The sequence below is a fragment of the Phoca vitulina genome, unplaced genomic scaffold (genome assembly GCF_004348235.1).
Source record: "Phoca vitulina isolate PV1807 unplaced genomic scaffold, GSC_HSeal_1.0 scaffold32, whole genome shotgun sequence".
Lineage (NCBI taxonomy): Eukaryota > Metazoa > Chordata > Mammalia > Carnivora > Phocidae > Phoca > Phoca vitulina.
Window position 1 is genome coordinate 5521665 of NW_022589735.1, and position 120380 is coordinate 5642044.

Here is a 120380-nt window from a genome sequence, read left to right on the forward strand (position 1 = left end):
TGCAGGTCCAGAAGCAGGTAATGATAGCACATTCTATGGGCTAAAAAGCACTAAAAGTGCATCACACAACACACAGGGACACAGAGGCTAAACTTACTGCTTGAGGTTTTCCCTCCCTCCAAAAATATTCAAGATATCATTTGCTATTGACCCACATAGCCTTGGGCTTCAGCTTTTAAGTTGGGAGGCAGAAAAGAAGGCAGAAACTAGTCTTCCCACTGCTGGTGACTGAAATGGTGATATCCCCAAATCACTGCAGGATGGGAACCCTAAAACACCACTATGAGCCCTAGTTTTGGGGAAGGGGCTAGAAAATGCAACTAAAAACCCATAGAGGGGCGCCTGGGTGGCTCAGTTGGTTAAGTGTCTGCCTTCAGCTCAGGTCATGATCCCAGGGTCCTGGAATCGAGTCCCGCATCAGGCACCCTGCTCAGCGGGGAGCTTGCTTCTCCCTCTCACTCTGCCTGCATCTCCCCCTGCTTGTGCTTGCTCTCTGTCAAATAAATAAATAAAATCTTTAAAAAAAATAAAAAATAAAAAAATAAATGGTGGGCACCTGTGTGACTCAGTTGGTTGGGCGACTGCCTTCTGCTCAGGTCATGGTCCTGGAGTCCCGGTATTGAGTCCCCCGTCGGGCTCCCTGCTTGGCCGGGGGAGTCTGCTTCTCCCTCTGACCCTCTCCCCCCCCCCATGCTCTCTCTCAAATAAATAAATAAAATCTTTAAAATAATGGCTGAGAATTTTCCATAATTCAAGATACACGAGGATTTTGAGATTAAAATGTGCTCTGAAAAACAAGCAAGATAAACTATAAACTCAGAGTAGCCAAACTATAGAATATTAAGGATTTTATTTTATTTTATTTTATTTTTTTTTAAAGATTTTATTTATTTATTTGAGAGAGAGAGAGAGCACATGAGAGGGGGAGGGCCAGAGGGAGAAGCAGACTCCCCGCTGAGCAGGGAGCCCGATGCGGGACTCGATCCTGGGACTCCAGGATCATGACCTGAGCCGAAGGCAGTCGCTTAACCAACTGAGCCACCCAGGTGCCCGAATATTAAGGATTTTTAAAAAAATCTTTTTTTTTTTAAGATTTTTATGTATTTGACAGAGAGACAGCAGGAGAGGGAATACAAGCAGGGGGAGTGGGCGAGGGAGAAGCAGGCTCCCCACTGAGCAGGGAGGCCGATGGGGGCTGATCAGGACCTGAACCGAAGGCAGATGCTTAACGACTGAACCACCCAGGCGCCCTGGATAAACAAAAATCTTGAAATAACAGATAACCTTCAAAGTAACATTTAGATTGACAGTAGGCATCCTATCAATAACCAAAGGGTCCAGAAGACAATGGAGTACTATCTTAAACACGTCGAGAATTAAAAAAAAAAAAAACTTTCAATCTAGAATTTTAAATCCTGCAATCCTTGAGGAGTGAGCATCAAGAATTCGGTTTATGGGGCGCCTGGGTGGCTCAGTTGGTTAAACGACTGCCTTCGGCTCAGGTCATGATCCTGGAGTCCCTGGATTGAGTCCCGCATCGGGCTTCCTGCTCGGCAGGGAGTCTGCTTCTCCCTCGGACCCTCCCCCCTCTCATGTGCTCTCTCTCATTCTCTCTGTCTCAAATTAATAAATAAAATCTTAAAAAAAAAAAAAAAAATTCGGTTTATGACCTCCCAGACACCAGCTTAGATGCAAAGCACTTTCAGCCAAAGCCTTCCATTGACTTAACTTGGGTGTACAACATGGCACAATTCAGTGACTGGCAGGTTATCCATACCCCTTTAAATAACAGGTCACTATATGTAAGCTCTTTCAATAACTTTATTGAATAGCCAAATTGATAAGTTAGCACAGTTCAAGCGATTATTTGCATGGGTTACAAATGACTTTTTTTTTACAGGAATAAAACAGTGAAAATTACAAACTGTAAAAAGGAAGACAAATCTTGTCTCTAATATTTAAGAGAAGCAAGATTTAACACAGCACATTGAAGATCAATACATATTTGAATTTGAAACAAGAATTTAATGTTACAATATTATACACTACTTTACAAAATTAAAATTTCTATGTAAGGATTATATTTGAAGTAGTTAACAAAATCTTGAAATCACATTTGATGGTCCCCTAGATAATAGCTGTTATGCATCTTTGATTAGAAGAAATAAATCCTTTGTTCTAATTATCGTAAAAGTCTGTTAGACTCAATACATTACATTAAATTAAAACAATGAAGTATATGCAAACTAAAATGGTACACAGCTTGAGTGAATATTAATGTCAGACGTACAGAAATGTTATTTTAAAAATCCTAGAAATTAGAAAAATAGAGTACTTTTTATGGTAGAATTGCCATGCTCAGATTTAAATACCAAGATTGCCCTTGTCTGTTACTTTAGTAGTTGTAGATCTGTAGAAAATTCGAGGATCGTTCATAATTTACAACTACAATAAAAAAAATATGGCATAGTGTAAATATTAGTTGCTTTACATCAAAAAGTAATACAAGATGAGATAGGTAGTGCCCTACTAAAAAAAAAAAAAAAAAAACCTAAAAACACATTCAGTATTGCAAAAAATAATTGCTTAATATCAGTATCTCCAAAAGGTTCATTCATTCTCTCATTACCCAGAGAACAAATATTATGAATCTTAGCTAAAATTATGTTTTTTTATGACCTATTATAAAATTATTCTGGATTGCACGTTACACACTATCTAAAATAATTTTTAAAGTGAAATTTTAAAAGTAAATTTGTGAAATACACTAACAAAGCATGTGGCAATAACAAGAGTCATACCCACTTAGAGTTCTGAAGTGAGGCACAAGGAAGATCACTGTCCCTAGAAGCACAAATTTTTCCCTCTGAAAGGTTCTTCTTTACTATTAAGAAAGGACCTACAAATATCAACATTTACAATTCACATTAAGAAGAGTATTTCAGTTATTTTAAGAAACATCAGTGCACAAGGATGACTGTTTCTTTAAAAGAGGGGAAAATATAAATTTATTTTAATTTGCTACAACTTGAAAATTGCTTCCTAATAATAATGAAGCAACTTTCAAGAAAATGTCCAGTTCAATGTACCACTCGCATACTGAAGATAAACCTTAATACTGCTTAAGGGAGATGATATTCCTATAAAACCCAAACAATTAGTGTGATCCAGCAGGCAAGCAGTAGTGTATACTCTAATGGGACCTGATTCTTCCCTATCCCCAAACAACTCAGTTAAAGTCAGCTCATACTGATGTAAACCTGAAAGTTACTATTTCATTGGTGATCGTATGAGACCAAGATTGTAAACACATTTTTCTAACCCATTAAAACAAAGAAACAAAAATCTTTTCATCAAGTATTACACATGAACAACTTTTACGTTAAGAAGTTCATACAAGACAAGGTGAATCTGTGAAAAATGGGCCAAACTCTTTTAAAGATATCCTATCTCAGCACTTAAAATATACAAATGTATAATTTACCTATTTGTAAACAAAATCCACTCAATGGTTTTGACTATAATATTTCTCTGGCTCAATCAAAAAAGCAGTCTCTTGAGCATGTTCAGAAATCACATTTCTACCATAACTTCAATATATTGGATTTGTGTAATCTTAATATCCACCAAATCAAACAGCAGCATTCATGCTTTAATAAGTTTAATATCCAAGAATAAATATCTTATGAGCGGCTTCCAATTATTAAATTCCTTAGAAAAATGTTACTGACGCATTTGAGACAGAATTTTAAAAACCTTTAATTTCTTTAATTTATCAATTCACCAATATAACACTTTTATTATACATCACAGAGCAGAAATGAACCAAAGCCCACTTCAAGGATCAAGATAACCAAAGTTTCTCATCTCCCTATTATCATTGCCAGTCCCAATGTATTTATGAAGACAGCTGATTCTTTTCACTGCAGAATATGATACTGGGTCCAACCAAGTCTGCAGTCAAATCAGAAAACCACTTAATTAGTTTTCACTTCAAATCAAAGTGACTTTGTTCTTCAAGTATAGAGAATACTGACAGATTTTAAAGCTCAACTGTATTATTCATATTCTTCTCAAACTAGTCTAGAGTTAGTTTACTCTAGTTTTAGTTAACATGATGATCCTTTTTCTTCCTTAAAAAAAAAAAAAACAGGTGTGGGGGATGGGTTCTAGCCTTTCTACATACTATTTACTTCTGAAATTTTTTGGATTTTAAAAAGATCATTTATCAATGGATTTGTAACATCCCTGCGACACTTAGTCTTGTGAGGTTGTAGATGTAGCAGCCAAAATTTCAGGAAAAAATGAGAAATAATACATTTGAAACACAGAAGTCTTTATTTTACAAAATGTATTTTGCCTCTGCAATATTGTCTCATCCTATTTCAATCCATAACAACTCAAACATTATTGGCAGCAAAGGAAAAAAGTATCCAATCAAATGTACGTAGATATATTTTGATTTGAAAAATACAGTATTTCAGAGTAGCATGTTTGATTCTCTGCTGTGGTCCTTTATTTGCAATAGTTTGTTGAAATCACAGTGAGAACATACAATCATCACATTAGTCCACAAACTTAATAGAAAAGGAAAGTATTACACATTCTCAGGTGTACTGCATTATCATGACTTTAAGTCAAATATCTTCATTTGTTCACTTGTTGTTGTATATGCAAGAGGAATTCATAATATGATAATGCAGATTCTGTTCTGTCTTCTACCATGTTTTGAAGGAAGTTTGCTTTCATTGGACTCTCATCCCTGAGGAATAAGAGACAAAAATATATACATTAGATAAAATATAATAGTAAAATAAAGTGGATTTGTTATGAGGCTTTTAACATACTCTTTACTAGTAATTGCATATAAAGCATAATTGAGTAATATTTATTGAAACTTTGTTTTTTTTTTTTTTCTGAAGGGTTTGGTTAAGCAATAGTCACATATGACTCAAAATAGGTCCTTGTAAAGCTAAACAAATTATTTCATTATTAGCATATGAAAAATTCAACTTACCTTATTACATAAAGTATGGGGAAAAATGGTCTCTGCTCTCTAAGCCAAGAGATGAATGCTATTATTCTGGCAGATTCTGGTGTATCAAGTTCTGGAAGGTCTGTCTATTGAACAAAAACCATCAATATCCAACTTACTTGAATCACATATCTAAGGCATCATTTACAGTGCTTCTCAAACTTTATCATGTATATGAATCACCTAGAGATCTTAACTGACTGAGCCACCCAGGCTCCCCTACCTAATTCTAACTTTAAAATCGAAAATTATCCAAACAAATGCTATAGAGCTAAACAAATGCTTTCTCGTGGATCATTTCAGTTACTCCTCCATAAGCAAGAACAATCTTAATTTACAAATGAGGCAGTTAGTGACTTGTCCATGGTTACAGAACTGGTGACAGAGTTCATTATTACTTTCTTCAATAATATATATTAATCCAACTGACACCGATCACAAGTCATTTGCTTATGTGGCAATTAGATCAGTTCTTACTCCAAAGCAGCAGTTAAAAGGACCCTGCCATAGGGACACCTTGGGTGGCTCAGTCGTTAAGCATCTGCCTTCAGTTCAGGTTGTGATCCTGGGGTCCTGGGATCAAGTCCCACATTGGGCTCCCTGCTCAGCGGGGAGTCTGCTTCTCCCTCTCTGCCTGCCATTCCCCCTGCTTTGTGCTCTCTCTCTGACAAATAAATAAAAATAAAATCTTAAAAAAAAAAAAAAAAAGGACCCTGCCATACATAGACCAATGAAATGGTCCTGTAAGTCTACCACAATCACAATCATGTTAAGACAGTCTTACCATAATCTGTGGAATTAATGCATAGTTTTGAACTCCTAGAACTTGGCTGAGAAAATTTTGTCCACAATTTTTTCCAACCCAAAGCATCAGTACCTGGGGACAGGAAGAAAATCATTTTGAGACATGTGTAACAGTGAGCTGCTGACTCACCTTTACCACTGAGTATGTTTTAAAAGATAAAATTGGTAAGTATGTTTAGTAAGATTATACAATCTTCAACTGAACTAATAATAATTACTTTTTACCATGATGAGACATTTATGCTTATCATGAAAAGAGGCTATGGAGGGAGAAGGTGGCTCATAATAAAATACATAGATTAAATAGCATATAACCTGTTCAGGAAAAGAGATATTAAAGGGAATGAAGGTATAATAGTATGCAGAGGTAACGACCCAGATCAGCCAGACTACTCACAGAGCCTGCATCCATGAGGAAAGCTCCATCCCTGCTCAGCTTCTCCACGGAAAGCTGAAGAATAGGTGGCTGAGGTATGGTGCGATCGTTGATGTTGAGTGCTCCCTGAGGAATTAAGCAAAAAAAATTAAACTTTTAGACTTTACTTGAGAGAGAGAGAGAGGAGGGGCAGAGGGAAAGGGACAGAGAATCTCAAGCAGACTCCCTCCCCACTGAGGGTGGAGCACAACGTGGGGCTCGATCCCATGACCTGATCGAAATCAAGAGTCAGACACTTAACCGACTGAGCCAGCCAGGTGCCCCCAAAGTTACAGCTTTTTGATGCAAGTAAGAATAAAATACCCCAATAATTAGACAGCAACAGCTGACAAGATGGGTTCCCTCATGTCAAGGGAGAAAAACTAAACTTTTTATCAGACCAAATGCCCATGGGGAACAAAACCAGGTAACACAGCCTGAGGTGGCAAGCCCACACAAAATTCAGCAAAATTTGCAGACCCCTGCCACACATCTTATCAGGCTCTGCAGCTACTGCCAAATCCTGAAGCTGCTATGAGAAATACTGAATTGTATCCAGTTTGTCACTCTGCTCCTAAAGTTGCAGTTTGGGACCTCAGGCTGAACAACCCCTAATGACACAGAACTTGCAATTTTTGCCTATTCAACCCTGAGCTGAAACCTTCCCCTTCAGAGCAGACTTCTGGTTTGCAAACTCTACAGCACTAAAGCTTTCCTTTGCCTCTGACCAAATCTTTGCATTCCAAGAATTTTTGTTGACATGGTAATATGTAGTCACAATTAAAAAAAAATTTTTTTAATGTTACCTTTGAGACTTTGAAACTTAGGTATATCACAGTTATTCATATTTAAATATAAAGAAGATGAAATATTTATCTCTTACCTAGACAAACCCATTGTGAATCCCAATAAAGCCAAATTAACTTCTGATCTTAACTATTATTTAAAAAATACAATAAATGGGGGGCGCCTGGGTGGCTCAGTCGTTAAGCGTCTGCCTTCAGCTCAGGTCATGATCCCAGGGTCCTGGGATCGAGCCCCACATTGGGCTCCCTGCTCAGAGGGAAGCCTGCTTCTCCCTCTCTCACTCCCCCTGCTTGTGTTCCCTCTCTCGCTGTGTCTCTCTGTCAAATAAATAAAAATCTGTTAAAAAAAAAAATCTTAAAAAAAAAAAAATAAATGCAACCAATACCCATGTATCCTGAACAAATAAATGACTTCAATGAGAACCAAATGAAGTCTGGAATTTATTTAATAATAATGGCTGATTGTATGGCTTAGGTTATGTGTACATGTGAGGGAGGAATAAAAGCCCAATGCAAATGAGATTTTAATAGTTCTATTCAGTTTGACATTAATTTATTAAGGCCAGAAATGTAAATTTCTCATTTATAATGGACAATAATACTGTTCTCTGAAAACACACACACACCTTTGAATATTCATAACTATTAATTTTTGACCAAAAAAATTTGGAATACTTTAACTTAGGTGCTTGATTAAACCTTACCTAAAGGAGGAAGTAAATAAAATACTGCTCTACCAAGCGGTATGCCCCCTCCAGCATGAGGCTTTAGCTTTAAGAGGGAGTATTAATCACATTACCTTAAGACCTCTCACCTTAGGGCATGTGGGGAGCAGCACAAAGAACATGCACTGACTCAATATAGCCATTCAGAAATTTCCCCTAGAGGTGTTCTAATGTGAAAGAAAAAAAGAATCTTGTCTTTCTCTGCTGGGAAAGAAGAGCCATCAGTGGCTCTGTTTCCTACTCTCCTAGAGAAGATCCATATGAAAGAATGAGGACATAAAGGGGCAAATAATGTTACAACTTAAATATTTTTTTCTTTGGGGCGCCTGGGTAGCTCAGTTGTTATGCGTCTGCTTCCGGCTCAGGTCATGATCCCAGGGTCCTGGGATGGAGTCCTGCATCCAGCCCCCTGCTCAGTGGGGAGCCTGCTTCTCCCTCTGCCCACCCCCTCATCCCCATGTGTGCTCTCTCTCTCTCTGTAAAATGAATAAATAAATCTTAAAAACAACAACAAAACTTTCCTCATTCTACAATGAACCAGTATAATTAGGTTTATAAATCTCCAAGAAATAGCCACTGAAAAAGTAATCAATCTTACCTCATCTGAAAGATTGTCAACTCTATACAAACTGGGATGAGTTGTGAGCATAAGGTAAACCAAGGGCTGATTTTTCACTTGACACATGGCAAAAATGCGTTCATCTAGACGTGCATTTGTCCCAGTCTGAAACGATTTCTGTAACAAAACACCACGCCCCATAAAAAGGGGGGGGGTACTTAATAAATATAAACAAAGCTTTGCAAATATCAGATGTTAAAAGAATATCTTCAGACAGAATTAGCAAATTTCTTGTTAATTATTTTTTAATTAATTCTGTTAAGTATCTTTTAAGAAGTCACACATCTATTAAATTATGGCTATATTGCCACCTGAAAGAAGCTAATTACCTGACCATGGCAAAGTCATTAGGTCTCTCTGGTGTTTCCTAATCAGTGAAATAGATCTAAACATTCTATCTGCCATAGAGGGATAATGATATAAAAATCTAAATAATACCATGAGAAGGATAAAGTTACACCACAGATGATAAAATGAAAACACAAACGAAGGACTAAAGATCTGTGTTTCATAAATGCTAGGTGATGACTAATGGTTAACTATCCTTGTTTCTCCCATAGTTAGAGAAATTGAACACCACAATAAAGCTTAAAAATCAACCAGAAAAATTAATACAAATGAGGATAGTTACCTAGCAGAATAAAAGTAGTAAATAATAAGTTTTACTGGTGTTTAAGTACTGAGTTTTAACTGGTATATTAGCTTATGGAGAATATTAAAAGTTTTGGGGTAGGATTTTAAGCATTCCTGGGGCTCCTGGCTGGCTCAGTTGGTAGGGCATGCAACTCTTGATCTTGAGGTTGTGAGTTCCAGCCCCACACTGGGTGTAGAGATTACTTACAAAAATCTTAAAAAAGTTGTAAACATCCCTACTGATGGAAAGTAGTAGAAACAGGCAGAGAGCTAGCAGCAATGAGATTATAAATAAAGATTACAAAAGGCTCTTAAGATTTTTTTTTTTAAATAATCTCTACATCCAACGTGGGTGGGGCTTGAACTCATAACCCGGAGATCAAGAGTTGCATGCTCTATTGAAGGAGCCAGCCTGAGGCCCGAAGGCTCTTAAAATTTCTTTTTAAGTAAGCTCTGCGCTCAACATGGGGCTCAAACCCATGACCCCAAGATAAAGAGTCACATGCTCTACCAACTAAGCCAGCCAGGTGCCCCACTCTTTTAAATTAGTATGTTAATAGTCACTAAGAAAGAAGAAAGAATATTATGGGAAATGGAAGAAGGAAAGTTTATTTAATCATTCAGTAACTATTTACTGAGAGCCCATTATGTACTAAGAATTGTTCTAGGTGCTGGGACAAAATGGTAACTCTTCAAAAAAGATAAAAATCCTTGCCCTAATGGACAAAAAATCCTAGTAAGGGAAAAGTAAATAATAAACAAGCAAAATATTGATATGTCAGTGTTAAATACTATGGAGAAAAATAAGGGAGGGAAGAGAAGTAAAGAATGTAGGTTAGGGTGGCTAGGGAACATTGCACACTAAATGAGGAGATCAGGCCTCAGCGAAAGGACAGCATTTAAGGAAAGACCTAAAGAGGGAAAAGCTCAGATTTTTAAGTTAAAATTTAACTATTTATATAATTTATCTGCATTTAACATTATATTCAGAAGTGGAAATACACAATTTGAGTTAAAGAAACTAGAAGTTGATCCAAAAGCCATCCTATTAGTATGAGTGGGTTGCTCTTCTCTCCTAGAAGAGATGACATACACCAGACAGTCAATCCTGGAGTTCAGAAAAATATACAAATTGACAAGATCAGAGTAGTTTTCATCAATTTTGGAATCTGGGATGCTCTCCCAGGTGATTTATTGACATGAGCTTTTTAATAAAATTTAATAAATTTATAAATTTAATAAAATTTATAATATATATTTAAAATTAATAAACTTTATACCCTAAGTATACAAGCTTGGACATTTTATTTTGGATACTAGAAAAATAAGCCTCCTCTACCTGCCAGTGGTAGGGGCAAAGGGCAGGCAGGAGAGACAAACAAGTAATAAATATCAAATAAAAAGCTCTAAAAGACCATAGATGGAAAGGCAACTGCCAGAGAGAGAACATTTGAGCTCAAATACAGGAATAGGAAAGTACAATGCAGGTCATGGAAATAGGTGCACAGGTATGAGAGGGCATATCTAAGATTAACTAGTAGTATGTGGCTGAAATACTGGGGAGAGCAGGAAAAAGCCAAAAGAGTTTCATGTGTGACTTCTTGCATGAGCAATAAAATATACAGCTCTTGTTCTGGAAAACTGGAAAACCGATCATCACTGACATCTCTGATAATGTCAGTGAATACTTGGTGAACATCTCTTTTACAAATAAGGCACGTGCTTTAAATCAGTATCTTGTAACTTTATTGGGTTACAAATTCGTTCAAGGTTCAAGTAAGAGTCAAAGTCACTGTCCTCAGAAAACTTAAATGGCTTTAAGTAATACATACAAGTGTTTATTGGTTCACAGGATAAAAATTTGGGCTACTGACATTTTCACTATTTTAGTTTCTGGTTTTGATTCTCTTACCTGTTTAAGGAGAGCCAACACAAAGAGTGGGAAAAGCCGCAAAGAAAAAGGAACCATGAGTCCAGGCTGTTGGTTACTTAGGACTGAAGAACGATAAGCTGAAAGAGAGTCTATGACAGCATTCACCAGGGCATCCCGAGCATCACTCAGACTGGCAGTCACTGACCTGTCAACAGCTAACAGAGATGGAGGTGGGGACAAACAAGAGAAAAGAGAGAAGTTTAGCTACCCCACTGTTAAAGATACAAGAGATGTAATTTTTTTTCTAGTATACAAATTCTCTCTCCAATTTGTTACACACAGAAGGAGCCAAGTAAAGCAGTTAAAAGCACATAGTTTGAAGAATCAAACCAAATCAAACCATTCTCCTGAAATGGGTCTCTATTTCTTAGTCATATGACAATATGGCAAGGAATCTAACCTTCATGAGCTTGTTTCCTTATCTGTAAAATGGGAAAACTCTATCTTGTTGGATCTAAGGTGTTATTAATTATAATCCACCATCTTATGTTATACACCATAGGGAAAGAAAAAACTCTATAACTAAACACACATGCTTTCTTCACAGAGAATTTTATATTTATTGGAAGAGCTCTAGGGCGCCTGGGTGGCTCAGTAGTTGAGCATCTGCCTTCGTCTCAGGTCATGATCCCAGGGTCCTGCTCAGTGGAGAGCCTGCTTCTCCCTCTCCCATTCCCCCCTGCTTGTGTTCCCTCTCTCGCTCGCTCTCTCTGTCAAATAAATAAATAAAATCTTTAAAAGAAAAAAAAGAAAGAGCTCTTGGAGAGCTACTTAGATGATTCTTATCACCTGTCATGCCACTGTTTATGTGCATTTCTGCACACTCAAAAAAAATTTAAACACTAAAAGCGCTATTATTGTTTTGAAGACTTCTCAAACTAGAACTAAATTCAACTCATGTGGTCTCAAAAATACAATCCATAAAGTGATGATATTAACTGCTATAACCAAATTTGTACATAGCCAAGAAAGAAGACCACTGTTACCTGGTCAACAGCAATTCTTTTTTTTTTTTTTTTTTTAAGTAGGCCCCACGCCCAGCGTGGAGTCCAACACGGGGCTTGAACTCATGACCCTGTGATCAAGACCTGTGCTGAGACCAAGAGATGGATGCTTAACAGACTGACCCCCACCCAGGTGCCCCAACAGTAACTCTTAAGACTTCAATTGAAGACTTCTTGATTTAAGATTTTTTTTTTTTTTAGATTTTATTTATTTATTTGACAGAGACACAGCAAGAGAAGCAACACAAGCAGGAGGAGTGGGAGAGGGAGAAGCAGGCTTCCCGCAGAGCTGGGAGCCCGATGCAGGGCTCAATCCCAGGACATGACCTGAGCCGAAGGCAGACACTTAATGACTGAGCCATCCAGGCGCCCCTTGATTTAAGATTTTGATAAAATGTGAAAAAATGTGCATACTGGAATAAATCAAATTTAGTAACAAAATTAGTATTTGTGAGGCAAATTGTGAAAAATTTTTTAAATCTACAAATAATGCCTGAAATATAGTTCTTGTTGATGATAATAAAGATAAGAATAATCGTATGATTACTAAATGTGTTAGTTCAACAAAATATAAAGGTAGTGACCCTCAAATTCGTAGGTCACAATCTTTAACTTTCAACAGCATATGAGACTAAAATAGCGTTGGATTCTTTATCAGGCTTCCTTAAAGAAAAAAATTTCCCAATAGGAAATGCAAGAAAATGAGTAATTATTCCTAATATAGACAGATCTGAGTGTGAAGCAAATGGACGCAATGGCATCTTTCCTGAAGGAGAAAAAAAGCAAGAACCAAAATGATGTTAAGCTCTATGTATTTGAAAAAGGACCAAAAAAACTTCAAGGAGGCAACTATATCTGATATGGAAGTAAAGAAGTGAAGGTATCAGTAAATTTTCTCCTAGCTCATGTGATCTGGCCAAGGCTGCAAACTTATCTGTGAGAGTAAACTGGTTTTTAATCCTGAATTCCAAGACTCCCAAGTCTAAAGATCTTTACAGTTCAAAGTCTCTTGTAATCCAAGTTACAGAGCTCATTAAAAAGCCATTAACCAGTAGTATTGAACATTAAGTAAAATATGGTATTTAAGTCCATCATAGGCAGATTATGAGAAAGAAAGCAGTTTAGTAGCTGCCGAAAACCAGTGAGGGAAGGAGAGAGTAGTGGGCAGTAACGACTGATGGGCATGAGGTTCTTTTAGGGGTGATAAAAGTTCTAAAATCAGATTGAGATGATGGCCACACAATTCTGTAAATATACTATAAATAGTAGGGTTGTATACTTAAAATGGGTTATGCGAAGTAGTACATAAATTATACCCCAATAAAGCTCTTAAAAATTTTTTTTAAAAATCAGGTAAACTGCAACAGAGCCTTTCATTCAAGTAGTTACTTAGGAGGCATACAGAAGATTTAAAACACTGAAACCTTTAAAGCTACTTATTTAAAGGAAAATAAAACTATGTGGATTTTTCTAATGTTTCTAATGTTATTATTTGTGAAATATTTACAATAGCTGATAACGATCCTTACCCATATTGGCCAATAACCCTGAAATTGCTTGAACATCAGCTCCAAGAAAGACTTCATTCAGAGTTGAAACTACAGGCAAACACAAAGTATGAACACGAATTCTTCTTTCACCTTTGGGGAAAACACATAAATGATAGTAAGGCACAACTATATTAAAAAATTTATATTAAAGTCTCTTAGAAAAATCTTTTTTTTTTAAGATTTTATTTATTTATTTGACGGAGAGAGAGACAGCGAGAGAGGGAACACAAGCAGGGGGAGTGGGAGAGGGAGAAGCAGACTCTCCGCCAATCAGGGAGCCTGATGCGGGGCTCGATCCCAGGACCCTAGGATCATGACCTGAGCCGTAGGCAGATGCTTAACGACTGAGCCACCCAGGTGCCCCAAAATCACTTCTTTTCAATTTAGAACCAAAAAGGGTTATTCAGTATGAAGAAATAATATCAAAACTTTAATGAATAAAACTCCTAAGTTTATCTCTTTTATTTTTCTTTTTAATGATTTTATTTATTTATTAGAGAGAGAGAGATCACGAGCAGGGGGGAAGGGTAGAGGAAGAAGCAGACTCCTCACTTAGCAAAGGAGCCCGATGTAGGACTCGATCCCAGGACCCCAGGATCATGACCTGAGCCAAAGGCAGACGCTTAACCGACTGAGCCACCCAGGCGCCCTCTTATTTTTTTATTACAAAATTCTATTTGTAGGGGCGCCTGGGTGGCTCAGTCGATTAAGCGTCTGCCTTCGGCTCAGGTCATGATCCCGGGGTCCTGGGATCGAGCTCCGAGTTGGGCTCCCTGCTCGGCAGGATGCCTGCTTCTCCCTCTCCCACTACCCCTGCTTGTGTTCCTTCTCTCGATGTGTGTCTCTCTGTCAAATAAATAAATAAAATCTTTAAAAAAAAAATCTTTTTGGGGGCGCCTGGGTGGCTCAGATGGTTAAGCATCTGCCTTCAGCTCAGGTCATGATCCCAGGGTCCTGGGATCGAGCCCCATATCAGGCTCCTGGCTTGGCGGGGAGCCTGCTTCTCCCTCTCCCTCTGCCTCTCCCTCTGCTCATGCTCTCTCTCTCTCTCTCTGTGTCTCAAATGAATGAATAAAACTTAAAAAAAAAAAAAATCTTTTTGTTTGGGGCATCTGAGTGGCTCAGTCGGTTAAGCATCTGCCCTGGGATCATGAGGCTCTGGGTCATGATCCTGGGGTCCTGGGATCAAGCCCGGTTCAGGCTTCCTGCTCAGCGGGGAGTGTGCTTCTCCATCTCCCTCTGCCCCCTCCCCCCACTTGTGCTCCCTCGTGTGCTCTCTCTCTCTCTCTCTCTCAGATAAATAAAATTTTTAAAAAAATTCTTTTTGTTCAAGTTAGTACTGAAAAGGGATCATAATCAAATAATAGTAACATGCTAGCTTAAAAATCTCTTTTTTGGGGGCGCCTGGGTGGCTCAGTCGTTAAGCATCTGCCTTTGCCTCGGGTCATGATCCCAGGGTCCTGGGATTGAGCCCCGCATCAGGCTCCCTGCTCAGCGGGGAGTCTGCTTCTCCCTCTCCCACTCCCCCTCTCCCACTCCCCCTGCTTGTGTTCCCTCTCTCTCTGTATCTCTCTCTGTCAAATAAATAATCTTAAAAAAAAAAACTCTTTTCTGAACCTTTTGGTTACTTTATCTTTTTTGCTAATACAAATTTTGAATTAATATACATACATTATGACAACACTACTTCCACATGTGTTCTAGAGTCTGTTTTGACATTTAAAGTCCAAAGAAATTTTATATTTTCCTCTTTAATCACAGAAAAAACTTTTTAAAGAAATCAATTAATACAATATTTTCTCTTTAGTAATTACCCACAATAACAAAAATTAATATAGAAACAAAAATGAAAACTTTTTGATAACCATCAAATATCAAATATTATATCAACTTTTTAAGAAGTCTTTTTTTTTTTTTTAAAGATTTTATTTATTCATTTGAGACACAGAGATACAGAGAGAGAGAGAGCATGAGCAGGGAGAGAGGCAGAGGGAGAAGCAGGCTCCCCGCTGAGCCAGGAGCCCGACGTGGGGCTCTATCCCAGGACCCTGGGATCATGACCTGAGCCGAAGGCAGACGTTTAACCATCTGAGCCACCCAGGCGCCCCTCAACTTTTTAAAAATTTCTAACCAGCAAGACCTTGAATACCAATGAAAAAGAACAAGTAAAGAAAACCTACAGATGGGGCGCCTGGGTGGCTCAGATGGTTAAGCGTCTGCCTTCGGCTCAGGTCATGATCTCAGGGTCCTGGGATCGAGTCCCACATCGGGCTCCCTGCTCCTTGGGAGCCTGCTTCTCCCTCTGCCTCTCTCTCTCTCTCATGAATAAATAAATAAAATCTTTAAAAAAAAAAAAAAAAAGACCTACAGATGATATTCATACTACAACCTGTACTGATACATAAAGACTGATGAAAATGTACATATGAGGAGCTCATACAAATTACTTTTATTTATTTATTTTTAAAGATTTTTATTTATTTATTTAGTTGACAGAGAGAGAGAGACAGCAAGAGAGGGAACACAAGCAGGGGGAGTGGGAGAGGGAGAAGCAGGCTTCCTGCCAAGCAGGGAGCCCGATGCGGGGCTCGATCCCAGGACCCTGGGATCATGACCTGAGCCGAAGGCAGTCGCTTAACCATCTGAGCCACCCAGGCGCCCCTACAAATTACTTTTAAAAAGAAATAGTATCTGCAAAAAAGGGTAACACTCTTTAGACTTTCTATTCTAGACAACAACAGAGAGCTAAAAGAAAACAGATACAATGATTAGCCTATCGGCAACAACTAAACACACAGAGAGACAGAGAGAGATGCAGGCAGACACACACAGACACACACACACACAATCAGAGGCTGAAATGGAAAGGGCACTTGATGGGACCATGAACTGGTGAAATCTTTCTGAAAAGCAATCTGACAATACTAAGATTTTTCTAAACAGCCTGATACTAAGTAGACTCTCAGTAAATATCTGTTAAAAACAATGGCTAAGAAAAATAAATACAACACATCTTGGCTTTACCAGGAATAGCAACAAAGCTCTTAAGATGAGAAATACTCTTTTGGTGTAATAGAAATGAGTATCTCCACAAGAGAGGGCATTCATTATAAGACAAAGAATACATGACCAAATCAAAAAACTTACCTTTGCCACAACACACTGTATTTATAGTTACCAGTACTGGATTGTAAACTTAAAAATCTGTTAAAAGTGTAATCTCATGTATGTGTCTTCGCCACAATAAAAACAAACAAACAAACAAACAAACCCAACTTACCTTTGCTGGATGTATACAAGAGTGCAGACTGAAAGGAAACCAACTGAGTGTCCGTAAGACTCTCCTCCACAGACATCTGTACTGCATACCCAGCATCTGGGTTTACATTAGGCAAAGATAGTAAGTCTGTTGACCTAACAAAGAAGTTCCCATGGAAAGTATGAATGGAAAGACCTAGAAGAGAAAAATTATCAAAATGATTTACATACACCAATATACACACATTTACATTTTATCCTTGTCACTTATCAGACTGACAGTAAATTTAAAAGTTTAGATGTGGGGCACCTGGTTGGCTCAGTTGGTTAAGGGTCTGCCTTCAGCTGAGGTGATGATCTCAGAGTCCTGAGATCAAGCCCCGTGTTGGGTTCCCTGTTCAGCGGGAAGTCTGCTTCTCCCTTTCCCTCTGTGCGTGTTCTCCCTCTCGCTCTTGCTCTCTCTCAAATAAAATCTTAAAAAAAAAAAGTTTAGATGTGAGGGGCACCTGGGTGGCTCAGTCGGTTAAGTATCTCACTCTTTTTTTTTTAAAGATCTTATTTATTTGAGAGAGAGAGACACAGCGAGAGAAAGAACACAAGCAGGAGGAGTGGGAGAGGGAGAAGCAGGCTTCCCATGGAGCGGGAAGCCCGATGCGGAGCTCGATCCCAGAACCCTGGGATCATGACCCGAGCCGAAGGCAGACGCTTAACAAGGCGCCCAAGTATCCGACTCTTAATCTCAGCTCAGCTCTTGATCTTAGAGTTCTGAGTTCAAGCCCCTCACTGGGCCCCATGCTGGGTGTGTAGACTACTTAAAAAAAAAAGTTTAGATGTGACATTGTGATTTATAGTAAGAAATATGTACTTGATCTTCACTCATTTCTAGCACAGAACTCCTAAACTCTTAGGATGATCTAAGTAATGAAATTCACAAAGGTGTCTTCTACTGTTGATGGAGTGACTTTTGGTAAGCACCTATGTAACCAAAGGATGGGGGCTGATTACCAGAAGACTGAACCATGTAATTAGAAGGTTGGAAATTGCCCCACATTGGGCTCCCTGCTTGGTGGGAAGCCTGCTTCTTCCTCTCCCACTCCCCCTGCTTGTGTTCCCTCTCTCGCTGTGTCTCTCTCTGTCAAATAAATAAATAAAATATTTAAAAAAAAAAAAAAAAAAGGTTGGAAATTACAGTCCAACCTGTCCCCCACCAACATCCTTCGGGGAGGGGAGAGGAACTGGAGGTTGAGCCCATCATCAATGGCCGATAACTAAATCCGCCATGACTATATAAAGAAGCCTTCATAAAAACCCAATAGGATGGGGTACTTTGGAAAGCTTCCAGACTGGTGAACACATGGAGATTTGGGGAGAGTGGAGCGCTCAGAGAGAACATGGAAGCTGCAGAAGCTCCATGCCCTTTCCCTTTCTCTATACCTTGCTCTATACATCTCTTCCATCTGACTATTCCTGAGTTATATCCTTTTATAATAAACCAGTAATCTAGAAAGTAAAATGATTCTCTGAGTTCTGTAAGCTGCTCTGGCAAATTACTTGAACCCAAAGAGGGGGTAGTAGGAACCTCCAATCTACAGCCAGCCAATCAGAGCACAAAAAGAAACAGAAGCAGAAAGCTACTGTGGTAACTACTTGGTTATGAGTGACACTACTACCTGAGTTGTTTGGAGATGTGGCAATGTTATAGAAGTGTTTGATACCTTACATAAGATATTACAAAGGCGTTGTCAGTTGTTTTACTCAACCATTTTTTCTTTTTATTACAGTGACAGATAATACAGAACTTCATTTGGCACATGGTTTGCCCAAAAGATTTCAACATCTATCTAGTGGACAGGTCCATGGTTCCTTATCATTTGATATCTTTTTTTTGGCTATTTCATATAATCTTTCCACTTCAAAAAATGATTGCTTCACACCTCTTAAAGAACATTATTTAATTAATTTATTTATTTTTAAAGATTTTACTTATTTGTCAGAGAGAGAGAGAGAGAGCACAAACAAGGGGAACAGCAGGCAGAGGGAGAAGCTTAGCAGGGAGCCTGATGTGGGGTCATGGGGTCATGGGGTCATGACCTGAGCCAAAGGCAGATGCTTAACTGACTGAGCCACCCAGGTGTCCCAGAAAAACATTATTTTAAAATCTGAATAAAAGATTAGAACCAGGTTGATAATGTGAAGGCATAAAATATCAAGAATTATTTCCCGTTTTCCTAAGAAAGTATCATTTAGCAGCTACAGGCATTTATCCTGCAAAACAAAATGGATTAAAGCATTCTGGAACTGTCAGACTATTTTCAAAGCAACACTGAGGCAAGCTGTTAGTAGCAGGGCAGACTGAGAAGAGCACAAATTAAAAGACCTGCTACTTCTAGAAATGAATGGTGGGGATGGTTGTACAACAATGAGAATATACTTAATGCTATTCAACTGTATACTTAAAAATGGTTAAAGTGGTAAATTTTATGTTAAGTATATTTTACCACAATAAAAAAATAACTGTTTAAAAAAAAGACCTTTCGTTACTACTGTCAATAAATGGAATAAAAATCCATGCTTATTTGGATGTGGGGGTGGAGGGAGATACTTTTTTTTTAAATGAGAGATAATTCAAATACCATAAAAATCACATATACAGTGTACTATGCAGTGGCTTTCAGTACATTCAAAATAGTCCCTATTTTCTTTTATAATGTTTCTTCTCTATTCTTTTTTTTTTTTTTAAGTAGGCTCCACACCCAACGTGGGACGTGAACTCCAGACCCTGAGATCAAGAGTTGCATGCTCCAGCAACTGAGCCAGCAAGATACCTCTCCTTCCCTATTCTTAATTTCATATTCCATCAGTGTAAGTAAAATCTTAGAAGAGCGAACCTTATGAAGTAAGACTAGCTGAAAATGTATATTTACTGGTATCAAAAGCAACACATCTATGTAAGTGTGAAAAGAAAAGTGCCCCCCACCTTTCGTGCACCGAATCCTCATGACTGCCTCAAAGCCAATCTTTCGAGTGAGGTATCTCTGTAGTTCCTTCTGTAATTTCTGTACTTGTACTGGATTCTGCTGATGGTGGTAAGAAGGATAGTAATACACACTACCTGCTGAATACCGAGAAATACAACCTGGAAGAAAACACCCACTTTTTAAAATTCTGTAATTAACTATTACTGCATGAAAAAAACTACTGGTGTTTGAATCAATCTTGCCTTAGCCTCCCAAAGTATTATCAAAAAAGAGTATCTCATCCCTTCAAATAGTAGTATAAAAATGTCTCTATTATAAATATTTAGAAATATATAAATAGGCGTTTAGAAGACGAAAAGATTTATAATAGACTCATTAATTCTCCCAGAGGAATAAAAATTCCTTCATTTTGTCCTCTATTTAGAATATCATCATATAAATACCATTTTCACATTCACTTGAGAAAAATAACCATGAGTAAGAACTCACCCAGAGAAGCCAAGTCAGAATACTGTCCACTGAGAAGGAATAAGTCCACGGCTACCTGCTGACCAGAACAATCCAAGGCTAATTTCTTGTAAAAGTCAGTGGATGGTGTCAAGTGAATTTCCTATTAATAATAAATTACATGAAGAAACAAATTTTTAATTATTAAATTATCATAAAATTTTAAAACCTATCTATATATACCAAGATGTTAACAATTATCCTTGGGCATTCTAAAAATCCTTTCTTTTTGGTTCTTCGTTTTCTCGGTAAAAAAACATATACTGCTTAAGAATTTTCTATTTTCTACTTTTAAAAAGAAATACATCTATTATGCTAATTTCAATAATCTATTAAATGCTTAGAATGCTGGAAACTGTTTTAAACAATTCATGTGTACTATCTATGTGGTCCTTTGAACTATGATAAGAAGCAGGTACTATAATTATTTTCACTTTATAAGTAAACATAAGGAAACAGGAGGGCAAAGAAATTAACTAACTCTTTAAGCTTGTACATCTAAAAAGCAGGAGAGGGATGCCTGGGTGGCTCAGTCGTTAAGCATCTGCCTTTGGCTAAGGTCATGATCCCAAGGTCCTGGGATCGAACCCCACATCGGGCTCCCTGATCAGCAAGGAGCCTGTTTCTCCTGTCTGCCGCATCCCCTGCTTGTGCTCTCTCTCTCTGACAAATAAATAAAATCTTAAAAAAATAAAATAAAACAAAATAAAAAGCAGAATTTAGACAGACTGACCCCAGGACTGACACCATCATCGTTATAGTATACAGCAACTCTCATCATCTCTTGAAAAATACACATCTCAAACCAAGTTTATATACACAAAGTGCTCAAAAGCAATCCATGACACTCAATACGACAGACTACTTTTTAGTGGTCATCCACATTCTACTTTGTTCCTAAAAGGCATATTCTTTAAACTGCAAGACTTTCTCATCAAAGGCAGGCAGGCTGCACTGCTAGCAGCCTGCTGAAGATCCAAAAATAAGGGTAAGAGTGAATCAGGTGGTAAGTGTAACAAAACAGAAATTTCGGCATAAAAGAGAAATGCTTTGTCTATTTCCTTATACTCCCTCCTCTCCAGAACTGAAAAATAAATGAAAAACAGATTTTGTGGTCAAAGGGACAGAGCAGAGCACCAGCATATATGGTAACATACATTTGATGACTTTCTAACCTTAGCAGATGACCTTTGGTTGGGCTCCTCTCGTGGCCTCAGGGCTCCCACTCCAAGAGTAGGAAGTTGTGTTTGAAAGACGGACATTCGACCACCAGTTGGGGACATCAGCTTAAAGGCAGCCTGAAGTGCAGGACCCAAGGCACTCTGGGTTTCCAGGGTCTTGGTGAACATTTGTGGCAATGTTTTCAGTAAATCTTGAACGAGCTTATAAAATAAAGCAAGAAAACTCAAAGATGTTAACAATTAAAAACTTCTTCCACAAAAAGTCAGTAACTAATACAGTAGACAAGACACTGAGTCATGATGATGGTCAGAGAATCTACACACAGTAAACAATGAAGTCGGTCAAATGACAAGAAAGCCATTTTAAGTCAACATTATAAACTGGCAAGCAAGACAAATCAAAATTGGGGCCTTACAGTTCTTGCACATGCAGTAGTCCAGCAAGACTATAAGTCCAAAATGTATCCAAAAGAACCATCACAGTTTAGATTTGATTTCTTTTATAATGCCATCAAACATGGCCTTCTCAATCACCTCTACACACTTTATTCTTTTCAGTTCCAAAGTGATTTAACTCTTCCCTATTGAAAAGTCTAAGATAGCCAGTAAATTTTCCAACTAGTAATACTACTACAAAAGAAAAACAAAATGAAAAACAACTACCTATTCAGGTTAGGTTGTACAAATAAAGAGAGTTAAAGGGAAAAAAAGTACTTCACACTATGGTGAAGTCACTGTTGCCAACAGCTGAGACCATAGACTTGCTAGTTAAAATGTTACCCCTACGGCATATATGCATGTACAGGGTAGACAACATCCCCCCTTCAGACACATTCTGTTCACCTCTCACTGTATTATGTCATGGCAATTTCCAGGCAGGTAATAAGTTTCTTCTGAACTGACCCCAATGACACTCTGTGAATCAGAAAAGCAAAGGGCACTGAAAGCAGCCTAGCTAAAGTGCTTCTAAGTAGTGACCAGAAGCTTATCTGAGCAACCCTCCCAATTTCCCAAATGGTGGCAAGGCAGGTTTCCTTCAGGTTTTCCTTTATGAAATAGGCTTATCGTCTACCCTATTACAAGTATCTTGCTACATTAGACTTAAAAGCCATCAGTTCAAGGGTAAACTCAAGATCTATTCATCTGATGAATTTTAACTAACAGCAAATATAAAATGTTACACATCTTAGAAATGCCTGAGAAAGAAACAAAACTTTACTTAAAGTTCATTTTGAAAATACGTTCCTTCAATATTTCAAAAAAATGTGTCAGATAAGAAAATATAACTTACCTCTTTACTTTCATTTAAATTTACTAATAAGTTCTCTGGCATAGGTATAAAAACATCTGAAAAAATAAATAAGTATTTCTTTTAAACAAAATTAATTGTTAAAGATGTTCTAAACACTTAACACTGATATAATTAACCACCCCCAGGGATGCCTGGGTGGCTCAGTCGGTTAAGCGTCTGCCTTCGGCTCAGGTCACAATCCCAGAATCCTGGGATCAAGTCCAGCATCAGGCTCCTTGCTCAGCAGGGAGCCTGCTTCTCCCTCTGCCTGCCTCTCCCCTGGCTTGTGCTCTCTCTCTCTCTGACAAATAAATAAAATCTTAAAAAAAAAATTAACCACCACCATAATTTAAAGAAAAGCGACCTCCTCTATTATATATAGCACTGTCTACGTATGTTCAAAAGCCACCAAAGAAGCACTGATTTAGGTATTTATTGCAACTTATCTATTACCATGTAAAAGGTAAACAGCCTCCTAATTAGAAAATATTGATCTGTAAACACTCAGTACAGCTTTGCACAAGTGCTCTGCTTCTTAAGTTTAAGACAACAGTTTAGAATCCTACTTACTTTACATTCTTGCTTAGCCCTCGAAACCAGTGGTCTTGGCATTAAAAAAAAAAATGTTGACTAAGATGACACACAAGACTGCTATGTCTTTACAAAAAAGTAATATAGCCCAACAACAGCTCTGTCATTCAAAAAGCACATACTGTCTCATAAAGCAGGTCCCCACTAGAGCCTATACTTATGGGACTACAAAATCAAGTAAATCAGAAGGGTATGCTAACTGACCACTTCAGATGAGCTCCTCAGGATTCAAATTTATTCTTACTTAGGAATTAAATTCTCTTCCTTTAAAAGGAAGCAAACTGTGGGTGGTGGTAAAGGATTACAAGAAGTCTTACTTTCTACATTATGGTACTGTTTTTTTTTTTTTAAAGGCTTATTATAATATTTGTAAAAAATTATACCAAAAGGGGCACCTGGGTGGCTCAGTCAGTTAAGTGACTGCCTACAGCTCTGGTCATGATCCCAGGGTCCTGGGATCGAGCCCTGCATCCAGCTCCCTGCTCCCTCTACCTGCTGCTTCCCCTGCTTGTACTCTTTCTCTCTGTCAAATAAATAAGTAAAATCTTAAAAAAAAAAAAACAAACAAAAAAAACCCCAAAACTTATTTGTAACATTAAATGTTTACTTTAGCTGTCACATAAAAATTCTTTAATCGGGGCACCTGGGTGGCTCAGTTGGTCAAGCGTCTACCTTCAGCTCCGGTCATGATCTCTGCAGAGGTCCTGGGACTGAGCCCCATATGGGGCTTCCTGCTCAGCAGGGAGTATGCTTCTCTCTCTCTCTCTCCCCTCTCCCTTTCCTCTTCCCCACCTCTCTCTCTCTCTCTCTCAAATAAATAATAGCTTTTAAAAAAATTCTACAGTTGACTAGATTTTCTCTTTTTTCTTTAAAATTAAAAAACGTGTTGGGGCTCCTGGGTGACACAGTTGGTTAGGCGTCTGATTCTTGGTTTCTGCTCAGGTCGTGATCTCAAGCCCCATGTTGGGCTCCACACTTAGCATGGAGGCTGCCTAAGACTCTCTCTCCCTCTGCCCCTCCCCCTCATGTGCTCTCTAGCTCTCTCTCAAACAAATAAATCTTTTAAAAATTAAATTAAAAAAACATTTTTTTAAGATTTTATTTATTTATTTGAGAGAGAAAGCATGAGTGAGAGGGGCAGAGGGAGAGGGAGAAACAGACTCCCCACTGATCAGGGAGCCCGATGCAGGGCTCGATCCCAGGACCCCGGGATCATGACCTGAGCTGAAGGCAGACAGACGTTCAACTGACTAAGCCACTCAGGTGCCCCTTAAAAAATGTTTAATAGGGCGCCCGGGTGGCTCAGGCCTCTCACTGTATTATGTCATGGCAAAATGAAACCCCACATTAATTAACAGTCATTCTTCATGTCCCTGCCAACTCTCAGAGCTCTAGGAAGCCACCAGTCTGTCTCTGGATTTGCCTTATCCTGGACATTTCATATTTTTAAAAATATTTTATTTATTTATTTGAGAGAGAGCGAGCTAATGATAGGGGTGAGGGGTGAGGGGCAGAGGGAAAGGGAGAGGCAGAGAATCCCAAGCAGACTCTATGCCCAACATGATCCTAGGAGAAACCAACAGTCCAATGCCTAACCGACTCTTGATTTTGGCTCAGAATATGGTCCCAGGGTCATGATCTCAGGGTTGTGAGATCAAGCCCTACGTCATACTCCACACTCAGTGGGCAGTCTGCTTGGAATTCTCTCTCCCTCTGCTCCTCCCCCCAACGCCCCATCCCCCACACCGCATGTATGCGCACACACACTTTCTCTCTCTCTAAAATAAATAAGCTCTTAAAATAAAAATAGTCACAGTATGAAGTACTTTGTCACTGGCTTCTGATACTCTGCATAATGTTTTCAAGGTTCACTCATGTTGCAGCACCTATCAGTATTTTATTCTTTTTTGTTGACAAATAATATTTCATTGTATGGATATACTTTTTGTTTATCCATTCATCAGATAATAGGCATTAAGGTTGTTTCCACTTTTTGGCTGTGTTGCTATGAACATCCATGTGCATATTTTCTTACTTTTCTTGAATATATACATATTGAGTAGAATTGCTAGGTCATATGGTTTAACTCTATGTTTAACTTTTGGAGCAAGTGGCAGACTGTTTTCCATAGTGGCTGCAACATTTTCCATTCCAACTAGCTTTTTTTTTTTTTTTTTAAAGGCTGACTATATTTTCTGCTTAGGATCATCCTCAAGATGGGCACAGCAGACTTCTATTCTCTAACTAGGGTAGAGGAATTCTTTTTTTTTTTTAAAGATCTTATTTATTCATTCGAGACACAGAGATACAGAGAAAGAAAGCACGAGCAGGGGGAGTGGCAGCGTATGAGGGTTCCAATTTCTCCACTTCCTTGCAAATACTTTACTTGTTACTGTCTTTTTTTTTAACCTCCGCTATGTGACATCCAGCAAGGGACACTCCATCTATCAGCTTATGTATAAAACTGAGAGGCTGGACCTTATCAGTGAATTCACAATTTGGCCCATCTTCAGAATCACCTGTTCAGTGATTTTATTTCATGCAAAATAAGTATCTGGGTGAATAGGTTGGGGAATGAATGAATAACCTGGCTGGTTTGTTGTGAGATTTAAAACAACCAAGACAAAAGGGGACTCTCCTCAACTACTGCCCTTTAAAGGTGTATAGTGAATCCTCACTATTTGTGGATTCTATATTTGCAAATTTGCCTACTCACTAAAAAAAATTTTTTTAAAGACTTTATTTATTTATTTGACAGAGAGACAGAGAGAAAGAGCACAAGCAGAGAGAGCAGGGGAGAGAGAAGCAGGCTCCCCTTTGAGCATAGAGCCTGACGTGGGACTCAATGCCAGCACCCTGGGATCATGACCTGAGCTGAAGGCAGACGCCTAACCAAGTGAGCCACCCAGGCACCCCTACTCACTAAAATTTATTTGTAACCCCAAAACCAATACTCATGCTGCTTCTATGGACATTCACAGACATGCTCAGAGCACCAAAACAATTTGAATTTTGAATCTGAGATTTTCTATTAGTCTCATTGTGGTTTTCATTTGTATTTCCCTGATAACTTCTGATATAGAGCACATTTTCAAGTGCTTATCAGCCAACTGTTTATAGAAAATATTGAATACCGTGAACTGAATAGAGACACATCTATTCAAATCATTTACCCACTTTTTAAATTGTCTTTTTCTTGTTTAGTTGTAGAAGTTCTTTATATAATCTAGATATAAATTCATACTCTTTTTTTTTTTAAAGATTTTATTTATTTATTTGAGAGAATGAGATAGAGAGAGCATGAGAGGGGGGAGGGTCAGAGGGAGAAGCAGACTCCCCGCTGAGCAGGGAGCCCGATGCGGGACTCGATCCCGGGACTCCAGGATCATGACCTGAGCCGAAGGCAGTTGCTTAACCAACTGAGCCACCCAGGCGCCCTCCTACACTTTTTTTAAAAGATTTTTATTTATTGGGGCACCTGTGTGACTTAGTTGGTTAAGTGTCTGCTTTCGGCTCAGGTTATGATCTCAGAGACCGGGGATCGAGCCCCACACTGGGCTCCCCACTCAGTGGGGAGTCTGCTTCTCCCTCTGCCCCTAACCCTGCTTGTGCTCTCTCTCTCTCTTCTGTCTCTCTCTCAAATAAATAAGGATTTTATTTATTTACTTGACAAAGAGAGAAAAATAGAAAGAGAGAGAGAGTGCACGTGCACAAGCAGGAAAAGCAATAGGCAGAGGGAGAGGGAGAAGCAGGCTCCCCACTGAGCAAGGAGCCCAATGCAGGCCTTGATCCCAGGACCCTGGGATCATGACCTGAGCCAAAGGCAGCTCAACTGACTGACCCACCCAGGTGTGATGCCCCTAGATATAAATTCATGATCAGATATATGATTTGCAAATATTTTCTCTCATTCTGTGGGTTGTCTTTTTACATTCTTGATGGTGAAGCACAAAAGTTTTTAATTTAAGTTTTTTATGCAGCTATTTTTTATTTTGCTGTTTGTGCTTTCGGTGTTATATCTAAGAAATTACAACCTAATCCAAGGTCACAAAGATTTACTGCTGCTTTCTTCTAACAGTTTTAATCTCACACTCCAGTCTATGATCCATTTTGAGTTAATTTTTCTTAACTGTGGTAAAGTATACATAATACAGAAAATTTATCACCTTAACCATTTTTCAGTTTGTTTGTTTTTAAGTAAGCTCTATGCCCAGTATGGGGCCTGAGCCCCACAGGCCTCCCCTCTTTATTTTTTTTTAAAGATTTTTCAAAAAAAATTTTTATGAGAGAGAGAGAGCAAGCAAACATGGGCGGGGAGAGGCAGAGGGAGAAGCAGGCTCCCTGACGTAGGGCTTGATCCCAGGACCCTGGGATCATGACCTGAGCCAAAGACAGACACTCAACTGAATGAGCCAGCAAGGTGCCCCTCCCTCCTTTTTAATATGCTTTACGGTAAGGAGGGTCCAACTTCATTCTTTCGCATGTTTACTTTTCCCAGAACGATTTGTTAAAAAGACTGTCTTCTCCCCATTGAACAGTCTTTGTAAAAAAGACTGTTCAGCATAGGGACTTGTGGTGGCTCAGTCGGTTAAGCGCCCAACTCTTGATTTCAGCTCAGGTCATGATCTCAGGGTCGTGGGCTCGAGCCCCATGTTGGGCCCCACACTGGGCGTGGAGACTGCTTGGGATTCTCTCTCTCTCCCTCTGCCCCCTCCCCCGGACTTGTGCCCGCATGCTCCCTCTCTTCCTCTCTCAATAAAAAAAAAAAAATTCAAGGGCACCTGGATGGCTCAGTCGGTTAAAGAACCAACCCTTTGACTCGGGTCATGATCCTGAGGTCCTGGGATCAAGCCCCATGCTGGGCTCTCTGCTCAGTGGGGAGCCTGCTTCTCCCTCTCCCTCCTGCTCTGCCTACTTGTGCTCTCTCTCTCTGTCAAATAAATAAATAAAATCTTCTTTTCTTTTTTTTTTTTAAAGATTTTATTTATTCATTTGAGAGAGAGAATGAAAGAGAGAGAACACAAGAGCGGGGAGGGTCAGAGGGAGAAGCAGACTCCCCGCTGAGCAGGGAGCCCGATGCGAGACTCAATCCTGGAACTCCAGGATCATGACCTGAGCTGAAGGCAGTTGCTCAACCAACTGAGCCACCCAGGCACCCAATAAATAAAATCTTAAAAAAAAAAAAATCAGTTCAGCATATATGTGAGGGTTTATTCCTGGGCCCTCTATTCTATTCCATTTCTCTTATATGTCTCTCCTCAAGTACTTTTTGAATAAATGAATGAGAAGGGAGGGGTGCCTGGGTGCCTCAGTCATTGGGCGTCTGCCTTTGGCTCAGGTCATGATCCCAGGGCCCTGGGATCGAGCCCTGCATCAGGCTCCCTGCTTGGCGGGAGGCCTGCTTCTCCCTCTCCCACTCCTCCTGCTTGCCTGCTTGTGTTCCCTCTCTCACTGGGTCTCTCTGTCAAATGAATAAATGTAATCTTTAAAAAAAAAAAAGAAAGAAAGAAGGGAAAAAGAAACCTACATTTAATCTGAGTTTGAACATTAACTTGTTTTTCTTGCCTCAGAATTCACTTTACCTCTATTACTGTTGTCTCTTCTGTAAAATGAGGGATTGGACTAAAGGACTCTTATAATTCCAATAAGTTTATGATTTTATACTCAAGGTCTTTTTCCTCAATATAGTACAGTCATATCATACACACCAAACATACATACATAATGTCAAATATTCATGATATATTTATAAAACTGAAAACTCCTAAGGCGTTTCAATAATTTTAAGTATATACTATATACCTTCAATATCTGAAACGATTAGCATCTGAGGTTGAGCGAGACCTTCTTGAAGACTGTAGAAGTGGATTGTACTATCAAATGTAATGAAGCCAATTTTTGTCCTAGTGTTGCCAGGAAGCCTACAAACAAATTCAGAAGAGTATTGCATCAAGTTTTTCCATATTCATACATATATAAAAATATCTGTGAAGAGTTAAAATACAAAGAACTACTTTTGTGTTATGGAAATTGTCCCGAAATAAATGCTTAATCCACCCAATGTTTAATTAGCATGAAAACAGACTCGACTCAAAGTGAAAACATTATGCATAACCCAAACAATCAACAAAACCCTGCAATAATACAGCAATCCAAAACTCACTACACCTATATAAAGTTATATAAATCACATAGGAAATGGTATATAAAAAAATATTGAGAGTATATACAAACCTTTTCATGTTCTTATAGTGAACTTTGTAGATGATTTTAACAAAAATAGTTCAAAAAATTACCATTTAGCAATTCTAAAATATAATATATATGTGTATGTATATATGTGTGTATGTATATACACATATGCATATACATATATACGCACACATTATATATTTTTAAGTTGGGCATGGAGCCCAATATAGGGCTTGAACTTAATTAAGATCCTGAGATCAACACCTGAGCTGAGATCAGGAGTTGGACATTTAACCAACTGAGCCACCCATGAGCCCCTAAAATATAATATAAATTAATATACTGCACATCTTTTAAAAAGTTTACCCAAATCTCTTCTTACATTGTTCATCTTAAGAGCAGCAAAAGTATTTGTCTTAAATATGTGGACCCTCAGTTTCTTAGACAAGCTAGTTTTCATTCTTGTTGCTCATTAAAAATACAAATGCTGGCAAGAACAAGGAGGCTCCTTTCGCCCAGGTGAGGGACTTAGTCCATTTCTGATAAGATCTGGTCCTTCACATTCTTCCATACCACACAAGAACACTGTATTTCATTACAGTGAAAAGTCATACTAGCTTTTATAGGTTACACTAAGTATCTAAGAAACCATTTTAAAGTACAGATATTTTGGGACGCATGGGTGGCTCAGTCAGTTAAACGTCTGCCTTTGGCTCAGATCACGATCCCAGGATCCTGGGATCGAGTCTCGCTCGCATCGGGCTCCTTGCTCAGCCTGCCGCTCCCCCTGCTTGTATTCTCTCTCTGACAAATAAATTTTTTAAAAATCTTAAAAAAAAAAAAAGTACAGATATTTTAAGAGACTTAATAGATATGACAACTAAATGTAACATGTATACACTGTTTGGACTCTTATTTCAACAAACCTACAATAAAGGCATTTCTGACACAACCAAAACCAAAAACTGAACCAGGTATTAAATCATATTATGGATTTAATGCTAATTTTGTTTGCTGTGATACTTGTATCTTAAGGTTAAAAATAATTGCAATTGGGCACCTGGGTGACTCAGTTGGTGAAGCGACTGCCTTCGGCTCAGGTCATGATCCTGGAGTCCCAGGATCGAGTCCCACATCTGGCTCCCTGCTCAGCAGGGAGTGTGCTTCTCCCTCTGAACCCTCCCCCATCTTGTGCTCTCTCTCTCTCATTCTCCTTCTCTCTCAAATAAATAAAATCTTTAAAAATAATAATAATAATTGCCATTATTTATAGGTAAGAAGATATGCTGACAGAGATTTGAGTGAAAATACTCAAGGGGGAAAAAAGTGTTGTGTATGGGAGGATTAGATAAATTTATGATCCTCAGAGAGAGTGAGGCCTGAAATTAACAAATGAGTTTAAATGGACATTTAGAACATAATTATATATAGCATTTTTTTGAATTTGGAACTATTCATTTTGCAAACACTGCTAGTTTCAAATTTAAGCTGAATTAAGATACTTACAAATCCAGATTGTCCAACAAACTCTGGCAAACTGAATTCAAGTATCCAGTTTCAACTGCATTATGAGATACATCAAATACAAAGAGGTACACTGGAGGTTGAGGTGGTCGTAACTGAAGAAAAGAAAGATCTCATTAAAGACATTTAACAGGATTAAATCTAAACTTACCATCTGTCCAATCCACCTACAACAAAACCATAAATATTATTTACAGATTAAATGGAGACACTAATAAACAATAATGGATTAAGAAAATAATATAGAGGGACGCCTGAGTGGCTCAGTCAGTTGGGGGTCTGCCTTCGGCTCAGGTCATGATCTCAGGGGCCTGGGATCGAGTTCCGCATCGGGCTCCCTGCTCAGTGGGAAGTCTGCTTCTCCCTCTCTCCCTCCCCGTGCTCATGTTCTCTCTCACTCTCTCAAATAATAAAATCTTAAAAAAAAAAAAAAATAAATATATATATATATATAGAAATAACAGGAGTTTTAAAAATAGGCAAACCATATTATATCGTTTTCAGATGCAAAGTTAAAAAAAGAAAAATGAAGGGTGCCTGGGTGGCTCAGTTGGTTAAGCGACTGCCTTCGGCTCAGGTCATGATCCTGGAGTCCCTGGATCGAGTCCCACATCGGGCTCCCTGCTCGGCAGGGAGCCTGCTTCTCCCTCTGACCCTCCCCCCTCTCATGTGCTCTCTCTCTCTCTCTCATTCTCTCTGTCTCAAATAAATAAATAAAATCTTTAAAAAAAAAAAAAAAAGAAAAATGAAGATGTGATTGCCCTAAGTCAGAAGAGTTTTTCTCTAGGACAAGGAGAGAAAATGTAGTCAGAAGGCTTCTGGGAGTATTGGCAATGTTCAATTTCCGACCTGCACGGTGCTAACACGGGTGTTTATAATTACTTGGTGACCTACACATGTTTTATAGACTTTTCCATATGTACACTATATTTCACAATTTAGGGAAATTACAATTGTGAAAGTGACAAATCAAGTTAGCCTGAGCTGGTTCCTTAACCAACACATTTTAGTCAAGATCCATAAAAATGTACAACTATATTTTAAAATTCCAAACTCAAAGATTTGTTCTCAATTCAATAAAAAGCATCAAATAACCACAATGAGAACTGCGCATGTAGTATACTAACTTTTTTTTTTTTTGGAGTGTACTAACTTTTATATTTTTTTGCACAGATCACTTGCCAGATTCATAGCATATGTCACCTAAGAGATAAGCGGAGAAGGAGCAAAACAGCTTGCAATATAGGTAAGGTAAGTTTACAAATTTAAAGGAAGTCAGTTTTGCAAATCCTGGGAGATAAAAAACACCCCAGGAGGCCAATACAAAAGAAGAGATGCTTCTTCTGATTTTTTGGCTTTAATTCAACAAAGAGACACTAGGGAAAACTATTACCAACCATTTAAGTGTCACAAAACTGTCTTCTACATTGCACTTTTCTGTGGTGAAAAGAAAATGAACTCTCATAATTTCTATTTCCCATTGCCCAGAGATTACCCCACAAAAACATAACAAGGTAAAATAAAATATAAAAAGTTAGATGTTAAGTCTTATCTTCATATTCCCTTTATTTAGAGGCAATTATGGCATGGTGAAAGAGTAACCAAATCAAAAGGCATGGATTTTTATGCAAGGTCTCCCATTTACTTAAAGGATATTTGGCAAGTCACCTAACTCTTTTCACATCTGTAAAACAGGATTAACAGCATTCACCTAGCTTAATTCAGACAGTTGTTTGTAATGATCAAAAATATGTAAGTGCTTTGTAAAATGTAAAGTGCTAATGAAACATTAGGCATAATTATTATTTTAAAAATGCAAGACCTCAGATTCTCATATAAGTGTGTAATAGTACTTGCAAGAGAATGTTTATCACGGCATTATTAGAAAAAAATTGGAAGTGACTTAAAAGTAAGTATGATCCTGGTATTATAGTACAAATTTCTCAATTGATGCACAAGAAATATAGGTGAAATTTTACATATATTTTTACTTTTCAAATTTACCCTTATATACTAATTAACTATATTTATAATGAACAAGTATAACTTATAAAATTTAAAAACATAAAATTTTGTTAAAGGATGCTACAATGTTTTATTTAAAGCCCAGTGTTTAATAAATATGCTACATAAAAAATGAAAGCTTACCATGTATTCTGAAGGAGCCATAAACTCAATAGTAGCATTCTGAACTTCAGGTCTTCTGTGAGGTTCTCCATAAACTCTAGTCAAAGGGTTGTACATGAATTCCTCAGGAACTATAAGTCAACAACATGCAATGATAAAACTGAAAGGATTAAGTGTGATATATCTTGCATTTAGCAGTTTTCTTATTTTGAGGATTTATAGATAAGCCAATATAGACTAAATATTAAAAGATAAATATACTTTGTTTTTGAGTTCAAGTTTCCCCCACACTCAATGGCACTAAGTATGTCCTGCTTTTACAGCCACAATCACAGTGATTTTTCTCTTCCTACCTTCTAATATACTCTTTGTCTTAATTCTTGCTAAAATTGCTTTCCTAAAACAGCTTGAAAGGATGATAAAAATTCATTAAATACCAATTATTATCTTAAATGTGACACTAAATTTTGTCTTAAATTTCATAATGGTACACAAATATTAACATTTGACACAAAATGTATAGACTCTGGCTGACCCTACAAAGCTATGGTAAAAATACTTTACAAGCTAAAGACTAACAGTTCCGTGACTTCCATTAATTAATGATGCCTTTATGGAACATCAGTTACCTACCACTTATAATATACTAGTGCTCAAAGAATATTTTCTAAATTAGCATTGCACCTGTCTTCCCATTAACTGTTTAGAAATTCAAATTCCTACATATGTTAAAGAGTAAGCCATAGTTCATGAAATGGTCTGGGCTGCATACTAAAGTGACTTCTACCTTTATTTATAAATTTATTTCACGTACTGAAGCACATATACATAAGATTTTAAAGGCATACCAAACACTATACATACATTTTCTAAATTATTAGAGAGTAAAAATTATGTTCTTACTCTATGCTCACTTTACTCCTAAAAAAACATAAGAATGGTTTTTAAAAAGGTCTTAAATTCCCCATTTCCCAATGCTTAATGAAATTTCCTTTCAAACAGGAGACCCAGTTTTCGTTTTTCTTAATTTTAATTTTTTTTTTTTTTTTAAGTAAGCTCTACGCCCAACATGGGGCTTGAACTCACTACCCCAAAAACAAGAGTCACATGCTCCGACTGAGCTAGCCAGGTATCCCGGAGACCTAAATTTCAATATGGATATCAGCATACCCTTTTTCTTCTCTAATCCTAATAAAGTGTTATTGGTTAGATGATATTCCTTATAAGGTTTGTTTGTTTTAAAGATTTTATTTATTTGACAGAGAGAGACACAGCAAGAGAGGGAACACAAGCAGGGGGAGTGGGGGAGGGAGAAGCAGGCTTCCTGTGGAGCAGGGAGCCCAATGCAGGGCTTGATCCCAGGACCCTGGGATCATGACCTGATCCAAAGGCAGACACCTAACGACTGAGCCACCAAGGCACCCCCCCCTTTTTTTTTAAAGATTTTATTTAGGTTAGATGATATTCCTTAAACATAGACTGTAAGCAACTTCTGAAAGAGATCTCCTCTTCCTCAATTACTGAAAAAACTACATTCAACTAACTTTCTAGCACTGCCCACCACCCTTCATACAGCAGTGAATGTATCTAATGGCAGCTATTCTGTGGACTTATTTTCTTTCACCCTAGAGAAAAGGCATGGGACAATTTCTAAATAAAAATATTTCTTAAATTATAGGCTTAAATAATACCATGAAATATGCCATTTATTATATACCCAATATAATAAATGTAAAAAAGTGGTATCAGAATAATACATTTTCTGTTCAAAAAGTATATACACACACACACACACACACACACATACATATATATGTATGTAAGTATAAATGTGTAGAAAAAGTTAACAGAAGTTATCTTTGAGTAGAAGGATTACAGGTAAGTAAGACAGGGTATTGGGTTTTGTTTTGTTTTTTTCTTTAAACTTCATATTATCTGCTTTCCCTACAACATAAACTGAAATTTGTAAATGTTTAAAAAAAAAAAAAACATACCATCATTGACTCGGTAACATAAGTTACACTTCCATCTCCTTTGATCCAGAAAGCTGACAAAAGGGTTGATGTATGTCCTGCATGAGCGGCATCTCACAATTGTACTGGAGGTAACCACAGGCAATTGCTAAAAAAACAGAACTAATTTTTTAAAGGCAATGATCATCACATCTAAAGGCCAAATACTAATCCATACCTTTCAAGTAACTTCTGGGATACTATAGTTTTGGAGAAAAAAACCAAGGGTTAAAAAAGGTGTCCAAACTGTCACACAAAAATACTACATAGCTAAAATGTATTGATTTTAAAAACTACTACTTTTCTCCATGAACATTCTCATTAAATCCTGCCTCTTAAAAAGTATTTATTTTCTCATTAAACATTTATATTACAAAACCAACATGGTAAATATCCAATGTATTTTTGAGATGGATGGTAAATGGCCAATGAAATGACCAAGTAAATTAGGAATTTTCTTCATGTTACATTAAGAGGCTTACTAAATTCTCATGAAAAGTCATAAAGTAAGGTAAAGGTATATTATATTTAAGTATTCAATTAAACTCTGCAATTATGCATCTATTTAAAGTTTATCCTACATACTAGAAGTTCTAAAGTCTTAATATAAATTTGTTTTGGGATAGTCACTTCACTTATGTACTGATCCTCCCAAGAGTATGTCAAGGTCCCAGAGCCTTATGACAAAAGTGGAAGGGCTTCTTTGTTTTTCCCCGGAGGGAAACAGCAGAGGGAACAGCTTCTGAAAGCAACAAATTTACTCCAAGAATGGCAGAACTGGGAGACTGGGTATTTTAAATGGGCAAATAATTTACAACTTTTAAAATAGCATGGTTCATTTATTTATTTCCTTTCAGTATCTCTTGAATTTTTCAAAAATAGGCTTATTTTACCTCATTTTGAAGTGTTTGGTAATAAAAATGATGGCTGAATTACAAATAAAGGAACCTGTCAATGGTCAAATTCCTAAAGATAGCTCAGATAAATTCCACATGTGATTCTTGCACTAATGTAGAAAATTCCTCATCACCAAGATAATTTTCTATTAGACATTTACTTTCATTAGTGAAACATACCACTAGGTCTTTGAAAGGATGAAGCAGTAGTCCCAAAGGAAGTTTGGCTTTATTCAGTAAGGCCTGAGTCTGAGGAATGCTAGTCAGCGTGCATCGAAATAACCTATACCAAAGTAAAAACCATGTATCATAAAAAAAGAATTATGTGTCAATTGTTGCTATAATTATTTTTGGGCAAAAAAAAAAAAAAAAAGATTTGGAAGGTACACATTTTAACAGTGGATCAAATTACAAAGAAACTTTTCAATAGGCCCTCTCAAATTTTATCCCATTAAATATTTAAGTCCTATTCAGAAAGAGAGGCTGGATAGTTACAACCCAGTATTATATAATTAAAATAGTCTCTTCTTGGCTTGGCTTGTGCATAAGCAGCCCAGACTAACAAATGACTTATTTTTCTTTTTTTTTTTTTTTTAAAGATTTTATTTATTTATTTGACAGAAAGACACAGCAAGAGAGGGAACACAAGCAGGGGTAGTGGGAGAGGGAGAAGGAGGCTTCCCGCTGAGCAGGGAGCCCGATGTGGGGTTTGATTCCAGGACCCTGGGACATGACCTGAGCTGAAGGCAGACGCTTAATGACTGAGCCACCCAGGCGCCCCTTATTTTTCTTTATATAAATTTAGATTACAATGGAATTAAAAGGTGATGACACAAATGTACAAATGCAAGCTTAAGTTTATTAATGAAAAGATCAGTTTTGTTGAAGGTTCTAAAAAGACCATTTAAAAATAACAAAATTCAATTTATCAGAAAGTTATCACCACATACATTTAAATTAATGATCCATTTTAAGGGACAAAAGAGTATTACGTTTGTTATGAAAAATAATTTAAAATGAGAGCAAATAAAGGATTATGTAGAATCAAATCCCCATATGTTGGACTTTAAAAAAAATAATGTATTCACCACAGTGATATTGAGTGTCATAGTCCCATTAGAGCTGATAAGAGCAGTCATCAGCCTAGAAGTTACAACCCTATTTCTTGAGTTAGAATATTTCAAATATCAAGTAAGCAATTAACAAAGATCTTTTTCCTGCATGCAAAACTATTTTCATAAATTAATGTTTGTACTGCTTGTTCATAATAGCATGGTTCCCAAAAAAATACAAAACTTCTAGAATAAAATGTCATAGTGAATAAGAAATGCTATTTGAAGCCTTACTCTGGGTTACAATTGAGTTTCTGGATATCTTCATGCAAATTTGGAACAGGAGGCTGCAAAGATGTTGCTGGAAGCATATTTCTTTCTTGAAGAAGATTGATAACTCTTAGCCCCTCTGGATGTAGACTTAATCCACTCATGCTTGCAGTTAAATGATTAGCACCTAAGGGAGTCTAGAGATACATAATTTCAAAGTAAGTAGCCTTTATGTTTTCAGTTGAAAACAGAAGTATATATGGACTTGGTTACTTAATTTTTCTCTAAATAACAAAACTAATCTAGATTTCCTGGTCAATTTTTTTTGGTTCTGGGGATATGTAATAAAACAAGTCTTATGAAATATCCATTATTTTAATTGGTTAAAAGTATTCATTACAGCTTCCTAAAACTTTTATGTCTACACAGTTTAAATCAAAAGATGGAAAATTGGTTAAAAAAAAAAAGTTTACCTGAGTAAAGCCCTGTGGCCCACTTGAGTAATTCAAGGAAGAGGGTGGCATTCCAGTTGTACTAGGTGGTGCTGTGTTCTGATAACCAGGTGGTAAGGAAGGATATGAATACCCAACACTTCGGCTCATAGTGGGATTCTTGTTAGCATGCTGTGGTGTTGCTAGAAACAAGGTAACTTTTAAGTTCTATTTTATATTCCGGAATACTTTAAATAAACATATACATCCATTGAATTATAACGCTAAAATCCCTTGGGTAATTTAATACTTTCATTTATCAAATTTGCAACATAAGACAAACACTACTAACAAAGTAATAGCAATGATTAAAATCTAGTTAACGTAGACTATAACCAAAAACACATAAAAATAAGCTTGTATGAACAAAAATAAGCTTGGTATGGTTAATTTACTTTTGTATCATTTACTAAACTTTATATTCAGACTAAAATTCTAATTCAAAACGTCAATGAAAGCATATTAATGTTCAACTCGTTAAATATACTTAAATAGATTTAATTCATAAAAATACTCTATAAGCCAGAACATAATAATAAAGCCCATGATCCCAATTAAAGGAAAAAAAAAAAAAACTAACAAAAATCTAAACGTATGGAGATAAAAAATGCTACCATGAGTTATTGCTGTGTGACATGATTATGAAGTTTTCTTCACTGTTTCCTATAATGAACACATACTAAAACAAAACAAAAACACACACACACACAAAAACAAAAAACAACTTTCATAGCATCTCACCCAAGAAGCCACCGCCTTCAATTTCATCATAACTATTGTGAACCACATTAGATCCATTATTGGTATTTGATGTAATACCTAAAAAGGAAGTTTATTACAATATAAACTAGAACAATTATTACAATTTCTGAAAGATTTGAGCACTAATGTCTAAAATTTAAGATAACTTTCCAAATACTTTAACCCACAGCCCAGGAAAAATGTCAAATGTTGAAATAAAAATTTCAAATAATGCATGTTTTTAAATATACAAAATATATAAAAGTTTTAAATAATTTTACAAACTTCTAAAACAGATGGTCCTTTGTGCAGTTTATAAAATTACATACTATCTGAAAGATTTCAGCAGTTGAGAGCAGCATTAAAAACCTCTAAAGAACAGTACACATTGAAAAAAAAGTCATCAAAATCAGTACTATTTAAAGAGAAAATAAATTATGAGGATAAAAACACTTTTTTTTTTTTTCAAAACAAGGAAAAGAGTGGAATCTAGAATTAATCTGAAGGTGATATAAGTTAATAGAATGATTGCTTTATTCTAGGGAACAACTACTAAAAATAAAAATCTTAACTTGCTTTCCCACCAATTTAAAGATTTAAAGATAAATGCCAGGAACATCTGCTTACGAAGAATTAAAATCTATTTCTAGGTACCTCTACTATTTATGAGATCTAAGTCAGGTATAGAAGAAACTAAAATTAGTGAATAGCATCAACCTCTAGCTTCTAAGTACCAAGGTGCTAACTTTAATAGTCATTTTAACACCAAATAGATAAGTTTAATAGTTGATAAAATCAGTTAATTTCTTTCCAGTTCTCAAGACCACCATGACTTTAACCATGAGTTGATACAGAAAACCTTAATAAAACTGCTTTTATTTTTTTTTTAAGATTTTATTTACTTATTTGACAGAGAGAGACACAGTGAGAAAGTAAACAAAAACATTGGGCATATTTTTAGTTGGTTAAAAATGCAAGTATTGGGCGCCTGGGTGGCTCAGTCGTTAAGCGTCTGCCTTCGGCTCCCGTCATGATCCCAGGGTCCTGGGATTGAGCCCCACGTCTGGCTCCCTGCTCAGCGGGAAGCCTGCTTCTCTCTCTCCCACTTACCCTGCTTGTGTTCTCTCTCTGGCTGTCTCTCTCTGTCAAATAAATAAATAAAATATCTAAAAAAATAAAAAATAAAATAAAAATTAAAAAAATAAAAATGCAAGTATTTATTGTAGCTTGATTTTCAAAGTTATAATGTGGCAAACAGAGGGACATTATCATTTTGTTACTCATTGTTAACACCATTCTTTTCAAAATATTCACAGGTCGCTCTTTTCCCTACTTATATAATATTAAAAAAAGGAAATGATAGAAGAAAAAACAAAAATAATATTGATTGTATTCAGTAGTAGGATATGGACAGCAGTTTTTCCCTCCTCTGTTTTCCTATTTCCACATTTTGCTGCATTTGCTGCATAACCCAGCATTAGGTTATTGCTAAAATCAATTTCCTACTTGACAAAATATAGTGTTGAAACTAATAAACTTATATTTTAAAGTTGTATCTGAAGACAATGCTTTAAAACATTTTATTGTTTAGCAGTGCCTGGGTGGCTCAGTCGTTAAGCGTCTGCCTTCGGCTCAGGTCATGATCCCAGGGTCCTAGGATCGAGCCCCGCATCGGGCTCCCCACTCAGCAGGAAGCCTGCTTCTCCCTTTCCCACTCCCCATGCTGCGTTCCCTCTCTCGCTCTCTCTCTGTCAAATAAATAAAATCTTAAAAAAAAAAAAATGTTGTTTATATACAACTTCAAAATGCTTGCATATTTTACTTTTTATTTAGGTTGATAAATATTTGTTAATATTTACAATAATAGCAGAAAACAAAATACTGCTTCCATGGAAAAGAGCCAAGGTATTAAAAGGACAGTTCTAACACAGAACAAAAGGACAGTTCTAAAGCAGAAATTCTCCTCTCACCTTCCTCTGCCAAAAGGCACCTAACTTTAGAGCCATGATTGTTAAAATCTGCCCAGCAACAAAAAAAGATAACAGCAGTAGTTCCCCAATGCTAGGCCCAATACAGGGTATTAGAATTCTAAGGAGCTTTTTTTTAAACTCTGTATTCCTGAAGGCCTTCCTTAACTGAAACAACTGAATTTCTGGAAAAAATATTATCTGAATGCAAAGAATTCAAGTAATATTCATCCTTCCACCCCAAGTCAAAACTTTAGATTTGACTTGGTTTTGCCTTGCTTACCTTCTTGGTTGACAGCTGAATTAAACGAGGGCTGGGGCACAGCTCTATGTGATGATTTCTGAGGCGTGAGTGCCCTCACTGGAGGTGGTCCTCCAGTTGGAGGGGGCCCAATAGGAGCTCCTGGTTGGAAAGTGGTAGGCAGAGGTGGGTTCACTAAGGGGGGTGCAGAACCTATAGAAACATCAGTTTTTCACAAATCACTTAAGAACTAAGAAAAAGGACAAAACAGTCTTTTACCAAATATGAGTAACTTCCAAATTTACATTTTAATTAAAATCACTAACAAATTACCAGAAATATGTTACCTGCTCAGGTTTATGACTTTTTAATTTATATGCATGCTTTAAACATTTACAATCTCTTTTACATGCTTCTTATTTGTCAATTATTAAAGCAGCATCAAATCACTTATAGGGTAGATACAATGCCCTGTTTATTGATTAATTTTTATTAACTGGTCACAGAGGTTCAACAAGGCCACGTCAAATATTCCAATAGAAATTAACATGAATAAAATGTTATTAATGTCCTATTAATGTAGTCCATTCAATTAACATTAATTAGGTTGACAGCTTTCTAAAGTTACAAACTAGGGGCTCCTGGGTGGCTCAGTCAGTTGAAGTGACCGACTCCTGATTTCGGCTTGGGTCATAATCTCAGGGTCTTGGAATCGAGCCCCACGTGGGGGTCTACGATGAGCTTTGGAGCCTGCTTAAGGTTCTCTCCCTCTTCCTCTGTCCCTCTCCCCTGCTCACAATTATTAATCTCACAAAAATTAATCAAAAAAAAAGGAAGGAAGGAAGGAAGGAAGAAGGAAAAGAACACTCCCTAGGCTTAAAAATCAGGAAATGATACAAAGTTAATGTATATACTTTATAAAACACTGATATCTGAGAAGTTTAACACTACTCATCAAACTAAACTAAGAATGACACGGTATTTATACTTGTATCTACCAGTATCTCGCTGCCTTGATTTCACCAGTTTTCTATCAGGACAGTAAGTGCTGATGAGTGTAAAAACATTATCAGTTACTTTTGGGGAAATTCCTCTCTGTGATATCAAAAGTTCCAAAACCCACACCACCTGCTCATTCAAGTCAACAACGTTGTTCCCACCTTCTCATTTGTCAAAGAGGAGGAACAAAGTCTACAAAGTAGATAAAATACTACTGATAAGAATGTGATTTAATTTTTCATTCCAGGACTTTTCTTAATCTTCTGAATTTTTAAGTGAAATAGATAATAAATGGATTTTATTTATATTCTACCTGTATTTGTAAAACCTTGTGATTTTTAAAAGTAAGGGGATAAAGATACCCAGATATGAAAATTTTCAATGTTTCTTCAATACTGTTCAATTTTCCAGGGTCAAAATGAAAAATGATCGTTATTACTGAACCTTATAGTTCCCAACAAGACAAATCAGTGCCCTATTGACAACTGAAGACAATAATCAGATTACTGCCATATAACTCCCTTATCAAGGAAGCACTGACACATATCCATGGCAATACAGACAAGTCAAAAGAACAAAAGGACAAGGTACACTACCAACTCAGCATGAGCAAGAATGTATGATACATCTGGCCACAAAGGTGTAACAACCTAATGTTTAACAAAATACAAGTGAGCTTATAGAGATTTTTCACAGGTTTAAGAAAAAAAAATTTGAAACCACAACATGCTACATTTCATAGACATTTTTTCAAGCTGAGTAATTTTTTTTCTTTTTTAAGTAGGCTACAAACCCAGTGTGAAGCCTAAAAGAGCTTGAACTCATGATCGTGAGATCAAGACCTAAGCTCAGACCAAGAGTCAGACACTTAACCAACTGAGTCACCCAGGCACCCCTCAAGTTGCATAATTCTTATTTGTAACATTAATAGCTAGAGTTTTAGAACCTGCCCTCCAGATCCCTAAAGCTAATGTAAGGATGTTAAAAGACTGATTAGGAAAAAAAAGTCAGATCGGGAGCCTGGGTGGCTCAGTCGGTTAAGAGTCTGCCTTCGGCTCAGGTCCTGATCCCAGGGTCCTGGGATCGAGCCCCCTTGGATCAGTGGGGAGTCTGCTTTTCCCTCTGACGCCCTCCCCCACCACTCATGCTTTCATGCTCTCTCTCTGAAATAAACAAAATCTTAAAAAAAAAAAAAAAAAGGAAAAAAGTAAGAGAAATTTAATATGTGGACTCGAGACTTAGTATAACATAGATACAGTTTTGAGATCAGATAATCAGGCAATAACTACCAATGAAGTGTTAAAAAATGAGGAATTTGGGGTGCCTGGGTGGCTCAGTCGTTAAGCGTCTGCCTTCGGCTCAGGTCATGATCCCAGGGTCCTGGGATCGAGCCCCACATCAGGCTCCTTGTTCAGCGGGGAGCCTGCTTCTCACTCTCCCTCTGCCTGATGCTCCCCCTGCTTATGCTCTCTCTTTCTCTCAAATAATAAATAAATAAATAAATAAATAATGAGGAATTTTTTTTTTTTTTTTTTTTTTAAGATTTTATTTATTTATTTGAGACAGAGAGAGAGCACAAGAGGGGGGAGCGAGAGAGGGAGAAGCAGACTCCCTGCTGAGCAGGGAGCCCGATGCGGGACTCGATCCCGGGACTCCAGGATCATGACCTGAGCCGAAGGCAGTTGCTTAACCAACTGAGCCACCCAGGCGCCCTAATGAGGAATTTTTTTAGAAGTATCTAAGAAAAAAGCAGGGTACTCATATATTTATTTAAGGTTCATTTTCTTAGTTTATGTATCTTTCTTCCCCCTTCTTTTATATAAGAAACCTCCTAAGTTTTGTCACTCACTTATGTCTCTTTCACCACATCTCTGGTGTAGCCCTCTACCTGAGGGCTTGTGACAGCCAAAAACATTTCAGATTATTGATGATGTGCTTTTTAATGAGAAGCTACACCTACTCTTAAACAGTTTTTAAATAGTAGCTTTTCCCAAACTATTTTCTTGTGGCTTTGGGCAAAGTAGTCAAGCCTCATTTCTTATCTGTAAAAGAAACTGTTGTGAAGATTAAATAAGATACCACATATAAAAGTTTGGCAAAGTGCTGGAAAATAAAAACATTCAGTAAATGTTACCTATAATTATCAATAATGAGATGAAAATTCATTAATTTCAAGTGATTGATGCTCACCATGGTGCAGAATAAGAATAAAAGTAACCAGATGGATTTCAGTTTGAACAACTGCAGATCAGAAGATTTCTACAAAGAAACCAGTTTTCTAGAAGCAACTATAACCTTTATAGGCCAAAATGCAAGATGTATTCACTGGAGCCAATCACTGATCAGAGGCTAAGAAAAATAGTTTCAGCAGTTGAAATATATGTAGTATACAGGAATACAGATACAAGGTAATTATTGATACTACTATTTCATTTGAAAGTTTTTACTAGTTCATTTCCTTGAGGATGTTGGCACAACAGAATCAACATGCAGATCTCAATACAGAATTTTAAATGCTTTTCAAAGTAACACTATTAATTTTGTTAAGTGTACAAGACACTAATTTTAAGAGCTAAATAGGAACAGTGAAATGGTTCAATGAACTTACTTGTGAACCAGATACAACCAAACTTTGATATACAAACTGATGTACAAAATCCACACAATCCCAATCAAAATCCCAGGTGCCTTCTTTGCAAAAACTGACAAGCTAATCCTAAAATTCTTATGGAAATGCCAAGGGACCCAGAACAGCCACAACAAACTTGAAAAAGAAAAACAAAGTTGAAGGGGCACCTGGGTGACTTAGTACTGTTAAGCATCTGATTTCAGCTCAGGTCATGATCTCGGGGTCCTGGGATGAGCCCTGCAAGGGGCTCCCTGCTCAGAGGGGAGTCTGCTTCTCACTCTCCCACTGCCCCTCCCCCCGCTCGTGTTCTCTGTGTCTCTCTCCCAAATAAATAAAATCTTAAAAAAAAAAAAAAGTTGGAGGACTCATACTTCCCAAATTCAAGGCTTACTACAAACCTACAGTAATCAAGTTGTTTGGTACTGGTATAAAGATAGTTATAGATCAATAGAAAAGAATTCAGAGTCCCGAAATAAACCCTTACATTTATGATCAGTTGATTTTCAATAAGGGTGCCAACACCATTCAATAAAAGAAAGAACAGTCTTTCCATCAAATAGTCCTGGGACAAATGTATACCCACATGCACAAGAATGAAGTTTAACCCCTACCTCACACTATACACAAAAATTAATTCCAAACTGATCAAAGACCTAAATAGGAGAGCTAAAACTATAAAACTCTTACAAGAAAAAATAAATATAAATCTCTGCCCACTGCTTTCTGACTGCGGTTCTGCTAATAACACTCACTCCTCACTACAAAAGTTATTGTCTGCTCTGACCTGCCCCTCCAGGATCCTACAGTTTCTGGGGACCAAAACAGTCTAAGCCGTAACAAAAAGATAACCCAAGCCTCAGATCAAGACCAAAAAAAGAGACCATAGGGATTGAGCTTAAGATGGAACCCAGTTAATAAAAATAATGGCAAGTCCTTAAGGAAGTGGTTCTGCATGCATACCTGATTCCCTGAAATATCATGGGTGACTCAAAGAAACACAGAGGATACCTTCACAGGTAAGAAGCAAACCCATGATTTTAAGTTAACGCAAGGTTAGAGAAGTAATTTATTTAAAGATTAACAATGATTTAGAAAACCAACAGTCCTCCATTTGGTTTTAAGTCTTGAAATATTAATTATAACATCTAAACAGGCAAAATTTTCCCACTTCTACATAGTAAGCACTCCTATTATGAACTCTACCTGATTTTATGAAGTTGTTTTGAAGTGAAGGATCTCCAGAAGAAACATATTGATGACTTGTCAAATTTGTATTCCCAGATACAGCTGGTTGGGATGATACACGAGGACAATGGTTTGTCTGTGATCCTGTGGATGGATAGTTATACTGCCAATTCAAAGGTGGTTGTACATTGGCTCCAGGAAGAAAGCTACCAGAAGGCATTGGTGTAGCAGCTGGGTTCTGAGAAGTAGGTAGTGGCATTCGGGGAACAGGACCACTGTGAAGTGAAGGTGTCACTGGATTAGAAGCCACAGGTGGTCTATAAAGAGTCTGCCCAGGTCCCTGATAAATACTTAACGGAGAAACAGTCTGAGAACCACCATAGTTAGACTGTCCAGAGACTGGATTCAATGTCTTTGCTGGTATTAGATGAGGGTAGGATCCTGGAAGCTGAGAATTATATCCTTCGTTCACTGACACTTGTGAAGACATCAGTGCATTTTGGACAGGACCTTCCAATAAGAGGAGGAAAAATTAGTCTTCCAAACAAAGTAATAAAAATACTTTTAAGAAATACAGTAGAACATATGGTACTCTTACAATTAAACAATAAAAAAAAAATAACTCAATTTAAAAATGAACAAAAGATTCAGACATTCAAATATATTTCCATAGAGATACACAAATGGCCAATAAGCACATGCAAAAACACTCAACATTATTAGTCATTAGAGAAATACAAATCAAAACCACAGTGAGGTGGCACTCACACCAAGTAGGATGACTAAAATGTAAAAGTCAATAAACATTTTAGTGTTAACAAGAATGCGGATGGGGCACCTGGGTGGCTCATTTGGTTGGGCATCTGCCTTCAGCTCAGGTCATGATCCTGGGATCCTGGGATTGAGCCCCATGTCAGGCTCCCGGCTCAGTCGGGAGTCTGCTTCTCCCTCTCCCTCTGCCCCTCCCGCCCCCCCCTTGGGCTCTTTCTCTCGAATAAATAGTTGAAATCTTAAAAAAAAAAAGGAATGTGGAAAAACTGGAACCCTTACACATTGCTAATAGAAGTGTAAAATGGTGCAACTACAATGGAAAACAGTTTGGCAGTTCCTCAAAGTATTAAACATAGTTATCATATAATTCAGTAATTCCACTCTTACCCTGCATAAAAGTCGTGCACAAATGTTCATAATATTATTCGTAATTGCCAAAAATTACAAATAACCGAAATGTCCATCAACTGATGAACAGAGATAAACAAAAGGGTGTATCTATACAATGGGATATTATTTGGTCATAAAAAGGAATGAAATATTGACGACATTTTACAACACAGATAAACCTTGAAAACATTATGCTGAGTGAGAGATGCTGGTCACAAAAGAGCATACACTGTATGATTCATTTATATGAAATATCCAGAACAGCAAAATCTACAGACACAGAGGTAGATCTGTGGTTGCAGGGGCTGGGACGAGGAGAGAATGGGGAGTAACTGCCAATGGGAATAGGGTTTCTTTTGGGGATTATAAAAATATTATAAAATTGATAGTAGTGATGGTTGCAAAACTCTGTGAATACACTAAAAATCACTGAATTGTACATTTTAAAGCTGTTATTAAAAAAAAAAAAAATCCCTAGAACTACCACTTCTACTCAGGAATATACTGTTATTTCTGTTGCTAAAATTAGACAATAAAAGGAAATAGACACTTTTTTAAAAGATTTTATTTATTTGAGAGAGAGCAAGCGCGAGCATAAGCAGGGGGAGAGGGGTAGAGGGAGAAGGAGAAGCAGACTCCCTATTTAGCAGGGAGCCCCATGTGGGGCTCAAGCCAGGACCCAGGACCCTGAGATCATGACCTGAGCCAAAGGCAAATGCTTAACAGACTGAGCCAGGCAGACGACCCAAGATAAATATTTTTTAAAAAGATAGCACTCTGAGGGCGCCTGGGTGGCTCAGTCATTAAGCGTCTGCCTTCGGCTCAGGTCATGATCCCAGGGTCCTGGGATCGAGCCCAGCATCGGGCTCCCTGCTCCGCAGGAAGCCTGCTTCTCCCTCTCCCACTCCCCCTGCTCGTGTTCCCTCTCTCGCTGTCTCTCTCTGTCAAATAAATAAATAAAATCTTTAAAAAAAAAAAAAAGATAGCACTCGGGGGCACCTGGGTGGCTCAGTCAGTAGAGTGTGCAACTATTTTTTTTTTTTAAGATTTTATTTATTTACCTGAGAGAGAGAGAAAGAGAGAGGGAGAACAAGGAAGAGCTGACGGAGAAGGACAGATTCCATGTTGAGCTTGGAGCCGTACTTGGGCCCAATCTCATGACCCTGAGATCATGACCTGAGCAGAAATCAAAGAGTTGGACGCTTAACTGACTAAGCCACCCAGGCGCCCCAGCACCTCTTTAAATATTTATGTATAATGAAGACCCTCATCTTTGAGTTTAATAAATGCATATGGTAAAGTCACTGTCAACTGACATCAGAAATTCCATTTAATGGCCAAAGACCTTCATAAACAAGTTATTCAATTTCCTACTCCTTTTCCTCTCTGCTCAGCTCCAGTCCCACCCACCTGAATGTTTCTTCCACAAGCTTAAATATGCTCCTACCACAGGGTTCTACACTTTCTACTCTGCCAAGAATGCTCTTCCCCCAGATAATCTCACTCAATGTCTTTACTCAGGTCTCTCTTCAAATAATCTCAAAGAAGCACTACCTGATTCACTACCGTAATTCAAATACCACCTCTTTCATTCTCTTCACCTCTGACCCTACTTTATTTTTATTTCTAGTGTTAAAATGACACTACGTGGGACGCCTGGGTGGCTCAGTTGTTAAGCATCTGCCTTCGGCTCAGGTCATGATCTCAGGGTCGTGGGATCAAGTCTTGCATCAGCAAGGAGGCTGCTTCTCCCTCTCCAACTCCCTCTGCCTGTGTTTCCTCTCTCACTGTCTCTCTGTCAAATAAATAAAATCTTTAAAAAAAAATTTTTTTTTAATGACACTACGTTATTTATTTATAGTCTCTCCACCTCACTATAATATACGGTCCATGAAGATAGGGACTTTATTTGGAGAAATGTGAGAATCAACTGTAATAAAGGCTAGTTCCAAATGCTACAGTATTCACCTGATGGGATCCCTTAAAGGTAAAAAAATTATTCCATGATAATGGCACCAAGGGACCCAGGCTCGGTTGTTAAGCGTCTGACTTAACAGGGTAGCCTGTGTAGCTCAGTCAGTTAAGCAGTCCACTCTTGATTTCGGCTCAGGTCATGACCTCAGGGTCATGAGAATGAGCAGGCTCTACACTTGGAGCCTGCTTAAGATTCTCTCTCTCTCCTTCTGCCCCTCCCCTTGCTCGCACTCTAAATAAATTAATAAATAAAATCTAAATAAATAAATAAGCTAAAAAGCAAAGTAGTCCCTTTCCTGAAAACTTTAGTCCTAAAGACATGGAGGTGGGGAGGAGGTGTAAGCATCCACACCGGAGGGAAGCTGGAATAGAATGAGAGGGCAGCACCAGCAATGGGAGAATGGTTACACACAGGAGAACTGATCAAATAAATACATACAGGATGAGTGAGAAGCAAGATCTCTCACTCTCTGAGAAGGGAGTCACAAACATGGAAAGGGGAAAACTAGAATGAACCTAATGATGGTGGGTCTGCACTGGAAGTTAAAACTGAAATTCATGGATTTCAATATATATAGATAGGTAGTTTCCCTAATTCTGTCTGCTGAGACAAGTAGCAGAGATATTCCAATAGCTCTGATCACATCTAGTACAATATCTTGGTTTCTAAATACTTTTCTCTCCACTAAAAGGAATCATGGCTGATCTCTGAGCTTAGAAAGTACAAGATGAGCCTGCAATATCTTATTGTGCCAGATGTCAAAGTGCCCAAGAACGATAATAGAAGAAAACAGAGAAGACAGCTTGAAGGGCACCCAAAGGCCAAATCTGAGATAACATAAATGCAAAATAAATAGTAGTAATAGTGGATTATAATTCACTGAATAAACAGTCCATACCAATATAAATAAATGAATAAATTAAAAGTCTAACAAGGAATGAAATATTTATATAATCTCTATCAGTGATTTTTTTTTTTTTTAAGATTTTATTTATTTATTTGACAGAGAGAGACACAGCAAGAGAGGGAACACAAGCAGGGGGAGTGGGAGAGGGAGAAGCAGGCTTCCTGCGAGCAGGGAGCCCGATGCAGGGCTCGATCCCAGGACCCTGGGACCATGCCTGAGCCGAAGGCAGACGCTTAACGACTGAGCCACCCGGGCGCCCCAGTGATTTTTTTTTTTAAAGTAGGTTCCATGCCCAGCGTGGAGACCAACACAGGGCTCAAACTCACAACCCTGAGATCAAGACCTGAGCTGAGGGATGCCTGGGTGGCTCAGTTAGTTAGGTGTCTGCCTTCGGCTCAGGTCATGATCCCAGGATCCTGGAATTGACTCCCACATCGAGCTCTTTGCTCGGTGCGGAGCCTGCTTCTCCTTCTGCCTCTGCCTGCCGCTCCCCCTGCTGTGCTCTCTCTCTCTCTGATGAACAAATAAATAGAGGTGCCTGGGTGGCTCAGTCATTAAGCATCTGCCTTCGGCTCGGGTCATGATCCCAGGGTCCTGGGATCGAGCCCCGCATCAGGCTCCCGGCTCTGCGGGAAGCCTGCTTCTCCTTCTCCCCCTCCCCCTGCTTGTGTTCCCTCTCTTGCTGTGTCTCTCTCTGTCAAATAAATAAACAAAATCTTTAAAAAAAATAAAAAATAATAAAATAAAAATTAAAAAAAGACCTGAGCTGAGATCAAGAGTCAGATGCCTGGGGCACCTGGGTGGCTGAGTTGGTTAAATGTCTGTCTTCAGCTCAGGTCATGATCCCAGGGTCCTGGGATCGAGCCCTGCATCGGACTCCCTGGTCAGTGGGGAGTCTGCTTGTCCCTCTCCCTACACCTACCCCACTTGTGCTCTCTCTCTCAAATAAATAAATAAAATCTTAAAAAAAAAAGTCAGATGCTTAACTGACTGAGCCACCCAAATGCCTCTAAATAGTCTCAAAGTACATCTCCACATAATACTTACTAATTACAAAATGAAGAAGAGCAACTTCACTATGGAGAAGCTTGACAGACACCACCTTAATCAAGTGATCAAAGTGAACATTATCAATAATGAGAAAAAATGGAATCATGTACCACACGATAGGATGCAATGAGAATACATCATCTCTACTTTAATACTCCTGCTACAGTGCATAATCTGAATCTAATCATGATGAAATAGCAGACAAACCTAAACTGAGTGACATTCTACAAAATAACTGGCTTGTAATTTTCGAAAGCATCTGGGTCATGAAAAGTCAATGAAAGACTGAGGAACTGTTCCAAAGTGAAGAGCACTAATGAGGCACAACAGTTAAATGCTAAATGTGATTCTGGATGGATTCTTTTGCTAGAAAAGGTTTTACTGGGACAACTGGTGAAACTTGAATGGGGTCTGAGGATTAATAACAATGCATTAATGTTAATTTCCTAATTTTGATAGTTGTGTTATGGTTATTTAGGAAAACTTTATTATTTGTAGGAAATATAAACAAACTAAAATATCTGGAAGTGATGGGACATCATGTCAGCAACTTACTCCCAAATGGTTCAGGAAAAAAAGTTTATTGTAATGTCCTTGTCTATGAATTTACTGTTCCAAAATAAAATGTTTAAAGCAACACTAAGTAGTTAGTTATATTGTAGAGATTACAAAAAGCACGCACCTCCTCAATAAATGAGAAAGGCTAGTAAGAACTTAGTGGCTTAGGGTAAAATTTCCAATGACAGCATCTTACCCAGACTCAAAGTGTGGTATATCAAAGAACTTAAAAACAAGTAAAATTTACTTGTTTTTCTGGAAAGCTGTTGTAATAATAACAACACTGATGTCAAAGGTGAATGTGAAAAACCGTAATTTCAAACCTACTAGAATGACTGTATCTAATCAAAGACTGACAATAACAAGGGTTGACAAAGGTGTGGAGAAATTGGGAACTCTATACATTGCTAGTGGGGATGTAAAATGCTGCAGTCACTTTGAAAAAGCTTAGCAGTTTCTAAAAATATTAAACATCGATGGGGTGGCCTGGGTGGCACAGTGGCTTGAGCATCTGACTCTTGGTTTCTGCTCAGGTCATGATCTCAGGATGGTGAGACGGAGTCCTGCGTCTGGCTCCACACTCACCATCGTCGGCTTGGGTTTCTCTCTCCCTCACCCTCTGCCCCTCCACCCACCTCAAGTGCACTCTCTAAGGTAAATACATAAATCTTTAAAAAAAAAAAAAAAAGAAATTGGGGTGCCTGCGTGGCTCAGTCGTTGGGCACCTGTCTTCGGCTCAGGTCATGATCCCAGGGTCCTGGGATCAAGCCCCACATCGGGCTCCCTGCTCCTTGGGAAGCCTGCTTCTCCCTCTGCCACTACCCCTGCTTGTGTTCCCTCTCTCGCTGTGTTCCCTCTCTCTGTCAAATAAATAAATAAAATCTTTAAAAATAATAATAATAATAAATTAAAAATAAAAATAAAATTAAAAAGTGCATTAAAGAGTTTATTTTTTTATTATTATTATTTTTTTATATTTTATTTCTTTATTTGACAGAGATAGAGAACACAAGTAGGCAGAGTGTCAGGCAGAGTGACAGGGAGAAGGAGGCTCCCCGCTGAGGAAGGAGCCTGACACGGGGCTCGATCCCAGCACCTGGGATCATGACCTGAGCTGAAGGCAGCTGCTTAACCAACTGAGCCACCCAGGCACCCCCATTAAAGAGTTTAAATAAAATGATTTCATAAGTACAAAAGTAGAAAATTAATATTTCTAATACATAGTATTTAATTTTTCCTCACATACATCTTTTAAATACAAAGTTTAAAGATCCACGTGAGGGAAAATCTTTTCACTGGGAAATGGAGAAATGACTTGGGGGGGGTCACTTTATATTTAAGCATATATAGTATTTCATCCCACAGGACACCAAAATATCATCTTAACTTCTTTGGGCACAAAACAAAATTCGTCTCCCCCACAGAGTCTGGCACCATTCTGGCTCAAATATTTGATTTGGTTCCTTCTTACTTAACTGCCAAATTAAAAATTAGGGCATTACAGGTCAAAAAATAAAAAACTGCCACAATCATACATATCTTTTCAAAACAAGAAAATAAAACAAACAAAAATACTGGGACCAGAGGAACAGTTAAATAAATCCACTCAGTTCTGGCTCTTACCAAGTGCACTGTCTCCACTGAGAACATTTTGGGTTAATTTCTGGACCTTTCTATTTTCATTTAGGGTTTTTTTTTTTTTTAACTGATTGCTGTCTAAAGACACCAAAAAAAAGCAATCCATTTATAAATGTTTATATGCCAGGGTAATCCAATGGAAAAGTATTTAAAGTATTCAAATTGTGACCTTTAGACCTAGAACCATTTTAAGATAAGACAAAAAAAAAAAAAACTGGCCAGAGGGGAAAGTCCACACTATTCAATGGCACCACCAATGAGAAGTCACCAATGGGAATGCTAAATATACATGGAAAGCAGCTAAACAGGGTGACTATCTGACAACATACACAGGTTTCAAAAGGTTTCACTTTTTCTAAATGTTATCCCCTCGATGTTCATATAACCCATTTATATAGCCATCCTGAATGCTTCTTGAACAACTCATGGGGTAAGGGAGGAGAGAAAAGCATATCTCTGGCTGATCTCCAAAACATCAAATCAGAGAGATATGTCTGGGAAAGTAAGAATACTTTGCTTACGTATGCATGATTTATCAAACACTAATAGATGAATTTCTGAATGTGCATATTCCAAAGGACTCTCAAGATTCTGGTACCCTAAAAAACTTCAGGCCTAGAGCAGCTAAGCAACTTGTCCCAAATAGCACCAGAAGTCAACATAATTCACTCAATCCCTAGTCATTCTCTATATAGTCTACTATTCCACAGTGTATATTCAATCTGAGATATGAAAACTATCTAAAGAAATGTTGTAACTCCTATACAATCACCTTCCTGAGAGTACAAGGTCACTCCATAGGAAGTGTATATGGAAACAGGCATTACATAGTAGTAACTAAGAGCACAGACTAGAACATTCAATCAAATTCTGGCCTTGACTTTTAGGAACTGTCCTTGAGCAAGATATTTAACCTAGTTTCCTCATCTATAAAGCAGGTATAGTAAAAGTACCTAAATTACAGCGTTAATGTGTATGGTAGGCAGAAAAAATACCCCCCAAATATGTCCATATCCTAATCCCTAAGACATGTAAATATATTAGGTTACACGGCAAAAAAGAATTTAAGGTAGCAAATGGAATTTAAGGTTGCTAATCAAGTGACCTTGAGATAGGAAGATTATTTTAGACTATTAGGGTGGGCCCAATGTAATCACAAAGGTGAAAGAGGGAGGAGGCAGGAGGCAGGGTCAGAATGATACTATGTGAAAAAGACTTGACAGGACATTTGTGGCTTTGAAGATGATAGGGGGCATGAGTCAAGGAACAAGGCTAGCCTCCAAAAGCTAGAAAGGCAAAACTTTCTTTGCTGGAGCTTTGCATAAGGAATGCAGCCCCGATGACCTATTTCAGACTTCTGACCTCCCCAACTTTTAAAAATGACAATTTTGTGTTGTTTTAAGCCACCAAACGTGTGGTAATTTGGTACAGCAGCAATAAAAACTAATAAATTTTAAGAATGAGATTTATGGGGGGGCGCCTGGGTGGCTCAGTCGTTAAGTGTCTGCCTTCGGCTCAGGTCATGTTCCCAGGGTCCTAGGATCAATCCCTGCATCAGGCTCCCTGCTCAGCAGGAAGCCTGCTTCTCCATCTCCCACTCCCCCTGCTTGTGTTCCCTCTCCTGCTGTCAAATAAATAAATTAAATCTTAAAAAAAAAAGGGGGAATGAGATTTATATGAAACACTTACAGTGATGTTTCTCACAGTACTCAATAAATATGTTTGCTGTCTTCACCTAAGAAACATGTACTTGTGCAGCATTCACCTAAGTCTATTTATCAGTAAACCAAATAATTTCATCTGAACTAGTCATTTTCTTTCTAGTCTTTCATTTAAAGACTAATCCTGTATTTAGCCTAATTATTCATTTTATTCCAAATGGATAAGAACATTCTATTCATTCCCTCATTGAAAGACACATTTACCAAATATCATCAAAGGAAACAAAGGTGAGTAAGGTCCACTCCAACACTGACTGCCCTCAAGTAGCTCATCACGGTCCAGACTGGAAGACAAAGAACCAGGCAGGACAACAGAGAGTGATGTGACAGTGGCAACTCAGGGCACTATGAGAGCACCAAGAAAGTAACACTTAGGCTAAAGGGAAGGCAGAAAGGTAGCAAAGATGGCTTCCTGAGAAAGGGAAGTTTCAATTAAGATCTTAAGAGATAATCGGAGTTATTCCAGGAAAGGAGTATCAAGACTCTTTCCAGAAAAGGGAGCAACATGTGAAACAGCCTGTGGTTATAAAAAGGCATTGTGAGAAAAGTTCATTATAATAGAACAAAAGTCAAGTGACTGAGCAAATGTCTGAAGTGCAACAAAAGTTCAGAATTATTCACTTAAAGAGTCTGGATTTCAGGGGCACCTGGGTGGCTCTGTCGCTTAAGCATCCAACTCTTGATTCTGCCTTGGGTTGTGATCTCAAGGTCCTGGGATGGAGCCCTGAGTCCAGCTCCACGTTCAGCGCAGAGTCTCCTTGTTCCTCAACTTCTGCTCTTCCCCCTGAATGTGTGCCGGCAACTCTCTTCCTCTCTCATTAAAAAAAAAAAAAAAAAAAGTCTGGATTTCATCCTAAGAACAATGGGAGGCTTGGAAAGGCTACCTGTCAGACATTTTAAATTTGCACATAAAAGAACCTCTTGGGGATTAGAGGAAAGACTAGAGACTGAAAGAAGTCTATAGCTGTAGTTCAAGCAAGAAACCATTGACTAAATAGCAGCAGTGGGAATACAGAGATGTTTGAATCAATAAAAACATTTGTCAAAAATAAAAAAATTAAAACATTTATCAAAAGTTAATTGATAAGCATATTGTGGGTCATGTGGATAAAAACAGACATCTCACAGCCTAGTCTTATTACAAGATTTCAGGCACGCTTGTATTTTTATTTACTGTTTTATCATAGGCTAAATGCAAAAAAGGCCTTCAAGCCAGGTGCAGTCAAGGGAAAGCCAAGCATCATCAAAATGCACAAAATAGGGGCACCTGGGTGATACAGTAGGTTAATCCAATTCTTGGTTTCTGCTCAGGTCATGATCTCAGGGTCCTGGGACTGAGCCCCACATCAGGCTCCACGCTCAGCACAAAGTCTGCTTAAGATTTTCTCTCCCTTTCTCTCTCTCCCCCTCCCCAACACGCACTCTCTCAAATAAATAATATCTTTTTTAAAAATGCACAAAATAAGGGGGCGCCTGGCTGGCTCTGTCAGTAGAGCATATGACTTTTAAAAAAAAAAGATTTTATTTATTTATTTGAAAGAGAAAGAGAGTGAGCGTGCACACACGAGTGGGGGGGGGAGGGGAAGAGGGAGAGGGACAAGCAGACTCCCCGATGAGTAGGGAGCCCAACACGGGGCTCAATCCCAGGACCCTAAGATCATGACCTGAGCTGAAGTCAGACTCTTAACCAACTGAGCATGTGACTCTTGATCTCAGGATCATGAGTTCAAGCCCCATGCTGGGCTTAGAGCTTATTTAAAATGATTTTAATATTTTTTATTCTGAAGTCATTAATAAAGTAGCCCATCAAAATTATAGATTAGAAATTATAGTGGGTCCAGAACACACCACTGTGACATACAAGTTATTTTGAGCACAGGGCATGAGTTCCTGAAATCTCTTACCTACCCAAAAGCAGAGCCTCCCAAAAGAATGCCAAAAAATTCAATTATCATAAATCTCCAGCCCAGGAACAACCAGAAATAACTGACTCCTATCATCTGAGATGAGAAGTCTCCACACCACACCTAAACATACATTGCCACAAACCTTTCAAATCTCCCATCTATTCTATTAAAGGCCCATTTATTTTTCATAAAAATCATTTTGTCTTCCCTAAGTGCCCTTCTCTCTCTCCCCTTCCCCTATTAAGATGGTACCTAAGGGGTGCCTGGCAGTTCAGTCGTTAAGCGTCTGCCTTCGGCTCAGGTCATGATCCCAGGGTCCTGGGATCGAGCCCCACATCGGCTCCCTGCTCAGCAGGGAACCCACTTCTCCCTCTCCCGCTCCCCCTGCTTGTGGTCTCGCTCTCTGTCAAATAAATAAATAAAATCTTAAAAAAAAAAAAAAAAAGATGGTACCCAAGTCCCAAATTCTATCTGTCTCTTTGAGTCACATTTTTTTAAACTCTCATACTACTTAAAAAAAATTATATCTTCTCTCTTACTGATCTGTCTCTTGCCAGTTTAATTCACAGGCCCCCAAACACCAAATCTAACAGTGTAGAAAAAGTTCTTCCCGAACAACTGAAAAGAAGTTTCATCTTTATTTCTTTCAATTTTTTAAAAGATTTTATTTATTTGAGAGAGAGAGAAAGTGAGAGAGAGAGGAAGAATGAGTGGGGATGGGGCAGAGGGAGAGGAAGAAACAGACTCCCACTGAGTGTGGAGCCCGATGCAGGGCTCCATCCCAGGACCCGAGACCACGACCTGAGCCAAAGTCAGACGCTTTACCAACTTACCAACTGAGCCACACAGGTACCCCCCATTTTTTAAGGAGGATCCATGAGCAGCATGGAGCCCAACATGGGGCTCAAACTCACAGCCTTGAGATCAAGACCTGAGCTGAGATCGAGTCAGACGCTCAACCCACTGAGCCACCCAGGCAAACCTTGTCTTTAAAAAAAGAACAATGGGCGCCTGGGTGGCTCAGTTGGTTAAGCGACTGCCTTCGGCTCAGGTCATGATCCTGGAGTCCCTGGATCGAGTCCCGCATCGGGCTCCCTGCTCGGCAGGGAGTCTGCTTCTCCCTCTAACCCTCCCCCCTCTCATGTGCTTGCTCTCTCTCATTCTCTCTCTCTCAAATAAATAAATAAAAAATCTTTAAAAAAAAATAAATAAATAAAAATAAAAATAAAAAAATAAAAAAAGAACAATGACCATGATAATCCCCCAAATGATGTTCCAACATGTTCAAAATTAAAACAATCCAATCATTTTGGCTTCAGCCAAACATAATCCATCACATTATTTAATGTTTTAACTTTGAACTGTACTGCTTTTATAGATGTTTTTATTTTAATCTGTTTTACATTGTACAGAAGCTATAAACAGATGAAGTTTATGCCTAGCTTTGTTTGTATATACGTTTTATAAAAAATAATTTAACATTGGGGTTGCAAAGAAATATAACACCCATACATTACTTAAGTTTAAAAAACTGACTGAAGAAACACAACTGATGGGACTTGATATGGAACTGAATATGTGAATTCATGTGGAAGTGAATAGAGGAAGCAATCAGGGATAACTCCCCAGATTCTGAGTTGAACAACTCAGTGGATAGCAGTGCCATTCACTGGATAGAAGGAGAAGAAAAGAATTGGGGAAGGCAGAAAATAGCAAAGGGAGGAGGGAATGAAGAATTATTTTAAACACACTTTCAGGTGCCACCAAGAAATCCAAGTACAGATGTACAACAGAAAGACATCTATCTGCAGCCAAAGAGATGGGTTTCAGCTTATGATATAACTTTGGGAATCACTGGCATAAGTACAACATTTGATAGTATGGGGATTAATGATACCCAGGGAGTAAGTATAGAGTAAGAAGAAACCCAGCCACAGAAATGATGTGAAAAAATATTTATTGCTTTTTTTTTTTTTGAAGTTTTTTTGTCTGTTTGTTTTTTTAGTACAATCTCTATAGCCAATGTGGGGCTCGAACTCACAAAAGCCCGTGCTCTACTGACCAAGCTCGCTAGGAAACCCTAAAGATTTTATTTTTAAGTAATCTCTACACCCAACATGGGGCTCAAACTCACAACCCTGAGACCAAGAGTCACATGCTGTACTGACAGAGCCAGCTAGGCACCCCTATTGTTATTACCTTTTTTTTTTTTTCTTTAAGAAAGAAAGAAAAAGAAGAGAACCAGGTCAGAACCTGAGAAACACCAACATTTAAGAAAAAGAAGGGACACCTGGGTGGCTCAGTTAAGTGTCTGCCTTCAGCTCAGGTCATGATCCCAGGGTCCGAGGATCGAGTCCCTGCTCAGCGAGAAGCTTGCTCCTCCCTCTGCCTCTGCCCCTCCTCCCTGCTCATGCTCTCTCTCTCTCTGACAAATAAATAAATAAAATAAAATACAATAAAAAAAGAGAGAGAGAGAAGAAAAAAGGCAATCAAAAAAAGGTAGAAATATTGAGAATACTGCTGTTGAGAAATAGCAACCAAACCAGCAGGTCTTAAACCGAAACAAGTAGTGATAAAGGACATCAGATGCTGCTTGAAAAATATGAGAAATGAAAAATATTTTTTGTATTTAATAACTAAAAAGTCATCTGTGGCCTTATTTAGGGCTGTTTTAGGGGATGTGTGGAAATAGAAACCAAATTTAGGGAGAGTAAAGAGGCAAAGAAGCAACCAAGAGATTAAAATAAAAGCAGATGGCGGCACCTGGGTGGTTCAGTAGGTTGACAGTCTGACTTGATTTCAGCTCAGGTCTCAGTCTTGGGATCATGAGATCAAGCCCTGCGACCCGCTCTGCACTCTGCTTCTCCCTCTCCCTCTGCTCCTCCACCCTCTCTTTCTCAAAATAAATAAATAAATAAAATCTTTAAAATAAAAGTAGATGATTGCTACTTAATTACTCAAACAGCAGCTTCAGAATCAAAGAGATATAGGTTCTACCTTTGTAAATTCCTATTCTATAGCACTCAATGGGATCCCAGAATCTCCATTTGTAAAAGTGTCATATACTAGGGGTTCTCATGTACATCAGAAGAAACTTTACCAAGAAACCACTGATGTGTCAAAATGATTGATATATGGTGAAATCTAGCATGCAAAAATTAAAAAATACTTCTGTATACTATCCCAATGAATAAAAAATAAATTTTAATTTTTTTAAAGATTTTATTTATTCATTTGAGAGAGAGACAGAGAGAGCACAAGCAGGGGGAGAGGGTGAGGGAGAAGCAGACTCCCCGCTGAGCTGGGAACCTGATGCCGGGCTTGATCCCAGGACCTGGAGATCATGACCTGAGCTGAAGGCAGACACTTAACCATCTAAGCCACCCAGGTGCCCCCAAAATAAATTTTAATTTTACAAGTTTCTTCAAGAAAGCCTACTGGACAGTCACGAAAGCACAATGCATTAACTACCCCTTTCATGCAAATTTAACACTAAGGGGAAAAGATGTCGCCCAGAATGGTTTCCCCTAAAATTTCAAGCAAGAAAAAGACCTATGATTGCATTCTTAAGTAACTCATTCATCAATCCATTCAGTAAATATATATTGAGCTACTATTTGCCAGGGACAGTTTACATTTTCCATCTATCATACATGAATCCAACTGAATGACCAATTTAAATTAATTCAAGGCTCTCCAGAGTATGGTTCTATTAATTATAGTGCCATACATGGAAGTATAAATAAAAGAGAAAAGTAACCAAATATTCAAAAATATCACATTTGAGACAGCAGTATGTTCCTTAAACTTTGAAAAGTTCCTTCTTAGGGCGCCTGGGTGGCTCAGTTATTGGGTGTCTGCCTTTGGCTCAGGTCATGATCTCAGGGTCCTGGGATCGAGCCCCACATCGGGCTCCCTGCTCAGCGGGAAGCCTGCTTCTCCCTCTCCCACCCCCCCTGCTTGTGTTCCCTCTCTCGCTGTGTCTCTCTCTGTCAAATAAATAAATAAAATCTTTAAAAAAAAAAAAAAAGAAAAAGAAAAGTTCCTTCTTTTTGTGTATGTGTTTTTAAATACAACAGATCTAAAGGATAAATTAACTACTGGGAAAAATTTTTTTTGATTCAGCACCTCACTCCACACATTAAATATATTCTGATCACTAAGAGAGCTGACCAAATGAAACTTTAAGTACAACAAATGGATGCCACTGTATGAGTACAACTTGTGGGTCAGTCACTAAAAAATAACAGCTTTCAGAAAGCAATGCAAAGAGAAAAGCAAATGCAAGGAATCTTGGGGTAGGGGCAATTACAGGATCTGGAAGGTGTTCATGAAATGTGATGTTGAAATAGCAAAGAAATTGACTAAATACTAAAAAAAGTGAGGGTCAGGTCATATATTAATTACAATCCAAAAGAGAATAAGCCAGGAGGCAGTTTTGAAAAATGTAAACTTACTGTAATTATTTGCATCCACCTACACAAAGAAACCAAAGAGAAGGCTCTGATCCTTGATTCAGGGTCTAATTCACGGTGCTAGGTCCTGAGATTCAGAGGTAACAACCAGATAAACTGAGTAACAGTGGTTAAGACTGCCTAGGTTTGAATCTAGGTTCCACAACTTATTAGCTGTGTGACCTTGAACTAGTTCCTTGTCCACTCATCAATTTCCTTATCGGTACTTAACAGCTCTTACTCCACAGTCTTGTGAGGATTAAATGAGATGATGCGTATAATGCAACCTAGCACTGGGCATGGAATATTTAAACAATAAATGTTAGTTCTTGGTTACTATATCTGTCTTTCAGGAACTTCCAGTCTATCAGCAGAGACAAACAAGAAGCTCAACACCCTAAGTTCTCATAGACATACACAAAGAGTTTATGGAAGTCCAAAGTTACTGCCCCTATTGAAAACATTAAAAGACCACAACAACCATTACTATAGACCACATGCCAATTTTATTCATAGTATGCTTTGATCATGACTAGAGACTTCCTATATCAAATACACAATCATAAACATCGTTTACATCATAGTGAAAATAAAAAAGACCTACATTTCTGTCATGCCTACAATAGATCACACAAGTCTAGCTTTTTTTTTTTTTTAAAGATTTCATTTATTTGACAGAGACACAGCGAGAGAGGGAACACAAGCAGGGGGAATGGGAGAGGGAGAAGCAGGCTTCCCGCTGAGCAGGAAGCCCAACATGGGGCTCAATCCCAGGACCCTGGGTTCATGACCTGAGCTGAAGGCAAACATTTAATGACTGAGCCACCCAGGCGCCCCACAAGTCTAGCATTTAAATTGATGACCAAAAAACACCCCCCAATATATTCTATTATTTTAGCTAATATTGTAAAAAAAAAAAAAATACACTGAAAAATTCATCAGAAAAAAAAGGAGTTGGAAATGAGCTTTAATCTTGTATTAAGTGAATACATGTTTAGTGACTTAAATTGCAAAACACCCAATTCTAAAACTTCCATTCCATGAAACTGGTAACTCCTAAAATGTGCCTAACACCATGTGGAAAGTTGGAGAGAGGATGATGTGCAAAAGCAGATATCCTTGCTCTTACAGGATTTACAGTCTAGAGGGCAGAAAGATATTATTTTATAAAATTACATACATTAGGGGCACTTGGGTGGCTCAGCTAACGGTTAAGTGTCTGCCTTCAGCTCAGGTCACAATCCCAGGGTCCTGGGATTAAGCCCCACATCGGTCTCCCTGTTCAGTGAGGAGTCTGCTTCACCCTCTCCCTCTGCCCCTCCACCTGCTCGTGTACTCGCTTGCTCTGTCTCAAATAAATAAAATCTTTAAAAAATAAAAAAATAAATAAAAATTTAAAAATTACATACATTAGGGTGGGAGGATGGGTTAGCCTGGTGATGGGTATTGAGGAGGGCACGTTCTGCATGGAGCACTGGGTGTTATGCACAAACAATGAATCATGGAACACTATATCTAAAACTAATGATGTAATGTATGGGGATTAACATAACAATAAAAAATTAAAAAAAAAATTTACATACATTAAACCAGGGATATCTGGGTCGGAGAGAGGGTGACAAATATCCTTCTGATCTCTATTTGGGAAAAAGTGAACATTACAAAAATATTACCAAAAATAAAATTAGTAAAACTACAGTTTCTAAATGCCTTGGCAAACTGATCCAAATGATCAAGAAACACAACTAATTAAAAGTGGGAGTCATGGGGCGCCTGGATGGCTCAGCTGGTTTAACAGCCGACTTTCGGCTCAGGTCATGATCTCAGGGTCGTGGGATGGAGCCCCATGTTGGGCTCTGCCCTCAGTGTGGAGTCTGCTTGTCCCTCTCCCTCCGCCCCCTGCCAGAGCATGCGCACACACACACTCTCTCTAATAAATAAAATTTTTTTAAAAAGTGGCAGTCATGAGGAGCACCAGCCTAGCTCAGTCAGTAGAGCATGGGACTCTTAATCCTGGGGTTGTGAATTTGAGCCCCACACTGGGTATAGAGATTACTAAAAAAAAAAAATTAAATCTTTAGCAAAAAAAAGTGGGAGTCATGATTTGCCTTTAGCCTTATTACATACTAATGAGATGAAGATATGCCAGTTTATTTTTTTTTAAGATTTTATTTATTTATTTGAGAGAAGAGAGAATGAGAGAGAGCATGAGAGGGGGTTGGGTCAGAGGGAGAAGCAGACTCCCCACTGAGCAGGGAGCCCAATGCGGACTCGATGCGGAACTTGATCCCAGGACTCCAGGATCGTGACCCGAGCCAAAGGCAGTCGCCTAACCAACTGAGCCACCCAGGCGCCCAAGATATGCCAGTTTAAATAGTCTTGCAGTTTCACTGTCAATTTTTGCAAAGAAAATATGTGTACACAAATCTATACAGACTTAGAAAAACCTGCCTAGACAACCTTTAGATTGTAATGCAATATAACAATCTACCACAGAAAAATATGTCTTGGTGTGTCAGAAATTACTAATATAATGACACCATAAAATACCATAGGAAGTTACAGAAAAATGGAAAAGGTAACTATTCAGTCTTTTGATTACCTAAAAAATATCTGAATATTCAACTGAACCGTAGTATGTAATTTAAGAAAGCCACATTGGAAGGTACAGGCTTCCAGTTATGGAATGAGTAAGTCATACAGATGAAAGGTACAGCCTAGGAAATATAGTCAATGGTGTTGTAATAGGGTTGTATGGTGACAGATGGTAGCTACACTTGCAGTAAGAACAGCAAGTAGAGAAGTCCAATCAGTACTGTTGTATACCCGAAATTAATTTAACATTGTGTCAACTACAATTTTAAAAAGCTACATAAACAAGTGCCTGGGTGTCTCAGTCAGTTAAGCATCTAACTCTTGATTTCAGCTCCAGTCATGATCTCAGGGTCACGAGATGGAGCCCCTCGCAGGACTCTGTGCTCACCTGGAAGTCTGCTGGAGATTCTCTCTACCCCTCTTCCTCTGTCCTTCCCCTGGCTCACACTCAGGTGCACTTGTGCAAGCTCACTCACTCACTCTCTCCCTCCCTCCCCAAAATAAATAAATAAATGTTAAAAAAATAAAAACAAAAAGCTACATTAAATCTACAGTATGAGTACGTAAGGAGCAATAACTGCCCTGAAAGAGTTAACCAATAAAATCAGATTTCAGCACTGAACTTTTTTTTTCACCTTCTAGAAAAATACCCTCTCCAATTTTCCACCGCATCCCTACTGTTTTTATTATTAGTGGGATGAACAACAAAGAAACCCAGTACAGGCCATCAGCCATTTTACTGAGACTAATTCTATAAAAGCTTTAGAAATAGGGATTATAAAGACTTTCAAAATTGTATCTTCAAAAGGCTATTTGTAGTCTTAGGATTTCCTTTTCTAAGTGAATCCTCAATTGGCTCTGGGCAACGTGTATACAGGGACTGTTTTCTTTTACATTCCCAAGGACACAATTTAGAAAGTGTGCAACAAATGTCTGTTGGACAGGATCAAATCAACAGAGTGACAAATTTTTTTATACTACATAGCAGTGGCTAACTTCCTTTAGTATTTCAAAATTATCACAACTACACTTATATATAAACTTACAAGCATATTTGCAGGATTTGCCATTTAAAGCTCATGTAAAATTGCAATTTATAGATTATAAGAAAAAGCCATAGCCATATGACTTTTTTTTTTTTCCTAAGGATACAGAAGTTTATTGAATACACTGCAAGAGAGCAGCAGGCAGGACAGGAGGAGAGGCTGTCTGCAACCATATGACATCTTAAGGGTTTTTTTTGCCTTAAAGTGAAAGTCTTATAATCATTTCATCCTCAGTGTAAATGTTACTCAATAGCCTAGAATCAAATAAAGTTTACATAATCTGTTACCACAAATATGAAAAAGAGGGGTGCCTGGGTGACTCAGTCGTTAAGCGTCTGCCTTCAGCTCAGATCATGATCCCAGGGTCCTGGGATCGAGCCCCACATCGGTCTCCCTGCTCCACAGGAAGCCTGCTTCTCCCTCTCCCTCTCCCACTCCCCCTGCTTGTGTTCCCTCTCTCGCTGTGTCTCTCTCTCTCAAATAAATAAATAAAATCTTCACAAAAAAAAAAAAACAAATATGAGAAAGAACAATTCATTCGACTTAACACCATTACTGTGCTGACACTTATTCTTGCTTCTGCCTACATACCTGCCTACTCAGACATTTTTAAAAGTCTTTTAGAGCCTTCTTTGTAAAGAAAACACTCTAAAAACAATGTAAATTAGGTATTTGAGTCACTGGCTAGTTTCCCGAACTTCACAAAAATCTTAGATTACAATGGGCAATTTAAGTATATTAGTTTTATTCTACTAGTTTTGTTTCGATGAGCCAAAGATTTATTGGTAAATCAGTAATCTGGCAAGATATTGGGAAAAATCTTTCTCTAATATAACAATTATAGTAAGTTTAGCAAATCGCAACGTAGGACAATTTAAAGACTCCTAGAAGAGGCATAAAACTCTCACACCAAGTGAGAAAGTGTAGTGCCACATGTACACTCTCGACGGAGGTTCAGAGCTGTATCCAACCACTTTTCCAAGTGAGTAAAGACCTCTGGAAATCAAACAGGAGATCGTCCCCTATTATTTGGTTCTTCAAAGGTGAAAAACTGAACAGGTGGCCTAACTACAATTCGCGTAAGGTTCTGGGAGACACGAGCAGGCCTTAAAGGGGACTGCCAAAAGCACAATCATTCATTTATTTCCACAAATTCAGACTGGGTACGCCCCCACCCCACCCCACCCCACCTCAGGCCCTGTGGAACTGAAATCAATCAGTCCCTGAGCTCTGCTCTCCGGAAGACAGGGTGAAGTAGCAAGGAGGGGGAAAGCACATAAACAGGCACTATGAGTCTTGCATGCGAGTACTGAGGTATGCACCGAATCTGTATCTTTCACCCATGTATACCCAGCGTGTCATATTCAGCAAGCGCTCATTAATTGTTCACTGAACCCATGAATAAATAAATATGAGACACTTAAGACGAGCTCGGAGTTGCGGCTGCATATTCGCGGCGGTCTCCTTGGCCCAGGCGCCCACCACCACCCGCTCATTTGCCCGGCCGGGAGTTCACCCTCTCCTGTCGCCACAGGCAATGGCAATAACCAAAGGTCAGCCTGAGCCCGGCCCAGGCCACGCCAGCCGCCCGCCCCCAGGAGGTACTTACCGTTGGTGTAGAGAGACCCCGAGGCCGAGGAGGCCCCGTTCTGGGCCTGCAGGCCGGCTGGGGCGCCGCCGGAGGCCGGTATCCCCGGCTGGGACATGACGACGGTGCGCGTCGGGGTTGGAAGGGGATGGTCGGGGTCTGCGACAGCGCCAAACGAAGAGCTGAGAGACGACTGCTAGAAGCGGAGGGAAGGAACCACCGACTCAAGACTGAGGCGAGGAGAGAGGGCGGCGCATCATGCCCTAGGCATGGCGCGGCATTCTTCCCAGCCCGCGAGCGGCCACGGCTTGGCTTGGGAGCTGAGGCTTGGAAGTCGGACCGGTGGGGCCGAGAACGCCGGGCTGGACGGCGGCAGCCTAACCAGAGAGAAGAGAGGCCCCGGCCGGAAGTGCCTGTCAGCCGCTGGCCGCGCAGGCGCAATCAGGACACGTGGCACTTCCGGCTCCGGGCTCGCCGCCGCTCCCGCGGTCGCGACGCTCTCTTCTCCCCTCGGGGCGGCCCAGAGGCCACGTGACAGCTCCGGGTGTCCCAGTCCAAAGGACCGTGCTCGACCTCGCCTGCCACGTCACTGAGTCTTACCGTCGGCCGGAAGTGGCGTGTGTCACTGCTACGGAAATCCCCGCCGTAGTGAACGTCATCTCGCGGGCAGGGCCAGAATCTGAGGGCAGGCAGGGCTTCAGTAGCCGCTTTCGAGGGGGTGGGACTGACAGTTCCGCTCCTGGCGTTTGTGAAGATTACCTGAGACGACAGACGTCATCGTCCTCTATTGAGACTATACCTCTGGTAGCCGAACTGATGAATATTCATCGCAGTATTTCATTTCACATTTCATCATATTCCAGGTGTAAACTGTAGGGTTTTTTTTTTTTTAAAGCGGTTATTATGTACGTGTGTTAAAAGTGTAATCATATCGAGGAGGAAGCCTTTGTTTTTTGACTGGACGACTCAGAACTAATTTTAAATTTGAAACTCGCTGATTCATAGCATAGTCACGCGAAAGTTCATTCACATCACGTTGAACAGCAGGTTTAAATGGCAGTTTTAGTTCCTCTTCTAAGAGTTTACAGTCAGGTAAAACATTCAAACTTCCTTTCTGGGCAAGTAGACTTTTTTTTTTCCAAGTAGACTTCTTTTTTTACTTTTGAGGCCAGGGGGAGGTAGAAACCGGAGTGATAGGATAATACAGTTAATTGATGATCTCCTTAACCATTTTAGCTAACTTCATTCTACTTAGGTTTTTCCTGCCCTGAGCTGATGACAAAGTTCTTCTTTAAACTGAAGATTTGTTCTGTTGATTAAAACATCATGCCAAGGGTGCCTGGGTTGCTCAGTCAGTTAAGTGTCTGCCTTTGGCTCAAGTCATGATCCCAAGGTCCTGGGATTGAGCTCCATATCCAACTCCCTGCTCAAGGGGGAGTCTGCTTCTCCCTCTCCCTCTGCCTCTCCTCCCTACTTGTGTTTTCTCTCTCTCTCTGAAGTAAACAAATCTTTTTTAAAAAATGTCATGGGAAAGGTTTTGCAACTGGTGAAGGGTGAAGTAGATCTTAATTCATTTAATATCAAATACCTACTATGAAATACTGTATTTATACTGTATAATGTTATATTACATAATCATTAGAGCAAGAGTTAAACCACTGTGTCAGACCTGAAAAGCAAACAGTAAAAATTCAAATAACTAAGGGTTAAATTTTATCCTAACCCTGTTTTTATCATTTGCCTCAGAACCTTACTGAAAATGTATTTGCCCTTTTGGTGTTAAACAATTAAACTCCTTTGCACAATATACAAGTACGAAGGTTTCTTTAGGATGAAGATGATACTTTTTTTTTTTTGAAGATTTTATTTATTTGACAGAGAGAGACACAGTGGGGAGGGAACACAAGCAGGGGGAGTGGGAGAGGGAGAAGCAGGCTTCCCGCGGAGCAGGGAGCCCGATGTGGGGCCCGATCCCAGGACGCTGGGATCATGACCTGAGCCGAAGGCAAACGCTTAGCAACTGAGCCACCCAGGTGCCCCTGAAAGATGATACTTTTAGTCAAACTGTTTCCCTATAACAAAATCCCAAATCATATATCCCAGGAACACTTAAAAATATAAGCAACACAAGCCTCTAAATGTTTTAAAAGAAAACAGACCTCAGAAAGAAACTAACTTCCTGAGGTCAGACAGAAAATCACTGTCACTCTTCAAAGGGGAAGATGCTTAGACCTGGTCTCAAACTTGCCGTAGTTTAATTTTTTTTCTTTTTTTTTTTAATGCAACTCCTTAATTGGTTTATTGACCTTGGCACAGGAGTTTGATTTGGTTAAATCAAGCTTTCTTTGGACTTTGTTCTGTTGAAGCAATATCTGTGTGTTCAGAGGGAAAAAAAACTAATAGGATTAGCCATTTTAAAACATAAATCATGGGGTGCCTGGGTGGCTCAGATGGTTACGCGTCTGCCTTCGGCTCAGGTCATGATCCTGGGGTCCTGGGATGGAGTCCCGCATCCCTCTGCCTCTCTCTCTGTCTCTTATGAATAAATAAATAAAATCTTAAAAAGAAAAAAACATAAATCATGGTTGGTTAAATCAGGTTAAATAGGGGTGCCTGGGTGGCTCAGATGGTTAAGCGTCTGCCTTCGGCTCAGGTCATGATCCAGATCCCGTGGTCCTGGCTGGGATCGAGCCCCGTGTCCAGCTCCCTGCTCTGCAGGAAGCCTACTTCTCCCTCTTTCGCTCCCCCTGCTTGTGTTCTCTCTCTGGCTGTCTCTCTGTCAAATAAATAAAATCTTTAAAAAGAAAACAAAAACTTTCTTTAAAAAAATAAATAAGGTTAAATAAACATAATATGCTAGTAAGTAAATACTGCTTTTTATAAAATTTGTCCCCTCCCCCCTCCCCCACCCCAGGTGTTGTTATTATTCCACAAAAAACTATGGTTAAGTCTTTTCAGGTGTTTTTTTTAAAATATTGAGGAGAAAAGCAGCATTTGTCATCTGCCCACCCTCAGAGACAATAGGAAATTAAGTTTAAGGAATTGAGGTGAGACAGCATAGTTAAAAACTTAATTGTCTTTTTAAGTGTCATCCACACATTGTCAAATCCTTCTCTGACTTCTTGAAGTGTGACTACCTATCAAGGAAAAATTATTAGTGCTATTACCAGTTGTTAAGGGTATTGATCTTTTTTAGTTAACTACCTGTATCTATCCTACATTTTCTAAACTAATGTCAATAATATATTCTACCTTTTTATCCTTGTTTTCCAGAACAACAGGACCCTTCTGCCACAGATACACCCTTCATATGTGTATGTATCAGATTTTCTGTACATTATTTTCAAAGCCTTCAACCCTACTTAAGATGATAAACAAACAAAAAAACAAATGACACTCCAGAGTCTCAGCAAGGAGACAGCACTATACAAAGAATGGTCCATTAAAGTTGATTATTTATTTTAGACCCAAAGAGGTAGACAGGCATTCCTAATAATATTTGCTGACATGCAGAAGTAGACTCAGGCTCACACACTAGGGCCCCTTTGCCTGCCTGCTCATCACTGTTGAATTGTCAGCTGATAAACTGGAACAATTCTGTTTACTTTTCAGAATGGGGGAATTATTTTAGGTCCTTTAATCATTTAAAAATGTGTTCTAGGGGCGCCTGGGTGGCTCAGTCATTAGGTGTCTGCCTTTGGCTCAGGTCATGATCCCAGGGTCCTGGGATCAAGCCCTGCATCGGGCTCCCTGCTCGGCGGGAAGCCTGCTTCTCCCTCTCCCACTCTCCCTGCCTGTGTTCCCTCTCTCTTTGTGTCTCTCTCTGTCAAATAAATAAAATCTTTAAAAAAAAATAAAAAAATAAAAATAAATAAAAATGTGTTCTATTTCAAACCAAAAAAAAAAAAAAAAAATGGTTTCAATTACAAACAACAGGTTTGTTCTGAAACTCTTGTGACTCCATTTTAAGAACAGTTCCTTAGGCCTCATTTGCCTCTGGCAGGACATCTGTTTGTATCTAAGGTCAGTAGCTCCAAAGCTACATCACAAGAACACTCCTCTCACACCAAGCCAGCAAATACCATGTTTTCTTTGAAAACTTTTCATCTTTATGTAGTTCTTGCCATTCTCACCGCCCACTGGTTAATTTTCATCATCTTGCAGTGGAACTCCTGGGATAGCCTTTCTGGTTTGCCTCTCTCCAATCCATCCTACATGTTGAACTGAGCTCCTAAATACTTATTCTGTCTTTATTTTCCTTTACCCCAACACCTGTAATTGCTCCCTGTGCCTGTTCCATCAAGTTTCTCTGCATGGCTTTTCTCATCTCGCACTGAGTAAAATCCAAAGTCCTACTCAACCTTTGAAGTCCCACATGACCTAGCCCTACTACCTCTCTTCATCTTCCACACTCTCTCACTCACTCCACTGCACACACACTTGCTGTTTCTCTACCTACCTAACCACAAGCCTGCCGTTTACGCTTGCTTACTTCTTATCCCTCAGTGCTCTTCCCCAAGATACGCAGGTGGCTCAATCTCTCACCCCTTCAGCCTTTATTCAGGTTAACTTATTGTTTACCCCTTCTCTGAACACCCCATACAATAGCTTACCCTCCCTGCTCACTCTAACCCTCTTATCTTGCTTATTATTTTTTTTCATAGCACTTCTCATCATTAAGTGCTTAGGGCTATGTTTACCTTTCTTCAGTGGGATAAAATTCTATACATATCCTGCCCATTCTAAGGTATTTTTTTTTATTTCATATGTGTCTCATTGTTTAGACTGTCAGAGAGTAGAGACCAAGGATGTATCCTTTTCACATCTGTATTCTCAGCGCTTGACTTGGGGCCTCACCTTTAACAGGTGTTCGTTAAATGTTTTTGAATGAATGAATTAAAAGTGTCATCTTTTCCCATCTTCTGACTATTTTGCCTCTCATCAATTCACTACTACAAGTTCATATTTCAAGTATAGCTAAGCCACATTACTAGCACTTGTTTCTAAATTATGTCTTTAATTCTTTTAGGTTCTTTTTTTTTTAAGATTTTTTTAGGGGTGCCTGGGTGGCTCAGTCGTTAAGCGTCTGCCTTCGGCTCAGGTCATGATTCCAGGACCCTGGGATCGAGCCCCGCATCGGGCTGCCAGCTCTGCATGGAGTCTGCTTCTCCCTCTTCTGCTCCCCCTGCTTGTGTTCCCTCTCTCGCTGTGTCTCTCTCTGTCAAATAAATAAATAAATAAATCTTTAAAAAAAAAAAGATTTTTAAAAATTTATTTGACAGAGCGAGCACAAGTGGGGGGAGAGGAGGTAGCAGAGGGAGAGGGAGAAGCAGGCTCCCCACTGAGCAGGGAGCTTGATCCCAGGACTCTGGGATCATGACCTGAGCCGAAGGCCGATGCTTAACCAACTGAGCCATCCAGGCGCCCCTAATTCTTTTAGGTTCTTAACTATTATGCTACATTGTATCCCATCTGATATAGACCTAATAGTGTAATTTGTCAGGCCCCATCTGCCTGAAAGTACAAAATCAAATGCCAATTCATTTTCCTTTTCTAACCCCAAATACCTCCCTCTGTCCCTACACCCTCTACAAACACCCTAGCATCACAGTATCAGAGATGCACCTTCTACTCTAAAACCCATCTTTTCATCATATTTTCTGCTGAATGACCTCACCAGTTCCTTCGTTTGTTGATTAATTAATTTATTCAACAAATATCAAATGCCTTCCTTATGCCAGGTACTTGCTAAGCACCAGCAAAAACAGAACAGGACAGACAAGGTCTCTTCCTACTGTGAATTTTACAGTGGAGGAAACAGAAAAGAAAAATGTATATAAATATATATATTTTTAAGTTTAAAATTTGGTCAGTGCTATTGAAGTATTGGTACTGAGACAGAGAATAGCAAGTAAGAGCCTGATTTGGTTAGGATGGTCAGGACAAGAGGTGACATTTAAGTTGTAATCCAAAGGATGAGAAAGCTGCTATACAGAGAGAGAAAATGGGAAGAAGAAGGGCTCTAGCCAAAGGGAACAGCACCTACAAAATGCAGAGGCAGGAATGAGCTTGCTATAGTGAGCAAGGCAGAATGGCAAGAGATAAGATTGGAGAAGTAGAGGAGGCCAGAGCAATAAGTCTTATAAGGCATTGTAAGGAGTTAGGCCTTGGGAAGCAGTTGAAGAGTTGTAAAGAAGGGAGTAATTTGATCCAATTCATGCTTTAAGATGAATGCCTGTTAAAAAAAAATCTGGGGGGCACCTGGATGGCTCAGTTGGTTAAGTGTCTGCCTTCGACTCAGGTCATGATCCCAGGGGCTCCCTGCTCAGTGGGGAGTCTGCTTCTCCCTCCCTCTGCCTCTTCCCTAGCTTGTGTGTGCTCTTGCTCTCTCTCTCTCTCACTCACTCTCTCAAATAAATAAATAAAATCTTTAAAGAAAATAAAAAAATCTGGGGTGCCTGGCTCAGTGGGTGGAGCATGCAACTCTTGATTTTGGGGTGGTGACTTTGAGCCCCACGTTGGGCCTAAAGCTTACTTAAAAAAAAAAAAAAATCCAACAGCTGTGATGATAATTGATTGCAGGGAGAAGAATGGAGTTGTTGCAGTAAACCAGGCCAGCGATGCCAGTAATCTGCAGTGAGGTTGTTATAGTGGAAATAAAAGTAATCCAAGTTAAAATTCTGGACTTTGATATCTCCTTTATTTTTGCTACTAACATGCCATCAATCATGACATCTTATAGGTTCCAATGTTTATAGTTTCTCACACACAACTCCGTATTTCCCTGTTCCCACTGACCCAACCCAGGCCTATGTTACCATTCACCTGCATGACTGGAGCAGCTTCATTTCTGATCTTGATTTTCAGTCAAGCTGTTCCAGTACAACCCACACACTGTGGCCAGAGCAAACTTTCAAAAACTACACTGAACATGTTCCGGTCTACCTGAAACCCTCAAGAGGCTCTATAGTTTAGGAGCCAAGGTCCCCAGCAGTCCAGCCCAAACCTACCCAGTCAAATCATAATACTTGTATGGTGCTTTTCCCATCTCTCTCCCTTTGTGTGTATTATTCTCTCTTATACCATCCCTACTGGATATTAATCCCCATTTTACCTACACAGGAACTCTAAGTGGCTAGTGATATTAGAAGCATAGCCTGTGGGGGTGCCTGTGTGGCTCAGTCGTTAAGCGTCTGCCTTCAGCTCAGGTCATGATCCCAGGGTCCTGGGATCGAGCCCCACATTGGGCTCCCTGCTCTGCGGGGAGCCTGCTTCTCCCTCTCCCACTCCCCCTGCTTATATTCCCTCTCTCGCTGTGTCTCTCTCTGTTAAATAAATAAAATCTTAAAAAAAAAAAAGCATAGTCTGTGGCTAGAGGTTGTGCTCTTATCTGTTATATTTTAGTAAAAATGCATCCATTAAAATTCAGAATTTAGAATACTTAATTACATGGTAAAGCATCTATAACAAATGTTTTGAATTTTAAATGTTTTATAAAACCATGTATAGTATGATTATAATCTAATAAAAGTGGTTTATCTGTAAGGTGAGACTGGGGGTGATTTTTGTTTGCATGAGGTATTTTTCTGGATTTCCCAAACTTTTTACAGTTAATATGTATTACTTTTATAACAACAATCACCAAAAAAAATGGGGGGAAATATGCTATGTAGCCTTTAAGACTCTCCTCAAACACTGGCATCACCGGCCTCTTCACTCCCTCACCACCACCACCACCATTTTGTACATTATTATCCTCTCTTCCCCTACCTTCTTTGAGAGTTAGGTGTGACTTAACACATTTCCCTGCCAAACTGAAAGGTCCTTGAGTAAAGACGCTATGTCTTGCTTATTGTCGCAACCCTCCATTCCTAGCCATTTTACAATTTGTTGCTGAAGCCAGGAGTTTAGACTTTTTAAGGCTGACTAAAATGCCAGCAACATCAGGAAAAAAAAGGCTATCCAGGATAAGAGCTATAATTTTGAGGAGTCCAGTGAAGTAGTCCTTTGACTACTTAAAAGCGATGGTTAAACCTGTTAACCTCAGGGGTGCCTGGGTGGTTCAGTGGGTTGAGCATCAGACTCTTGATTTCAGGGTCATGGGATCAAGCCCCATGTTGGGCTGCACACTGGAGCGTGGTGCCTGCTTGGAATTCTCCCTCTCCTCCCTTTGCCCCTCCCCGCTTGCATGCTCCCTTTGTCTCTCTACAACTTAAAAAAAAAAAATTTTTTTTTAAACCTGTTAACCTTAAAAATAAAACTGTCTGTTATTTTACTAGAAAAAAAAAAAGGTCTATTCTGAAATAGCAGAGAATTGCATTTCCAGACACACAAGCTAGGGCTCGGCAAGTCTAGAGAACAAAGGTGAGGACCACACTTTATAGAGGAATGCCTAAATTGAGAGGCCTTTGTTATAAACAAAACGCCCATTGGAATAAACTGGGAGTTCTAAGTGTAGTGGCTTTTCACTGGCTGAGTTGTGACAGTTTCTCATTGGCTGGGCTGCTGCTGGATAAAGAAATTCTTTCCTCCTGCTATGGTAGTAAAATAGTCTTTTTCCTATGGGGAATGCAAGGTAAGTCTATTCCTGTTGGGGTCTGCAATGAAGGAAGAGTGGTAGGGTATAAGAGCTCCCACTTCTGGCTCCCGACTCCATTTTACTATATATATATATATATGTATTTAAGTAAATTCTATACCCAACATTGGGCTCCAACTCATGATCCCAAGAACAAGAGTCCCATCCTCCACGGACTGAGCCAGCCAGGCACCCCTCCTGACTCCATTTTAAATGAGATTTCCTTTTATTAATTTTAAGAAACCAAACTGGATTCAAGAGTAGGTAAGTGGGAAAGAGAGTAGAGGGGAACCCAGACTGGAAAAACAAGTTCCTCTAACTCAGATCAATGGACTCTAGTGAAATTCTTCAATCCCTTCAGGACAAAACTGTATCTAGGAGGGGTGTCTGGGTGGCTCAGTCGGTTAAGTGTCTGCCTTCCGTTCAGGTCATAATCTGGGATTGAGCCCCACATCAGGCTCCCTGCTTGTGCTGTTGCTCTCTCTCTGTCAAATAATAAAATCTTTTAAAAAGTACATAGGAGGGGCACCTGGGTGGCTCAGTTGGTTAAGCATCAGCCTTTGGCTCAGGTCATGATCCCAGAGTCCTGGGATCGAGTCCCACATTAGGCTCCTTGCTCAGCAGAGAGCCTCCTTCTCCCTCTGCCTGCCGCTCCCCCTGCTTGTGCTCTCTCTGTCTGACAAATAAATACATAAGATATTTTTAAAAATACGTAGGAGTCCTTCATTTATGAATGGATCACTTGCTCATATGTATTGAGCACCTATTATATGCCAAGCACTGAAAATAGGTTCAAGAGAAGAAAAGATAGATATGGTTCCTGACCTCAGGAGGCTTACAGAATGTCTACTGGGGGAGACTCTACACAAATCATCACATATTTACTTGGACAATTATAAGGTAACTTGAATCATAATACGCTAATTGTACAGTTGCTGGGGAAACCCAAGTTTGGGAGGGAGTTTTGTTTATGTTTTGTTTTTTTAAAGATTTTATTTATTTATTTATTTGAGAGAGAGGGAGGGGGGAAGGGGGGTAGAGGGGGAGTGAGAGAATCTCAAGCAGACTCCCCACTAAGCATGGAACTCTACGTGGGGCTGGATCTCAAAACCCTGAGTTTTGTTTTTTTTTTAAGATTTTATTTATTTAACAGAGAGACACAGTGAGAGAGGGAACACAAGCAGGGGGAGTGGGAGAGGGAGAAGCAGGCTTCCCGCGGAGCAGGGAGCCCGATGCCGGGCTCCATCCCAGGACCCTGGGACCATGGCCGGAGCCAAAGGCAGACACCCAACGACTGAGCCACCCAGGCACCCTCAAAACCCTGAGATTTTGACCTGAGCTGAAATCAAGAGTGGGAAGCTTAAAGGACTGAGCCGCCCCGGCACCCCTGGGAGAGAGGTTTTGATGAAAGAGGGCTATCTGTGCTGAGACCTGAGGAGTGTATATGACATAGGGAGGTGGAGAGGAGAGGTTTAGAAAATTTGTACTGGCAGAAGAAATGGCAAATATGAAGGGAAGACACATGGGCTAAGGCATTTTCTGAGGCTGCAGCAGAAAGAGGGAGATCCAGCAGAGCAAGTTATAGGTTTTTCTTCTATTGAATAATCCATTCTTTAACCCCCAAACAGCTCCTCCTTCTGTGTCTGTGACCTAGAAACCTGGCTTGAGAGCAATCTTGAGAGCATCACACTTCCATTCAAGGCACCCAAATATTCTTATTTAAACACATTTAAGGGGAGTGCCTGGGTGGCTCAGTTGGTTAAACATCTGCCTTTGGCCCAGGTCATGATCCCAGGGTCCTGGGATAGAGCCCCACATCAGGCTCTCTGCTTAGCAGGAAGCCTGCTTCTCCCTCTCCCACTCCCCCTGCTTGTGTTCCCTCTCTTGCTGTCTCTCTGTCAAATAAATAAATAATAAAAAATAAAAAATAAAGCTCAAAACCTAGCACCCAACCCATTATCTGGCACATAATTACGTCTTGTAAATTACTTATGAATTCAAGAAACAGGTATACTTTGAAAATATATTTTTTAAAATGCATTTTTAGGGGCGCCTGGGTGGCTCAGTCGTTAAGCGTCTGCCTTCTGCTCAGGTCATGATTCCAGGGTCCTGGGATCGAGCCCCGCTTTGGGCTCCCTGCTCAGCTGGGAGCCTGCTTCTCCCTCTCCCACTCCCCCTGCTTGTGTTCCCTCTCTCGCTGTGTCTCTGTCAAATAAATAAAATCTTTAATAAAATAAAATAAATGCATTTTTAGGGCGCCTAGGTGGCTCAGTTGGTTAAGTGACTGCCTTCGGCTCAGGTCATGATCTTGGAGTCCCAGTATGGAGTCCCGCATTGGGCTCCCTGCTCTGCGGGGAGTCTGCTTCTCCCTCTGGCCCTCCCATGTGCTCTCTCTCTCTCTCTCAAATAAAATCTTCAAAAAAAAAAAATAATAATAAAGTGCATTTTTAAAAACGGATGTCATAGATAATTTTCCCAAGCTACAGACTCGCGTTTCCTTCTCTGCCTAGGCCCTCGGGTCCCTGAAGCCCTTTCCCGCGGATGCGGGAAGACCAGGTTGCTGGAAGGCTGGCTGCAGCCAGCAAGCGCGCTCAGCCTGGGGTTTGGCGGCGGAACCGCGGGGAGGCGGAACTTTGGGCTCGTGGAACTGTGGCCCTGCGGACCGCCAGGAGGGAAGCACCCCTCCACCCCCCACCCAGCCTCCCGGCCCGGAAGGAGCTGACGGGAGCTGGGACATCGGCAGCCATCGCGCTTTCCAGTTCGAACTAGACGGGTGTAGGGCGGTCGCCAGGTGAGGAATTGCGCTCTCTCCATTCGCAGGTGAGTGGCGGTCTCTTCTCCCGGTAGAACCGGCAGGCGGCAGCTGTGGATCCCAGGGAAGGTGCACTTTTCGGGCCTGAGCCCACCGGGGCCCCTGCTTGTGACCAGGCGGGAAGGGGTCCCTGTTTTCCTCTCTGGAGTCAGGCGGCACTAAGAGGAACGGGTTCCTTTCCTGCTCTGCGGTGGTCGCTGTTAGAGTCCTCTGGATAGTACACCTGCTGCTGTCAAACGGTGTCATTTCAGAAAAGAATGAACTGACTGTAAGGCGTAGATAAGCTCTTCCTTCCCCTCAGCCTCAGTTTCCTCACCTGATCAGGTGAAGGCGGCGGGGATCATTGACAGTTCAAGACCCTGTGACGCGGTGTTTTCAGTTCTCCCAATTAGTGTGGCGGCAAAGTGAGCTTCTTTACTAGTAGAAGTTAACGTTTGGCCATAGCCCAAGTCCCAGCTGAGTGGGAGAAAGGATAAACAGGTTGGGGGAAAACTGAAATGATTTATAAATTGTTCCAAGATTTTTGAACAACATAGAAATTTGTTTTGACAACAGCTGAAACTCTGACCTCATTGGCCCGAAGAACCAAACTCATTAGGAACGTAAGGTATTTGGTGCATTGGGCAAAACGAGGTGAGGGAATCCTTTTAACTTGAAAAATTAAACCTAGTATTATTTGCATATTTACCTGTCAAGCTCAGTATTACCACGTGTCTTACTCAGAAGAATATCCTAAGTTCAGTGTTAAAATACCAGCTAAGGGTATGAAAGAAGGGGCGCCTGGGTGGCTCAGTCGGTTAAGCATCGGCCTTTGGCTCAGGTCATGATCCCAGGGTCCTGCTCAGCGGGGAGTCGGCTTTTCCCTCTGCCTCTCCCCCTGGCTTGTGCGCGCTCTCTCTCTTAAATAAATAAATAAAATCTTTAAAAAAAAAAGGTATGAAAGAAAAGGAAATACTTACTAACTGTCTCCTATGTGTGAGGTGCTAGCCATTCGCACAACAATTCATTAAGGAAGGTAATGGTATCATCTCTATTTTACAGATGGGGAATAAGGGGAGACTTATAATTTGTCAGTAATTAGTGTTGCTGACATAGCAAAGCAATGTGTGTATCTAATACTGTTTTGAGGATTTACATTCATTACCAAAATATTTGGAACTTTAAAAACTAATCTTATAGTTCAGTGGCATTTTCTGAGTTTGCAGAAAAGGAATGTTTTGACTTCATTTTAGAAATGTTAGAGAAGCGTTGTTAATAATTACAAAGATGAGCAGTTGAAAAAAGTACATTTTAACCATCCTTTCCTTGCACTTCAAGCAGGAATTGAGACAAAAGATTAGGCTATCAGAAATGAAAATCACTGCCACATCATTTGAAGTTTATAAATCAGAATTCTGTATAATGACTATTTCTCCACCCTCTTCTTTGAGTATACTTGGTTGATACTCATTTAAATGATTTCTCTGCAAAACATTACTAAGCAAACACCTTTAAAATCATGCATTTGAAAAATTTCTCTTGTAAGTGATGAACCACTGAATTCTTCTCCTGAAACCAATATGCACTGTATGTTAACTAGAATTTAAATAAAAATTTGAAAAAAAAGAAAACTTTCTCTTTGTTGTGTGTAGCTTTTAAAACAATTTCAATTAAGAGTATTTTAAGGGGGAGGGGGCGCCTGGGTGGCTCAGTCGTTAAGCATCTGCCTTCAGCTCAGGTCATGATCTCAGGGTCCTGGGATCGAGTCCCCCCATCGGGCTCCCTGCTCAGCCGGGAGTCTGCTTCTCCTTCTCCCCCCGTTTGTGTTCCCTCTCTCGCTGTGTCTCTCTCTGTCAAATAAATAAAATCTTAAAAAAAAAAAAATTTTTTTTTTTTTTTTAAAGATTTTATTTATTTATTTGACAGAGAGATAGAGAGAACACAAGTAGGCAGAGAAGCAGGCAGAGGGAGAGGGAGAAGCAGGCACCCCGCAGAGCAGGGAGCCCGATGCGGGACTCGATCCCAGGACCCTGGGATCATGACCTGAGCCGAAGGCAGCCGCTTAACCAACTGAGCCACCCAGGCGCCCCCCAAAAAAAAAATTTTTAATGGGGCTTCTGGCTTGCTCAGTGGGGGAATGCCACTCTTGATCTTGGGGTCATGAGTTCAAGCCCCATGTTGGGCCTAGAGCTTTTTTAAAAAAGTATTTTAAGGATTGAATTTGTCACTGCTTATATCAATTTTCAGGTGTTTTTTTTTTTTTTAGATTTTATTTATTTATTTGAGAGAGAGACAGCGAGAGCAGGAACACAAGCAGGGGGAGTGGGGGAGTGGGAGAGGAAGAAGCAGGCTTCCTGCTGAGCAGGGAGCCTGATGTGGGACTCTATCCCAGGACCCTGGGATCATGACCTGAGCCAAAGGCAGACGCTTAAAGACTGATCCACCCAGGCGCCCCTCGATTTTCATTTAATTCAGTATAGGCAAGTTCAGTACTCAGACTCACAACAACCTTATTCATAATATAGCATTCTTTCCTCCTTCTCTTACTCTTAAAAAAATCCTATTTATATTTGTCACAGATTTAACCTTTCAATCGAGTGTCATTTTTCCCTAAAGGAAACTTGAGTTTGTACTTTTGGTTGATTACATGAACCCAAAGGTCTAATCCCATTACTATGATTGCTATGCATTTAATCATAAAATGTTTTTTTGAGTTTTGTATTTGCATCACTATTTCAAAATTTTAAAGGCTATAGAAAGAAAATCTAAGAATTTTAGGGGAGAATATTTATAAAGTCAGCACTGTCTTGAAACATTTAACATTATTACTTTCCATCCTTGGTAATACACAGGGCCTTGCTGAAATTCTATAAAACATGGTCAAGCAGAGTTTGGTCTCATATTTCTAGTACTATTTGAATTTGAAAGAGAAGTGTGCATAATTTCTAAATGAGCATAATTTCTAAATCAGGTAGTTTACTGATCTTACGGAATTTATACACATTTTTATCATAAACCTGATGAAGATGGGTAGAAAATTATGATTAATCTTTTCTAGTAAATATCTTTACCTAGAGTTGAAGGAAACTCTTCTAGTACCTTTTCTGGTGACAGTCAGTGACAGTGTCGTTAATACTTAAAGACATTCATGGGACGCCTGGGTGGCTCAGTTCGTTGGGTGTCTGTCTTCAGCTCAGGTCATGATCCCAGGGTCCCGGGATCGAGTCCCACATTGGGCTCCCTGCTCCCTTTTCCCTCTTCCTCTGCTGCTCCCCCTGCTTGTGCCCTCTCTCTCTCTCTGATAAATAAATAAAATATTAATAAATAAAGACATTCATGAAAAATATCATTAAAAACTTCTTCATATTGGGGTGCCTGGGTGGCTCAGTTGGTTAAGCGTCTGACTGTTGATTTCGGCTCGGGTTGTGAAATAGAGCCCCGAGTTGGGCTCAGCTCTGGGTATGGAGCCTGCTTAAGATTCTCTTTCTCCCTCTCCCCCTCCCTCTTTCTCTCTCTCCCCATCTCTCTCTAAAAAAATTTTTTTTCATATTAAAATACTGAAATCTTTCAGTATTTTTTTTTAAAGATTTTATTTATTTGACAGAGAGAGACACAGAGAGAGACACAGCGAGAGAGGGAACACAGCAGGGGGAGTGGGAGAGGGAGAAGCAGGCCTCCCGCGGAGCAGGGAGCCCGATGTGGGGCTTGATCCCAGGACCCTGGGATCATGACCTGAGCTGAAGGCAGACGCTTAACGACTGAGCCACCCAGGCGCCCCTTTCAATATTATTTTTTTTTTTTTAAGATTTATTTTATTTATTAGAGAGCACAAGTGGGGTGGTGGGAGGAAGGGCAGAGGGAGAGGGAGAAGCAGGCCTCCCCACTGAGCAGGGAGCCCGATATGGGACTCGATCCCAGGACCCCGAGATCATGACCTGAGCCGAAGGCAGCTGCTTAACCGACTGAGCCACCCAGGCATCCCCCCTTTCAATATTCTTGTTAATATTGAAGTTAACTTGAAAATTGGCATTTAGAGTTTGTGCTTTTGAGGAGGCACCTGGTTCAGTTGGTAGAGTGTACAACTCTTGATCTCAGGGTTGTGAGTTCAAACCCAATGCTGGGTGTGTAGAGATTACTTAAAAAATAAAATAAAATCATTAAAAATAAAAATAAAGTTTGTGTTTTGAATTTCAGTTAATTTAGTTGGAATGAGTTAATACCACTTTATGTTGTGTAGTATACAAAATATTTTCAGGTACATTATCATAATTAATCATTTTTTTTTTTAAGATTTTATTTGAGAAAGAACAAACACGAAAAGGGGGAAGGGCAGAAGGAGAGAGAGAAGCAGGATCCCGCTGAGCAAGGAACCTGCTGCAGGGCTCCATCCCAGGACCCTGTCTGGGAGCATGACCTGAGCCAAAGGCAGATGCCCAACTGACTGAGCCACCCAGGCGCCCCACATAATTAATCATTCTTAAAACTCTGTGAGGCAAATAGTATTCCTATTATAAGTAAGAAGAAATTGGAGCTTAGAAAGACTGGCTTTAGAATGAAATAATAGTATTTAAAAGATGCATATTAAATCCTGATTTTTAAAATTCTAGGATAGGGGCACCTGGGTGGCTCAGTCATTGAGCGTCTGCCTTCGGCTCAGGTCATGATCCCAGGGTCCTGGGATCAAGCCCCGAGGAAGCCTGCTTCTCCCTCTCCCACTCCTACTGCTTGTGTTCCCTCTCTCGCTGTGTCTCTCTCTGTCAAACAAACAAACAAATAAATAAAATCTTTTTTAAAAAAATAAATAAAATTCTAGGATAGGTACTCAACTTTCACCATGGCTCTACCATCCTTTGCGTCCCAGAGTTAATAATGTATTGTTTCTATAATGCTACTCTGGTGTTATATTTGCCTTTTTAGACCATTGGAACTTTTTATTTCTTTATTTTTTAATAATCGCTTTATTGAAATATGATAGTTCACATACCATAAAATTTATCCTCTTAAAGTATACAATTCAGTGTTTTTAGTATAGTCACAGTGTTATGCAGCCATCACCACTATCTATTCCAGAACATTTTCATCACCCAAAAAGAAACCCAGTACCTATTAGCAGTCACTCCCAGTTTCCCCTTACCTCCCTTATCTGACAACCACTAACTTACTCTGAGAACTTAATGTTCAGGACATTTCATGTAAATGGAATCACTCATGTAAGTTTAATGGGAGAAGGCTTTAAGCAGTTATTTGTAATCTGAGCGGTTCTGTTCCATTCTACTCTTTTTTACTGATTTTCATGTTACTGGGGTAGATCACTTTTCTAATCTGCATAGGCACTTTTCCTGTTTGTTGTTCATGCAATAAATAAATCTGCTGACGTGTATATGTTTCCTTATTCTTGACCTTTGCTCTTCACATGTCTAATAGTGAGTTCATGGTGTTGTGTAACCTGTTCTCAGGGCTCAGGTATCTGTTTGTGGCTAAGTAACTTTTAGTCTTAGTTGGGCATTTTTATTTCTACTTTAAAATGACTAATGCTTCCTACCTTGTTTTAAGGTTCTTAGAAACCACAGCTTTATTGAAATATAAATATCTCATTATCTTCTAAAGCAGAGTTTCCAATATATGTTAATTATTTCTCTAGGGACAAATTTTACAACAGCAAATTTGGACCATCTTTATGCAAAAAATCGTTTTTCCTTCAAGGCTTACCCCATTCCACTCTCTGTCAGTCTCATAGCTTTCACCTACTAACAGTCATCTTCAGTGAGGACTTCTTTTTTTAGTAAACTCTGTCCTCAATGTGTGGTTCGAACTCATGACCCCGAGATCAAGAGTCACATGCTCCACTAACTGAACCAGCCAGGCACCCCTTCAATGAGGACTTTGTCACTTGATTCACAGTCTTGCTCTCTCTAGCCCCGCGTTCTTCCTGGTGATTCTGCTGTCAGCGTGGACAGTATACCATGTAGCCTGGCTTCCCCTTTCTTTCACCCCAGCTTTTTTCATCTGTCTGTGCCAGAGCTGGGCCTTGGAACTTGCCACCACCCAGACCTGATCCTCTTGAATTTTTGAACCCCACATTCTCCTCCAGTTTGCTGACACAATTCTGCTCCGCCTTTCACTTTTCTTGCCCTTTTACTATGATTATGTATGTCTACAGTTGCTTTTCGACCAGAGCTTTTCCCCCTGTTCTCTTAGTTCTCTTCTGTGAGAAGCCTGCCTTTGCTGCCCAGTTTATCCCCAGGTACTAGCTGCCTTTATACATTTATTCACACAGCCTGAACTTTTGATCGTATCACTTCAGCCTCTCACTAGTATTCCCCTTGTCTTTTTTCAGTTCCTAATCCCTGTTCACTCCATGTTCTGTAAAGCTGATCCTTGCTGGAGGGAGTGGCAGGGAGAGGGGGAGGTTGGAAATCCATGCAGATGGACAATGCTATGAATGTTTTTCTGCCCCAGCCAAGCACTCAGCTCTTTTTAGCAGTCTTTTAACTTGATCTTTTCCCCACAGTAGCTATTCGAATCTTCACTCTGCTCCTCAGAAAATTCTCGGTACCCCTTCTTCACTTTTGGAGTCTGATTCCTGCTACCTCCACTGTATGTTCCCTGGCCCTCCTTCCTTCTAATCTTAGAGGAGAAGTGCTCTCAGCCCTGGCTCCTCTTGAGACTGTGCCCCTTTTGCAATTCCTTCCTTACCTTTCTCGCTCATCTTTAACCTCTCCCTTTCTGCTAGCTCCTTCTTATCAACATACTTACCCTTCCTTAAGAAGAAAATCCTTCTGTCATTCTATTTCAAACTCTTTGAAAGAGGACTCCTTCCTTACTGCCTCCAGCTATTGACCTTCTGTCCTACTCCTTCTCCATAATAACAGCAACCAGGTATTAAGTACTTATTTTGTGCATTTTATCTCAACTTGATCTTTACAACACCCTGAGAGAGTTTGCAAAAGAAACTGTAGCTTGTTCTAAGGTCACACAGTTAATGACTCTTGGAGACCCAGCTCTGCTGTGCTTTAAGTACTAGCCTTGGGCTCTCCTGGACTTCCGCTCTGCTGTGGGTGACTCATGCTCTCAGCAGTTGTCTCCTAGTCACAAAGCAAGCTGTGACATCTCTGCAGCGGTACTAATGGGGCTAACTTCTTTCCACTTCTGCCACTGTCTCTTCTTGGTTTTTTGTTTTTGTTTCTTTAAGATTTTATTTATTTGAGAGAGTGAACAAGAGAGAGAGCACAAGGGGGTGGAAGGGCAGAGGGAGAGGGAGAAGCAGACTCCCCTCAGAGCAGGGAGCCCGATGTGGGGCTCGATCCCAGGACCCCGCGATCATGACCTGAGCTGAAGGCAGATGCTCAACTGACTGAGCCACCCAGGCGCCCCTCTTCTAGTTCTATCCTTGCTGGGTTCTGTTGGTTCTTCCACTCTTGTCCCTTAAAGATCATCTCAAGTGAAAACTCATTTCTTCCATAGCATTTGGCTGGTGCTTGAGGCAGGAGGCCTTTAGGCAGAATTGGTGGGAGAAATTCATTTGTTCGTTGGGATGGAGAATGGGCAGAGGTTTTAAGATGGTAAAGTATAGGTCACCGGCAGTGAATGGCAAGTGGTTTACTTTGGCCCAGGGAAAGCTACAAGTAGGGAAGATTTAAGCTTGTAAAGGTGACCAAAAGATAGATAGTGGAAGTTCTGGAATATTGGACGAGGAGTTTGAATCATTTCTCAGCCCACAGACCTCCAGTGGCTCTCTATCCATGGGTATAGGGTGGCCATATAATTTCACACCTAATCAGGATGCTTTTGAGAGTGAAAGGAAGCACTATGAATAATTGTACTGAGCTAACTTTGCTGAGACTGTCCCCAGCAAGCTGGGAGTTATAGTCACCCTGACCATGCAATAAATCAAGTCTAAGATGACATTTTGATGAAGCCACTCTGGAGGGTGTGTACAGAGTGGTACAAACAAAATTTGAAGTTAAGATGGTAGTTTGGGAATGTGATTTAAGGTTCTTCACTAACTGGTTCCTGTAGGAATCAAAGAAAGCTTGAGACTAAAGAAATTGATAGAGCTGGGGAATAACTAACTGGATGTGTGATGTGAGGGAGAAGGAGGAATTACATGTCAGAGTCATAAGCTGGAGTGATTCAAAAAATGGTACGTAACCATTTAAACAAATTTAGCCTTTAAAACTTTGTTATAAAGCCACTGCAGTGTAAAAGAAAGGGAACGGACTTGGAAGTCAGAAAGACCCGTGTTTAAAACTTGGATGTGCCAATCCCTAATACTTGAGTCTTAGCTATTGTAACTTCAGTTTCTTCTTCTGTAAAATGGGAACAGTAATGTATTTACTTGGGGGCCCAGTCAGTAGAGCATGCATGACTCTTGATCTCGGGGTCCTCAGTTCAAGCCCCACATTGGGTATGGAGCCTATTTAAAAAAAATATATAATAATAATAATATATTTACTTTGAAAGGTTGTTGGGGTGTTTAGCGGTGACATTCACAAAGTGACTAGTCCTGTGGGCCACATGGTAGAAGAAATAAGAGCAGCTAATGCTGAATGCTTCCTCCATGCCAGATGCTAAGTGCTTTGTGTATAGTAATGGATTTAATCTTCACAACCATCTCAGGTAGCTACTGTTATTCCCAGTTTACAGGTAAGGAAACTGAAGTAACTTGCCTAAGGTTGGTGGTAAAATCCTGGCTCCGTAGTTCTTGTTTTTGTTTTTGTTTTAAGATTTTATTTATTTTTGACAGAGAGAGAGATAGCAAGAGAGGGAACACAAGCAGGAGGAGTGGGAGAGGAAGAAGCAGGCTTCCCGCTGAGCAGGGAGCCAGACATGGGGCTCAATCCCAGGACCCTGGGATCATGACCTGAGCCGAAGGCAGACGCTTAATGACTAAGTCACCCACGTGACCCCGTAGTTCTTGTTCTTAACCTTTCAACAAATCATAATGCTCATGGGGGTAGCTGCTATTTCTTGTTAGCTTTGCTTTATTAGATTGAAAGACTGATTCAGTATTGTTTCCTATGTCAATATGTTATGGGTAGCAAGCATGAAGACCAAATGCCTAAATTTAGTATCAGATTTGTTTCTCAGACTTATGCCTCACTTGTGAGCACCTGTTGACTGATGCTAAGTTTGCAGCCCCCTAACCTGTCCCATCATTTCACAGTACCTGACTTTTTGCTGTCCCCACTTAGTTTCACACCTCTCCACTTAGCAAACTCTTATTTAATCTTCAAGATTCAGGCTGAACATCATCCAAGAAACCTTTCCTTAGGGACACCTGAGTGGCTTAGTCGTTAAGGGTCAGCCTTTGGCTCAGGTCATGATTCAAGCCCCACATCGCATCAGGCTCCCTGCTCAGCCAGAAGCCTGCTTCTCCCTCTCATACTCCCCCGTTTTGTGTTCCCTTTCTCGCTGTCTCTCTCTCTGTCTGTCAAATAAATAAATCTTAAACAAACAAACAAACAAACCAAACCTTTCCTTAGCTACAAGTTGTTGTCTCTGTAGAACTGTGGAAATAGGACTCTGGATGTAGAGACAAGGAGGACTGGTTTTCTTTTTCTATACAGAGCATAAAGTACATTTGTGAGCATACCATACCCCTTCCTACTGCATTACTTCTCTTTATTCTGATTTTACACTGTTATGATCATTCATTCCCTAATAGCTTATCATTTACAATATGGGCAGTCTTTTTCTTTGTGTTTGTATAAGTTTAGAAATTCTATAGGGTAAGTTGTTACCATCCTAGATAATATCCTATTCAGTTTTAACATTTTTCAGTTGAATTACATTTGTGTAGCTAACTTACCTCTCTAGACTTTAACCTTTTCAAGAGAAAGAGCCATGTTTATCATCAGTATTTGTATCCCCCATGGTGTCTTAGCTTAGGACCTTGGACATAATATGAACTTGGTAATTATTATTGAATTAAATAAAATGTCTCAATACACCACTACTTTATTTGATTCCCTAGAGTGAAAATTATGATTCTGTTTGAAAAACATACATCTTACCTAAAAATCTTCAGAAAAGATAAGCCACTTGTATATAATTCTGTGACTACAAGTTTCAATTTCTACATGACCTAGAATAATAATAGAATGAGATAGAATTTTCAACTTGAGTAAAATAAGAACTTCTAAGGTACTGGATTTTTTTTAAGATTTATTTATTTTAGAGAGAGAGAGTGAGCAGTGAGAGGCAGAGGGAGAGAGTCTTTTTTAAAGATTTTATGTATTTGTTATGTCAGAGAGAGAGAGAGCACGCACAAGCAGGGGAAGGGGCAGAGGTAGAGGGAGAAGCAGGCTCCCCACTGAGCAAGGAGCCCGATGTGGGACTTGATCCCAGGACCCTGGGATCATGACCTGAGCTGAAGGCAGACGCTTAACCAACTGAACCACCCAGGCGTCCCTGGATTTTTGTATATATATATGTGGCTCTTCTAGTTCTCATTCTTGTGCTACTGACATATGAAACTTTATAATTTGTGAGTCATTCTCAGTCAGGAATGGACTGGTTGCAAGAGCAAAATTTTGCTCTGGCAAGTTCAAGTAAGGGGATGGAAGAAGGGAGAGGCTGTTGCCTGGATCCAGGGAATCGCCTAGTAAATACTGCTAGACCTTCTAAACTGGAGGTAGGTGTCTCTTTCGTCTCTCATTTTCAAGGCAGTGTAATCTCTTAACACCTTATCCTCTAGCAGTTCTGAGTTTGGTGGGCCTGTCTGGATCAGGTTGGCAGCCCACTGACTGAGAGGTGGTTAAAGAAAGCAGTGTTGTGTGTCACACTTTGTCTAAAGAATGTCAAAGATAGCAGAACCTTTCAAATTGTTTGGACTTGGCCCAAGTTTTGGGCCTGGGTTTTGTTTAGCTCTAGAAAATGAACTTTGTTGATCTGAAAGTGTATTTTTGTATATGTGATCTTTCATTTCTCCAGGATTTTTTTCCTCTTCTTTCCATATTAGCTTTATTAGTTATCAAGCCCATGTCAAGTAAATGCTATACGGAACTATACTCTGCATGTTCTACTGTGATTTAAGAAAATGTTTTTTAACATTCAGTAATATGATTAAAATTTGAAAAATGCCGAAAGATGACAGACCCAGAAATTTACCACATGTTACCATTTACTACAAAGGACCAAAAGTAACAGAAAGAGGGTTTTTACTCCACGTAGCTATAATCAGACTCGGAAACTTACTATCATAAATTTCCTTTTTTCATCTCTTTCTCCTTGCTCTTCCTTCCCCTACTCTAAGGTTTTGGTACCTATTTCATAGACCATATATACTTCATTTAACTTACTGTTGAATATAGATTATTTCCAAAATTTTTCTTACATAATGCTTTGATGCACATCTGTATACATAAAGATTGTCCATATTTAGGACAATTTCTAAAAGTAGAATTCTTGGGGGGTTGTTTGAGTGGTCACTTGGTTAAGCATCCGACTCTTCATCTCAGCTCAGGTCTTGATCTCAGGGTTGTGAGTTAAAGCATACCTTAAATAAATAAGTAAGTAAGGGCGCCTGGGTGGCTCAGTCGTTAGGCGTCTGCCTTCGGCTCAGGTCATGATTCCAGGGTCCTGGGATCGAGCCCCACATCGGGCTCCCTGCTCTGCGGGAAGTCTGCTTCTCCCTCTCCTACTCCCCCTGCTTGTGTTCCCTCTCTCACTGTGTCTCTCTCTGTCAAATAAATAAAATCTTTAAAAAAAAAAAAAAAATAAGTAAGTAAGTAGAATTCTTGGGTCAAACAGTATAACATATATTACTGGCGAATTAGTTATTAAAAAGATTTGCATCAATTTATACTGCTATTAACTGCCTCTCTTACGACATCTTTTCCAGTTCTGGCTGTTACAATTCATTTTCGTGTTTGCCACTCTGATTGGCAAATAATGGTCTCTAGTTTGTTTTTTAATTAAAATTTTTTTGGTTTTTTAAAAATGGAAAGAGGGCTTTCACTTTTTTTCCTTTTTTTTTTTTTAAAGATTTTATTTATTTATTTTACAGAGAGAAAGTTAGCGAGAGCAGAAACACAAGCAGGAAGAGTGGGAGAGGGAGAAGCAGACTCCCCACTGAGCAGGGGGCCTGATGCGGGGTTCGATCCCAGGACCCTGGGACCATGACCTGAGCCGAAGGCAGACGCTTAACCACTGAGCCACCCAGGCACCCCTCCCTTTTTTTTTTTTAAGATTTTAATTATTTATTTGTCAGAGAGAGAGAGGATACAAGCAGGGGGAGAAGCAGGCAGAGGGAGAAGTAGGCTCCCCAATGAGCAAGGAGCCCGATGCGGAACTCGATTCCAGGACCCTGGGATCATGACCCAAGCCAAACGCAGACGCTTAACCAACTGAGCCACCCAGGCGTCCCCCCCCCCTTTTTTTTTAAAGTAAGCTGTACACCCAGCATGGGGCTTGAACTCCCTACCCTGAGATCAAGAGTTGAATGTTCTACCAGTTAAGCCAGCCAGGCACCCCACTAGTTGGTATTTTAATGGCATTTTGTTTTTTATGCATCAGTATAGATCAGATTAGACCACCCTGGTAAGAATGGCTAACTCCTTATAGTAAGGTTGTTGTAGGATTATTTACTCAGAGTTCCTCTTTAATGTTGTTCAATGTTGACTACTGAATTCAAAACACTTTCTTTTTCAGACTCTATATAAGATTTGGATATGTCCTTCATATTTGACTGGATTTACAGTGGTTTCAGCAGTGTGCTACAGTTTTTAGGTATGTTGGTTCTTTGTTCTCTATTGTTATCCCATTTAATCCTACTTAAATAAAAGTGCTTATTTGTCTAGAGCCTCTTTATATATAACCCAGTAGTTGCGAATGTGGGCTTTGAAATCATACAAACATGTTCAGTTACTCATTATATCTCTTATAAATTATGTAGTCTTGGGCAAATTACTTTCTCCACCTTAACCTTAGTTTCCTTATCTGTAAATTAAAAATAAGTCCTACCCCTTAAGATTGTTGATAGGAATATTATTTACAGGAATAGCTACCTTTGATTAGCCAGTTTACCTAAGTGCTTTAGATACTTTATCTCATTTAATCCTCACAGGAATTCTCTGCATTATTTTTGTTACTATAAAATACACGTTCCATAAAGTGCCTTGTATATCATAACTGGCAGTGTATAGTCTGCTAAATGAGACTTGTTTACGCAGCAAATCTCACTAGTGATTTTCCTCTCTTCTATAGATTTTAAAGAGGAAAAACTTTAGCATCTCATTCTCTTATTGACACTCTTAACTTCTCACATTTTCCAGCGAAACAAGCTTTTGATTAACTTTTATGTTACAACATACACAATTTATTATAGTAATTAATGAAGATATTTCTGGTCTCTTATTTTCAAATCATGCCCTAAGTTTAGTCTCCATGTAATCATCATCTTGAACTGGAACAAAGAGAAGCATTTCATGTAATTACAGAGTTGTCAACATAATTCCTAACTGGCCACAACCATACTTATGAATTACTATCTCCTATATAAATGGCTCTTTTTCCACAAACATAATTTTAACAAAGGAAATAAATTTTGTTTGGAAAATACACATTTTGTTTGACTACTATATATTAAAAGGATAAAAATGTAAGATCAAATTTTGTCAGTCTATTTTTATTTCATATTTGAACCTCAATGTTTGCACATTTTTAAAAATTAAGGTTTTCTTTTTCCTTTTTAAAATAAAATTCTTCACATTTTATACTGTCACTCTACTACAGGTCAAATATCAGATCTCTCTATATTACCTCCTCAAGAATTCTTAAATATTTTTATCAGACTGAAATATTTTATTACAATTTTTAACAACTGGGTCAGAAATAAACATTTTAAACTTCATTATACTGGGATAACCCGGGTTGTAACAGGTTGGTATCTGTATCTCAGTTTATAGAAAAATTAATCTATGGTGAACTGTGTTGAAAAAGCAAAATAAATTGCCTCATAAGCAGGAGCAAGAGGTTAATAGGGCTAACAGTAGGAGGCAGTGTAGAGAAATGAAATGAACCAAAGCTTAGGCTTCAGGCATGGTTTCAAATCTCATATCTGACTTCAGCATTTGAGCAAGTTAACTTTGAGCCTTTGTTCCCCTCTGTAAAAAAGAGGATAATAACGTTTACTTCAAAGAGTTATTTTTTGTTTTTTTAATTTTATTTATTTGAGAGAGTGAGAAAGAGAGAGCACAAGAGAGGGGGTAGGGTCAGAGGGAGAAACAGACTCCCCGCTGAGCAGGGAGCCTGATGTGGGACTCGATCCTGGGACCCCGGGATCATGACCTGAGCCGAAGGCAGTCGCTTAACCAACTGAGCCACCCAGGCACCCTCCAAGAGTTATTTTGAAGATTAAATAATGTGTAACAGTTTGCTTAATAGTGCCTATCACAAAATAAGGATTTAGTCCAACCTACTTTAAAGATTAAAGTTTAAACGTTCTAGGTGTTCCCTTTTGGAATCTTATCCAGTGCACTTTTACTACTTAAAAGTATGGTAAGATTGATTGTGATTGCACTGGTTAGAAACAATCGATGTAGAAACGTTTTAAGAAATAGAAATGTGGGGCGCCTGGGTGGCTCAGTCGTTAGGCATCTGCCTTCGGCTCAGGTCATGATCCCAGGGTCCTGGGATCAAGCCCCGCATTGGGCTCCGTGCTCGGCGGGAAGCCTGCTTCTCCCTCTCCCACTCCCCCTGCTTGTGTTCCCTCTCCCGCTGTGTCTCTCTCTCTGCCAAATAAATAAATAAAATCTTAAAAAAAAAAAAAAAGAAATAGAAATGTAGGGGTGCCTGGATAGCTCAGTCTGTTAAGCGTCTGCCTTTGGCTCAGGTCATGATCTCAGGGTCCTGGGATCAAGCCCCACATCGGGCTCCCTGCTTAGCTTGGAGTCTGCTTCTCCCTCTCCCTCTGCTTTTGCTTTCTCTCTAATAAATAAAATCTTAAAAAAAAAAAAAAAATACAAATGTATAAAAATTTATTAGTCATAATTCATGATTAAGTGAGAAATTTAGTACCCAGCTCAAGTAAATATGGAAGACCGTCTTCTCCTTAGGATCAGAATTGTTGGTCACTGGGTTATCAAAAGTTTAGGTCTTCAAACAATTTACTTCTTAAGCTTCAATGTGGATAAAGAATTGGGTGTTATTTTGGCATGAACTTATTAAATGGGTAGCCTGAATTACAATGCCTAATGTCTTTCAAAGTTCATTTATTGATTGAGTAAATATTTTTGGAATGGCTACTATGTCCCCGGTCTTCATGTAATTCCATGGGTGTCAATTAAACACATGAAACATAAAGTTCAATATTACTACATACCTATTAGAATGTTCAAAAGCTGGACATTGACAACACCAGATGCTGACAAGGATGTGGAGCAGCAAGAACTTTCATTCACTCCTGGGAATGCAAAATGGTACAGACGCTTTGGAAGATTGGGTGATTTCTTACAAAACTAGACATACTCTTACCATACAGTCCAGCAGTTGTGCTCCTTGGTATTTACCCAAAGGAGCTGAAAACAATGTGAACCTGCACACTGATGTTTTATAGCAGCTTCATTTATAATTGCCAAAACTTGGAAGCAACCAAGATATCCTTCAGTAGGTGAATGGAGAAATAAACTGGTTCATCTAGACAATGGAGTATTCAGCACTAAAAAGAAATGAGCTATCAAGCCATGAAAAGACATGGAGGAAGCTGAAATGCATATTACTAAGTGGAAGAAGCCAACCTTAGAAGGCTACATACTGTCTGATGACAACTATATGACATTCTGGCAAGGCAAAAAGGCAGAAATAATGGAGACAATAAAAAGATGAGTGGTTGCCAGGCAGTGGGGGTAAGGTGGGATGAAGAGGCAGAGGTTACAGGACTTTTAGGGCAGTGAAAACACTTTGTATGATATTATAATGATGGATATATGTTCTTATATGTTTGTCAAAATACAGAATATACAACACTAAGAGTGAGCCCTAAGGTAACTCTGGGTGATTATGATGTATCAGTGTAGATTCATCATTGGGTGAGTGATGTTGATAATGGGGGAGGCTATATATGTGTGGGGACAGGGGGTTTTGTCAGTTTATATTAAAACTGTCAGTTTTGTTGTAAACCTAAAACTGCTCTGAAAAAAAGCCTTTAAAAAAAATAAAGCTCAATTTTTAATTTTGCAGTAAATGTCAATCTCTTATAAATTGGTCAGCGCTCTTTTTTCTCTCACTTCCTCTATCAGTATTAGTTGATACATGTAAATTATGTGCTTGGTTTTTTTGTTTTGCTTTAGTTTTATGTAAACCTGTGAATAGTTTAACCGTATTCTCAGGGAAATTTGACAGTGACCCAAACTTTTTATTGAAAAAACTCACTATGATTATTATTGTCAGAAGTGCTTAACTTATTTTCATCCATGAAAAATTTCTTTTTCCTTTTTTTAAGATTTTTATTTATTCATTTGACAGAGACACAGCGAGAGAGGGACCACAAGCAGGGGGAGGGGGAGAGGGAGAAGCAGGCCTCCCGCAGAGCAGGGAGCCCGATGCAGGGCTCGATCCCAGGACTCTGGGATCATGACCTGAGCTGAAGGCAGACGCTTAACGACTGAGCCACCCAGGTGCCCCTTTAATTTTCCTTTTGGTCCAGCTTCACAAATAGGTGATGTCAAGTGTGTTATGATTGTTTCTCTAGTAGATGACATTGATATTTATTCCTAAATTGTCAAGGGGATCAGCGTTGTGGTATTGAGACAAGTTTAGGTAACACATTTCAATGACTGGGACAGAGTTTAGTTTTAAAATGATTTGAGGGGCGCCTGGGTGGCTCAGTCCGTTGAGCATCTGCCTTCAGCTCAGGTCATGATCCTGGTCAGATCCCTCTGCCTGCTATTTCCCCACTTGTGCTCTCTCTTGCTCTCTCTCTCTCTCTCTCTCTGTCAAATGAATGAATAAAATCTTAAAAAAAAAAAATGACTTGAATTTACAAATCAAAACTAAAAATAGACTAGAAATTCAAGCTTATTCAAGCCAGTTTATAAAATCTTACAAGTTCAAAAGGTTAATAGGTGTTTCTTTATAAAAAAAAATCTAATTAGGAAAAGTATACAAATAACTAAACTGTAAATGTTATATTATAGTTTTATTTAAAGTCTTTTGTTTGGATAATCTATGTCAGATAGAATTTTGACTAATCATAGCTCTTACTCTGCAGGATTATATAAGAAAACCGGTAAATTGGTATTTCTTGGATTGGATAATGCAGGAAAAACAACATTGCTACACATGCTAAAAGATGACAGGCTTGGACAACATGTCCCAACGTTACATCCCAGTAAGTATATTCCCATATACGACATGTTACTTTATCAAGTGATACCAGTTCATAGGTACTAACCCAAAATTTTGTCTTTTGGTGGTGGTTTTTTTTTTTTTTTAAGATTTTTATTTATTTATTTGACAGAGAGAGACACAGTGAGAGAGGGAACACAAGCAGAGGGAGTGGGAGAGGGAGAAGCAGGCCTCCCGTGGAGCAGGGAGCCTAATGCGGGGCTCGATCCCAGGACCCTGGGATCATGACCTGAGCCGAAGTCAGTTGCTTAACCGACTGAGCCACCCAGGCGCCCCTTTTGGTGTTTTTTTGGTAGATAAATTATGATCAGGTGATATGACCTATTCTTAAAATAGTATAATAAATCATAGCTAACCCACTCCACTCCCAAGAAGTATATTTAAATCTTAAAATAATACACATATCTTCTTTTCAGTTAGTACACCCTTCTCCAGCTAGAGGAATTAAAGTTACTGTCTCAGGGATTATAACATGATTGAGGTCTATCCAACGAGATATTGCTTAGGCTATAAATAGTCACCATTACCTTGTTGAGATAACTTAAATTTCTTTCAAGTTTTAAAACTGTACTTTTAATCATTATTCAGTGGACAGCTTATAGTCTTATATTTTGCTAGTGACTCTCCATTTATTAACCAGTTATTTTTCTACTCTGAGAAACCTCAACAGTATCTAATATAAAGACCATAGAATTATTCCAAGAAACAGGGCACGTATGGATACATTTACAGAAAGTTTTAGAACAATTTGAAAGATAATTTACTGTGGTTTCTTTAAGAAAGACTGCCTAAAAGACATTAACAATGACTCTGTAAATCACTAATACATACCGTCCAGCATATAAGGTTATGTCATGATACTATTTGAGAAAGTGAAGTTAATGTTAAAGTGACAAAATTATTAGAACAGAAGCCTAACTCATAAATACCTGTGACCTTACTGTCACTTGAAAAGACTATGAATCAAAAAGACATAAAGTTTTGTTTTTTTATTTTTATTTTTTTTAGACATAGAGTTTAAAAACAAGCTAATCCACAGATTAATTATGAAATAATGAGTGTGGACTTAATAATTAGTATAAAATGGAGCACTGGACCAAAAAGTAGATAATAATATGATAGTTATTTAATTCAGTAAATATTCAGAGAACAAGGAAGGAGAACAACAAAAACAAAGTACTGTTTTATCAATAAAACTCAGTGAAGTTGGAAAAGGAAGATTTTATAAAATTGATAAATCTTTGTTTTATATTAGGACAAGAGTGGGGCTTGGCAGATAGATTCTGATACAAGAACAATACAATTAAAAAATGATCATTGTGAAATTGAGTATTTAAATTGTATGCAAGAACAGTTGAAAGAGACTACAGAGTGGTGTGGTATTATATTAGGTGTAAATCAATTTAAAAAAAATTTTTTTAAGATTTTATTTTTAGTAATCTCTACATCCAACATGGGGCTCCATTGTATAACCCTGAGATCAAGAGTTGCATGCTCTACCACCTGAGCCATCCAGGCACCCACATTTTCATATATTTTTTTAAGATTTTACTTATTTATTTGAGAGAGAGAGAATGAGAGAGAGAGAGCACATGAGAGGGGGAGGGTCAGAGGGAGAAGCAGACTCCCTGCTGAGCAGGGAGCCCGATAAGGGACTCAATCCTGGGGCTCCAGGATCATGACCTGAGCCGAAGGCAGTCACGCAACCAACTGAGCCACCCAGGTGCCCCATCCATTTTCATATTTTTGATGTTGCTCTCTTTTATTTATTCATCAAATATTTATTGAGCACCTACTTTATGTCACACATTGTTCTAAGTACGAGGAGTAAAAGGCACAAAACAGTTGCCATCTCAACTCTCCTGCAGCTCGCGTTCATTTTATCGTACATTTTTCATTATTAAGAGCATATGTGGGGCACCCGGGTGGCTCAGTTAGTTAAGTGACTGCCTTCAGCTCAGGTCATGATCCTGGAGTCCCAGGATCGAGTCCTGCATCGGGCTCCCTGCTCAGCGGGGAGTCTGCTTCTCCCTCTGACCCTCCTCCCTCTCTCTCTCTCATTCTCTCTCTCCCAAATAAAAAAAATAATTTAAAAAAAGAGCGTATGTGGAAAAGGTAATCTATATCTACCCTATGATCTGACAATTCCATTGCTAAGTATTTATCAAGGAGAAATGAAAACATATGTTCACCAAAATCCTTGTACAAGAATGTTTATACCAGCTTTCTTTGTAATAGCCCCAAACTGGAAACAGCTCAGATACCCATCCAAAAAAAAGAAAGAAAGAAAAGATAAACAATGAAATTCTTTTCAATAAGAAAGAGGAATAACTGTTACATACACAATATATATTACGATGCTTGGAAGAAACTGGTCACAAAAAGTTTCATACTGTATGGTATCATTTATATGAAATTCTAGAACAGGCACAACAAACCTGTAGTGATAGAATTCAGATTACTTCTGGGAGTGTACAGTGACTGGGAAGGGGCATACTCCTTGGGATATTGATAGTTTTCTGTGTCTTAATCAAACTGGGACTTTTTATAAAGTAGGGAGTGTACTAGGGATTGTAACCATAAAGGTAGTTTCCCAACCACATCCAAGCGTTATATTTTCCTTATGGAAAGGAACACACTTTGAACACAAATTGTATTGGTTCATTCAGTTGGGAGTCTATATAAAGAATTTTTTAACAAGAAACTCCTCTGGGGCCTCAGCAATTGTAATGAATAGTTAAAATTACACTGAACCTTTCATTATAATTGTAGGGGACTTCTGCTTTTGCTATGGGCAGTAAGAGCATCTGGAATTATCCTCCCATTGTAAGCTGCTAGAAAACTGGACAACCATATATACTACAACTGTTTTCAGAACTGGACAGTATTTAGCACAGGACTGTGATTCCTGAGAGAAGGAAAACAAACCTTTCTTTATTCAGGCTTTTATCACAGAGATAATCTTCAGACCATGGTGCAGGAAGAAGAAACCCAAACATGACCCAGTAGTCTTGCTGAGTTGAGGAGAGAGAGACTAGAATATGGGGAAACTGGGGTGACAAGAATTTGCTTGGCATAGTACCAGAGAAGGAGCTCTGCAGACAGAGAACTGCAGAAATGTTCATGGCTAAATACCAATCTGTGTGCATAGGGTAAAACTCCCCATGGCCAAACAAAGAACAATTTCTGGAGAAAGAATAATTGTAGCAGAGCTGTTAACCAAATAATTCTCAGAGCTCACATGGGCCCAGGAATCATTCATGTTCCCACCAGCCAGAAGGGAGAGATGTGGCATTCAGGAGAGACTCCAGAAGGATCATACCTTATTTTTTTTTTTTTTTTTTTTTAAAGATTTTTTATTTATTTATTTGAGAGAGAGAGAATGAGAGAGAGCAAGCACATGAGAGGGGGGAGGGTCAGAGGGAGAAGCAGACTCCCTGCCGAGCAGGGAGCCTGATGCGGGACTCGATCCAGGGACTCCAGGATCATGACCTGAGCCGAAGGCAGTCGCTTAACCAACTGAGCCACCCAGGCGCCCCAGGATCATACCTTATTAATGGGGCTGAAGTACCTGTAAAGACTACGATAACCCAACAAAATTAAAAACTGATCTGCAAGCAGTTTAACTGCCTGCCATAACAAAGTCCATCTTACTTCAAAAGAATACAACGAAATCCAGCATCCAGTGAAAAATGACTAGACATGCAAAGAAGCAGGAAAGTGTGACCCACAACCAGGAGAAAAATCAATCAGTAGTGACAGGCCCAGAAGTGACTAAGATGATGGAATTAGCAGATGAGGATCCCAAAGGAGCTGTGATGAATGTGCTCAAGGACTGAAGGAAAACATGAAAAGAATGAGGAAAGAAATGGAAGATACAAGACAGAACCAAGTGGAACTCCTAGAAATGAAAAATACAATAACTGAAATTTTCACTACATAGGATTAACAACAAAATAGCAAAGACCAGTGAACTTAAGTCAACATAATAGAAACTATATAAAATGAAGCACAGAGAGAAAAATGAAAAGAAAATGAACAGATACTCAGTGACCTGTGGGATAATACGAAGCAGTCTAGCCAACCTATACTTGAAGTCCTAGAAGAAGGAGGGAGGGAGCAGAAAAAAATTTGAAGACATCATGGCAAAAATTTTTTTTGCAACTGTGTTTATCATTAAAGACTATCACTTGCTAATATGAGAGCCATGAGAGAAAAGTATTTCCCCGGTGTCATCTAAGATGAATTACAGGAAAAATTATAAGGTTGGAGCAGTTACTTGATTTCACAACACATAATTATCTGAATAGTTAATATTTTCAGCAGGAGAAAGAAAGAAGGAAAAAAAATGTTGGATTTGTGGAAGGTAGTGAATAGTAGAATATTACCATTACTTGTGTTATGTTGTCAATATAAATTGAAGTATATCTAATTACAACAGATTCTTTTATTAGTTCCTAAATGTCTGATTTGAACTTATTTGCAGTTAATCAAACATTAAGTAGCAATATATACCATAAATGGATATCTGATTTTCTTGTTGTAAAAATATTTTGTATTATTATTTAGCTTCAGAAGAACTAACCATTGCTGGCATGACCTTTACAACTTTTGATTTGGGTGGACATGTTCAAGGTAAGATTCTATTACTCTTACAGTTGCTTTATTTTATTTTAATAAAAATGTGGCCATTATTTTCCAGTGCATGAAATCTCATTCTGTTCAAGAAAGGCCAGAGAAGACTTAAAATTTAAGAATTATTACCACCAGATAAGCTTTAAACCAAAGTGATTTTCATGATACTCCTGGTCAATTTAAGTCTGAATTGCTTTAGGTATAAAGCATGAACCTAAATTTAGCCTCTGTCCTCTGCTCCAATTCACATCTCACTGATTGTCATAATCATGTTATGATGTTACTGCTCTGTATTAAAAACCTTCAATGGCTGACCTACAAAATGGAAGCCAAACTCATTAACCTGGCATTTGGGATCTCTGTAATCTGATCCCAGCTTATTTTTTGAGTCTTTATTTTCCTCTATTCCCTTTCCTATTCTCTGTACTCCAACTAAACAAAACCCTCTTGATGTTCTCCCCCTCTGTGCTTTTGCTCATGCCATCCCCATCTGCACACAAGTAACCCACCTTCAGGGACCAGTCAGTGTAAGTATGGCTACCTCCCCTGAGAAGCCACTCTCACCTGGGAGTGCTCTTAATTATACTTCCATGGTGCTTAGTGCATTTGTGTAAATGTCTACAAGTTTGGAAAAGACTCTTATCTCCTCTACTAAACTTTCCGGAACTAAAGTCTATTTCTTATGTCCCCCAAAAGACATGGCAGTGCCCAGCACATGGTAATTCATAAATAGTGAATATTACAAAGTTGGTGGGCATTCTGAAAGCTCCTAAGACAAATAGTTGAAAAGATTTTGATTGGTTGTGGCTAGTGAATGCACATTTGAGACATAATAATTATTTGAAATATATATGAAGTATTTTCCAGAATATAATGGTTAGAGAGAATTGGAACCTAATGGAGTTTGTCTGAGACTTAATTTCTGTGTTGTTTTTAAGATATATCATAAAACTGAAGTCAGAAAAAAGTTGCTTACCCCTAAGGCACCCCTAAAACTTTTCTAAAAATAATGTCATGGAAAAAAATTACCCTAAAGGTTTCATCGACTTTAATTTCTGTTATAACAGTTTGCTTTTATTATTTTAATGTAACAAATCTGTACCCACAAATTTCCTTCTTTCACTGACTCCGAATTTATCAGTGGCAAAAAAACTGATAAAATGTCAAAAAATGAATACTGCATATAAATAAATAAAATTTAAAAATAGTGGCAGTCATCCAATGAACTTAATGTGCATCATTGTCCATTGGTAGCAAATAATAATTCCACTTCTAACTTGGGAGAATTGGGGCAGAGTAAAATATTTGACTTGCTCACATCAAGGAAAGCCTTCCTCGGTCCTCTGGAAAGATTTGGCAACCCTGGGTTAAAGATTAACTTGAGTATATAGTGAAGTGGTAGCAGCTAAGGGATAATTATACTTGATATCTTGTTGGACTCTTCCATCAAACCATCTGCTAGGTTTGACCAGCAAATAAAATCTAACTCCTGATTGTTTTTGTTAGCTCGAAGAGTGTGGAAAAACTACCTTCCTGCTATCAATGGCATTGTATTTCTGGTGGATTGTGCAGACCATGAAAGGCTGTTAGAATCAAAAGAAGAACTTGATGTAAGTTAACTAAAACTAAACATAGCTGAATCACTGTGGTAAGCTTGAGGAAATAGGTTGGAGATCTAGGTATCAGAGTGCAGCTTTTCTGCAGTCTCTGATATAACTCCTGGCAATTTATGGAGCTCAGTGGTTACTCCACTTAGAATGCAGAGACAGTAGCTTGGAGTAATTGTAGCTATTGAGGACATACTAACACAGACTTTCTTCCTGAAGACCTAAGCTCACTCTGTGCAGCATGCCTTTCTAGTATATTTCATGTCTGTGGCATACCTGGAGTGGCTTGGTCTTGAGTCCCTGGTCATCCTAGATGCCATTTTCTTCAGGAGTTGGCTGGAACCTGGAAATGGTATAACATATTATCTTAGTCACCACTTCCAGGAGTGAGTAGGGGCATTTGTAGCCACTTCTCCTCCCCCTCTTCCAGGTCAGATGCTTCGTAAAGTGGCTCAGGATCAGCTGGGAAGGCCAGGGCTAGATCTGGGACCACAGAGAAAGCAATGATTTGACCTTGACCGTGCCTCTGCCCAGAGCAGGCAAATAACTGTTCATGTGGCAAAGTCCAGGTAGGTTCTGTGGTCATGGAACAAGGTCAGGGAATTCCTAACTACCTACTTTGTGCCAGGCACGGGTATATTAACTCATTTAATTCTCAAATCAACTCCATAAGGTAGGTGCTACTATTCCAAATTCTCTTTGAACTTCATTGAGGCTTATTTGTCCAAGATCTCATAATTCATAAACAGTAGAACTAGAATTGAAACCAGGTCTGCTCACCTTCAAGGTATTTGTTTTAGAGTCCCTTAGTGATTCACAGAGTGAGCAGAGTTGAGCAGTTACAGAAGGAGCTATAGGGAAACAGAAGAATTGAGCTTACAGTTTCTTTGAGCTCACTCTGTTTTGTTTTGTTTTTTAGTTTTTTTGTTTTTTTTTTTTTAACTCCTCTCTCCACCCAGCTTGGAGCTCACACTTAACCCCCAGATCAAGGATTGCATGTTCTACTAACTGAGCCAGCCAGGCGCCCCAGAGCTTGCTTTAAAATGTACGAAAAGTTTGTCAAAGAAATTTGGCAATACTGACGTGCTATGATAGAGAATGAGTCCTTGATACTCACTGGTATCTTATCATAAGGAGCTCTTCAGATAGTTTCATATCAACATCTTGTCTTTCATTTTGTTTTGTTTCAGTCACTAATGACAGATGAAACCATTGCTAATGTGCCTATACTAATTCTTGGGAACAAGATTGACAGACCTGAAGCCATCAGTGAAGAGAGGTTACGAGAGATGTTTGGTTTATATGGTCAGACAACAGGAAAGGTAAATAAAACAATTTTTTTTTTTTTTTTTACTAGTGTGAATATTTCATTTGACAGTGTAAGGGTCTTTTAATTTAATACCTTATTTGTTTTTATCTTCTGAAATAGTTTATTCCAGTACTAGCACTAACAGTAATCATGGTGATTAGTCCAATTGGTGGTCTGCCTTTTTTTAAATTGAGGTATAACTGACACGTAACATTAGTTTCAAGTGTACAACCAAATGTCTTTTTAAATTACTACTGTCCAATTACTTTAAATTACTATTGTCCAACTACTATGCCCATTATTATTATTTTTTCTTAAAAACTGTCATTTGTACATTTGGGTCTTTTTAAATTAGTCTTCATGTGTTTTCTTTCTACCACTGAATGAAACCTTTTCTTAGGGATAACAAAAATGTTAAAGCTCATGCTTGTGGGAAACTGAATGAAAGCTTTCAAAGTTTATTCTTCTTAGTTTTTCAGAATTAGCCACCAAATAATATACTTAAAGGTTTAAGCATTCCAGTAATGTATTTAGGCCCTAAGTTCATCAGAAATAAAAATAAAATGTAAATTTGAACAGTGTTTGGGGATTTTCTGAACATAATACTTTTTTTAAGATTTTATATGAGATAAAGAGAGTGAGCATGAGGGGGTAGGGGGAGCGAGAGGGAGAAGCAGACTCCCCACTGAGGAGGGAGCCCGAAGCGGGGCTGGACCCCAAGACCCTGAGATCATGACCTGAGCCTAAGGCAGATGCTTGACCGACTGAGCCACCCAGGCATCCCTGAACATAATACTTTATAATAAGCTTCAAAATGCATTATTTTTGCAATCATTTTTACTAGTATTTGTTTGAGGGAGAGACCTTGGTATTGAAAAATATCAGAGTTTACAAACAAAATTTCCTTGGTTTGTGTGTATGTGTGTGCATATATATATATGTATATATATATATACACACACACATATTTTCAGAGTAGAGAAATACTGCATTCTTTGGAAGGAGACTGATGTTAGGGTAGACTTTAGTCTGTTTTCTGTGTCTTCTATAAGTCAACTCCCCATTTTTAGGAAATGCCTTGTTGAGTCATAAACCTACTCAAAAAGGTTTGTCTTTAATATTAGTGAAGCTGGCTTGGGTAACTTAAATTTTTCCAAGTCAAAGATTATTTTCATTCTTTTGTGCCTCAGAAACTCCCCTCTTTCCCACTGAGAAAAGGAGGTTTCCTGTGTGTCTAAGGGACTTGTTGTCCGCCCAACAGTCAAGGCTTAGCACAGTCACCCTTTGTTCTGAGATGTAGAAGCTGCAATTCAGCTGTAAAGTGGAGCTTTTATTTCATAAAGGGGTCATCCATCATAATATAATGTCTGTCTTCCCTTCTAGGGCAATGTATCTCTGAAAGAACTGAATGCCCGACCCTTAGAAGTTTTCATGTGCAGCGTGCTCAAAAGGCAAGGCTATGGAGAAGGTTTCCGTTGGATGGCACAATACATTGATTAACAACCACCTGCATCGGTTCCAGGTCTCACCATTCAGGCCTACTCAGAGATTTGATCCACTCAACATGCATAACTTGAATTCAATAGACTTTTGTTGGTTAGAAAACATGTTTTTTAGATTATTAATATTTTATCAACTTAATTTGAGTGCAAATTGAAAACTGATTCAAGTAAGTTTGAGTATCAGAATGTTAGCTTTCTAATTCCATAAAAATAGTTTATACAGTTTATAATCTGACATTATCCCCAGCACCATTTATAAAGAACAACTTTCCAGCAGTACATTTGAAGCACTTTTTAACAACGTGAAGCTACAAATATAAACCATGTTTGAAAGCTCATCATGTTAAATTTTTATGTACTATTTTGGAACTAGTTTTTAAATTTTAGATTATATGTCCACCTGTCTTAAGTGTACAGTTAATAATTAGCTTATTGATGATTGCATGATGCCTTACAGTTTTCAATAATATTTTTTCTTATGCAAACGTCATGCAATAAAACACACCCTGATGTTTGGCATTTTTGTTGGACAGATGTTTCATTTAATGTGTCTTATCTAGCTAGTATGCTCCGACATTTTGAGTATTTAATAACATACATATGAGGGGGTTGTGGGGAAAGGAGACCACTTCAGAATTTTTAGGATAATGTATAAGTCTCTAGAGGCTTTTGCATTTTCCAGGAGACAAGCTGTGTTTAGTTCCACCTTGTACCACATTTATCTCTGAATCACATGTGTTTGTAACAGTAATGCTACCATTATTAGTGCTGATGGGGTCCACCTCCTAGTTTCCGTGGGATTGGTCTTTTGAAGAAAAGCACATCTGGTACAACACAAGGTTAATCTGGGGTTTGATAGGCCCTATAGCTCCATTCCAGTTGTCTGATTCTGAAGTGTTCCAAACTTACTGGTGCCCAGTTCGGTTATTTGTGCCTTTTCACCAGAAGTAGTGACAGGCACCAGTATCCCCACATTTAGAGGTACTCCCCACTCCCTTTTACATAATGGTACTCCCAGGGCAAGCAACAAGTAGCACCTTGTGTGTAGTTTCATTGTGGAGGCCTGTATATATGTGAGAAAGGAAGCCTCTTCTGCCTTCTGAGCTGCATGGGGATTCTGGTCCTGTCCTATAGCTTTTTTGCATTGTTTGGCATATTTTATTTCTCAGTAGAAATAAATGAATGCTTGTGTTTGATTTTCCTTTTTCTTAATTGCTCTCAGCTCTTACTTTTAAGCACAAAGGCTTTTGTTTTTAGAAGTAATGCCTTCCATGTGATAGTGTCTGCAAGCCTCACTGATAGACTAACATTTTAGGTAGGTTTTAAAGCACTTTAATTTTCTAAGAAATTGAGTTTGTTTGTTTTTTTCCATGAGGTTCTGAGATTCCCATAATTACTAAAATAAGCTGAAAGGAAGTGCCAAATATGTATTTTTAAAGACTCAAACTTAAGAGAGTTCTCTCTTGGTTATAAACCAGGATTTTATAGTGTATTTCACCAATTCCATTGAGAATAGATTTTCCAGTTCCCTCAAGAATAATTTTAATATCAGAATTAGTGTTTTCTTTAGCTTTTTTCCAAATCAGTTACTCTAGTTCTGTCATTAATAATGGAACATCTGAGACAGATAAGGATTAAGGGATATGACTGAAAGGAAATACCAGTTAGCTAAACCAACAAGGTCATTTCAACATGACCTCTGGTTTTAGTAATAGGGCTTTTCTGTTTCACTTTAACCTTCCTTTCAAATAAAAGAGCTTCTTCCCTGCTTAGAATCATCAGTAGCATCATGGGAAAAGGAGGAAATGACATACCAACCTGTTGGCTTATCCTGCCACGGGTAATTCAAGTACTCACTAGTCTAGGGGCACCTGACTGGCTCATTTTGTGGAGCATGTGACTCTTGATCTTGGGGTTGTGAGTTCAAGCCCCACACTGGGTGTAGAGATTACTTAAATAAATAAAACTAAAACAAGTACTTCTTCTAATATCCTTACGAAACAGAACTGCACCTTATTAAAAGTAACTGCCTCTCGTTGATATCTGTCTTGAATACCTACAGGGACATGCATTTTCTTTCAAGTACTTCCTTATATTGTGATATTGAGAAATTATTTGTATCATAAATTGGTGTGAAGGAAAAACCTTACTAGTTTCTCTAAAGGGGAGAAATGCTTTCTGGTACAAAATAAATCATTCCAGAATTCTCATTTTAGTTCGGACACTGGATCAAAGAAACAAAGTCAGTTGTGGACCACAACTAAACTGTGGCTATTTTCCCAATGATGTAGGATTCTTATGGCCTGAACATTCAGAAATGAAGCTGTGCATAGCAGCAACTGGCTTCCCCCCCAGCTCCGGGGAGATGGACCCTAGGCATTGGGTTTCCCATCTCTCTCTTCCAGCTCCTCGGAACACATCCACTGAGTCACTGCTCCCCTTCAAAAGAAGCATACTAAAAGAATGGCAAGAAACAGTAGAAGCACATGGGGAAAACGTGCTCTCTCTCTGCTTGTGCAAGTGCGTGCACCTGTGCAGTATTTTGGGGGTAAATGGTAGCACTGGGGACATAGATTAATTATGTACCTTTTACCGGGGCGCCTGGGTGGCTCAGTCGTTAAGCATCTGCCTTCGGCTCAGGTCATGATCCCAGGGTCCTGGAATCGAGCCCCGCATCGGGCTCCCTGCTCGGTGGAGAGTCTGCTTCTCCCTCTCCCTGCCTCTCTGCCTACTTGTGCTATCTGTCAAATAAATAAATAAAATCTTAAAAAAAAAAATTATGTACCTTTTACCATAAGTTGTGAAAATGTATACAGGTTAAAATTGGATTCCATATAAATCAGGCACTGCTCAAAAGATACGTTAAAATCTTCAGTCTAAAGCTCTAAAAGACAAGGTCTCAGCCCACATTTCTCATTTTAATGAAACCCTTAACCCCACACCTCTTTCAAGGACTGCTGTTAATTATATTTTCAGATAATTTTTTAATTGATTCCAGTTTGTCTTTTATCAGTGAATTTTTAGAATGGAGATCATAGCATTTTTTAAAATTGGGGCAAGACATTTCCTAAAATATATGAAAATAATTCTTCACTATTGGCTTGGTTGACCCAGTATCTCTGAATGCCAAAGATGTATGAATCCAGATATTGCCTGCATAGGTGTAATGTTTAGTTTTGTGTGCCTATGTTTATGTATACATCTACTGTGGTTTACAGTGTTGTTTCTTTTCCTTAGTTTTGAACCGGCTCACACTTCTTCCTAGTGCTTTCCAGCACATAAACTACTTGTAAAATCATTAGGGTAATAGCTGTGATAATACTGCTTCTTGCCTTCTGCAAAATGATTTGATCAGCCACATTCAAAACACAGCATTTTCACAAGTTCCATCATTAAAAGCAGTGTAATTCTAGTTGACATGATTTGAGAGTTGCAGGAGAAAGGTCTACATGTTCTGAAACTGCACGGGTTGTGACTCAGTGTGGCATTTCAGTCTTGATAGTCATGTGATTCAAGTTTGCAAGGATTTATTGCCAAACTTTGACCAGAGTACAATGAGAATAGCTAATATGAAGGGAATGCTCTCAAAATATCTTGTGTTCATTTTACTTAGAGTGTATTGTTTGGATCATTTTAAACCTATGTAAAAGTTGGTGAAGCTTCAAAAAATCTCCAAGAAACCATGAAAAAAAAAGATTAGCAAATAAAAATTCCTTAATGCAAAATTAATGGTGAATTAAAGGTTTTTTGTAAACCTTTCATTTTTTTGCTGTAAATCTAAGAGTTCAGAACAGTGTATCTTCAGTTAAGGTCTAAATTCTCAAAGCTACATGGTGATGCTTCTGATGGCTTCCATCACTGTTCTTTGGAAATGCAAATTAGTGCTTTTTAATTCCACCACCCCCCCCCACCCCCCGCCAAGGTACAGTCGAACAGGTCTAGGAATATGGGACTGTGCCTCTGTGAAAAGTGATTGGGATTTTGTTAAAACCGTGTTTCCACTCCTGATCCCTGAACCATCCCCCCTCACACACTCCCACACCACAGCTGGATAAAAAGTATGAAGGGAATCTACAGAGTCTATTGAAGATGTAGCTCTGAACCAACACATTTTTGTTCTCATAATTTAGAACATTAAGTAACTAATGCATTTAATACCACTGATCGATTGTTCAGGGATTTGACCACACTTTTTAAATAGAATCAAAAGTAATTACAGTAAGCAAATTTATCCAAAGTAAACTTTGTTTCAGGAGCATCCTTGTCCCAAATAGGTTTTAGGGCAGAAATGGGAAAACCTTTTGAGTGATTTCACACCGAGTTATTTTTGCAAAAGCTGCATTGCACTGGATGAATTCTTCAGCATACATTTTAAATGGGGAAGGGAGAATTCGAATTAATTTCAGTTTTAAGTATTTTGGGGCAAGGGGGGGTGATAGTTCTATAGCTTTTGACATACAGGTGGTCTTTGGAATTGTTTTCATTATCAAGTATAAAGATTCACATTGGAATGGCAAACTTCACATGGGTTTCTCTATTCCCTGGTGCTGCTTCTAACCTGAACTCGTCATCAGTTGACATACTGAGATGATAGCACTCAGGGTGAATGTAGTCACGTTACTTTGAAAGTGATCAAAGTGTTTTTCTGTGGTGAGGCCTTCAGTATTTGACTGAATGCGGGGTATGCTGAAGTGGTAAGTCAGTGTAAGTTTTTCAGCACTAACCTTGTTTGCACTTTTGTACACCACTGCTTGCACTAGCATCTCAGTGTGAATTTTAACAATGGTTTTACAGTGTATACAGATTAAGCATAATTTATATAAAGATGTTTCTGTTTACCTTTATGTATTTTACAAAGAACAGCTACAATAGATGGTTAAATGTTCTTGAATTGTGTTTGTATGTTATTTTGATTATGTTCTATTATCATTCACCCCCTATGAATTCGAGTGTCAGGAATAGAAAAATAAAATGCTAACATGGTCTTTGAAAAACTCTAGTGTCAAGATCCATTTTTATCATCCAACTGTAATTTTCATTTTGCTCACTGGAAATTTCTTGGACTTTGAAATTATGAAGATAATAGAACTTTCCTTTTGTACAAAGATTCTGAACAATCTTTGCTTAAGTACCAAGGCCTAATTTGCCTGAGGACAACTTAAGGGCAAACTGAAGTAGAACTGACAACAGTGTTGACTCTGCTGAAATGTGAAAAATAAGGCAACCAGTTGGGTTTTATCTACATCAAAGTTCTCTAGCGTTCGTATGCATCAGCATCTCCTGGGAAGATTTTATTTTATGTAAACTCTGCGCCCAATGTGGGGTTCAAAATCACAACCCCCCGGGGATCAAGAGTCCCATGCTCTACTGACAGAGCCAGCCAGGTGCCCTTCCTGGGAAGATTTTTTTTAAAAAGCACAAAAGAAAAAATAATCCAACCGCAGGTTGTGATTCAGTAGACCTGGAGTGGGGGTGGAGGGCAGGAATCTCAATCATTTACAAGCTTCTCAGGTTTTTCTGATGCCAGAGTACATGGATTTTTCATTTAGCAGAAACAGTGATGTAACAATACTAAATACTAATATTGATGTAGGAAAGATGTTATTAGGGTTCAAAGCCAACGACCAAAAAAATTCTTGAGATGTCTTTGGTGCAAAAGGGTGGTTTTATTAAAGCACTTGGACAAGACCCATGGGCAGAAAGAGCTGCACCAGGTTCATGAGGAGTGGCCCATTATATACTTTCAAGTTGGGAGGGGATTAGGGACAGCGTAAATCTCTAAGGAATTTTGGAAGCAAAGTTTCCAGGACCTTGAGAGGGCTAGCTATTGTTGGGAAAAGGTCATTTATTACCGTCTAATAAAACCTTAGTCATGAGACCCTTCAGATGTATATCAGTGGGCCATATGCTTGGGGGGGTGGGGTTGTCAACACGTATCTTGGGGTGGGGGGGTTAGAGATAAAGGAAGTTTCCAAAGGAATTTTTATATGTTCAAGTAGACTTACAGGATCCTGGGCGGGGAGAAGGGGGTTCGGGCTAGGATTGCCTTTTGCCCTTTGCAAAGTATTAACATCGAGGCAGTTGAGTCCCTAGAGGAATGTCCCTCTGCCTGTTCCAAGGACTTGTCAGTGGGCTGTATGTAGTAAGGAAATTTAATAATTTTTCTTCTGCCTTTGTTTCCCACATCAATATCACTAAATGATCATTGGTTCATCAGTGAAGAAAAACATTAATCATTTTGGTAAGGATTATCGAGCTACTTTTGAGACTTAAACCCTTCCTTCCTTTAAACCTTTCCCACAACAATGTACAGAATGACAACAAGCTTTGGGCTAGCTCTTTTAACATAAGCAATCACGATTCTATTACAGTTGTGTCCATCAAATAAATTTACCTCTGGACTCATTATTTGAGTTGAAACTAACAAGAAGATAAAAATAGTGAGTGCAATGAAGGAACAAATAACGTGAAATAAATGATCTCCAGTTTATTTAGCTCATTTTCCTGAATTCAGCTATGTAATTTTCAAAGGTACAAGTAATGCAAGAGTCAGAAACCCCTGCAGAATGTGAAAGACACTTCGTTCGGAATAGGTAAACTTCCTAAGAAACAATGTAAATGTAAATGAAGCCCTTTGGGTGGTGGCCACTGTCCTCCTCATTGAAAGGAAAGGCACTGCTTAAAAATTGTTAACTAGAGGGGCGCCTGGGTGGCTCAGATGGTTAAACGTCTGCCTTCGGCTCAGGTCATGATCCCAGGGTCCTGGGATCGAGTCCCACATCAGGCTCCCTGCTAGGCGGGGAGCCTGCTTCTCCCTCTGCCTCTGCCTCTCTCTCTCTCTCTCTCTCTGACTCTCATGAATAAATAAATAAAAAACATTAAAAAAGAAAAAGATTCTCTCTCTCCCTCTCTGCCCTTAAAAAAAAAAAAAATTGTTAACTAGAAAGTCCTAAAACAAAACAAAGGTCCTAAAAAAGGCCCTGTTTCTGTGGCATCCCTTATATAGGGTTCAGCTGGGGATGCAGTTCACTGACAAAAGTCAGGACCTCTATTTACAAAGCCTCTTAACCTTGATTTATTTAAAGTTAGACATTAAGGGGGTGCCTGGCTGGCTCAGTCAGAAGAGCATGCAACTCTTGATCTTGGTGGTCGTGAGTTCAAGCCCCATGTTGGGTAGACCTTACTTAAATAATCTTAAAAAAATAAATAAAAATTAGGGGTGCCTGGGTGGCCCAGTCAGTTAAACATCTGACTTCAGCTCCGGTAATGAACTCCGGGTGCTGGGATGGAGCCCCAAGTCAGGCTCCGCACTTAGCGTGGAGTCAGCTTCTCCCTTTCACTCTCCCTCTCCTTCTGCCCGTCCTCCCAGCTCCTGTGTGCTCTCTCTCAAATAAATAAAAAAAAATTTTTTTTTAAAGATTTTATTTATTTGAGAGAGAGAATGAGATAGAGAGAGAGAGCATGAGAAGGGGGAGGGTCAGAGGGAGAAGGAGACTCCCCGCCAAGCAGGGAGCCTGATGCGGGACTCGATCCCGGGACTCCAGGATCACGACCGGAGCCGAAGGCAGTCGCCCAACCAACTGAGCCACCCAGGCGCCCCTAAAAATCTTTAAATAAATGAATGAAAATTTAAAAATAAAGTTTGACATCAAGGCTCAATAATTTTCTGGCTATTACTTAGTATATAAAGTAAGCCTTGCTTTGGAATGTGGGTTTTGATTTGGGGCGCCGTAACAAGCAATTTAAGATGTTTATTAAAGTCACTAACTTCAGTGATGGCAATATGCCACTACAAACAAGCTCTTTATGTTGCAAAAATAAAAAGAGCTTTCTTCCTTGATTGTATCGGAAGGGCTTGGGTTAATGGGTAACACATTCCTTCAGTCAAAGGGTTTTGCATGGAACAGGTTTCAAGGCTGTTAAAAATAAAAAAGAAGTAACTGGAGGCGAGGTATAGGTGGTACAGGGGTCAAAATGGAGATTCTGGTTCACTGCTTTCTTGAGCAAAAAGCAACTAAAGGTGAAATTCAGTATTGGAATTGTAGTCCCATTTGATCTGGGATTAGCAAAATTTCACAAACTAGAGAGATTACAAACATTACCAAGTTACAGCACCACTTTTATGGTTCTCCTAGCACTTGGGTTTGGGTTCAAGTCCGTCTAAACCTATCTCTGGACTGGGAAGCCCTACCAGACTGAATGCAGTCTGGAGAAAATCAAGTTGACTTTTGTCTATTCTAGGGACTTCACTTAAAAAAAAAAAAGTTGGGGCGCCTAGGTGGCTCAGTCGGTGAAGAAACCGACTCTTGATTTCGGCTCAGGTTATGATCTCGGGGTCCTTGGTGGGAGCCCAATACAGGGCTCCGCAATCAGCAGGGGGTGTGCTTCAGGATTCTCTCTCCCTCTCCCTCTGCTCCTCCCCCTGCTTGTACACACACACGCGCACGTGCTCTTTCTCTAAAGTAGATAAATATAAATAAATGAATAAATAAAATTTAAAAAATTTTTTAAAGTGTAGTTGACATGTTACATTAGTTTCAGCTGTACAACACGCTGATGTGACAATTCTAGACTTAATGCTCAACACAGTACGTGTAGTCACCATACAATGTTATTACAATATTATTGACTCCATTTCCCATGCTGTACTTCTCATCTCTGTGACTTATTTATTTTATAACTGGAAGTTTGTACCTCCTTATCCACTTCATGCCCTGCTTCTGGCCCACTACAAGAGCCCTCTTGCATACATTTCTCTCACCTGGCACGCCCCACTTGCCTTAGCCAAATTTTTCACCTTCGAGGTCCAAATCAAGTTCTGCCACCTCGGAGACACATCTGTGACACCTCCGTAAAAACAAATTACTGGACTCCGAAGGCACTGCCTCTAGCCAACTGTTGTGCTGTAAGCATTCTCTAGAATAAGTCAATTAGTATAATTTCCAGGAAAACAGAAAACATTTAGCTTTAGCCGAAGCATCATTTTGTTAAGACAGTTTAGCACAGGAAGGAGTTTGGCCATCACAACGGGGTAACAGGACCAGTTCAACTACACCAGTGCCCTACTTATGAATAACTGCGTGACTGGGGCGCTTGGGTGGCCCAGCTGGTGAAGCCTCTGACTCTTGGTTTTGGCTCAGGTCATGATCTCAGGGTCGTGGGATCCTGAGCGTGGATCAGGCTCTGCCCTCAGCAGGGAGTCTGCTTCTCTCTCCCTCGCCCTCTGCTTCTGCCCCGCGCCTCCCCTTCTCTTGCATAAGAAATAAAATCTTTGACTAAAATACATAAAATACCGGGATGCCTGGGTGGCTCAGTCATTAAGCGTCTGCCTTCAGCTCAGGTCATGATCCCAGGGTCCTGGGATGGACTCCCCGCTGAGCAAGGAGCCTGCTTCTCCCTCTGCCTGCCGTTCCCTCTGCTTGGGCCCTCTCTCTCTCTCTGACAAATAAATAAATAAAATCTTTTAAAAAAATAATAAAATCCTTTTAAAATTTAAAAAAAATTAAAAAGTAACAGCATGATGAACCACTGTTAGCTTTCGGAGTGGGTCCCGTTCTTCAAACTGACTAAGCATAGTTGACGCACAATGCTACGTTAGTTTCAGGTGTACAACACACGGAATCAACAACTCTAGACCCACAATTATCGCTACCATCTGATATTCTTCAGCCTTATTGCAGCAGAAAAAGGATGGTCAAACCCTGGTCCTCTCTCAGTTTGGGAGGAATAAAGAAAGGCCAAAATTTTATTCGTGGGATCGGGCTTTTAATTCCTTTAGCCCTTTTTTCAGCAATGACAAATGACTTAAGCTTTTTAAACCTTGGTGGAGATTAGAATTCTTACCTCCAAGGATTGTTGAAAGGTAAGATAAGAAAATGTACCGCAAAAATGTACTAAGCCCTCAACAAACGGTAGTAATATATATATAACAATGTACATTTATGTACAAAATACAGCCCCTGGCTTATGCCCGAATAGGCAAACGTGTTGGGGGCGGCGAGGTCTTAACACGGGCTCCCTGACTCGTCAGAACGTCCTGAACCTCTGAAATTTGATGCAGAGCTTTGTGCTCTGCTGTGTTGGTAAATTCTACTGCGAAAACGATTCAGTTGGCACAAGGGTCTCAAATAAGTTCGTGAACCAAAATAGGCGGGGAACCGGCAGGGCAGTTAAGGCTTTGATTTAGGGACAAGGAATTGGGGGTGACCTAAGGAAACGCCTCAGGTCACCTGAGGGGAAGTGAAGAGCAGCAGTGCGGGTCTCGGCCCACTGCCCTTCCTCCTGGAGGTCTCACTAGGGGGCAAGCCCACCCTTGCTCCCCTTTTCTCTGCCCCTTGAGCCCGGCGCGGCCTCCAGATCTTCTCCCATTACCTCCAGAACGCCGCGCCGGCGGAGGAAACGCGTGGATCCTCAGCCGCCAACAGAAAGCACCACTTGCCCACCCTACCCCGGACACTCTTCAAACTGGGCGCGGGGGCGGGGCCAAAGCGCGGGGCAGAGCGCCGAGGTAGCGTTCCGGCCTATGAGGGACTGGCGTTCGGGCGGCGGGGGCGGGACGACGGGGAGGGCTCCGGCCTATGAGGGACTGGCGTTCGGGCCCCGGGGGCGGAGCGGCGGGGAGCGCGCAGAGAGCGGGGACGTCACTTTTGAGAACGTCCGCTAGCAGGGCTGGGTCGGCGGTCGAGAGAAGCAAAGTGGGTGGGAGCTTGTGTGTAACTAAGGGCTCCATTGCCCAGGAACACAGCTCTGACAGCTCCTGAAGGAAACTCTGCAATGCTGCCTTCTTTCCTGACTGCCTGGCAGCAGATGGCAGGGGCGCGAAGCTATCTAGAGAACAGCCTGAGTTTTTCTCTACCGCAGCTTCTATATAGGGCCAAGCTCAGAATCATCAGTCCTCTGGTAGTTGGGTGGCAGTGGGGCCCCTCTTGGACTCTCTGGGGCCTCATTCTGCCTTCCTCCTCGGAGAAGCAGTGCTCCGGCCGTTCTACGTGATGACTGGGCAGCCTTTGCCTACCACCCCAAGTGTCAGGGCTGGGCTGGGCAAAATAGGGAGGAGGGTCCCTACCAGGGTTCTCTCCTTTTTTTTTTTTTTCCCCTCTCTCACACACGAAGTTTTACATAAGGGGAACTACTACTTGTCACCAGGCACTTGCCAAGTACTGTGTTGGTGTTCGATTCAGTTTTGGATGCTCGGCCTCACTTTCTGTCTGCTTTTCCTTTAGTCAATAGGCATTTCCTGAACACCTGCTGGCAACTGGCATCACATACAGAAAAATGGGTAAAGATCTGCCCAAGGCACCATGGGAGGCGAAAGGAAAAAGCGTCCAAACATTACCAAGGAGGCTTCTAGAAAGCAGGCACCAGGAGTACAAACTGGTTAGAAGGAGGAGTGAGAGAGGATGTGCCAGTTCCGTAGCCCGACAAAGGCATGGCAATAAAGGCCACGCTGTAATTTGGGGATTGGTAGAGTTCAGTGTCTGAAGAGGACTATGGAGAGAATGTACTAGGAGAAGGCAAGAGTGGAGGGAAAGACTGGAGAGCATGAAGCCTGACCTGAGGAGGAAGCAGGAGAATAGGGCTGTTTTGTTTTTTTTTCCCATCCTCCTACCTGTTTCTCACCTGTAATGATACATATGTTATTTCTAACACCGGTTCCAAAACCAGCATTGTATGATGTATGACCATGTTCACCAACCACGGTCGGAGCTAGTGCTCCACCAGGATATTCTGCCCTTGGGACCATCAAATCAGAATCTGGACGTGCTATTTGAAGTTGGGACCATCTGGATAGACGTGTCCTTCTTAAAATGCCACTGACTGTTGAGCATGTGCACTAGAATGTGTGGCGCTGACAATGGGGAAGATCCTGATAGGAGGTAAAACTAAATGACAAGCTTGAAGCTGTTGAAACAGCGGGGATTGCCAACCTATAAAACACCTGGCTGAGCCCTGGGGTCAGTAGTGGGTGGGTGCTCACTGAGGATACTGCTGGGAGAGTGGGGAGCTGAGACAGCATCTGTCCCATCTGACCCCTCTCTCTGGAAACCTCTGACCTGGGACTGGCTTGCCTGAAAAGTGTGGGGATCTGGTGGCTCCATCAATCAAACAATTCAAGTGTAATTGTAGGGATAAGGGGGGGGGCATACCCTGCATTCTAATCCCCTAGGAAAGTACCCAACTTGAAGAGTCGGATGGGCATATCTTAACTCATCAAATAGCCTAAGGGCTGTCCATTGAACACTGGACTGGACATGATCTCTGTGGCTCCAGGGCTCAGGAAGACCTGTGAATAGAGACATCAAGTTTCAAGGAGACAATTATAGTTGAATTTAAAGAAGATTTTTTTTTTTTTTAGCACGATGACTTAGCACTGGATTGCTTTTAAAATGACAGTCTCTCTGTCATTAAAATTCAGAGGTTGTTCTAAAGAAGTTGTTTTGTAAGATTGAGTAAAGGACAGGTGAGGCTAGGTAGGGAGAGACAGATAGGGGACCAGTAACCAGGCTCACAGATACCCCAGATGTGGAGAAGTGTTATAGACAAGATATTAACCAGAGAGAAGGGACCAGAACAGATCCACCTTGTTTGTCTTAAATGTTATAGATGAGATATTTACCAAGTTCCCTGGTCAGTTTTCTAGAAAAGATGACCATAAAAGCCCTCAGTGGCAACCCATACGGGACCCCTCTCACTCTACAGAGCTTTTTTTTCTTTCCTTTCTGTTCTCACCTTCACTTAATACATTTTCACCTCACTTCACCTATTTGTCTGCGAGATTCATTCTTCGACTTTGTGAGACAAGAACCTGCAACAAGATGAGATTTCACAACCCCCTACCCCCCAAACTCTGGAGGTGCTATTACCCAGATGCAGCTCCTCAGATGAAGGCCAAGCAGGAACCAGGATTAATGGTGCAAGTTGGTGCCAGTCCCACACCCTTTCCTGACTAGAAGGAAGTGCTTTGGTTTCAGGGGGGTGGGGGAGAGGGTTTTCCCAGAGATTTGAGCATCCCTTCTGATTCCTGATGCCTCTTCAGGGCCCACTGCTCTTTCTTTGACATTAACCCATTATCGAGTCTTAACATTGGATGAGGCAGCGATTAGGCCCACCTGGCCTCCTTCCCAAGCTTCCTTCTGTAAGCTAATGGGCATAAATGTTATGGCTGGCATGTGGGAAGCCAGGCTATGAAACTAAGCACGTGTGACCAGAACCAGGTAGTGATGACCCACAGTCCCAAAATTGGAGTTTGGAACATCCACAGGTGAAGGTTTATTTTGCGGAGTCACTTTTCTGCCTTGGCTTCTCTTACAAACCCCAGCTGCTCTTCTGAGTTTCATGTTGCTCACAACATTCAGTCCCTAGCCATGGAACATTCCTTCTTTGCAAAAAAGGGGCGGGGGGTGAGAGGGCAGGAGGGATGTCCTATTCAGCTACCCTCTAGCTCTTGGGTTACAAGGTTTCAAGTGTACAGGAAGGCCACCAAGGAGCTCAGAACATTGGTAAGCTGGGGGTTTCTCAGGCCCAGGCAGCTGTCACAGGTATCACATGAGCTGGTCCCTGATGACCCCCAGAGGTGTACAACCAGCCCCTATTTCAGCCCTCACCCCAGACCACAGTTGTCCTGGTTGAGGGTAGGGAAGCCCATGAGAACTTGTAAACAACCAGGCTTTGCCAGCTCAGATTCCAGGAAGTGAGAGTTAGTAAACAAATCCCTCTGGCCTCCTCCCCTCAGCCTAGAGCGGTCTCTGCCCAAACCTCCTCTTCCCCTCTTCTTCCACCTTCGCTGAGTCCTCATTTTGCCCACCTCATGTCTATGTCCCCTTAGCACCTCTCAGCCACCCCGCATGGGAGGCCCAGCAGGAACTGTCATCCTCATTTAACAAATGAATAAATTGAGGCCCAAATGCCAAAATACAAGTCCTTAATTCTCAATTACCCCATTTCTGCAGCAAGAAGCCTTGAGTTTAAGCTTTGAGTTGGGGGATGTACGGGAGTCATGGGTGCCCCAGGAAAGGGAGAGGCCCAATATGAACTTTTTTTTGAAAGTTTTTTAGAATGGCTTCTTTTTGCTTAATGTTATGTTTGTTCTTGCAACAAAGCAGTTGTACCTTACTGAATGTGGCAGGGATTCCAGACCCCGTCCCCCCATAGTATTCTTTTTTTTTAAACTAGGGTGATAAAACACATAGCATAAAATACAGATAGCAACTTCTTTTATGTATGTATGTATCTATTTATTTTGAGAGTATGAGGGAGAGAGCACCAGCACCAGCGGGGGGAGGGGCAGAGGGAGAGGGCGAAGCCGACCCCCAGCTGAGCAGGGAGCCCAACAATGTGAGGCCGGATCCCAGGACCCCAGGATCATGACCTCCGCTGAAGGCAGACACTTAACCGACTGAGCCACCCAGGCGCCCCCACATACCAACTTCTAAGTGTAAAGTACGGTGCTGTCAACCATATGCTCACTGCTGTGCACCAGATCCCCAGAATCCTCTATCCTGCCTCTGCACCTGCAACTGAACTCAGGGGGTCTGCTGCTTGGGGTGCTTCAAACTGAACACCACCCAAGGAAGTGTTGAAAGCAAAGTCTTTATTACTTGTCACAAGTAAGGAGACAAGGAAATAGCTCTCAAACCACTGCCTCCTCTTAGGGTTAGACGGGGTCTTTTATTCGGTAAGCTTCAGAACCGGGGCAGGGCGCCGGGTCCATTAAGGAACTTACCCGTATTTTGTTACTTAAGCACTTCGGATCAACTGCACATGCTCAGTATGTCAAGGCGCTAGTGCACACATTGTTATGTTCAAAAATGGCTGACCCCCACCCCCCATAGGAGATCTTAGAATTATAATGAGCTAAAGGTAACTTCAGGGCAATTTAGGGGGCTTCTCTGCAAGACCTCAGCAACAGTCCGGCTTGAGCTGGCTCCCGCCGCGGGGTAGCCGGTGGAGCACCTGGCCCTCCGTCTCCTGGGTGGGAGCAGCTTGTTCTACAAAACAGACACATTCTTTCCCTGCTGTCGTCCCTTCCCCCTCCTCCTTTCTACTGAGCGCTTGCAGCCCTCTGATCCAAGCAACTCCCCTTGGCATCCTAGCTCACACACCCGCTGAGCAGCTCGCACCCCCTCTGCCCCCAGCCCCTGGCAACCCCTCTCTATTTCCTGTTTCCACCAGTCCGACTCCTTTAGATACCTCCTACAGGCGCTGTGGTGTAGGGTGTGTCTTTTTGCCATTGCTTATTTCACTTAGCAAAATGTGTTCAATGTTCATATGTCAGAATTTGCTTCCTTTTCAAGACCGGGTAATATTCTATTGCCTGGATCTGCCATTTCCTTATCCATTCATCCACCGATGGACACATGGGTTGCTTCCACTTCTTGGCTATGGTGAATAGTGTTACAACCAATAGAAGTGTTTTAGACACTCACCTGAGTCAGTAAATAAATGGCCCGTGCGCCTCAGACAGCTCTAGGAAGAAGGGTCCCTTCCAGGACGGAGTTCCGTTCAGCCTTAGCTTGGGATGTGAGATGAAATGGGGACAGGCGCAGCCTGGGTTCCGTGTGTCCTGGCTACTGGGGGCAGCCCCCTTTCCATTGCTCTTGAACTTCAGGGGTGAGCATTTTGGGGTTGTGGGGACAGTCTGGGATCTGCTCCAGTTTATACACCATGGGAAATCACTCGCTAGCGCCACCCCTCTGCATGAGCCATGATACAGTGGAGGACACGAGGCTCCCGCTAGGATTGCCAGGTTAAAATCCAGGATGCAATATTCGGAACATACTTGTACTAAAGAATTATTCAGTATTTGTCTGAAGTACTAGTTTCACTGTGGGTCCAGTACTGTTATTTGCTAAATCTGGCAACCCTACCTCCTAACCCACCGAGGGGCTCCCTCACAAGCCAGGACAAGGACCTTTGCATCCCGACCCAGGTTCCCTGAGAATGGATGGTATGGATGCTTCTGAACTCCAGGCCTGGCTTGGAGCACGGGGTGTCGAGCCCCATCCTGGTGCACTAAGCTTGCCCCTAAGTCACCTGCTTGACTGACCCCTATCCTTGCCTCGCTCTCTTTGACACTAGGCAGTGAGTCTGCCTGAACCCCAGAAGGCTGCCCTGAAATCCATTTTTCATGATCTCTTTTTTTTTATCAGGCAACCCCCCAGTGGTGATCATGAAGCCTCATGTCCTGCCTGTGCTTCTCAACAGGGGAATGAAGAGTGCGTGGCTGGGGCAGAGGTAGACAGGGGGGGCCGCAGCGTGGCCTTCGGAGTGTGAAGGAGTCAGCCCTTTTGTGGATGCCCTCAAGAGCCTGGCCAGGCGACGCTGCACTGTGGGGCTCTCTCCTGTGAAGGGGAG

General features: G+C 39.8%; 2 protein-coding genes across 3 annotated transcripts; one reads left to right on the forward strand and one right to left on the reverse strand.

Moving 5' to 3' along the window:
* Positions 1-2682: 2682 nt before the first annotated feature.
* Positions 2683-66723, reverse strand: SEC24A (SEC24 homolog A, COPII coat complex component). Its single transcript, XM_032425205.1, has 23 exons — positions 66278-66723; positions 45675-46166; positions 40886-41056; positions 38636-38713; positions 37877-38037; positions 37428-37600; positions 36262-36364; positions 35168-35294; positions 33195-33304; positions 31029-31141; positions 29133-29251; positions 22740-22795; positions 21443-21649; positions 20250-20370; positions 19760-19918; positions 16805-16978; positions 13504-13614; positions 10950-11125; positions 8384-8521; positions 6237-6341; positions 5820-5912; positions 5018-5121; positions 2683-4762 (listed from the first exon to the last, which is right to left on the reverse strand). The coding sequence occupies exons 1-23, from the start codon at positions 66372-66374 to the stop codon at positions 4648-4650; spliced, it is 3303 nt and encodes a 1100-aa protein (XP_032281096.1). The 5' UTR covers positions 66375-66723; the 3' UTR covers positions 2683-4647.
* A 10820-nt stretch (positions 66724-77543) lies between these two features.
* On the forward strand, positions 77544-105223 carry SAR1B (secretion associated Ras related GTPase 1B). Of its 2 annotated transcripts, none has more exons than XM_032425301.1 (7): positions 77544-77625; positions 90280-90357; positions 94838-94957; positions 99544-99609; positions 101116-101219; positions 102407-102538; positions 103909-105223. In XM_032425301.1, exons 2-7 carry the CDS (start codon positions 90300-90302, stop codon positions 104023-104025), a joined length of 597 nt encoding a protein of 198 aa, XP_032281192.1. In that variant the 5' UTR covers positions 77544-77625; positions 90280-90299; the 3' UTR covers positions 104026-105223. The 2 variants fall into 2 exon arrangements, with proteins under 2 accessions (XP_032281192.1, XP_032281191.1); XM_032425300.1 differs by having other exon boundaries at positions 77549-77654.
* Positions 105224-120380: the final 15157 nt, after the last annotated feature.

Bases quoted from the DNA above. Each gene is read 5' to 3' on its own strand.
- SEC24A (XM_032425205.1), bottom strand. From the start codon at position 66,374: ATGTCCCAGCCGGGGATACCGGCCTCCGGCGGCGCCCCAGCCGGCCTG. The intron at 41,057-45,674 runs GTAGAGTTCATA...ATGTTTCTATAG, and splicing joins AAACAACTTCATAAAATCAG to GTTCTGCACCCCCCTTAGTG. The intron at 21,650-22,739 runs GTAAGTTATATT...TTATTTTATAAG, and splicing joins ATTTAAATGAAAGTAAAGAG to CTCGTTCAAGATTTACTGAA.
- SAR1B (XM_032425301.1), top strand. From the start codon at position 90,300: ATGTCCTTCATATTTGACTGGATTTACAGTGGTTTCAGCAGTGTGCTA. The intron at 94,958-99,543 runs GTAAGTATATTC...ATTATTATTTAG, and splicing joins TGTCCCAACGTTACATCCCA to CTTCAGAAGAACTAACCATT. The intron at 102,539-103,908 runs GTAAATAAAACA...CTTCCCTTCTAG, and splicing joins ATGGTCAGACAACAGGAAAG to GGCAATGTATCTCTGAAAGA.